General features: G+C 32.6%; 14 protein-coding genes across 18 annotated transcripts in view; 9 read left to right on the forward strand and 5 right to left on the reverse strand.

Annotated features, from left to right (window-relative positions):
- The window catches only part of LOC123195520, a 3,636-nt gene extending 611 nt beyond the window's left edge, over window positions 1-3,025 (forward strand). The window contains exons 1-4 of one of the 3 annotated variants that reach the window (XM_044609280.1): window positions 1-483; window positions 1,017-1,547; window positions 1,695-1,904; window positions 2,641-3,025. The exon at window positions 1-483 is cut by the window's left edge and continues 611 nt beyond it. In XM_044609280.1, the coding sequence (XP_044465215.1) occupies window positions 1-483; window positions 1,017-1,547; window positions 1,695-1,805 (1,125 nt within the window). In that variant the 3' untranslated portion in view covers window positions 1,806-1,904; window positions 2,641-3,025. The remainder of the gene's footprint in view (window positions 484-1,016; window positions 1,548-1,694; window positions 1,905-2,640) is intronic. The other 2 variants (XM_044609279.1, XM_044609281.1) reach the window with 2 other exon arrangements.
- Window positions 3,026-5,016: 1,991 nt separating this feature from the next.
- On the forward strand, window positions 5,017-7,157 carry LOC123195868. Its single transcript, XM_044609732.1, has 3 exons — window positions 5,017-5,950; window positions 6,024-6,551; window positions 6,652-7,157. Exons 1-3 carry the CDS (start codon window positions 5,171-5,173, stop codon window positions 6,760-6,762), a joined length of 1,419 nt encoding a protein of 472 aa, XP_044465667.1. The 5' UTR covers window positions 5,017-5,170; the 3' UTR covers window positions 6,763-7,157.
- A 12,257-nt stretch (window positions 7,158-19,414) lies between these two features.
- Window positions 19,415-20,271, forward strand: LOC123197009 (cysteine-rich repeat secretory protein 38-like). The gene has a single exon (XM_044611182.1). It carries the CDS (start codon window positions 19,454-19,456, stop codon window positions 20,186-20,188), a length of 735 nt encoding a protein of 244 aa, XP_044467117.1. The 5' UTR covers window positions 19,415-19,453; the 3' UTR covers window positions 20,189-20,271.
- Window positions 20,272-21,646: 1,375 nt separating this feature from the next.
- Window positions 21,647-22,569, forward strand: LOC123196928 (cysteine-rich repeat secretory protein 38-like). Its single transcript, XM_044611078.1, has one exon. It carries the CDS (start codon window positions 21,671-21,673, stop codon window positions 22,397-22,399), a length of 729 nt encoding a protein of 242 aa, XP_044467013.1. The 5' UTR covers window positions 21,647-21,670; the 3' UTR covers window positions 22,400-22,569.
- A 3,981-nt stretch (window positions 22,570-26,550) lies between these two features.
- On the forward strand, window positions 26,551-27,480 carry LOC123197006 (cysteine-rich repeat secretory protein 38-like). The gene has a single exon (XM_044611178.1). The coding sequence runs from the start codon at window positions 26,574-26,576 to the stop codon at window positions 27,300-27,302; it is 729 nt and encodes a 242-aa protein (XP_044467113.1). The 5' UTR covers window positions 26,551-26,573; the 3' UTR covers window positions 27,303-27,480.
- A 5,494-nt stretch (window positions 27,481-32,974) lies between these two features.
- On the forward strand, window positions 32,975-33,933 carry LOC123196884 (cysteine-rich repeat secretory protein 38-like). The gene has a single exon (XM_044611034.1). The coding sequence runs from the start codon at window positions 32,998-33,000 to the stop codon at window positions 33,724-33,726; it is 729 nt and encodes a 242-aa protein (XP_044466969.1). The 5' UTR covers window positions 32,975-32,997; the 3' UTR covers window positions 33,727-33,933.
- A 16,428-nt stretch (window positions 33,934-50,361) lies between these two features.
- On the reverse strand, window positions 50,362-50,769 carry LOC123196581 (protein TRACHEARY ELEMENT DIFFERENTIATION-RELATED 7A). The gene has a single exon (XM_044610635.1). The coding sequence runs from the start codon at window positions 50,767-50,769 to the stop codon at window positions 50,362-50,364; it is 408 nt and encodes a 135-aa protein (XP_044466570.1).
- Window positions 50,770-54,920: 4,151 nt separating this feature from the next.
- On the forward strand, window positions 54,921-57,967 carry LOC123195963 (beta-amylase). Its single transcript, XM_044609843.1, has 8 exons — window positions 54,921-55,117; window positions 55,593-55,667; window positions 55,774-56,172; window positions 56,256-56,420; window positions 56,511-56,774; window positions 56,868-57,077; window positions 57,330-57,569; window positions 57,666-57,967. The coding sequence occupies exons 1-8, from the start codon at window positions 54,989-54,991 to the stop codon at window positions 57,858-57,860; spliced, it is 1,677 nt and encodes a 558-aa protein (XP_044465778.1). The 5' UTR covers window positions 54,921-54,988; the 3' UTR covers window positions 57,861-57,967.
- Window positions 57,968-65,045: 7,078 nt separating this feature from the next.
- LOC123196582 (formin-like protein 3) lies at window positions 65,046-69,262 on the forward strand. The gene is made up of 6 exons (XM_044610636.1): window positions 65,046-65,204; window positions 65,787-66,630; window positions 66,717-67,182; window positions 67,292-67,488; window positions 68,016-68,251; window positions 68,409-69,262. Exons 1-6 carry the CDS (start codon window positions 65,046-65,048, stop codon window positions 69,255-69,257), a joined length of 2,751 nt encoding a protein of 916 aa, XP_044466571.1. The 3' UTR covers window positions 69,258-69,262.
- Window positions 69,263-77,649: 8,387 nt separating this feature from the next.
- On the reverse strand, window positions 77,650-78,746 carry LOC123196934. Its single transcript, XM_044611085.1, has 3 exons — window positions 78,447-78,746; window positions 78,163-78,368; window positions 77,650-78,083 (listed from the first exon to the last, which is right to left on the reverse strand). The coding sequence occupies exons 1-3, from the start codon at window positions 78,543-78,545 to the stop codon at window positions 77,882-77,884; spliced, it is 507 nt and encodes a 168-aa protein (XP_044467020.1). The 5' UTR covers window positions 78,546-78,746; the 3' UTR covers window positions 77,650-77,881.
- A 6,615-nt stretch (window positions 78,747-85,361) lies between these two features.
- Window positions 85,362-86,116, reverse strand: LOC123196935 (transcription factor bHLH117-like). The gene has a single exon (XM_044611086.1). The coding sequence runs from the start codon at window positions 86,111-86,113 to the stop codon at window positions 85,415-85,417; it is 699 nt and encodes a 232-aa protein (XP_044467021.1). The 5' UTR covers window positions 86,114-86,116; the 3' UTR covers window positions 85,362-85,414.
- A 477-nt stretch (window positions 86,117-86,593) lies between these two features.
- LOC123196936 (histone-lysine N-methyltransferase ATXR3-like) lies at window positions 86,594-99,596 on the reverse strand. 3 transcript variants are annotated; one of them, XM_044611089.1, is made up of 20 exons: window positions 99,315-99,596; window positions 96,601-99,141; window positions 96,401-96,448; window positions 94,292-95,491; window positions 93,654-94,021; window positions 93,014-93,571; window positions 92,800-92,900; window positions 91,316-92,372; window positions 91,098-91,169; window positions 90,710-90,820; window positions 90,499-90,599; window positions 89,394-89,493; window positions 89,211-89,306; window positions 88,807-88,974; window positions 88,525-88,650; window positions 88,322-88,375; window positions 87,644-87,891; window positions 87,441-87,549; window positions 87,051-87,353; window positions 86,594-86,965 (listed from the first exon to the last, which is right to left on the reverse strand). In XM_044611089.1, the coding sequence occupies exons 2-20, from the start codon at window positions 98,993-98,995 to the stop codon at window positions 86,789-86,791; spliced, it is 7,392 nt and encodes a 2,463-aa protein (XP_044467024.1). In that variant the 5' UTR covers window positions 98,996-99,141; window positions 99,315-99,596; the 3' UTR covers window positions 86,594-86,788. The 3 variants fall into 3 exon arrangements, with proteins under 3 accessions (XP_044467024.1, XP_044467022.1, XP_044467023.1); XM_044611087.1 differs by having other exon boundaries at window positions 93,645-94,021; XM_044611088.1 differs by having other exon boundaries at window positions 93,645-94,021; window positions 99,305-99,596.
- Window positions 99,597-103,766: 4,170 nt separating this feature from the next.
- On the forward strand, window positions 103,767-107,630 carry LOC123196851. The gene is made up of 6 exons (XM_044610993.1): window positions 103,767-104,077; window positions 104,393-105,323; window positions 105,406-105,593; window positions 106,185-106,221; window positions 106,451-106,524; window positions 106,886-107,630. The coding sequence occupies exons 1-6, from the start codon at window positions 103,983-103,985 to the stop codon at window positions 107,370-107,372; spliced, it is 1,812 nt and encodes a 603-aa protein (XP_044466928.1). The 5' UTR covers window positions 103,767-103,982; the 3' UTR covers window positions 107,373-107,630.
- A 558-nt stretch (window positions 107,631-108,188) lies between these two features.
- On the reverse strand, window positions 108,189-108,956 carry LOC123196813. The gene is made up of 2 exons (XM_044610943.1): window positions 108,476-108,956; window positions 108,189-108,389 (listed from the first exon to the last, which is right to left on the reverse strand). The coding sequence occupies exons 1-2, from the start codon at window positions 108,805-108,807 to the stop codon at window positions 108,332-108,334; spliced, it is 390 nt and encodes a 129-aa protein (XP_044466878.1). The 5' UTR covers window positions 108,808-108,956; the 3' UTR covers window positions 108,189-108,331.
- Between the last annotated feature and the right edge of the window lie 11,715 nt (window positions 108,957-120,671).

Below are 120,671 nucleotides of genomic sequence, written 5' to 3' on the forward strand. Positions count from 1 at the left end.
AACGTGCCCGATAATGACTCATCGGACCCCACCGTGCCCCGTGTTGTGATCTCTGCCGATACTTCAAAGTTCCCTTACACCGATCCAAGGGGTCTGCGGTCCGCCATCCGCGTGGCGCGTGTGGTGAAAGAGGCCGTTGATCTTACGGACGAGAGTGACGGGGTTCGGTGGTTTGTTTTCGGAGATGACGACACCGTTTTCTTCGTGGACAATTTGGTAAGAGCGCTGTCGAAATATGATGATAATAGATGGTTTTATGTGGGGAGTAACAGCGAGGATTATGAGCAGAATGTGAAGTACTCGTTCAATATGGCGTTTGGTGGAGCTGGGTTCGCCATTAGCCACTCACTTGCTAGGGTTTTAGCAAGGGTTTTGGACTCTTGCTTGATTAGATACCCGCATTTGTACGGAAGCGACGCCAGAATCTTTTCCTGCTTGGCTGAATTGGGTGTTGGCTTAACCCATGAACCCGGGTTTCATCAGGTAAAACTTTTTATATATATTGTAATTGATTAATTTGCTTCTATTTCTACATTGACAATGTTGATGTTTGTATAGGTCTAAACATAGATTGAGTGGTAGCATAAAATGTGCATATTGTAGCTTTCTCGAGTGACTTCTGCAACTATTATCCAAATACTAAACATATAAGTGATGGAAGCTTTAGTGCACTGCCTTACTAAATAATTACAATGACGAGATGAAACAGATTTGAGATGTTATCTCTTTCATATTTCGCTAGTGTTTTAAATTATTTCAATGTTCCATAGTTCTGGTCTTAATATGTGGACATGCATTTGAAATGGTGGAACACAATGCTGATGGGGCTACTTTACACATGGAAGACTTGACTTGTATAAGTTTTTTATTAATTTGCTTGATTGTAATCAAATGCTAATATCATGCTGTGGTAGTCATGCTTGTTCTTTTTTTATTTTCTTTTAATAGAGATTTGGCTGTCGCAAGTTCTGTGGTCAGTTAAGATGCAAATTTCTTATATTATTATTTTTTATCAGCTTGACATGCGGGGAGATTTGTTTGGTATGCTTTCTGCACATCCATTACCACCATTGTTGTCTCTTCATCATTTGGATGCTGTGGATCCAATCTTCCCTAATATGAACAGGATTCAAGCTCTGGGACACCTTTTCAAAGCAGTGAAAGTTGATCCTGCCAGAATTTTTCAGCAAACAGTTTGTTATGACCGTTCAAGGCAACTGACTGTTTCAATTGCATGGGGTTATGCCATTCAGGTGTATGAAGGCAATGAATTGCTTCCAGATCTCCTTTCGTTGCAGAGAACCTTTACACCCTGGAAGAGAGGTGCAAAAGTTGGCTCTCATTTTATGTTTAATATGAAAGACTATCCAAGAGATCCCTGTAAAAGACCAATTGTTTTCTTTCTCGAAAGTGTTATATCTGATCAAACCAGTGTGTGGAGCAACTATATCAAGCATGTTGTTGGAGATTGTGTTAGAGCCCATGTGTTGGAGAATCTTGAACAGATTAGAGTGTTGTCACAGAAGGTGGAACTTGATGTTGAAGAGGTAATAATGAGTTGGTTTGATGTTCTTGATTATGATGTGGAGGTCAACATCTTAAAAACTGTACTATAAACTGTTTTATCATGCTATTTTTGTTTTCTAATTGGTTTTGCTATTGTTGTTGTACAAATTTAATTATCAATATTTCAGATGGAATCTCCTCGCCGTCAGTGCTGTGACATTTCTCCTACTTTTAATGAATCGATGACCATACAAATTAGACAATGTGGGGTTCATGAGCTGATTTCCATGCATTCCTAGTATCTTGTAAATGGCTGCTGATAAGAGACACTGAAAAAAACCCTGAGGAGTTCAACTTAGTTTTGGTGTGAGCCTCATAATAGCCATGTAAATGGTAAGGTAACTTCTTTACTACATAAAGTTTCATTCACTATATTAGTTGCTTGATTTGTTTATCAAATTCAAAGGACTGTAGCAATTGGTAATTCATTGTTTCAGAAAAAATGCCAGATCATTGGTCGGCTAGAAGGAATATCATTTTCCCCCATAAATTCTTTAAGACTTCATATATATAGCTGTAGCATTTACTTGCCCACTGAATGACTCCAACATGTTACTGTTTGTTCATGTTAAGGAAAAATTTTGAGCAACTTAGGAAAAATATTTGTCACTATTTGTACCAGAAATGGTTTTCACTCAAGTTACTGTTCTTATTTCTCATTTCAGTTTTCCTCTTTGTTTTTTAATTTTATATAAATAAAATTTGGAGCTTCCACACTCATTATTATTGGAGTTTTGTTTGAATCTTTCAACATGCTGCTATTCTTGAATTCAACTCTTAGGCTGCTTGACTTTAAAATTTCACTGACTTCGCTGATATCATTTCTGTTTCTGCTACAACATAACTGCTGATATCATTAGTTTATTTTCTGTGGGAGTTTTGGCAAGTCTGTACTTGAATATAGATTTTTATTACTAATACGTCATTTCTTTTCCAACAAATATCTTTAGTTCCATTTATTTTATTAATTGACGTAATTCTATCTGAAGATTGATAAAGTAATAATGTGGAGAGGTGAAAATTGTCTAGAACTCCTCAAAATGGTTTCCAATTACTGTAATTCCTTCGTTTCAGGGGGAATGGTACGCTTGAAAATGTTTGAGGATCATCAAAATCATGGAACCAAGCTGATCTTTGAATCTCCAATGGATGCAGATATCTTTTCCTACAAAAATTTCTGACGGCAATACAATGGGAGAACTCCCCAACGAACTTCAGTTATTCAAGGGTTATTTATGTCCTAGAAGCAGGTCATGTTAGTGAAATTATGATTTGACTTATTTGCTAATTAAGCATGGAACTGATGGAATACAGGCAATGGATGATCATCACCTGTCAAACAGGGGCTGATAGAACTGAGCCATATGAAATGTGAGATTTGGTAGTGGTGAAAGTCTACTTGTGTTTATTTACTTTGTAGTTAAATTTTGGAAAGGCCAAAAGACTTATTCCCACCCAAGGCTTAGTGCATTCCAAAATTCTCACCCTCTCAGTTTCGAAATTTCATTATTATTAGCAGGAGTAAAAATGTCATTTGGAGATTTTATATAAATAAAAAATAATTTATCTCATTTTTCTCTTATTAGTTTTCAAAACTAATAATTTTCCTTTTAACTTAGTTTTAAAAAATTACATTTTAACTTTCATCATTTTAGGGTTCCATATTTTGAGGGTAACAATCGCTCTCTCAAAATTTAAAAAACATTATATTTATACTCTCTAAAAATTCATTTTTTTGGGGTGATCATTCTTTCCAACATGTCATCAACTCATAATCAACACCTTCTCTCCCTCCTAGGTGGTTTTTCGGTGTAGAAATCACTAAAAATCCTTAAAATAGTTGGATTTGTTTTACAGATTTGGACATTGTCAAGATCATCGCATATCTCTGTCACATGAATTTGTGCAATTTTGTCGCACAGATTCGTGCAATAAATTTGTTGAGGGAATAGATGTGTTGGTGATGGGGTTGATGAAACACTGGAGTGACTTGTCGAAAATAGTGGTCATCAAAAAAAGAGATTGCATTTTCGGGAGTGTAAATATAATATTTTTATACTTTGAGTTGGGTGGCTTTAACTTTAAAATATGAAAACTCTGAATGGTAGGGTTAAAAAAGTAATTTTTTAATACTAAGTTATGAGAAAAATTATTAATTTTTAAAATTAAAATGAAAAAAATGATAAATTATTATTTCTTTAAATAAAATCTCTAATTGATATTTTTATCCTTGATAGTAATAGTAAAATTTAATATATTAAATAGATAAGTGGATATTTGAATTTTCGAAAATTAGCATATAAGAGTTGGGGGTGCACCAAGCCTTGGGTGGGAACAAGTCTTGGCCTTTTGGAAATAATCTATTGAATTAGAAGATTCAGGAGGTTGATTAATTCATGAATAATATCATCTCCATTGAAAGCGGTTTAAGCGTGCTGAAGACAAATTGAGTTCGATCAAATTAAAAAAACAAAAAAAGGACTGTTCTTTGGACCAAACAACATTTTTGCTGAAAAATTATAAACTAACTTTTTGTTTGTTTTTGAAATTAACTAGCGGTTCTTAAATTCCTCCATGATTGAGGGAGATGCAGGAAATTTTCTCTGTCCCGGATAACTCGTTTAGAGTTTGAGTAATATTATATATATAAATAATAATATATTATTATATAATTAAATATTATTTTATTTTTATTTAATATTATCTTATTATATGATAATATATCATTATTTATGTATATTATTTATACATACAATTTTATTATTATAGTTAATATGTTTGTAGTTGTAGGGTTGGTTTTTATTAATAAATATGAATAATAATATTATTATATAATTAAATAATTTTAAATATCCTTATATACACTGCCTTTAAAAATTTTTGTATATAGGATATTGCTTTTCAAATACTACAATGCCTTTTCTTTATCCCACATTATTTTAGTTTTTTTTATTGTTACTTTCTTTTCAATCTTCTAATTGAAAAGCTTAATGACTAAATGCTAATGCGTCTTCTTTTGTCGAGGAAAGCAACAATGTGGAATCGTTGAAATTTGACTGGTATGTCTTTTCCAAATCCATCTGTGGCCTTTCACATGGTGCAGTTTTTGGGATTTGGAGACCAGTTACAGTGAAACTTCAACATTAATTGTTAAAAGTATCAAATGGCTCTGAACGCATCGACGACAGATTTCAAAAACTCTCTCTGTGCAGTCAAATGAGAATTGTCATCTCATCGACCTAACTTGAATCAAACAATCCATCACTTGGAGGATTCTGAATGGCCAAGATATCGTACAATGACCTGCTCCACGTTTTTTCTCAACAAATGGAAATATAACGTATAACGTGTTGAAGTGTCAAAATTTGCAGGTTTCTTCCGCCTTTGATTGCGTTGGTGAATGGTAGGTAGCTTGTAAAAAACAAAAAATATATATGTGTGTATGTATATATATATATATACACAAACACACAAAGACTAACTTCTCTTCTCTCTTTAGCTGAACAACTCACCTAAACTTCGTGAAAACTTAAAATGTGCCAAAACTGACAGGATTCTGTATGAACCCATTTCTTCTTTTTCTCCCTCTCCTATACCATTCAAAATGCAGTTTCTCCGCTCAACAATCAAAGCTCAATCTTCATCTTATTTGATTAACCTTCTTTTGATCTCATCTTCTCTATGTATCATATTTCTTTTTGTTTCATTATTCTTAGTAGGATCTTACAGGACTTCAGATTTGCTCTCCTCTTCTTCACATAATGTATATGCGCCAGTCAGTCTTGAGCAAATTGTATTTGGAATTGCTTCTAACGAGAACTCCTGGCCAAAGAAGAAAGAATATGTCAAACTTTGGTGGAGACCCGAGAAGATGCGAGGATGTGTATTCCTTGAAAGTATGCCACCTGATTCAGATTCACAGAGTAATGATAGCACTTTTCTTCCGCCAATTTGCATCTCTGAGGACACTTCACGATTTCGTTATACTTATAAAGGAGGTCTGCGATCAGCAATTCGAGTTGCGCGTGTTGTTCTAGAGACTGTTGCTCTTAATCACTCAGATGTGCGGTGGTATGTTTTTGGTGATGATGACACAGTTTTCCTCCCTGATAATCTGGTGAAGACTCTGTCCAAGTATGATCATGGACTCTGGTACTACATCGGGTCAAATTCAGAGATTCATGAACAGAACAGATACTTCAGCTTTGAAATGGCTTTTGGTGGAGCAGGTTTCGCCATAAGTGCTCCTCTGGCCAAAGTTCTGGCTAAGGTTTTTGATTCATGCATTGAGCGATATCCTCACCTTTATGGAAGTGACGCTAGGATATACTCTTGCTTGGCAGAGCTTGGCATAAGCCTCACCCGTGAGCCTGGCTTCCATCAGGTATAAATTTGTTAACTTCTTAGCTTATTGTTTATAACTGAAGTCTCAAATATTATATTTTGAATTCAACCAGTTTGATGTTCGAGGCAATCTCTTTGGCTTGTTGGCTTCACATCCCACCGCGCCTCTGGTATCAGTGCATCACTTAGACCATGTGGAATCTATCTTTCCTAACTTGACAAAAGTAAAGGCCCTGGAACATTTATTTGAAGCTGCAAATGTTGATCAGGGGAGAATTTTGCAAAAAACCGTTTGCTATGACCGATGGTTTTCATGGACTATATCTGTGTCCTGGGGTTATGCTGTTCAGGTGTTTGGCAGGCACATGAATTTACCAGATGTTCTTCCAGTGCAAGCGACATTCCAGCAATGGAAAAAGGGACATCCTAAACCAGCTTATACTTTTAATACCAGAGAACTTCACCCTGACCCCTGCCAGAGACCCACAATTTTCTTTTTGGAAAATGTAACTTCTGGAAGTGATGGAATTAGGACCAGTTACAGGAAATCATATGAGAATTGTTCGCTCGACATGGCTTCTCCAAGAAAACTTGATGAAATCAGAGTGCTTTCACACAAATTAGAGCTTGACATTGCTCAGGTATTCTTACAATCTTCTTTGAAACACTCTACATTTAATCTATTTATTAAATTCTCATTTTGTCTTAGGAACTTACTGTTAAATTTAATGTTGACTTTAGTTACGGGCTCCTAGAAGGCACTGCTGTGATGTTTTACCATCTTCCGCTGGCCAAGTAATGGATATTGCCATCAGAGAATGCAAAGAAGAAGAGTTAATTCACATGCATTGATAGCAACCGGAAATTAAACATATGGGCGATGCAAAATAATCTCTCTAGCTAGATTTAAGATTGTGGGAATATAATTATTTGCATGTCAACATACTCTTATACCAAATTAACAATGTCCACTCGGTATAGAATGGTAGGAAATGGGCATCACGAAGCTAGGCTCTTGTGAAGGAAACTTGAGATAATATATATTATTGAATCTGGCGAGAGATTTGATATCTTGGTTAGTAAGTTGAAGAAAGACTATTTCATATTAGTGTGAGTGTAATTTACTCGATTTGTAGCATGTGAAGAATATTGTGAACCACACTAAGGAAGAAGATGTAATTATTTTCTTGTGACATTTGCCTAACACCATAAATAAGAAACTAATAAAGCAATGATTTTACAATTTAAATAAGAAAATAATAAATTCTCATTTTGTCTTAGGAACTTACTGTTAAATTTAATGTTTCAATTAAATGGTAATGGGTATTTGTTTCAACCCTCAATAAATTTCATCTTTTCAAAACAGAGAATCATTTTGTAGTTTTAAATGTAATATATCTTTTCAATTAAGAATGTGCACATATATTCCTAGGCCTTGGCTGGACCAATGATAAGTTGGGTTCTGCTTCTGTTAATTTAAACCTATAAATATCAATCAGCATAACTTTGTGCTTAAAAAAATGCCAAGAACTAGTGAAATTTTGAAGACTTGTTAGATGTACACATGTAATGTCTCCTATAGGTGTTAGTCATATAAATGGCATGTCGGTAGCGCTAGCCGTGTAAATGGCATGTAAAGATGATGTAACCCATATAAATGTTAGGACGTTGGCCATATAAATGACATGTGATATGTTGGTGATACTAACCAACTTGATTTATATCATTATCAAATGGATGGCTTAAATCAAGGATTTTAATATTTTCTTTTTGGCCAAAGGACTTATTCCCACCTAAAGTATCATGTTTTTTCCAAATATCCACCTCTTAACTATGAAAATCCTAAATACCTACTTATGGATGATTAAGTCTGTTAGTTTTAAGGATAAAATTATGATTTTATCTATAATATTAAAAATAAATTAAAATTTAATCTCTTTTCCCCTTTTTAACTCTAAAAACTAAAAGTTTTTCCTTATGTCAAGTTTTAAAAAATGACATTCCCCCCCCCCCCCAGGGTTTAGTTTTCAATCTTCGGTGTCAAATTTAGTGTCATCGCGGCGATGAAGAGTCCTTGACGAATCACTATGCTCCAACAGTCTCTCTCTCTTCCTCTGGAACTCTGGGCGACGAAGATCTTGTCTTCTTCTTCATTTGGGCTGCGTCTTCTAGACGAAGTTCTTTGTCTTCCCAGACAAGATCTTCGTTGGTCAAAGTTCCGGAGAAGAGGAGGGAGATCGTTGGAGTATGGTGATGTGTTGAGAACTCTTCATTGCCGATGATGATGCTAGAGATTGAAAATTAAACGTTGGAAGGAATGCCATTTTTTAAAACTTAGTTTAGGGGAAAAACTTTTAGTTTTTAGGGTTTCGAGGAGGGAGGGAGAACGAGATTAAATTTTAAGGGGTTAGAGTTCCATTAACTTTAACTATCCATGAGTGGGTGAGATTTTCAAAGTTAAGAGGTGGAACTTAGGAAAATAGGATAATTTGGGTGGGAAGAAGTCCTTTGGCCTTTCTTTTTTGATAGCTTAGATACTATTAGCCATATTGGTTCGAAAACTCTATATTGTGGACAATGTGTTTCTAAATTATTTATGATATCGAGGCCTTTCCATTATTAATGTGTTTATACCTTTTGGAAGGTTTTATATGTTTAAGTGTTAATCATGCTTTTAATTTTCTTGCTTCTTGGGGGTAAGTTTAAGTTAACACGTTTTCTCGAATTCATATTCTAGGTAGAGTATATATCTAGAGAGGAGTGTTAAATTTTATTAATACAGTTGATAATGAGTTGTTTGAAAGGCTCTATATTTATTGAGAGTTGTATCAAACCATTGTCTAGAAGTTTGCTTCAGCACTTACAATGATTTAAGAAGTTTGCACTACTCGTCATTTCTTATGATCTCCCATTCCCTTGAGGAAGTTTCATGTATACTTATTCATGGAGGACTCTGTTAAGGAAGGTATTGCTGACATTGAGTTGATGGAGTTCCTATTTTTTGGTGGTCGCAACTGTTAGGATACATTTAACAGTGGAAAATTTTGCTAGTAGGGTAGAAGTCTCATTGTAATCAAGCCCTTAACTTGATTGTACCCATTTGCAATGAGTCAAGCTTTGTAACCGATCCATCATTGTTATATTTTATTTTGAAGACCCACTTGGACCCTATGTCTCTTTTTCCTTTTGGTAGTTGATGTAAACTACAAGTTGCATTATCTGTCAATGTTTTTAATTCTTTACATTGGCCTGAAATCTAAATGCACGGGCTACTTCTAAGAGATACTTTTGCTTTTGTTCCACCACACCATTTTGTTGTAGTGTGTGTGGACATAAGGTTTGGGGAATCGTCCCTTCCTTTAAAATGAACTCTTGGAAGCGTTTGGATAGGAACTCCACAACATTGGCTGACCATAATTTCTTTGCATGTTTGTTAATTGAGTTTTGATAATTTTGACAAAATGGTCAAACAAAATATGTGCTTCATTTTTGCTTTTCATTAGGTAAACCCATGTACTTTGAGAGCAATCATCCATTATTATGAGGAAGTAAGAGGCTCTCGTGTGTGCTAGTGTCGTAAGGTCCCCAAGTATCTAAATAAACATGATTAAAAATATTTTTGGATTTACGAGAAAAATACTTTTAAACTATTTAGCCCAATGACAAGCATCACTAGGCTCACAGGTTTTATTCAATACATCAAAACCAAAAATATTTTTGAGTTTCTGAAAGGAAATGTGCCCTAGCCTTCGGTGCAAAACCTGTGCTTTGTGCTTTTTTTAATTGAATTTATTTTAGCATTAAGTTTTGCATTGAAATAATGCAAACCATACTCCATCATACTAGCTCCATTCATATTTTTGGCGGTAAGGTCTTGTAAGAAACAACCAATGGGAGTGAAGACAACAAAACAACCTAAATCCCTTTGTACTTTGCTGATTGATATTAAATTGCAGCCAAAATTTGGTAAGCACAATGTATTATTTAAGAAAACTTTATGGTTTTACTTGAATTGGATTGATAAGTTTTCTGTTGCTTTTCATTAATGTTACATCAGATAGAACATGGTTTCATGTGAAATTATCCAAAATCTAACATAAATGTTTAATGATGGGTTGGAGACATTACCGATTACATTTACTGCAGGAGTGTTTTGTTTCTCTCGACCAAAGGTTTTATGGGTCCAACAACAGAGTTTTCTAATCAAGTAATTTCTAGTTGCTATCCATGACTTTCCTTTCTTTGTCTTACCTTGCCAATTAGGTGGGTAACCAACTATCTCAAAGCAACTATTTTATTAGTGGTCGAGCCTTCTACAAGGTTCGCATCTCAGTTTTCCATTGTGCTCCTTTCCTTTTGTACTTGTTTGAGTGTACATTGAAAGCTGTAATTTTAGTTGGTAGTCGACCTATCACTATTTCTTCAACGGCTAGAAAAAAAAAATGCGTTAGAGAAAGAAGGTAATAGATCTCTACACAATAAATTTGACCTAACAATGTGGTAAGCTTGATTCAATCACATGAAAAATTGGTGCAGCTTCTCGTCTTCATTTTCTTTTGCAGTCACCCCGCTAGTACATCCCATTCAATCATCTTTGTGTGTTTGTGCGACACCTGTAAGGTGCTCCCAAAGGTTTCACATTTTAGCATATCTCCTTGACGGCCATTGACAATCTCCTTCTTGATCTCGTGCACAAGGTTCACTTGTGAAAATCGTTCTTTTAAACTTTTTCCACATGCCAGCTGCCATGTCATGGTGGTAAATGACACCATCAATTTCTTCACGGAATGAATTCAAGATCCAAGACATCACCATTAAATTAAAAGTAATATAATCTTCTTCATTTGGATCTCAATTTGGTGGTCTTGGAAATTTTCGTTTACAAAACCATCTTTATGTTTGGATATCAAGGCATCGAAAATTGACCTTTGTTATTTCGAATAATATGTTCTTTTAGCTGAATAATTCGACACTCCTTTATGAGTTCTAGTTTCTATTGCCATTTGCACAACCAAGAAAAATCAACATAGTTTTAGTTGATCAAATCCCACCATGATACCATGTGAATATATAAGGAATGACACAAAATGTTTGCTACATTTATGCATATTGCATATTACAAACTTACACATATATACCATGTATAAAGCTATATTTTTGCCTACGATGATAGTTTGAATAACAAAAGAAGAAACTTTATATATATGAGAGCATAAGTTTAAGTCTCTTTTAATGATATTCAAGATCAAACTTTTGATTTACCTAATTCAGTAATTATAGGTCTGATCACTGGATTCGAAATTTGATCTATTTGGTGTAATTGGTTCAGTGTTGAAGAAATGTATTCGATCATTAGATCTGGGGTTTGATCTGCTTGATGTGATTAGTTCGGTGTTGAAGAAAAGATCTAGTTTGGATGGGGTTTTTCGTTAAAAACAAATAATACTATTGGAATTAAGGTGAGAATATTGGGGATTGCTTTCAAATTTGCTGACTAAATTGGTTGATGTGAGAGTCGAGAAATACTCCTATAATCCTGGTGGTCTTCAATTAAGCCTTGTCATTAACACAAACAATAATTTCTAACTTTTGGATGAGGTAGATGAAAGGAAACGGTTTAGCTTAGAACGGGAAATAAGGTACAAAATTATTGTTGGGATTAAACAAAGGGCTGTTGACATGAAGATTCACAACTCCAAAATTATTCATAGGGATTGATCTAAACAATAACAATATTCTGCTTGATGAACACATGAATCCCAAAATTTCACATTTTGGGTTAGAAAACTATTTAGTCAAGGAAACACAAATTGGGTTGTTGGGAGTTGGGAGTTGGGACATAGTAAGTCTACATTTTACTCACAATTCTCAAACAATAGTATAATTTGAAGCAATCAAATGGCAACTTATCACTAAATGCCGTTATTTACCTTTATAAAAGTCTCAAACTCCATTTTTTCTGTTTGTTTATGGCTTGAAGTGGGTACATGGCACCAGAGTATGCTATGCACATATAATTTTCAACAAAATCCAAAGTTCTAATTTTAGAAATTGTATCTGGTCAGCTAGTTTTTAGAATACAATAAATCTTCCTAGTTATGTAAGTATTTACACTGTCAGGTTTTTCTCTTGAAGGTAAATTATATGATTGGCTTAACCTCATTTTAAGTACTTGTTATAGGCATGGAAACAATGGACCAATGGAATTACTAGAGAGTGGTCAGATCCGACGTCGGGTGATCAATGGCCAAGCTATGGAATATTAAACCGCACCCTCATGGGGATATTACGTAGGGTTGTACAAATTAACCAGATCTAAGAACTAAACTAAATTTTTGGTTTGAAAAAAATTTCAAACCAAATCTAAACGATTTTACTAGATAACCAAGTCAAAATTTTGGTTACTCGGTTTCTAAATTCTATACAATAATCTTATTTTTTTTTAATTATTTAATAATATAAATTATTTTATGGTTGAAATTACAGTTTGAAGGTGATTGTCTGTTACCATTAGGTGTCAACTGAAGAATAGAAGAGGAAAATAATGGAATTGCATGAGCTGAAGCCTGATTCAACTGAAGAAGACAAGAACAGAAATACAGAAATCCAGGTCGCTGTCATCAGAGAAGCCAAGGGAGTATCATTGACATTGTCAGAAAAGGCAAAAGAATCATTGTCGGCTTCATCGGAAGCGGAGAGAGGGAACATATCTTAGTTTATGGGTTGGTCAATAGGGAATGAAAATCAATTAAGGCCAAGTGGGCAACTAGTCAAGAGTCGGGAAATAGAGAATAAAAAATGACATCACACCACACGCACTCACGCTGCCCTAGGAGAACATAGAAAGCCAAGAGGTTTTATTAATTGCCTTTTTAGTTTGACTTTTGCTTTGTGATATTCTTAATCTAACATAATTTTTTTTTTATTATTTATTAAATGTGAAAACTGGTTTGGTTTGGGTGATCAATTTTCAAATTTTAGTAACCCAAAAACCGAATTAAAATTCTTGTTTCTATAGTATTTTAACTCAATAATTGAATTAGTTTTATGAATACCCTATTTTTCATATCAATTCATAGTTCGAATACTGATTTGGTTTGGTTTTAAGATAATTTTGAATACCCCAAATATCATGTGTTTAAGAAGTTGTTGATCCACCTACTATAACAAAGAAAATAATGATGTTTAGTAGTTTTAACCTCTACAACGTATTTTATTTAAAAAAGAAGTTTGAATTGGATATGGGAATAGAAGATTACCAGCCATCTCTATCTGATAAATATAATTTAGACTCGTGTCAATAATTTATCAGTTGAGTTTGATATTTTGTAATCGGAGAGGAAGAAATAACCGACCTCACTGATAGTACTTATTGTATATAGTTTAGACTGCTTAGTTTATCTCTTGGTCCTAAACCCATCTTTACCTCTATGATCTAAATTTGATGTTTTGCCAAATTATGATTTTATATATATGTGTGTGTGTGTGTATTTTCTTGAGAACTCAGAGAATGGCTTTAGGTAAGCCTGAAAACACACAAAGAATAAGAACTCAGAAAAGGAGAGATGAAGAGAACACTTTCACATTATTAAGGGTCTCAAAATAATACAATATTTGGAATGAACATTGTGGAAGAGTTTACAAATAGATCTGACGGTTTAATTCTATACTGATCAAGTATATTGGATGAACATGATTATTATATTAAAAATAAGAGGAAATTATAATAAATGGCCAAATTACCCCTCCATTAAGCAAAAATACCCAATTGCACTATTTTTAAGCAAAAATGCCCAAGTTCCCTATTCCTAAGCAAAAACACTCTAATTTTTTTTAAAATATCAAAATTACCCTTCATCACATTTATATAAACTCTCTCACTCTCACTCTCATTATATACATTTCTTATATCACTTAAATACTCACTTTCACTCTCATTTTTACTTAATATCAATTACTATGGGTACGTTCGAAAAGAAAAAATCCGTATTTTTGAATTCGAATCGAAAAATATCAATTCGTGAAAACTACATTGAAAATAACATGTTATTAATAAATAGATATATTGAAATACCCTAAAATGTCAATAATAAAAAAATTATTGGAAAATCTAAAAAAACATATCTGAATTTCGAAAACTACACGTTCAAATAGCTTATGAACGAGAAAACTGAAAAATTGATCAAAAATTTCGTAATTACATCGTAAAACGTGTCTAAAAAAGCACATCGTAATTACAAATATCAAATTTGAAAATTAGATATCAAAAAAGTCTAGCCCGGTCACAAACAAACTCAAAATCATAAAAACCGAAAATCCTAAATTTGATAAAATAAAAAAACTGCATAATACACATTAAAACAGTTTTATTTTGGCCTCCAAATTTGGTATACCCAGCAAAGCTGGTTATTGTTATAGAGCTCGAAACGAGCTTCGCATTGATATATTACAGACCCCGTAACTCCTCCCGGATCAAAAGTTATGGTAGTTCAAAGTCTGTCTTATATATACCCTATAGTTTAAAAAAAGTTAATTTCCACCCAACCCACGATTTTCATAGACTGCCCCACGGTTTAGTGTAAAATTTTACACAGACCCCTGTGGATCTCCCCCTGTTCCCCCTCCCCCTAAAATTTTGAAACTATTAAATTCCCCCCCCCCCCCATCCCACGGGCGCCCGTGGGAGATTACGCAGCGTCGGCAGATCTAATCTATTTTTCGGCCAAAAATCGTCATTTCAACTTTTAATTTCAACACAAATCAAATCTACACATCCAATAACATAAAACCCCTCAAGAAATTCAAGCAAAACAACCAAAAATCAAAACATTTTATACATTGTTCAAAATCGGAACCCTAAACATTCAAACCTCAAAATCTCCCTCAAATCTCAATAATCCTAACAATAAATTGATTCAAACAAGACGTGGGATGATGTACTATCCTTATTTGTCATTTTCAATTATCGGAAAACATGAAAATCGATGAAAATCTCTTCCACTATGGGAAGGACATTTTTCTTTGAATTTGCACAATGAAACCGTGGAAAATTACTGTAGGAATTCCTTGTTTATATACTGGGGTAGTTTCGTCATTTCACAAACCTTGGGCATTTTTACTTAAACTTTATTGTTTTGGATAATTTTGCTTAAATCCCCTTAATCTTGGCCATTTATTATAATTTCCCTAAAATAAGAATCCAAATCATATTTTGTTGTTTATTTGTGAATGAGTCAAAATATAGACTAAAAAAGATAATAAAATTAGAAGAACAAAGCTAATGATTAGAAAAAACAAATTTAGAAAGTAAAACTTTTAATTTATAATTCATTACACATAATTATCACAAAACAATTATAAATAAAAAAATATTACTTAATTCTAATCACAAAGTTCACATAAAAAAGAAAGAAACCAACTACTCTAAAAAAAAAAAAAAATTGATAATAACCTCTGTAATATAAAACTAACTCAAGAGCTATAATTTTCTAGAAAACAGGTTTATAAAGACCGATTAAACAAATTAAAAAAAATGAGTTTAATTCTCATAATTTGGCTGAGAATATTGGACAACATTTTAAAAGCTTCCTCACATAATCTTCTCTAGGTAGCTTCAAATCTCCCACTAAAGATTAAGCCTAATGAACTTAGGTCTGTCCTATGAATGAATTGCACTAATTCAAATACTGGACTTAATTAATGAAATGATCAAGCTACCTTAGGCTTCATAGTTTTGTTAACCAGGATTAGACATATCAATTGTGTTGGGCTAAATAAAGGTCCAATCCGAAATACGAATTTAAAGTTCAATCTAGTAAGCCCGGTTCGACACTATAGTGTCGGACCTAACCCATGGGTAAAGTTAGATTCGAGCTGAGCCGAGCTCTAACTCACTTGAGCTCGAGCGCTAGGCTAAGGCCGGTTTAAATTCGATTCGAATTTGATTTGATTCATTTTTTGTTATCAAAACAATGTCGTTTTAATACACATTGATCAAAATGACGTCGTTTTGTATCAAAAATTTTTATTAGAAAATCTGACGAATAGCTCGAGCTCAAGCTCGACTAAGGCCGGCTCGTTTCAGGCTCGATCAAATCGAACTCGAGCTGGCTCGGTTCAAATCCAATCTTACCCGTGGGCTTTAATATTAAGCGTATGAGCCAACCCGACTCGACCTGTTACTATTTTAAAAAAATAAAAATCAGAGGGCAACGACTTCTACTTCTGTCTTTTTGTGTCAAATTTGGCTTCTGCCACAAAGGCAGAAGCCTTTTATTTTATTTATTTTTTAAATTTTTTTTATTTACTTATTTTTTCTTATATAAACTAATCTAACTCTTCTTCAATTTCAATTTCTCTCGATCGTAATTCTTTTATTAAATTTTTAATCTTATTTTCTCTCATTAACTCTTTTTTAAAAACTATCTGAATTCGTAAATAATAATTTTTTGTGTTTATAATTTCATTTTCATTTCAATTTTATCATTACAAAATATTATAAATGGATTTAATGTCAAAAGAATTCAAAGATTTGAATATTAAAAATGAGTAGATGAATAATATAGTATATATATTTTATTTATATTTGTAATTTATACAGTATATAAATTAATTTATTTACACTATATTATGAACTTATAATATTTTTCATCATGTAACAACAATATTTTTCTGTCGCAAATGAGAGATTATAAATAAAATGTTTGAGATATTGTCCTTGATTTTAATAATTGAAAAATAATTCTTATTTAAAAATTTTTATTAAATTTAAAAAAAAAATTGTTTAATTCGGTTGTGCTGCCCATTTAAGACCCAGCCCGGCTCTATATATAAGGCCGGGCCTTGGGCCGTTACATATTAATAGATCAATCTGACCCGAAAGCTCATTGTTGTATGGGTCTCAGGTTCAGCCCATTGACAACTCTAACCAGGTAACTGGATTTGACCCACTCCAAATATATTAATGTCTCTGAAGCATAGATCACTCTTCTAAACATCTGACCGCATATTTTTCTTCGAGCATCTTAATTAAAACCTTTAATTGTATTCCAGAAATAGGGTTTACGTCAACATAGCATATTTTTTAACACCAAAAATGTCTTTTGAATGCTTATTTATAATTATTCTATTACGTGTCAAAACCCTGATTTCTTTATTATTGCATCAAACAGGGAGAAAAAATTAAATATTTTTGAATAAATAAAAACAGGATTAATGCAATGCTGTAGTCTTGTTTCCAAGAAAGTGCCAGAAGAGGGGTCGGAGCTATAGTTTTTTAATCTTACGGGAGCAATTGCGATAGCTGAACCTGAGACTTTCAATCACACTCAGAATAAATATTTCATTAATTGGATTTTTTAATTGTGCTTCAATCTATGGTAAGGATGGATATGAATCGGATTGAGCCTAAACAACCTTTAATTCTAGTTTCGTTTGAATGAAAAATAATTTGATTTAAATTCGATTCAAGTTCGTTGAGCTAAAATTAAAGGTGATTTAAATTTAGCTCAAATAAAAAATGATTCGATTTGGTTTGACTCAAATTTATAGCTCTAATCAATGATTCGATTCATGGCTTAATTCAGCTCAAATTCATGATTCAAATTTATGATTTGAATTTATAGGTCATTGACAAAACAACGTTGTTTTATCCAAACAACATACAAAATCACTTATTCGAGTCTTGAATTCGAACTGAACTAAATTATAAATTCGAATTGATCTGAACCACAAATTTGAACCAAATCAAGTCACGAATTCAAATTGTCGATTCAAGTTATGAATTCAAATTTAACTTGAGAGGAACTAAGCTAAACACCTTCTAGTGTGAGTTTAATTCGGTTTAAAAATAAGCTAAATCTTTTAGTAAAAATTCAATTTGAATTCAAATCAAATAGATTCATATCAAACTCAATAGAATTGAGCCAGCTTTCGAGACCACCTTGACTCAGAGTATATCCAACCCTCACCTATGAGATTATTATCTAATCCTTGAATTCTGATAAGAGAGTGAAATTAAATAATTATTATATTTAATAAAAATGAAGTATTATCACAAAAATAGATTATGTAGAAGATTATTAAATATAAATAATTACTATATTTAATAAAAATAGATAAATATAAATAATTATTGTGTTTGATGAGATATAATAAAAAGCTATTAACATATTATTTTACTTAAATGTTTTTTGTTATAGTTCTTTTAAAATATTTTTCATGTTACTAATTATATTAATTAAAAATAAAGATATTTTTGTCTTGAAAATTAATAAAAATATATAGAATTGTAATAAAATTAATATTATTTGATGATCTTTTAATACATAATTATATTACCAATTATATTATCTTTCACATCACTATTAGAGGGCATTTGGTTTGGAGAGTATTTTATTATCAAAATAGGAAGATTATCTTGTAGATTATTAGGTATAAATCATTACTATATTTGATAAAATTGTTTAAAATTGAATATATATAAATAATTATTGTGTTTGGTTAGAGGTAATAAAAGAATTCTATTATATTGTATTACTTAAATATCCTTAGGTTTAATTATTCTAAAATATTTGTTTATGTTATTTGTTATATATATTGAAAATGAAATTATTTTTACTCAAAAAAATTAATAAATAAGGATATAGTTGTAATAAAATCAAGATTACTTTGGTAATCTTTTAATACCTAAGGTAGATTACTTCTTATATTACTTGTTATATTATCATTAATAATAGACAATAACCAAAGTATTTTATTATTTATAAATCGAATAAAGTAATGTAAGTAATAAAAAATAAATTATCAGAGTAATCTTTATAAGTTTTTAACCAAATGTTCTCTTAGTAGTAAAAGATTATTGAAATATTTTATTATTTGATAAAATAAATAAATTAATATTAATAATAAAAAATATATTATGAGATAACCTAAATATCAATAAATTCGTTACAAGTCATCCACGTTATTAAAACATCCATTTTGGATGATCCTCTTTAAGCTGCCAGGTATTTCATGAATGTTTGTTGAACGTTAGACCATAAAAACCTTCTAATTTGGAAGTCGCAGCTGTTGCATATTTTTTCATCCCACAAACAGTGCTATTTTGACGTGAACAAAGTTATCTAGGGTCATCCTAAATTGATTACGGTCTAGTTCTACCATAAGCAATATATTTTATAATCTCAGTGATTAATGAAAAGTCTTAACCTGTTTTGATAACATTTAATCTCGGCGAAGATTCACATTTCTTTTGACATTGTCTTCTTTGCGCTACCATATGCCATGTATTTTAATATATGTGTATTTAGGATATTAATGTTACACCTAACTGACTTTCTCAACAGCCCATCACATTTGAAAACTTCTGGTCAACTTGACCATCTCAGCCCCCATACAAAAAGAAGAGGTCAACCTCTTCAACTTTTCTACCTAGTGATGTTTAAAAATTCACTATAAATATAGCTGCTAATCTTAACTTAAACCCATCAATCGATCATCCTCGTTATACTATTCCGAATAATTAATAATAGTCCTTGTAGCAATGTCTTTCCTAAGAGTTACCTCTACTACTTGTTTGCTAAGCTTTGCTCTCCTCCTGCAAACTGCAATCGGAGTCACTGATCCCCTCTTCCATTCTTGTTCAAACGAAAATTTCACTGCCAATGGCCCCTATGCGACAAACCTCAACAAGCTCATGGGTTATATCTACCACCAAGCTCCTCCCACAGGTTTTGGTCTTGGTTCAATAGGGCAGGACCCCAACAAAGCACATGGACTTGCTCTTTGTAGAGGCGATGTTTCCTCTTCAGATTGTAAAAGCTGTATCACAGAAGCAAGCAGGCAGATTCACCAGAGCTGCCCATACAGCAAGGGTGCACAGATATGGTACGACGAATGTCTTTTGAAGTACTCAGATGAACAATTCTTTGGCCAAATTGACAATGGAAGCAAGTTGATTATGTGGAACGCCAAGAATGTGAGCAACCCGGTAACATTCAATCAGAAGTCTAAGGAGTTGTTGAGCCAACTTGCTAAGGAAGCTTCTGTAAAACCAAAAATGTACGCAGCCGGAGAATTGGAGCTGGGATATAACAATACTATGAAGCTTTACGGTTTAGCTCAATGCACCAGAGACCTTTCTCATAGTAATTGCAAGATATGTCTTGATGGTATTATTGCTGATCTTCCAAATTGTTGTGATGGAAAAGAAGGAGGGAGGGTCATTACTGGAAGCTGCATTATAAGATACGAGATTTACCCATTCCTTTCTGATTAAGTTCTAGAATTTTGGAGGGTTAGGGATCACCCGCCCTAATTATGGATAATACAGCCTTATAATTCTCGTTTGTTGCATCTGTTTATAGCATGCATCATATATATATATATATATATATATATATTATTCAATAAAATTCTTTATTTTTCATAATCAAAAGTGATCTTATATGTAGGATGTTTTACTGTTTTGCTTTCTCACTATTTCACTGTAATTTGTCCAGGAAATTATGCATTGATTACTTGGTTATATACAAACCTACTTTAAGACTTCTCTTTCTATGGCTTTATACATACAAATATGATTATAATGTATGAGTAAATGAAATCAACTCAGTTTGATGATTGTCACTAATAAAAGAAGATAACGACAATAGCATGACCAAATATATATATATATATATATGTATGTATGTATGTAAATATAATTTATCTATATTTTCATAACAAGTCTTTATTAATGTATTGGAAGTACATAATTAGAAGCCAGACGATTTTAATGTGTGAATTTAAGGAACCTCAAACAACCATAAGATGCCCTGAAAATCAGAATTATCATTATACAAGACTTCCACAGGATATTCTAATTGATTGGTAATTAATACGCCAGAAAACATTCACTCATGCCAGATTCTCATTAGGGACATAATTACTCTATCATTATTACGTAATACATGAATTAAGTTCCATGTATATCGAAGGGAAATTGCAGCATTGCAGAGACCCAACTTATAGTATATTCTGTTATCAATATATGGTTATTGTTCCCGAACTCTCCAACCTATATTGGTGGCAATATATCTCCAATCAAGATTAATTGCTCCCGCTTGCTTGGTTGAATCCAACTGTAACATTCACTATTATGTTCCCATTTGATATAAATCGGTTTGTATTATGATCAACTGAATTCATCAATAAGTATGTGTATAGCAAATTCATTGGAAATTCACTATTTTTATTAAATATCTTAATCACAGGAGTTTCCTAAAAGGACAATTTAATCTGGGTGCTTAATCACCAAAAACTTGTATTCAATTTATAATGATGTTGTTATCCTAATACTGAAGGTGGTAAGGCTGGCCAATATGCACATCTTCAGAAGATTTAACATTTTATTAGACTTCAATTCATTCACGTCTAATATTATTGGAAGAAGCATTCTCTGAAATCCACCTTCTGCTGATAAACCATTCAGCATAGCTTAATTTTTAAAAAACCCAATTTCATTTTAATAATATTATATTTTACCACTTCCATAATATGACACAGTAAATGGAGAGCGCAATAGCTTACCCATTATTGAATTTTCTAAGTACGGCATCCCACAATTGAAATTGTCTTATTGCCTTGACCATGGCATTCAAAACAAAATGTCAACTCTGTCCCCTCAAACTTTTCTCCTTCAAGCTATTTTTATTCACTATAAATAGATGCTACATAGCCTGTGCTTAAACGCGTCCACCTGCTTCATATATTTCCAACAATGTCTTCTTCAAACCTTGTCTCTTCACTCTATCTTGTAGCCTTTGCTTTCCTTCTCCATACAGCTTTTGGAGCTGGTCCTTTATTTCATTTTTGTTCAAACCCTGAGAATTTCACGGCCAATGGCCCCTATGAAGCAAACTTGAACAAACTCATAGGTTCCCTCAATGTTCAAACTCCTCCCACAGGATTCGGAATGAGCAACGTGGGTGACAAACCAGACCAGACATATGGGCTGGCTCTTTGTAGAGGTGATGTTGGAACTCCGGACTGCAAAACCTGCGTTGCTGATGCATGCAGTGAGATTCGCAAGCGTTGTCCATACAACAAAGCAGCAATCATTTGGTATGATTACTGTCTTTTCAAGTACTCGGACGAGGACTTCTTTGGCCAAATTGACAACAAAAACAAGTTCTATATGTGGAACGTGCAAAGTGTAAGCGATCCAGTGGCTTTCAACCAAAAGACGAGAGAATTGCTAAGCAAACTGGCTAACGATGCTTACGCAACTCCCAAATTGTATGCAGTGGGGGAAATGGACCTGAGTGAATCGGAGAAACTTTATGGGTTGACTCAATGCAGTAGGGATCTGTCTAGCACCGATTGTAAGAAGTGTCTTGACGGCATAATTGGTGAACTTCCAAGTTGTTGTGACGGGAAAGAAGGAGGAAGAGTTGTGGGTGGAAGTTGTAACTTCAGATATGAGATATACCCGTTTGTTAATGCTTAAAGTTTGACATCCGGGATTTATGGATCATCCATACTATTTTATATCAGATAAATAAATGGTTGCAAAAAGAAACATCATAGCCTTATACTTGGGTGAGATGAGATGGACTTGCACCCACTATTGTATCGTTTAAACATTCTAGTCATCAATACAGGTGTTGTTTCAATTATACATATTATATAGGTAATATTTCTTGTTGAATAAGTTGATAAGTTTCACCCAATTATAAAGAATCGATCAACCCTAGGCCAATGCATGTGTAATGTTTGTTCGGACGAGAAAATATACTTGCCGTGGAAGAAAATCATAGGATATCAATCTCATTTCACAATATATTATAATCAAATAAACTAGTTTATCGAAAAAAACCCATATAAACTGAGTTATGTGTGAAACGTTAACCAACTTTCAGCATAAGGTTTATGTCTAAATTATACCGAAAATGCATAAAACAATAAAAGTATGTGTATAAATAAAGTGTATAATTTTATATATAAACAATAGCATATCTTCATGTGATTGAGTATTATTTATTTTTAATTTAAAACTACATAATTATATAGTAATATGTTAATATTTGTGTATAAAGTTTATACATATTGTTTATACATATAAAACTATTAATATATAAAGGAGTTGTCATCTTTTTAGTTCTTACAAATATGAGATATCTTTCTTGCAAATTTTGTTTATTTCTTTTTAAGTAAATGATACTAACGAAATGAAGAATGATCGAAGAAAGTCATTTTCTTGTGTTTATAAAACATTAAACAATCTTTTACATACGTGAATTGAGTCGAGGTTCGTCACTGATAAAAAATAAAAAGGCAAAAGGAATTAATCATGGCATAGTCCTTATTAAGTGTTTTAATGTCTAATGTCACCTGCAATTTTTTTCTACGTACATTTTGATTATTGAGTGGTCAACCATTTAAAAAAGATAATGAACTTTAAGATCAAAATTTTGATACATTGATTCTTGTGCATATATGTGAATGCATTAACTACAGGACAAATTAAACTTAAAATTGAAGATAAAAGCTAGAAATCATCATTTGTCAACTTTAATCTAGAGGGAAGACTTATGTACTTGGTTCCTAGTCACTCTTGCGTCACCAACACCGTCGTGGATTCCACCCAACCTTTCAACTTCTTAGCTGAAAGTTGACTAAATTTTTTATGAATGTGCATGCTTTTTACCCTTTAATATTATCATCAACGAAGTGATGCATGAGAGATTTTTACAATGTTCATATGTTAAATACTGGAGTTTATTTGTTTATATATTAGTCATATCATATGTGCATTTGCCATAATGAATGAGAGATTATCATGTTATTAAAGATATTAAAGAGGTTAGATTATGTGTAACATATGAAGATGATAATAGACTATTATTATATAAGTATTGTATGTAAATTAATTTATATAAATATATATTTTATATATAAAGTAAATATAAAATATTGACCATCGTTATACAATTGTTAAACAAGATCACGTTGAGTAATAAGAAGATCAAAATAGAAATTTCATCTTATGCAAATTTCTATATCGACATAACATTTCTAATATTTCACACCACTATTAAATAATAAGCCTAACACTTTTAAAGTTTCAACTGACCTAATATTATATCACAAAAATCTTAGAGTTAAGCATGTTCAAAGTACAACTGTGAAGAAGGTAGCACGGTCAAACTTAAATTAATTGAACGATGATGAAGGAATGATTGGTAATACGTATATGTGCGTCAAACAAAATATCAAAACATTGAATAGAAGTAGCCAGCATGCCATTTGACCTTTTCATATATGGACAAATTATAAGATTAATTAGTAAACACTCAGAAACATGTACATATAAAACGTATAAGCTTCATTTGACTTTGAATTATTGGTTTTAAGAAGTTGATTCTTCTGGCCATTTTACTCTTATTATAACTTTATCACTTTAGTCAGACGCATAGATCGGTTGGATAGTATCGTATGGACGTCAGCAACGTCTGTGTGATGTCATTTAACCAATTTATGCATTTGCTAACACATTGATCATCATCATGTCAGAAAACCACTAGTTAGGGGGGAAGATAGCGTCAGAGAGAAACACTGAGAAAAACGATTACTATAAAGATAGAATGAAATTTTTGAGGCATAAGTGTAATATTTCAAAATTTGAGGGGGTGATTGTTAATTCTAAAATATAAATGGTGGGGGTGAAAGATTAATTTTTTAAAATTAAGATAAGGGGAAAATAGTTAGTTTTGAAAACTAAAGAAGAAAAAAGAAATAATTTTTTCTTTGTTTAAATAAAAATTCTGAATAACAATTTTATCCTTGATTGTAACATCTAAAACAAATAAATAAATGGGTATTTAAGTTTTCAAAAGTTAACGAATGTCACTTTAGGTTTTCACTAAACCTTTGACAGGAATAAGTCATTTGACCTTATAACGTTATCACTATAGTCTTCCATGCATCAACGAAGTGGGCAAGTAATTAAAAGCATTTGAATTTTTCCACTTCAAGCACCAAAAGAAAAGTTATATGTACCTATTTTTTATATACATTTCATATACACAAATAATATGTTATTGTGTGATTGAATATTGTTTTATTTTTAGTTTAAGATTAGCCAATCACATGATAGCACATAATTTATGTATATGAAATATGTATCAAAAGTGAATACACATAATTTTATTATTATCTATCTTGAACCAATTACATAGCAGAGCCCATCTTGCACATCATCAAATTTTGGGATTGATCTGCCATAAACATAACTTTTTATTTTTGAAAAATTGTTCATTAATTTGTGTTTTATAATTGAAACATACTTCTAAAATCATAAATGAAAAATAATGCCCATTGTTTGTGTTTTACGTACAATCTGTGCTTGGTATTATAGGTGCATACGCAAGTTAAGCTTGCAGACGACAGGATTATTTCGGGCATTGAATAATTTCTAATAGCCATTACAACTTTAGTTCGGTATTTTGTATGTTTCTAGAAATAACCAACTTCACAGTGGCCTAAGATTTCTGAGGAGCCCTGCAACCTTGTAATATATTGATGATGGCCTGCCATATGTACAATTCAAACCCCTTGTTTGACTGACCTGAAGACTTACATTGGATAATCCATAGATTATTCTGTTACAAGACAAGGAAAAGCATACAATGTCCATTTCCGATCGAGCTAATTGGATAACATTGTAATATATTGATGATGGACTGTAATATGTACAATTTAGTTGACATTAATTGGCGCATAAAACTGAATAAAGACCTGATAAAACTGTCTTTGAACTTTGGTAATGAAATGACACATTCTATCAGTAGGCCAACAATAGATAACTTCAATCTGATAACGCGAATGATAAATAATACTTGCTTAAGTAAAATCCAAGTATATATGGATACGTTGAGCAAACTTCATTAAAATACTCAATATTAGAGAAAGTTTATTCCGATGTAACTAAACATTTAAAAAATAACAAGTTTGTTGTCATTTTTAACCTTCTAACATTTATATAAACTCTAACAAAATTTATTATACTCTCATTTTTAAGAACTTTATTATCAAAATCTCACTTAAAAAACAAAAAAATCAAGTTAGAAACTTCATTGAGTTTAGGTATGAAGATGAACATTTGATTGTCTTTTTATCTGTCTGAACGATAGATATGAGTTTAAGTGATAAAAATAAAACCAAACAAAAACATGGGTACACATTATTGGCCAACCTAATGGACTAAAATAAAAGTAAGGACTAGCCAAAATGCACTTCTTCAGAAGATTTAACAATTTATTAGCCTTCAATTCATTCACATTTAATATTGTTGGAAGAAGCATCCTCTGAAATTCACCTTCTACTGCTCAACCATTTAGTCTAATTTTCAAAAAAATAATTTCATTTTAGTAATACTTTATTTTACCACTTCCATGATATGACACGGTAAATGGAGAGCGCATTAGCTTACTCATTATTGAATTTTCTTAGTACGGCATCCCACAATTGAAATTGTCTTATTACCTTGAACATGGTATTCAAAACAAAATGTCAACTCTATCCCCTTAAACTTTTCTCCTTCAAGCTATTTTTATTAACTATAAATAGATGCTACATAGCCAGAGCTCAAACGCATCCATCTGCTTCATATATTTCCAACAATGTCTTCTTCAAACCTTGTCTCTTCACTCTATCTTGTAGCCTTTGCTTTCCTTCTCCATACAGCTTTTGGAGCTGATCCTTTATTTCATTTTTGTTCAAACCCTGAGAATTTCACAGCCAATGGACCCTATGAAGCAAACCTGAACAAACTCATAAGCTCCCTCTATGTTCAAACTCCTCCCACAGGTTTCGGAATGAGCAACGTGGGTGACAAACCAGACCAGACATATGGGCTGGCTCTTTGTAGGGGTGATGTTGAAACTTCGGACTGCAAAACCTGCGTTGCTGATGCAAGCAGCGAGATTCGCAAGCGTTGTCCATACAACAAAGCAGCAATCGTTTGGTATGATTACTGTCTTTTCAAGTACTCGGACGAGGACTTCTTTGGTCAAATTGACAACAAAAACAAGTTCTATATGTTGAACGTGCGAAGTGTAAGCGATCCAGAGGCTTTCAACCAAAAGACAAAAGAACTGCTAAGCAAACTGGCTAAGGATGCTCACGCAACTCCCAAATTGTATGCAGTGGGGGAAATGGACCTGAGTGAATCGGAGAAACTTTATGGGTTGACTCAATGCACCAGAGATCTGTCTAGCACCGATTGTAAGAAGTGCCTTGACGGCATAATTGGTGAACTTCCAAGTTGTTGTGACGGGAAAGAAGGAGGAAGAGTTGTGGGTGGAAGTTGTAACTTCAGATATGAGATATACCCGTTTGTTAATGCTTAAAGTTTGACATCCGGGATTTATGGATCATCCATACTATTTTATATCAGATAAATAAATGGTTGCAAAAAGAAACATCATAGCCTTATACTGGGGTGAGATGAGATGGACTTGCACCCACCAATTGTGTCTTTTCTACGTTCTAGTCATCAATACAGATGTTGTTTTAAAATTTTATATATATTATATAGTTAATATTTCTTGTTGAGTATGTTGATAAGTTTCGCCCAATTATGAAGTACCGATCAACCCTAGGCCAATGCATGTGAATGTTTGTTAATACTCGCCATTGAAGAAAATTATAAGATATCGATCTAATTTCACAATATATAACAATCAAATAAATTAAATTTCTCAAAAAAAAAAAACGTACAAACTGAGTTATGTGCGGAACACTAATCAACTTCTGGCACAAGTTTTATGACTAAATTATACAAAAAAATGTATAAAATAATAAAACTATATTTATAAATAATAAAACTTTGTGTATAAATAATGATATGCCAACATATGATTAAACATTGTTGTATCTTTAATTTAAAACTATCAAATCTTATAGTGATATATTATTATTTATACATAAAATTTTATATATTATTTGTGCACATAACATTACTAATATATAAAGGAGTTGGCGTCATTCTAGTTCTTGGAAAAATGAGATATCTTTCTTGAAATGTTTTTTCATTTTTTTGAAAAGTAAAAAGTGCTAATGAAATAAAGAATGATAGAAGGATGCCCTCTTGTGTTTATAAAACATTGAACTACCTTTTACATATTTGAATTGGGTCGAGATTCTTTATTGATAAAAAATAAAAGGGCAAAAGAAAATAATTACAATATAATCATTATTAAGTGTTTTAATAAATATAATGTCACCCGTAATTTTTTTATATACATTTTGATTATTGAGTGGTCAACTATTTAAAACGGATAATGAACTTTAAGATTAAAATTTTGACTTATCAATTCATCTGCACTTCTATGAATGCATCAACCATAGGACAAGTTAAAACTAGAATTGGAAATGAAAGCTAGAAATAATTATTTATCAACTTTAATTTAAAAGGAAGATTTATCTACTTGGTTCTTAGTCACTCTTTGCGGCACCAGCACCGCTGTGGATTTCACCCAACCTTTCAACTTCTTAATTAAATGTTGACTCCATTTTCAATGAATATGCATATTGTTTACCCTTTAATATTATCATCGATGAAGTGATGAACAAAAGATTCTTACAATGTTGATATGTTAAATTCTTGAGTTTATTTGTTTGCAAATTAGTCATATCATTTGTGTATTTGCCGCAATGAAAGTGAGATTATCATGTTATTAGAGGTATCAAAGAGGTTAGATCATGTCTAATATATAAGGATGATAATGGACTAATATTACAGAAGTATCATACATAAATTAATTTATATAAATATATATTCTGTATATAAAGTAAATATAAAATATTGACCATCGTTATACAATAGTTAGACAAGATCATATTGAGCAGTAAGAAGATCAAAATAAAAATTTCCATCTTATGCAAATTTCTATATCACATAACCTTTCTAATATTTCACATCACCATTAAATAATGAGCCTAATACTTTTAAAGTTTCACTTAACCTAATATTATATCATAAAAATCTTATAGTTGACCATATCATGAGAAATAATGTTAAATCTCATAAGTATGTCCTTAGTCAAGAGTTTCTCCGTAATAGCTAACCATGTGATAAAGGAATGTCTTGGGACATGCTTCTTAAACGAAATCAAGTTATACCATTCTATCTTGTTCTTTTTAACTCTAATTTCATTCCACATGGATCTGATTGAGAAACCATTTTGGAGGGGCAGCCACATGATCATATCCTCCCCACCATGCGGGACAAAATCAATAGAATCTTTGATTTCAATTAGGTTCGAAGAGTTAGCGACGGGCCATTTCCATTTACATCCGCTGATCACATCCTTCACCTTAGCATTCTTTTCAGTGTCGGCATCATATATTACTCTTCTCCCCTATCTATCTAGCAGAAGACCATATGGATGCCAATTGTTCAGCCATAAAAATGTTTTCTCACCACCAATTATTATTTTGCATCTATGCTTGACTTCTTTCCGCAGATTCAACAACTTCCTCCATGACCAAGAACTATCCTTGGATGGCTTAGCTTCCCACAAGCTTTTGTGTTTCAACATATAGCTATAAATCCACTCCACCCATAAAGTCCGATTATAACTTTGAAGGAGATTCGAAAGATGTCTCATCATAACTGCCTTATTCCAATCCTTAGATTTGCACCCACTAAGTGTATCAGACGAGAAAATATACTTGCCATGGAAGAAAATTTTAGGACATCACTCTCATTTCATAATATACAATAATCAAATAAACAAGCTTACGAAAAAAACATATAAATTGAGTTATGTGTGGAACACTAAACAACTTCCAATAGAAGGTTTAAGACTAAATTCTATTGAAAATGCACAAAATAATAAAACTATTTGTGCAATAATAACATATCATCATATCATTGAGTGTTATTTTATCTCTAATTTAAAGTTACCCAATTATATAGTAATATATAATTATTTATATATAAAGTTATACACATTATTTATGTATATAACATTACTATGTGTTTCTAGGGCTTAGAAAAATGAGATATCTTTTTTAAAAATTTTGTTCATTTCTTTTTAAAAGTAAAAGGTACTAAGGAAATAAAAAATGATCGAGGGAAGTCTTTTTCTTGTGCTTATAAAACATTAAACAACCTTTTATATATGTGAATTGGGTCAAGGCTCTTCATTGATAAAAAATAACAGTGTAAAAGAAAATAATTACCGCATAATCTTTATTAAGTGTTTTAATATGTCTAATATCACCCGTAATTTTTTCTACATACATTTTGATTATTAAGTGGTCAACCTTTTAAAACAGATAATGAACTCAAGGCCAAAATTTTGTGCATTGATTCACGTGCACATATGTGAAAAGAAATCATTATTTGCTAGAAACTATTATTTTTCAATTTTAATCTAGAAGGAAGACTTATGTATTTGGTTCCTAGTCACTCTTTGCGGCATAGGCACCACCATGGGTTCCACCCAACCATTCAACTTCTTAGCTAGAAGTTGACTCCATTTTCAATGAATATGCATGTTTTTAACCCTTTGATATTATTATTGACGAATTTTTGAACAAGAGATTCTTACAGTGTTGATATGTTAAATACTTAAATTTATTTGTTTGCAAATTAGTCATATCATATGAATATTTGCGACAATGGAAGAGACATTAACATGTTCTTAGAGGTGTCACATAGTTAGATCATGTCTATGTGTAAATTAATTTATATATTTTGTATATATAGTGAATATGATATTGACCATCATTATATAATAGTTAGACAAGATCACTTTGAACAATAGGAAGATCAAAATAGAAATTTTCATCTTAGCAAATTTTTAAATCAACATAGCCTCTCGTACATTTCACACCACCATTAAATTATGAGCCAAATACTTTTGAAGTTTCAAACAGACCTAGTCATATATCATAAAAATCTCATAGTTGAGCATATCCAAAGGACAACTGTGAAGAAGGTGGCACAGTCAAACTTAAAATCGACTGAACTATGATATGATTAATAATACGTACATGTGTGTTTACTGCGGCTAATTCCCAATGTTTTTTAATAAGCAAAATTCAAAATATAAAAGTAGCCAGTAGGTCATTTGGCCTTTTAATATAGAGACAAATTATAAGATTTATTAGTAAACATTCAGAAGCATGTAGATATAAAACTTATATAAGCTTATTTTGACTTTGAATTATTGGTTGTAAGAGGTTGATTTTTGTGGCCATTTTACTCTTATTATTCCTTTATCACTTCAGTGCATGAACGAAGTGGGCATGAAACTTTAAAGCATTTGAATATTTTCATTACGAGCGCAGAAAAAGGTCAGCAACTTCAACTCCATCATCCACACTTAATTTGAGAAATCTTGCCTACATGCACATCATAAAATTTTGGGAATGATCCACACTTAATAGAGAATTATTTTTGCTTAACGGGCATATAGAACCCACTATTAATCATCATGCACATCATAAAATTTTGGGAATGATCTGCCATAAACATAACTTCTTATTTTTGAAAGATTGTTCATTAAAATAGTGTTTTACGATTGAAACCGACTTCTAAAATCATGAATGAATGGTAGTTCTTTCCAGTTTGTGTAGATCATAGTCAACTAATGTTTAAGATCAATCATTTTCCCGTTTAAATGTGTTTACTAGATCTGCTTTTAATGACTTGCTAATTTATAGAATTTTCAATATACTGATTGACTTCATCCAAAATGTTAATCCCTACCATTTCCTTAAGGGCTACTCAACTATTTCAATGGCTTTCTTATGATTATAGTCTAAATGTTACCACAGAACGTCTAGTATCAATGCATCATGCCGATTGTTTGTGTTTTACGCACAATCTGTGCCTGATATTATAAGAGCATATGCAAGTTAAGCTCGCAGACGACCGGATAATTCCGGGCATTGCTTAATTTATAATGGCCATTACGACTTCATCTGGGTATTTTCTATGTTTGTAGAATTAACCAACTTCACAGTTGGCTTAGATGTCTGAGGAGCTCAGTAACCTCATAACATAATAATGACGCTGTAATATGTACTATTCAACCCCCCTGTTTGGCTGACCAGTGCTAAAAAAATTTTTAACATGAATTAATATTAATTATGATTTTTATTTAACAAAATTGTGTAATTAAAATTTTTAATGATAATTTATAGATGAGTTTAAATAATTAATAAAGATAAGTTCAATATATTTAAAAGATAATAATTTAAATAGATAACATTAATATGAGTTTTAAGATTTATTAGACCTTTGATGAAAGGTTTAATAACTTATTATATATTGGTTGGATCTCTATTCTGAAACTGATATGGTATAGTTTTAATCATTAAAAATTATCATTCAAAAAAACTTTTAGGAATAGAAGATCAATCACTCAAATAAAGGTAATTTCAGAAACTTTATATCAAATACTAAATGCAAGACATTTCAAATTTTCCTATAATCCTAAAGTTTAATTAATTATTTTATCGCTTGTGTACAGATTTTAGATTGAATAATTTTATTTTTGTTTATGTAAGACATGATATAAATGAAATCGCACATGTGGTATCAGGTGGGATGTGATAGGTTATGAAATTTGAAAATTTTGAATTGAAATCACAATAGAATTTCTAAAACTAGGGTTTGAAATCAGACTAGCCAATGTGCACTTCTTCAGAAGATTTAACAATTTAATAGACTTCAATTCATTCACATCTAATATTGTTGGAAGAAGCATGCTCTGAAATCTACCTTCTATTGATCAACCATTTAGTCTAATTTTCAAAAAACTAATTTCATTTTATTAAAATTTTATTTTACCAATTCCATGACATGACACGGTAAGTGGAGTGCGCATTAACTTAATCATCATTGAATTTTCTAAGTACAGCATCCCACCGTTGAAATTGTCATATTACCTTTGACATGGTATTCAAAAGAAAAATGTCAACTCTGCCCCCTCAAACTTTTCTCCTTCAAGCTATTTTTATTCACTATAAATAGATGCTGCATAGCCTGAGCTTAAACGCATCCATCTGCTTCATTTCTTTTCAACAATGTCTTCTTCAAACCTTGTCTCTTCACTCTATATTGTAGCCATTGCTTTCCTTCTCCATACAGCTTTTGGAGCTGATCCTTTATTTCATTTTTGTTCAAACCCTGAGAATTTCACAGCCAATGGACCCTATGAAGCAAACTTGAACAAACTCATAAGCTCCCTCTATGTTCAAACTCCTCCCACAGGCTTCGGAATGAGCAAAGTGGGTGACAAACCAGACCAGACATATGGGCTGGCTCTTTGTAGAGGTGATGTTGAAACTTCGGACTGCAAAACCTGCGTTGCTGATGCAAGCAGTGAGATTCGCAAGCGTTGTCCATACAACAAAGCAGCAATCATTTGGTATGATAACTGTCTTTTCAAGTACTCAGATGATGACTTCTTTGGCCAAATTGACAACAAAAACAAGTTCTATATGTGGAACGTAAAAAGTGTAAGCGATCCAGAGGCTTTCAACCAAAAAACAAAAGAATTGCTAAGCAAACTGGCTAAAGATGCTTACGCAACTCCCAAATTGTATGCAGTGGGGGAAACGGACCTGAGTGAATCGGAGAAACTTTATGGGTTGACTCAATGCACCAGGGATCTGTCTAGCACCGATTGTAAGAAGTGTCTTGACGGCATAATTGGTGAACTTCCAAGTTGTTGTGACGGGAAAGAAGGAGGAAGAGTTGTGGGTGGAAGTTGTAACTTCAGATATGAGATATACCCGTTTGTTAATGCTTAAAGTTTGACATCCGGGATTTATGGATCATCCCTACTATTTTATATCAGATAAATAAATGGTTGCAAAAAGAAACATCATAGCCTTATACTGGGGTGAGATGAGATGGACTTGCACCCACTAATTGTGTCTTTTCTACGTTCCAGTCATCAATACAGATGTTGTTTTAAATTATATGTATATATTATATAGTTAATATTTCTTGTTGAATGTGTTGATAAGTTTCACCCAATTCTAAAGCACCGATCAACCCTAGGCCAATGCATGTGTAATGTTTGTTCGACTAGAAAGAATACTCGTCATGGAAGAAAATTATAGGACATCAATCTCATTTCACAATATACAATAATCAAATAAACTAACTTTTCTGAAAAAGAAACTGTATAAACTGAGTTATATGTGAAACACAAACCAATTTCTAGCACAAGGTTTACGACTAAATTATACCGAAAATGCGTAAAGCAATAAAACTATGTATAAACTTTATATTATTTTATCTTGTTATGATTAAATATTGTTTTATCTTAAATTTAAAATTACGCAATTACATAGTAATATATAATTTAAAACGGATTCCACCCAAACTATGTATAAACCCAATTACATTTTGATTATTAAGTGGTCAATAATTTAAAATGGATAACGGACTTTAAGGCCAAAATTTTGCTACATTGATTCAAGTGCACATCTATGAATGTATCAACCACAAGACAAATTAAAATTAGAATTAGAGATGAAAGTTAGAAATCAATATATGTCAATTTTAATCTAGAAGGAAGACTTATGTATTTGGTTTCTAGTTACTCTCTACTACACTAGCGCCGTCATGGATTCCACCCAACCTTTCAACTTCTTAGCTAAAAGTTGACTTCATTGCTAAAAGTTGACTTCATTTTCAATGAATATACATGTCTTTTTACCCTTTAATACTATCATTGACAAAGTGATGAACTAGATGTTCTTACAATGTTGATATTTTAAATATTTGAGATTATTTGTTTGCAAATTAGTCTCATCATATGTGTATCTGCCACAACGAATGAGAGATTATCACGTTATTAGAGAAATTAAAGAGATTAGATGATGTCAAAAATATGGGGATGATAATAGACTAATATTACAAAAGTATTATTTATATAAATTTATATTCTGTAAATTAAAATCGATTGAAAGATGATGAAAGAATGATTAATAATACGCACATGTGTGTTTACTACGGCTAAATTTCAAAACATTGAATGGAAGTAGCCAGTGGGCCATTTGACTTTTTAATATATAGACAATCATATGATTAATTAGTAAACACTCGGAAACATGTATAAATAGAACGTATATAAGCATAATTTGACTTTGAATTACTGATTCTAAGAGGTTGATTTTTCTGGCCAATTTACTCTTATTTTAACTTTATCCCTTTAGTCTTCAGTGGATTAACGAGGTGGGCATGCAACTTAAAAGCATTTGAATATTTTCAGTACGAGCAAAAAGAAAAAAAAAAAAAAGAAAAGAAAAAATGTCAGCAATTTAAACTCCATAATCCACACTTTTCTTGAGAAACCTTGCCTACAAGAAGAGAGAATTCTTTTTGCTTAACGAGCATATATAACCCACTACTAATTATGTTAGGTCAAATTTACGTGAGCTTTGCTTTTATCATATTAGCTTGAATCAATTCCTTTTGCTTAACGAGCATATATAACTCACAATTAATCATCATGCACATCATAAAGTTTCGGGAATGATCTGCCATAAACATAACTTTTTATTTTTGAAAAATTGTTCATTAAAATTGTGTTTTATAATTGAAACCGACTTCTAAAATCATAAATGAGAGGTAGTTCTTTCCAGTTTGTGTAGATCATATTTAACAAATGTTTGAGATCAACCATTTTCCGGTTTACACGTGTTTATTAGATCTGCTTTTAATGACTTGCTAATTTATAGAATTTTCAATATACTGATTGACTTCATCCAAAATGTTAATGCCTCCCATTTCCTTAAGGGCTACTCAACTATTTGAATGGCTTTCTTATAATTATAGTCCAAATGTTACCACAGAACGTCTAGTATCAATGCATCATGCCGATTGTTCGTGTTTTACGTATTATAGGGCGTACGCAAGTTGAGCTTACAGGTGACGGATAATTCCGGGCATTGCTTAATGTCTAAGGGCTATTACGACTTTGGATATTTTGTATGTTTGTAGAATTAACCAACAACACAGTAGGCTCAGATATCTAGGGAGCTCTGTAACCTTATAATACATTAATGTATAACTCAACCCCTGTTACGCTGGCCTGTGCTAAAAAATGTTCTGTCTTAGTTTAATATTAATTCAAATTATAATTTAATAAAATCATATAATTAAATATTTTAATAAAAGGTTATAGGTAAATTTAAATGATTAATTAAAAATTTTTAATAAACTTTAGTATTATAATTTGGTTAAATAATATTAGTTTGAGTTTTAAGATTTATTAGACTTTTGATAGGAGATTTAATAACCACTATATATCGATTAAATTTTCATTCCGAAACTAATACAGTAAAGTTTTATTTATTAAAAATTCTTATTCAAGAAAAGTTTTAGGAACAGAAGATCATTCACTCAAATGCAGGTAATTTTAGTAATTTTACGTCAAATAGTAAATACATGACATTTTAGATATTCTTATAATTTTAAAGTACAATTTAGTATTTTATCATTTGTGTGTAGATTTTGAATTGAATGATTTTATGTTTGTTCATGTAAATGAAATATTCAGTGTGGGATGTGATAGGTTGTGAAATTTGAAAATTTTGAATTGAAATCAGAATAAAAATTTTCAAACTAGGGTTTGATTGAAAATCCAATTAGGGTTTGAAATTTAATTTCCAATTTAGGTATTCAATTGAGACATCAAGCCTTAGAATCAAGAACCAATACTTTGAGATTATAGGAATTACAAATTGAAATCCATTCTCGGTGAATCGAATTTTTTAAATAGGAATAGATTTCCAGCTCGATTAAGACAATCTATCATCAGTAGTGACTTCCCTAACCTATCATGATTCGGTGGCAAATACAAGTGGCAAAATTGCCTAATTCATGGTTGTCGTGAGCCACAAGCTCAAGTCTAGTAAAGCCTCTAATACTAGTAAAAAAACAATGGTCACAGAAGGCGGTAGGAAGTCATCAGCATTAGGTTTGTGATTCAAACCTTTATCGCAATTTTGTGAAAAATCTCAACATTGGAATAGACCAAAATGCCATAAAATTGAACGAAAATTTACTTTTATGACATTTAGGATCAAATTCATGACCCACGATGATGAAATTAATAAGGCGTCAACATTGAGGAAACCAGTAGGCTAGGGTTCATCAAATTGTGAGTTTATATTAGGTTAGGAAAACTAGATACCCAACCAACTTAACCCAAAAGTCAAATCTATAGAAGTCAACCAAGTCAATGTTGGTCCAAGTTGACTAGCATAAGATAAGATTAAGTGCATGTAAGCATGTGAGATTGTTGAGTAACGTGTGGTAAGTGTGTGGATAGCTTGTGGAAGTGCGTAGACGTGCATAAACAACTAAGGCATGCGTGATGATGCATAGACATGTTATAGTGGCACGTGCAGTGCGTGAAATGCTTATTTTGGCATATGTTAGCATTTGAAAGGCTTATGATGACATGTAAGGAAGATCTAGACATGCATGAAGGTGCGTGACAGTTCTTCTTAAGGTATTTTAGGTCTTTGTCCTCATTTGAGGGAGATTTTTAGCATGTGAATGAAAGCACTAAAAGAACATATGATGGAGCTTAAGAGCACATGAAAGGTTTAGAGAGACATATTAAAGAACGTGATAAGGTTATTGTAACACCCTTTCCAAGAGCACTGCCTTTCAGAGGAAGATGTCACTCAATTGTCTATTTTGAGCATACATTCAATTCAAACCAGTAATAAATTTATTGAATAGTTGAATAAAATCTTATTTATTAAAACTGATAAAATTATTGAAATACATTTGTCAAAACTAAATTGAAAGTGGTTAAAAGAAGTCAAAACATGAAAACATAAACCAAAAACATAGTATGTGTAGTTTGATACATCTATAAAGATCTGGATAGAATATAAGCTAAAAAGACAACAATGCCCTTGCTATTATACATCTGCGGACCATCACTCATCCCACAGCTATTACGATCGTTTGTACCTACACACATAAAACTAGAAAAGTCAGTGATAAAACACTTAGTAAGTTAAGACACTATAGTGATAACTTTTACTGCAATCCCTAAAATACCCTTAAACTTAACCCATATTAATTTTGTCATTCGGAGTTAGCATCAAACTCTTCTATGGATGATGAAGAGTCCTATGCACTATCTTTGTGCTCATATTAAACTTTAGAGACTGTCTAAGCATCATAACTCTTAAGTCAAACTGTATCTATCTCGGCCACTAAGGAACCACTCTCCCAAATTTTTATTTAGTGTGACCTTATTAAACTTGGTGAAAGCATCTAAATCTGAAAGCTATGACTAAAGTTGTATACTAGGTCGATCAATCTAGATCGAATATGAGATTTGACACCTTGGTCATGTAAATTATCTCTTTATTTCATTACACTATTCAACATTTTAACTGGGCTTGACTGCAAGCATGTACCCTATTATGAACGGTGTAGTGACTGTATATCATGGTGCCCCCTCATAACGATCCTATAATATCTAGCATGCATAAATCTCAAGTTTTTGCTTAACTTGGCTCGCTCACACTTTCATCTAATAGTATATCTCATGCCCTACTCTGATTAAACTCTTAGGAACGCAAGGTACTACTGTATACCTAAAATTTTTGTACTATTATTTAAGATGACTTTTAAATTTATAGCCTAATTCCCTTACTTTTTCTTCCATCTGCCCTAAACACATGAGCATGTACATGTAGACACACGAGGATATGTCTTTTTGTTTTTCATACACACGACCACCTTTTTGTGGCTTCTCCTCATGTGCTATTATTGATAGATACATGAACATGTACCTTTCAGATATTTATGTACTTTCCTTTTCTGTTTTTTATCTTGATTGCTCTACTTCTTAAAGGAATTCTAGTCATTTCTTTGTGCACATGGTCGTGCTAATGCTATACACGAAAAGTCTACGTGTCATAGTTTAGAGACTATCTAAGCATCATAATCCTTAGGTCAAACTGTATCTATCTCAGCCACTAAGGAACCACTAAGGAGCCACTAAACATCATAATACACGAAAAGTTTAAGGTAATGCATGAAGCACGTTAAGGACATGTGATACTGTGTAATAGCATGTGGAAGGCAAGCAATAGCCCATGAAGTGCATGAAAGACTTATGATAGCAGATAAATGGCTTCTGGTAACATGTGAAGGCATATGAGACACTTGTGGCTCTCCATTTGAAGGAGAATTTAATTTTAGAATGAATATTGTGGCATAAAGTACCTCCTCATATTAAGATTGATAAATAGTACTAACGTTGTTGTGCACAGTTAAGTTACTATATTAGATTAAGATTATTGTTCATTGGACTAGATGCAACATTTTACTAATTAAAATTGTCAAAGATAAAAAAGGTGTTATATCTCATGAAATTTTGATTAAGACAATAGTGTATATAGTATCATTGAAATAATTTTGTTAGTTTTCATGATGTTAATGTTGGATTTTCATGATCCAAATTATAATCAATAAGGGCGGTAGAATAAGGTGAAAAATAAAATTTTTGGACCATTAAACTCTATTCTCAAAATCTAGGAGTTGTTATAAACATAAAAAAGAGTTTCAGATTGCAAACCTACATTTGAAAGCTCCTTCAAACCAAAATTTGTCTTGAATTTGTCCCAAACACTTCTATTACTCCCTATAATGTTGTAGGGTTTTTGCTCATCCATATGGCGGCAACCACGAATATACAACAATATGAAGGCTTGTTTAAGGTATAGATGATTGCTAAATCTCAAGGATTGATAAATGAGGAGTGAAAGTTTTGAGAGAACTCCCTCTCTCTTTAAGGTAGGCGGTTAGGGTTTTAGAAATAATATTTCTAATCCAATTTTTATATAGTTAAACTCATAGGCTAATCTAATTGTACTTTTGGCCTATCCCTTAATAAATATTATTTGGGCTAAAAGTTGACTTTATTTTCAATGAATTTTCATGCTTTTTAGTCTTTAATATATATAATCGACAAAGTGATGAGCCACAGATTTTTACCATGTTGATATGTTAAATATTAAAATTGTTTGTTTGCAAATTAGTCATATCATGTGTATTTGCCACAATGAAAGAGAGTATCATCTTATTAAAGGTCTCACATAGGCTAGATATTGGTTATTGATGGGATAATAATATCTTGATATTATCCTAATCCAAAAAGTATTACTATATATCTCTTAATTGCTTTATCCTTGACTTTTTTATCAAACTCAAAATTCTCTTTCGACGAGTGAATCATATCAATTTAATCATATAAAAGGAACGATACATCCGAATGTTATCAATTTTAACCTCTCTACATTGACTCTTAAAATAACTCTTAATATTGATGTCGGTTATATTCCATATTCAGGAACTTAAAGATTGAATTTTGGAGGGACACCACTGTTAAATAATGAGCCTAATACTTTTGAAGTTTCAACTGACCCAATTATATATCATAAAAATCTCATAGTTGAGAATATCCAAAGGATAACTGTGAAAAAGGTGGCACGGTCAAACTGAAAATCAATTGAACGATGATGAAGGCTTGATTAATGATACGTACATGTGCATTTACTGCGGCCAACGCCCGAGGTTTTCTGATAAGCAAAAATTCAAAACATGAGAAGTAGCCACTAGGCCATTTGACTTTTTAATACATAGACAAATCATTAGAGCAATTAGTAAACACACGGAAACATGTATAAAACATATATAGGCTTATTTTGACTATGACTTATTGGTTCTAAGAGGTTGATTTTTGTGGCCATTTTGCTCTTACTATAATAACTTCGTCACTTCAGTCTTCGGTGCATTAACGGTGTGGGCATGCAACTTAAAAGCGTTTGAATATTTTCATGACGAGCGCCGGAAAAAAGTCAAAAAAAGTCAGCAATTTAAACTCCATCATCCACACTCAACTGGAGAAACCTTGCCTACATGAACAGAGAATTCTTCACTGCTGTGCTTTGTTTTTATCACATTATCTTGAACCAATTACATAGCAGAGCCCATCATGCACATCATCAAATTTTGGGAACGATCTGCCATAAACATAACTTTTTATTTTTGAAAATTTGTTCATTAATTTGTGTTTTATAATTGAAACATACTTCTAAAATCATAAATGAAAAATAAAGCCCATTGTTTGTGTTTTACGTCCGATCTTTGCTTGGTATTATTGGTGCATATGCAAATTAAGCTTGCAGACGATATTCTATCAGTAAAACAAATAACTGTTCACCTTTATGAATGATCGTTTTAATCATTTTCTATTTAAATGCAAATCTTAAAATCATCACAAAATTAGTCCTTATCTAATATCAAATTCGGCAAACTGATAAATCAACGTACATCCTCCCATGAACACTCGTTTATCCTTCTATATTTAGCCATTTTCATGCAATCAAACCGAAAAGATGGATTTGCCCTTCTTAACACATAAACAAGCATCCAACCTTATTGCGATTGTTTTTCCAGCCCATAAACAATAAATATACAATTTAAACTCTCCCAAAGTCAAAAGCAAAAAGTAATATAAAAATACCTTTTAATATACTTGTAAGTGTTACATAACATATCATGTGAAAACTAAGAAAGACGTGAAAGCTTGTTTGGTGATCTGTACATCTATAATTACAATTACAGATTGTACGTAAAACAAAAACAATCAGCATTATTTTTCATTTATGATTTAACTATTTTTCAATTATAAAATACAAATTAATGAACAATCTTTCAACAAAAAATTTTTTTTTTGAAAAACTGAATAAAAAGGTGATAAAACTGTGGTTAAACTTTGGTAATAGAATGACGTATTCTATCAGTAAGTCAACAACAGATAACCTTCAATGTGATAACGTGAAGATAATTAACATTGCCGTACGAAATAGATAAAGTGCAATCCAAGCCCATTTATATAATTAGATATGGAAATGATTGAGCAAAATTAATTAAAATAGTCATATTAGATAGAGTGCATACGGATATAAACATCTTAAAATAATAACAATTAAAGCCCTAACCAAATTTTATCAAGCCCTCAAAAAATATGAAATTAAGTTAGAAACTTCATTGAATTTAAGGATGAAGATGAATATTTGCCTTTTTTTTTTTGGGGTCTGTTTGAATCATGGATAAGACTTAAAAGGACAAAAGTAAAACCAAGCGAAAAACATTGGTAGGCATGATTGGCAAGCCCAATGAACTAAAACATAATTTTACTTTTATTTTTTTATGAAATTAAGAGTGTTAATTATTATATATATGTTATAGGGGGTTATATAATATTTCATGTATAGAGGGGTTTTTTAATAATCTTCATAATAGAGGTAAATTGGTAGTTTTCATAATTAGTCAGTCAAATCATTTTACATTTGTTATTTGATTTTTCTTGCTTTATGGTGTTCTAGTCTTATTTTTCTTGTTATCCAAAACTAAAAAGAAATTTTGAAAATAAAATTAAAAATGAAATATTGTAACAATTTTGTCCTATGAAGTCAAAATGTTAGATCTAAACGAGAAAAATCAGATATGTTAAGTTGATTTTTGCCATTGGTAAAATTATGAATCTAAAATTAGAAAAATAAAATAATATTCCAAATTTAAGTAATTAAATTCAAAAAGATTTTATCAAAATATTGGCTAAAATGATTTTATAGTTTTATGGATCTAACAGCTAGATTATTTTTTTTCCTTTAAATGCCAAAAATTTACTTAAAGTATAAAAAATATTATATATACCCAGTTTGGATACACAAATAAATACCCAACATAGTAGCCAACATGGCATGTTTAAAGTATAAATTTTCGAACTTGAATGTTAACTTCCTTCTTTTTTTGCAACATGTTTAACTAAGTATTTTGTTTTTTTTTTCATTTATTTCATGATAAATAACAAATTATTTGTATTTCATTAATATTGCAGAAGAGTTTCTTGGAGTGTCATATACCAAGTGCATGTGTACTTTAGTGTTGAGTTTTTAGTTTTATATACACATGTAAATTGATGGAAGATAACTTTATAATAGGTGTTACATCTGCTGAGAAGCTTTTGCAGATTTAATGAGAGAAGCGAGGAAAGTCTGTGGATCATGTTGCAAAAAAAGAAATACAACATTTAGAGGCTTTTTGTATTTTGATTATTTTAACATTATCAATGTCCTAAATATATAAGTTTATTGATTTTCTAGTCGATGATGAGATAAATGTTAATATATGATTGATGTTTGGAGTCACATTATATGGATTTGATTTGCAATTTTATTTTTAGTATTTATGGGTCTTCAGTTTAGTTTTGTTAATCTAACAGTGATGTATTTTATATTTTGTTATTGCATTGTTTCATGAAAGATAACATAAAACTACAGATCTAATTGTATCTATTATTATGAAAAATTGTTAAATTTTAAAAGAATCGGATCATGTATTAAAGTTAAACACAGGAAAAAGAGAGGCTTTGAGTTCTCTAACTCATGGTAGCATTGACATCTACTGTGTTGATTCTTGTTATTATAAAATACTCTTCATAGTTGCCACATAGAACAAGTTTAAAAAAATTCAACTACACTAGTTATTATACAAGATAAAACAACAGTTTTAACATTTGAAGTTTAAATATTTGTATTTAGGTTGTATGCTTAAGTATAACAATATATATAACTGAACCCATTTATAAGTCTCCACATAGGCATTACCATTAAAACTCTTGTAGAGGACAAGATATTGACACAAAAAATTTGCTCATGTGCATATCTAAAATCCTCCATCTTCAGAGGACGAACATGCAAACTATTATACAATGCATGCAAAAGTCTATTCTCAGCCCATATTAAAGCTCTCTCCTGAAATTTGAGCAATGAATCAAGATAAGTTTCTAACCACAGGTCCATCCTCAAATGGTACAAACTGAATAACCATTTATACAATACTGATAAAAAAAGAATTTTGCAAGACACAACTTTTATGTTTAACTACAACTTGAAGCACACATATATCAATTTAAGCTAAATATACTGCATGGAGACAAGTTACAAATGGAGATTACATCAATATGATTTTAAACCGTTGAAAAACATAAAATAGAAGCCTTTATTTTTTATAAAAAGCATACCTATCATATATATCCTTAATTATAGTTTTTGCATACAACTTCTTGGCTAAGAGATGACTTTTAGAAAAAAAGAAGTCAAAATGCCCAACCAATGAAAGAAGGAGACAAGGGCAAAATTGCTTGCTTGCAATTGCATTAATTTTGTTCAAAGATCTTGTTATATAACTTGAACCAGATACAGTCAAGGCATTACAATATGACTAAGAACAAATATACATAAAATTCAATCGTTTTTTATAAACTAGACCAAAAGATTCCAATGTGATTAAAAGATACATATAATAACATTTCTAACAACTAAACCACATGGTCAAGTTGTAAAATTATTTTTCGGTCCTGAGATGGATCTGAATAGGGCAGGTCATGATGCACCACCATATATAGGAGTGAGGGAAGTAGCAGTTATCAAATTTCAAATGCCCTAGGTTGATTACCATTTTCTAGAAACTATTTCTCTAACTGTGTTGATATCCTATGCAATAGACATTAACAAAACTAATTTGACAGACCAATAGGTGTTTGTCATGCTTGTAGGAATCATGTAACATCACGAACTTTCAACCAACTAAAAATTTATTATGCAGTTAGTTTACCAGTAATATGTACTAAGTTTGGAAATAAAGCAATAATTAACACCAAATTTATTTTAATTTCATGAAATCACCTAACCAACCTTCTTTTCCTTCTCCAAAATTTCTCTTATGAAGTAATGAGTGGAAGACACACAAAGGTTACGTAAACAAAAAAACTGTACTTATTGATTAGGGGGACCAAAGCACAGGTAAAAAATTCCCTTTTTAGATAAAAAATATGCGCACAAAACTTAAAACAAAAGAGAGAGAGAGAGAGAAACACCATACATTTAGATTACTACCAGTGTGCCTATCTGTCGTATTTGCAACTGCTTTCAAATCAACATCTGGTGCCAATTCTTCGTTGGCTAAAATAACTTTTAGTGTTTTCAACCATTAATCTTTACAAAAAGATAGTATGATAACATCAATGATAGTCATTTTTCTTACAAGATAGGAAGAATCAATCAAAAAGTATGCGTAAGACATTTAACTCTAAGGTACAACCTCATCAAGATCAAAAGGCCTATTGATAGCAACAAGTACCAACACACGTTCTTTATCCTTCGTACGTAGACCATTCCAATTTACCATGAATTTAGTCTTCATTTTACGCATAGCCTCATGCTCTCATGGATTATCCTGTCTTCCTAACATGTTGTCAACTAAAACAACCATCCAAGTGGATAAAATATCATTTGCAGCTAAAGAATATGAAGAACAGCAAAACAGTATAATTTGACAAGAAGATAAAACAGGGAATTTATATACTCTAGCCCAAAGAGAAGCAGCAGAATATTATTCCCTCTAAGCATCTTTTAAATATCAATTTGTTAAAAAATATATTTCTCTGTATTAAGAGAAAGAAATCAAAGGTTTTGCATTTAAGTGTTACAATTCAAAAAAGAAAAAAACAATCTTAGTTACTCTAACGAAAACTCCAGTAAAGTTTGACTTTGTAATAAATTCAATTTTGAAGAAGTTAGGAAGTCTTGTGAATCTTCAACAAATGAAGTCCAATGGTGGTTTTGAAAAACGACAATTGATGATGGTTCTGACAAATAACAGTCGATGGTGGTTAAGGTAGAGGATGGGTTGATGGTGGTAGCCAAAAAGTTGTTGTTTTAGAAAGTTTAAGGTTGCTGCTTTAGAAAGTTTAGGTAAGTGATGATTAATTTTTTTAATGACCTTTGTCTGAAGTGGCAAAAACGCAATGCGGCAGATGATATGGCATCTGTCTTATTGGCTTTCATATTGGTGTGTACTTATTTATTTGTATTATCAGAGTAAGTATATATAACATTCATATCAAAGTTTATATTAAAAACTAAATTATAATAGGAGAGTCAATCTGCTTCTAAATATTCATTTGTTCCATATATCAAAAAAAATTGGGAATTTTCATTATTTAAAATTCCATATGCCCAAAAAACTAGAATTTTTCATTATATTTACTGGTTCCATATATTCACACTGCAGAGGAGGTTTTCCATCATTTTCTGTCCGAATGTTGATTTTTGCTAATAAATTAGAAATTTTTGTTATTTAAATTTTAAAACGAATTTTATCTCCGACTCAAATTATAAAAATAAAAAAATTATTAAAAATTGAAAGACCACAATTTCACCAGAGAACTGCAACCTAAATATATCTGGTGAAAAATATCAATTACCCGTCTAAACACCGGTGTCTAGTAAAATGTCATAAAACCCCCATTATACCTATCATAAAATATCATTTAACCCTAGTCATATAGCGCCTAGTAAAATAAAAAATCTCACCTCACCTAATATAAATATTAATTAGCCTCTCAGCGTTATTGACCAATAAAATATCATTTACTTTTTATATTTTACTTTATGAAAAAATATCATTTACTCCTTTGGCGCGAGTTCACCTAGTAAAATTACATGTTATCACCCCTATGATTCGTTTACTTTATGAAAATATCATTTACCCCTTTGACACGAGTTCCTAGTGAATTATTATTGTCTTTTTATTCTATTATTCTAGTGAAACAATGACGTTTGGTGCGTTCCACACCCAACCCTACCTTCTCACCTTGCACCAAGTTGTGCTTCATATGATTGTTAATGTGCGGCATTGTTTTGGAGGCAACGATTTGAATCTTAAATCATTTGAGAAGGTGAAAGTTTGGGAATGAGTTGGTGGGTTGTTTGTAATAGTTCTTCACTTATGGATAGCCTCCAAAGTAAGTCTAGATTCGAACTGAGTCAATTCGAGCTCGAGCTACTCGTTAGATTTTTTAATTAAAATTTTTGATACAAAACGACGTCGTTTTGACCGATATATATTAAAACGACATCGTTTTAATAACAAAAAATAAGTCAAACCGAACTCAAATCGCTTTTAAGCTTGACTATCACGAGCTCGATGAACTCGAGCTCAATTATATGTGAACTAAGCTGAGCTCGAGCTCAAGCGAGTTCGAGCTCAGCTCAGCTCGAATTCAGCCCTACTCCAAAGTGTGTGTGTTTGATTTGTGAAGTTATTTTTTATTAAAATTAATATACATTAAAAGTGAAAATATAATAAATAAAATTATAAAGACAAATTATTATCTAGTTTGAGAATTTTTTTAATAAATTTATAAAAACAGCTTAATAGTTTTTTAACAAATTTAACATTGGGTGAGAAAAATAACTTCTTTTAGAGTAGAATCATATCATTTCGTCATACCTTTGGTTGGGAAGTAGACTTTTGGCCCTAAAAATGTGCTCTCCCATCAACATTAGAGGCCAACAACCTTATTGGTTACCAATCATTTCCATTACAGTAACTAAAGGGCAGAATAATTTGTTATTAGCCCAAAAGAATTGTTCCCACACAAGGTGAAGTAAAATTTTAAAGTCTCACATTTTAATTTTAAAAAATTCAAACACTTATTTTTGAGCTAAAATTTGTTAAAATTTTTAGTTAAAGTTAAAAGTGAAATTATCATTTAATAATGATATTTTAAAAAATAAAAGTTTATATTATTTACCTCTTCAGTTTAGAAACTAACCATTTTCTCTCAAATTAAGTTTTGAAAAGTGTCATTTTCTCTTTACCTAAGGTTTCAAATTTCGTCAACAATTTTCTGCCAAATGACGACTGATCTCTCTTGTTCTTGACGATATCTCTCCCTCTAACATTTTTCCTTTGATCAACAACATTTGGATTCGATAGAATCTAGAAGAAGAGTTGAAACTCTTTGTCTAGACTTTCATCATCCAGACTAATCAGTTTTGTCTAGGCAATGACGACACATCCAGACGAGAACGACTCCTTGTTTGGACGTTTCATTGTCTTCCAAATGAAGTTGATTCATTTGGACAACGAAGATCCAGACGAAAAGTTTCAACTCTTTAACTGGATTTTTCAAATCTAGACGACTATCAAAGGGAGAGACATCGTCAGGAGGAGAGAGATCAATTGTCATTTGCTGAAAAATCACTAGAGAAATTTGAAAACTTAGATAGGGGGAAATGTCACTTTTTTAAACTTAATTTTAGGGGTAAATATTAGTTTTTCAAATTAAGAGGATAAAATTATAAAAACTTTTATTTTTTTAAATATTATTATTAAATAATAATTTTATCATTAATCTTAATTAAAAATTTTAATAAAAATTGTCTAATAAATGAATATTTTAGTTTTTGAAAATTAAAATATGAGATTTTGTCGTTTCACCATATACCTTGAGTGGTAATAAGTCTTTTGGCCTTGCTATTATTATTAAATTTCGGAATTCCCCTTACACTATTATAAACCGTCTTAGTGAAGAAATAAATACTGTATTAAAAAGAAGAGCTAACATGTAAATCATTCTTATAATAATAGAAACATCCAGAAATCAGCATATTTTTACATTTGTGGACAAGAGAACATGAACCAGTTGAACATGGTCATAAGAAATCACCAAGAGAACAATGTTTAGGGTGTAGGTCAAAGGACTATTTATTATCTAAGTTTTAGTTCAATCTTAAAAATATACCCACGATAGTTAAAAAAACTTAAAAACTTATCTATGGGTCAACTTCTGTTAGAATTTTCTATTAGAATTTAACGTAAAATTATTATTTTACCACTATAGCTTAAAAATTATATCATTTTCTCTCTTTAGTTTAGAAAACTAACAATTTTCTCTCATGATTAAACTTAAAAAACTGCATTTCTCCCCCTAGGGTTTCAATTTTTCAAGCAACCTCTCCCTCTCCTACAATTGGTAGCCTCTGGTCATCTCTCTCCCTTCTTGCAATCTCATCCTCACAGGAGAAGACAAAAGTTTGCTTGAACGAAGACGAGAAATCGTCTTCATCAAGCAAAGATACGATCGGATCTGTGAGTGACAATGACGCTAAAGTGACGATGACATCGAATCAATGACAAGACTAGATCTTTGAGCGACAAAGACGACAAGACCGGATCTTCGAGCAATGATGAAAAGTTCCTCTATATGAAGTTTCGTTTTCTCTAATGAGGATAAGATTGAAAGAAGGGAGAGAGACAGTTGGAAACTGTCGGTTGTTGGAGAGGGAAATGTTGCTAGAAAAATTGAAACCTTAGGGGGGAAATGTAGTTTTTTAAATCTTGGATAGAATTTTTGTTATTTTATTTTAACTGTATCTATTAAAAGATATTTTTGTCATTTTATTTTGTAAGAGTAAATCTATCATTTTAACCTTACCCTAATAGATATCATCCACATTAATGGTTTATAGGTGAGATTTTTGATTTTTGATTTTTGATTTAATATAAATGTAATTTTGAGATTGGACTAAAATTTAAGAGGGTCATAGTCATTTGGCCTTTTAGTTTTGCATAATTAATAGTAAATTAAATGGAACTGACAGAATTCCCTTCCGTGACACCGGGTAATTATGGTTTTCATATTCTTTATTTTTCAAACCTTACAGATTCAACGGATTCTTGATCTTGGATATTAACCAAAAAGTTACCCCACTCATTCGACAATTTGTTCGGTAGTAATTAAGTTATTATTCATAATCAATTAAGTACGAAGCTTTTGACACCAGTGAAATGGTGACAGCATCGACTGGGGCCTAGGTCACATGCCTATATTCAGCATTGTCTCCCCAAGTCTCCTGAGGAGCAAAGAGATTGCCAGTAAATTCACAATTTTGATGAGCGATTTCATGCATTTTAGGAAGTGCAATTGTGATCAGCAGCGGTTAGAATCAACTGAAGTCGCAGAGTTAACCACATCCGCATTCAAGATATAGTAAATTTTTTTATTTTTTTACAAAGAATTCATTTGAGTCCGATCATTTTTTTTTTTGAAAAAAACCAATTATATTGGACAAATTAAATCATCAATTTTTGGTTTCACAATCAATAAATAAAATCAAAATTTTAATTTTATATATCATTAAAAAAATTTAAACCTATACTTTTTTATATATAAAATTTTATTTTTTTAATATTTAAACTATTTTTTAAGGCTGATGTAATAAATTTCATTACCCTTCATGGTAACTCTGTAAAATCCGAAAATCTCCATAATGGTAAAATACTGATCTCCACGTCTATACAATCCCTTCTAAAAATTTATCCAAATCAAAAAAGGGAAATCGAAAGAAAACAATGCCATGAAAAAATAAATCAACAATATTGAACCTCAATCTCGATCAATATATTGATTAATTAACGAACTGTTTAGCATGCACAAGTCCAGCACTCACCACGACGACATTTGCCGAACTGCCCGGCGGCTAAGGACCCGTTGTAATATCCGAAGACTGTGGCGTTGGGGATAGTGTCGGAGGCGGAAGAATTGAGTTAGATGTAGGCGGAGTTGCCTGGAAAGGGGGAGTTAGTATAGGAGGGCTAGGTGGTGGAATTGAACCAGGGTCAGGAGGAGTACTATAATTTGGAGGGCTAGGTGGAGTTGAGCCGAGGTCAGGGGGAGCTGGGCTGGGCTGGGAGGAGCCTGCAGGAGTAGGAAGGTTGGAGCCAGGGTTTGGGAAGAGATTGGGTGGAGAATGGCAAGAATCACCGGAGCAATTATGAGATTTTCGGATGCCATGGCGTAAGAGTCCGAATCCGAAGACAAGACCCAGAACCACCAACACTGTAACAATGAAAATGAAGATCTTTGTTGCTTTTCCGACATAACACATATTTATCTTCCTGAGTTTTGTACAGAAAACTCTGAATCTGAAATGTGGGTTTCTGCTGTTTGTCTTGTTTGGTTAGTGTCGAACTTAACTGGTTTAGGAAGAAAGTGTGGTTCTTTTTCGTCTTCATTCATGTTGATTTTGATAGGAAGGACAACAGAGTGGTTGTGCATTTGAAGTGGGGTTACTTTTTGTTGGGCTATTCTGTTAATGTGAGAAGAGAAAAGTCTATAGTACCAAAATAGGTTTTTGTTTACCCTACTGACAATCATGCCCCTGAATTTTTGTAAAATTATGAGAAATTACGTCATAATTAGATGAATGAAACCCTTGAAGACTTCGGTAATCGAGCCCAGAAGACCTGTCTGCCAAGTCAACCTTTTCGATAAGAGTATTGTTACCTCTATTATTTAATAATCTATTATTTATGAAAAATTTTATATATAAATAATAATATATAAATATATAATTAAATATTTTTTAATTTTTAATTTTTAATTATATAATAATATATTATTATTTATGTAAAAAAATTATATATAAAATAAAATTTTTTAATAATTTTAATTAAAAATAAAATAATTTTAAATAATACAACAATATATTACTGTTTATATATAAATATATATATATATATATATATAAAATTAAAATTTAGGCACGTGATTTTGTTATTTTAGTCCAAGTTTTTACAAAAGTTGTATGTTATGATTCGTTAAACATTAACAAATGTGTCTTAAAAAGGGAAATGAGCATGCAGTGGTGATTGTGATTGCTTTTAAAATCGGATAGATGATCAAAATAATTATTTTACTAATTTATTATTCAACCGATTTAATTAAAGTTAATTTAATTTATTATCAAATTATAAAAAAAATTTTAAATAATATCAACTATTTAACACATTTTAAAACATAGACTATATTAATTTCATTAAAAGCAATTTTATACCATTATTAATAACAATCAAATATATTTGTTTCTTTCAAAAAAAATTCAATTTATTAAATTAAAAATAGCTCATTAAAAGTAAAAAAAAATTAAATATGTTAATTAAACAATTCACATTTTGTTCTGACTTATGCAGCTTTTTTTGCGATAGAACAAAGGAAATAAAGATAATTAGGGCATTAAGTTGTATATTTTAAATTGATATTTTAAGATTAAATTTTGACTTTTTAAACTGTTTATTCAAGAAAAAATAATGTTTTAATATATATTAGACAAAAGTTACAAAATGTTAAAATTGTGTAAAAAAAAATTAAAAAACAAAAGGATTAAGATTCAAGAGAGAGATGACATGTTAATCAAGTGATAGGTCAAATTTTTTATTATCTACTTTTGAAAAACAAAAACTAAAAAAATGGATAATAGTTCGGTTAAACCCAATTTTATTGATATTGACTAATTTATTGGATTTAACCGAATCTTTAAACAATATGTATATTTATGAGAATTAGAGCAGACAATGAAATAGTTCCTAGTTAAATCAAGTGAATCAATTAATTTGATCTAATTTAAAAAACATTGGTAGAAGCATCACAAATTGGGTGATGGGTGTAAACGGGTTTCTTGCCAACACCTCACACATTTGATTTTCTTGGTGAATTGCCTTCTATTCAAACATAATATTAATAAGTTTTTAATAGTTTTAGTTATTATATTTATATTCTTGAAGTCTTGTTTTATAACTAAAACACAAAGTGTGAGGTTGATTTAAGTAATTTTTTATTATAAAAAATGAATGATTATCGTAAATATAGATTAATTTGAAGATTGTCGAATATAAATTATTATTATATTTGATAAAAATAATTATTATATTTGGTTAAATATAATAAAATAATACTATAATATTATTTTTCTTAAATATCTTTAAGTATAATTATTCTAAAATATTTTTTATATTACTTATATTAATTAAAAATGTGAGTATTTTACTCCTAAAAACTTAATAAGGATAAAATTGTAACAAAATCGATATTATTTTGTTAATATTTTAATACATAAAATGTAGTTGACAATTAGATTACCTTTTATATTGCATGTTACATCATTATTGATAATAAAAGATTATCAAAATTATTTATTAGTGATTTACTAAACAAGATAATGCAAGTAATAAAATATAGATTAATAAAGTAATATTTAATTACTAGAAACCAAACGCCCTCAAAGGGTAGACTTAACGTTTAATCCATTACCAAAATGTATCCATTAACTTTTAAAAATCCAAATATTTGTCTATCATTCAACTTTTATTAAAATTTGTCTTTAGTACAAGGGTAAAAAAAGATCATTTAACCAGTAATGTTAAAAAAACTAAAATTTTATCTCATTTATCTAACTTAGTTTTAAAAACCAAGAATTTCACCCAACCTAAGTTTTGAAAATTTACCTTCCCCCCCACCCATCAACTAGGGTTTTATTATTTTACCAATAACAGTCACCCCCTCAAATTTTAGAATATTACAGTTACAACCCTAAAATATACATTCTCTCTTTTTGGTGACTATTTTTCTCAACGATTCACTTTGACACGTTATCAACTCCAGTGTCAACACCCTGTCCCTTCCTGATGGCATTTTCAACATGCAAACCCCTTTTTTTCAATCGAAATTGAGCAAGAGATATGGGCACATGACTTAGGGTTTCATCTTTGATTCAATTTTGATCACACTATACATTTTTTATTCTAAAAATCAATGCTCCCTCCTGCTTCGATTCAATGAATTAGTGCTCCCTCTGGCTTTGATTCGATGATTTGACACTCTTTCTTGTTCAAAGAATTGTTGCACCATTAGCTGATGATTTGTTAATCAAGAGAGAGCAAAGATGAATAGCTTGCTTTTGACAAAGAGAGTCGGAGAAAAAGATGGGTAGGAAGACGAAGTTACCCAAAGACAAAGAAGGTTGTCAATGATGGAAGGAATAAAAATTCTAGAGGGTAAAGTTAAATTTTCAAAATTTAAGCTAAGAAGAAATTATTAATTTTTAAACTAAGGTGGGAAATAAAATAAAATTTTAGATTTTTTAATATTACTGGTTAAATGACGCTTTTACTCTTATAACTAACAATAAATTTTAACAGAAATTTGATAATGGATAAGATTTTAGATTTTTGAAAGTTAACAAGTATCACTTTAAAAATAAGCTAAACCTTGGGTGGGAATAAACGTTTTAGCATATCAAGAATTCCAAACGGTAAAACTACTCCCAGAATAAACCCAAGAGGCAAACATAACAGGTCGACACAACAAACAACCCAGAAATACTTCTGAAATGGAGAAGATAGGAGCCATATAGATCCAAAGCTTAAAGGCAAAATTGGAAGTTAAAAAGAAAAAAGGCAAAATTAGGAGCGACAGAACCAAGTGCCTGAAATTGGAATCAGAATGGGAATCAAAATTTTAAAGATTGAGTAGGTTTTGGTAGGAACCTATCCTTACAGGTTTGATTTTGATTCTTAAAGCTTAGAAATTGACTGGTTTTGATTCTGATTTTTTTAGTAAGATATTTAGGTTTGCTCACCCCTAGTTGTAGCTTGTGGTTGGGCCTCATACCGTTTCACAGTGATTGAATGTGGGCTAATACTGGGCCTATTTTTAGAGTTTCATTTTCATAAGCCTTAAATTACATGGCCAGATAGAATCTTCAACTTGGTTTTACCGCTCCAATGGTGTACTACTTCAGTTTCTCGTTCAATTCTGGAAACAAGGAGAAAGCAATTGCTATAATGCTAGTTATTAACTGGCTCATAGAAAGTTACAAAAGAGAGAAAAGGACATCAGGAAAAAAAACCTGACCAGAGAAAATTGGTGATTATTATTTAATGTGGATCCGACGATGGGTATGTGAAGCAGCTCTGACCACACATCTTTGTTCATCTTTCAGGAATAAGCATCCAAGCTCTGATTTCTCTCCACTGACTGGAGGCCAGGACTCCATCGAAGCTCTATATAAAAGCTTACACCATTGTCACATACAAATGGAACCCACTAGATATATTGTAACCAATCCACAAAAGAAACAAGAAGCTAGATTTTTCCTGAGTGAGATTGTTCACAACTATAGTAAATTAAGCTTCTCATTACTTAAATATGCATTGGAACCGTAGGCAGCAGAAGCCATGGTCACGATGGCAACCAGTTTATGTTCAATTTCCATTCAAGGAGGTTGGGGAGCTGACTCTAGGCGTCATCAAAGTTTTGTTTTCTTTGAAATGCAGTACATAAGTAGAGTTGAGTGTGTAAAATCAGCAAAGCAAGTAAAAAGCACTTTCATTAATTCCTTCTACAACCTGAAAAAACCACAAGCTGTAGCTTCTGAGGTGTCCACTGCTGAAATGAAGGTAAGTGGGGTCATTTCACCATCTTTCTGATGCCATTTCTCTACCAGTAGCATGTCAGACAAATTTGATAGCTCTGCACATGCTAGAAAGTATTGCTACCAGCTAAAAGAATATTCTTGTTATTTAAGAAAATAATATGGCTAATAAGATCATTAAGCTCATGGATGAATCATCAAGATTATGCTTCTACCACTTCATTCCAATTTTTATGAAGGGCATATATGACATTTCAGTAGTAGGCAGAACAGACGTGTTACATAAGATAACTACTTAGTTTTTAGTCAATAAAGGTTAGTCATCCTAGAATTCGCATCAAATATGCACTCCTTTGAATGCAAAGATAAGACAATTGTCTGTAATGCTTTATTCATTTGAAAAAAAAAAATGAAGATAAAATGGTGTGCCACTGTCATCTCCTTTACCTCTCTCAGTTTCTCACAGAAATTCTGAAATCTTCTTTCTAGTTGAAATGCAGGCTTCATCAAGCTCTTCAATTAATTTTGATGAAAAGATGTTGGCTAATTATGTGCCGATTTATGTAATGCTTCCAGTAAGTCACAAACAAGTCTTCTATTTTTGCATTTCATTGTAATTTTTTTTAACTGACGACAATGACCACTTACCATCTGGTTTTTCTTTTCTATTCAAAATGTTAGTTGGGAGTTATTACAAATGATAATGTTTTAGAAGACAAAAATGGGCTTGAGAATCAGCTTAAGAAGCTAAAAGCTGCTGGTGTTGATGGGGTGATGTCAGATGTGTGGTGGGGGATAGTGGAATCCAAGGGCCCTAAGCAGTATGATTGGAGTGCTTACAGAAGCTTGTTTGAACTTGTACAACAATGTGAATTGAAGTTACAAGCTATAATGTCATTCCACCAATGCGGTGGAAATGTAGGAGATATTGTTAACATCCCACTTCCCCATTGGGTGCTTGAACTTGGGGAAACAAACCCTGATATCTTTTACACTAATCGAACAGGTAACAGGAACAAGGAATATCTAACAATTGGTGTGGATAACCAGCCTCTCTTTGATGGACGAACTGCCATTGAGGTAAAAATGTGTGTTAAAGTTGGGCATCATGGCGAGTTTATATTTCAATTCGCATATCTGAAGCTGATTATCGATTTATATAGATTTACAGTGACTACATGAAGAGCTTCAGGGAGAACATGTCTGATTTTCTTGAATCAGGGCTAATAATAGACATTGAAGTAGGACTTGGACCTGCAGGTGAGCTGAGATACCCCGCTTATCCACAAAATCAAGGATGGGTTTTTCCTGGGATAGGTGAATTTCAGGTAATCTCTTGGTTTTGCTATCATATGATGATGTGAATTGTAATATCACATTGAAAAGCTTAGGTTAATTTTGTTTTTCAACGGCTTTAGTGCTATGACAAATATCTGAAAGCAAATTTCCAAGAGGCGGCAACAAATGCAGGTCACCCAGAATGGGAATTACCGGATAATGCAGGACAATACAATAGTACACCAGAATCAACAGAGTTCTTTGGGTCAAATGGGACATACCAAACTGAAGAAGGGAAGTTCTTCCTGACTTGGTATTCCAACAATTTAGTCAGCCATGGTGATGACATCCTTGATGAAGCCAACAAAATTTTCTTAGGCTGTAAAGTCAAGCTAGCAGCTAAAGTATATATGACAATCTCATAGCTATGAAATAAACATTTCTGCATTAGTTTAATTATATAAAAAAGTTGACATTTCGCTGACAAATTAAAACAGTTATCTGGAATTCATTGGTGGTATAAAGCGGATAGCCATGCAGCAGAGCTTACTTCAGGATATTACAACTTGAAAGATGGAGATGGGTACCGACCAATTGCAAGGATGCTCTCAAGGCATTATGCCATTTTGAATTTCACTTGTCTTGAAATGAGAGACTCTGAACAACCAGCTTCTGCCAAGAGTGGACCTCAGCAACTTGTTCAGCAGGTGAAAACTTTACATAGTTTTCCCACAAAACCCGGTATCTGTCATGAATACATACTGATGTTCAATAATTTTTATTTCCTAATTTGTTGTAAGGAAGAAGAGAATTCTCCCCTGAAAATACAGGACTAACGATGAATTCCCACCTATATGTATAACACAAACTAATTATATATCATGCCAATAGACATTTTTACAGTGACATGCCAAAAATTAAATTGGTGATTTTTTGATGCATTGCGAATCAATCTGCAGGTTTTAAGTGGAGAGTGGAGGGAGAATATTGAAGTTGCAGGTGAGAATGCACTATCTAGATTTGATCGTGCAGGTTATAATCAAATCCTTTTGAATGCTAGGCCTAATGGTGTCAACCGAGAGGGCTTGCCAAAACTTAGGATGTTTGGTGTGACTTACCTTCGATTATCGGATGAACTATTAGAAAAAAAAAATTTCAATATATTTAAGACATTTGTGAAGAAAATGCATGCGGATCAAGTAAGCAACCAGTCTTTATACATATATATATATGTTTAGTTACTGAGTAATTTTAAGTCTTTCAGTTTTACCTGAAAGTTTGTTTCTCTTTTTCAGAATTACTGTCCAGACCCACTAAAATACAATCACGAAATAGTTCCACTTGAACGGTCGAAGCCAAAGTTTACTGTTGAACAACTTCTGGAAGCAACCAAGAAAATGGAGCCATTCCCATGGGATAAAGAAACAGACATGAGTGTTGGAGGAATACTTGCTTGTTTGATAGATAAGATTACCTCTGTTTTCAGATAATTTCTCATGAATTTCTTGGTTCTTTCCGTTTGCATGACTGTAGAATAATTGGACTGAATATTTCATTTTCTTTCTGTTTATTATCAGACTTTATTATATTTCCTAAATTAACTGGGTGTAAGCAGTGTATGGATAGTTAAAAAAATCACACAAAAATCTTCATGGCATAGAGCGACTCTCTTCATTTAGAACTGGACAAAATTAAATTAACGAAGAAATAGAAGCATTAAAAAAGATTCATATACAATGAGTGAGGAGAAAATCAAACAAAACAAGCGGAGTTGAATATTCGCCACAACAATTTCCGAATGATTATGGCCCTGGGTGAGACCTACCAATGCAAGAGCACTGGTTTGGAATCTATTATTGTGATTGGCTCCATCGCACAAATAGGTGACTTTATTAATGTTATATCTATTTAAAAAGATGAGACCTCAAATCATATGACTGGAAACTGCCAGCCTTCTTTAAATTTTTACCCATGTTCCCAAAATCTTTGTTGAGCAAAAGCGGTAGGTAATTATAAAACAACAATTTTATTAATTATCAACAATTATAAAACCACACTCGCACACTTTACAATACCTTTCTATATTCACTAACAAGAAAACACTCACTTACTAAATACTAACTCACAACTCAAAACTTTAGCACTCACTAACACTAACATCGCTAACTCACGCTTACTATTATTTTGCGCACACAACATTCATTAAAACTGGCACTCTTCATTTTTGCACACACTCATAATAAGACTGTATTCCTATTTATACTAGCTTTATGTCAGTTTACTTAACCAAATTTAATTATCTTCAATGTTCTAGTGATGGCTTGTATGTTTGTAGAAATGGTGAATTCTAGAGTGATGGTTTACATGCTTTTTGATGTTGGAGGCGGTTAAAATGGTTGGATTGTCGCAACATTTTTTTTTTTTTTTGGAATCTTGTGGAGAGAAATCTTTAGAGAGAGGCGGTGCAATTGGTTAACCCTCCCTCTCATTGACTAATTTAATGTATTGTTGATTTTGCGATTATGCCAAATTGTCGCTTTCAACTCTAAGCATTGTGAGGCTTCCTTGTATGTTGTTAGTTCTACTATTTTGATATATTTTGTTAGCATTGCATTAGCATATTTTGGATTTGGTTTTCTTAGCCTCACAGACTTCTTAAGTTGAGGTACTTGCTCTTTTTGTTCTTCTAGTTGACTTAGTTAAATTTCTCTTATCACTCTTAGAGGAATTCCACTCTGCCATAGACTTTTTTATTTAGAAGACTTAGCTCTAGGTGTTCAACTATTTGTTGCTTTTAAACAATTATTTCTTCACTTAGTTGCCCTTTATCGAGCTTATAATTTTCTTTTACTTTTTTTTTGGATTTTTTCTTCAATCTCTTTGGAGTCTGGTTGTAAATCTACTTGTAGTGACCACTGTGAGAATATCTCGTCAAATACCACATTCCTAGAGATGTAACATTGTCTTATCGTTGGATCACAGCATTTCCAACCTTTTCTCTAATCATCATAGCCCACAAATAGGCAATGAATTGTCTTTTATCAAATTTGCTTCATTGATGATTAGACACGAACACATAACAAACACATCTAAATATTCTAAAGTGGTTCACTGTAGGCTTGAGATTCCATAACTTTTCAAAGGGTGGCATGAAGCCAAGTCTTGTTTGGGGTAAACCATTAACCACAAGTGTTGTTATCTTCATACATTCAACCCAAAAACAAGATGGGACAATCTTTGCATTCAACATGCTTTCACAAGTCTTTGCCAAGTGATGATTCTTTCTTTCAACAACTTCATTTTGTTGTGGCTGCTTAGACAAGAAAATTGTCTATGTATCCTACACTCATGTAAGTATTTTGTAAACTCTTATGATGTATTCCCCCCCCCCCCCCCCCCCCCCCCCGCCCAACCCCTTAGTTATTTGTATGTAGACAATGTATCTTTTTCTGTACTTCTTTTTCAACTTTTTCGTTGAGTTCTTTGAACTTGGAAATGACTTTTACTTTTTCTTTCATAAAGTAAACCCATACATACCTAGAGAAGTCATTGATAAAGGTTATCATATACCTAAATCCACTTACTATTGTTTGTTTTACTAGTCCAAATACATCTGAGTGTGTCTTACTCCTGAATGTCAACTCCTTATATGGGAACTGATGAGCCTTCCTAAATTGACACCCAACATATACTGTGTCTTCTTTCATGTCTTATTGTTGGAGACCCTTGAGCATAACCTTCTTCATCATCACTTTTAACTTATGGTAATTCATATGCCCTAGCCTTGCATGCCACAAATTTGGTGTCTCACTTTTCCTTGTTTTGTCTACATATGATGTTTGTGTCAACATTACATAAATAGACTTTAGTTAACATCCCTCCATGATCAATGTACCTATGAGCTTCAAACTATGGTACACCTTGACATCACTTGGATAGAACATGACATAATTGCCTAAAGTTGTGAGTTATGACACTAACCAAAAGTTCTTCATCCCTTACACATGAAATACATTTTGTAGATCGTGTTGTGAGCCAAACTGAGGCATTATCACCGTTTGGCCCACATAGGAAATAAGCAACCTTGAGTTGTTCACAGTGACAACCATTTGTCTTCCTTCATGTTCAAACATGTTTGATAGTTTGTCTTTAACCCTAGTCATGTGATTAGAATAGCTTGAGTCTACTATCCAGTTGCCATTATAATTGATTTTATCATTCACTAGGATAAGGGTTGTTGCATCATCATTTGACTCAGTGACATAAGAGGCTATAAGCTTTATAAAATCTTCAGTTGCATAGGACATTTGCAAATCTCATTCTTCTTCATTATCGTTCTCCTTCATGGTCAAAGTTGCAGCATTTCTAACTATTCATCTATATGAACAATCTTTGGCAAAATGGCTTTTCTTCCTATAATTGTAGCATAAACCATTGCACCTTTGACTACTCATCTCTTAATTGGGATTTCTACCATAATCCAGACAAGCATCCCTATTTGAGAGCTCCTTCTATCAAACTGATTTTTTCAATCTACTTGGCTTTTTCTCAGTCTACTATCTTCAAATTTTCCTTTGTTTCTTCTTTTATCTTTATAGTCTCTTTTATTACTGAAAAGAAAACTCTCATTATCTTTCACTAAGACCTTAGACATTTTTTTATTTAATATTTCTTGATTGAACAATATATTCTCCAAATCTATCAATGTTGGCTTTTTTGCCCATCCATGGGTGGTTATAACTATCCCTTAATACTTTGACCTCAAACTGTGAACGATAATTCTCCTCCTCATTATCTCAGTTATCACATTCTGAGGATCTAATTTATAAATTTTATCACAAATAGATTCAACTTTAGGGACGTATTAGCTTATTGTCATGTCTTGTTGTTAGATTGAAAAGAGCTCGTTTTTTAAAAATCGCAACTTAGCATCATTCATCCTTATGAATACTACTATCAGCTCATCTCAAGCCTTCTTTGGTGTTTTTGCATTCATAATATGTTGCAACCAGTTATCTTCCATAGTCATAACAAAAACATACAAAGTCTTACCATTTTTAATCTTTCACTCTCTTAATTCTTTAATATCAGTGGGTATTGTAGCGTTTCCATCACTAATTATATCTCATAAATTTTAACTCAACAAATAAAACTGAATGTGAGTGCTGTAATTATTATAATTGGAGTTATTGAGCTCTCAATTCCACTGACTAAACTTGAAAAATTTTTCATAGTGACTTTGTATTAATGTCTAGCAATATGATCATCAAGTAAGCTTGGTCCCCAACAAATCAATTTCACAATCCTAGACTGTATATTGGTAGAGTGTTGATCTGACTAACCTTTTAATCATTGATTTATATACTACGGTTCTTGACCACCTTTAAAGCCTCCGCATCACGATCTTGACTACCTTCAAAACCTCTACAATCACAGTCCCTAACCATGTACTCTGATACCACTGGTTGACCAAAAGTGATAATTATAATTAACAATTTTATTAATTATCAACAATTACAAAACCACACCCACACACTTTACAATACCTTTCTACACTCACTAAACGCTAACTCACAACTCAATACTTTAGCACTCACTAACACTCACATCACGAACTCACGCTCACTATTATTTTGCACACGTAACACATACTTTTAATTTTTGCACACACAACGCTCATTAACACTTGCACTCTTTATTTTTGCACACATTCAGGATAGGATCTTATTCCTATTTATACTAGCTTCATTTCGGTTTATATAACTGACTTTAATTCTCTTCAATGTTCTAATGGTGGCTTATATGTTTGTAGAAATGGAGGATTCTAGAGTGGCGGTTTACATGCAACCTGATGTTGGAGAGGCAATTGCAATGGCGGGATTGTTGCAATACATTTTCGGGAATCTTGTGTAAAGAAATCTTTAGAGAGGCGGTGCAATTGTTTAACAATCTTTTAGTCCAAAAAGTTGATGGTACTCTCTCAAAGATGATTGGATTTTGGCTTCATGTTACTTAGCCAGAGTATCACTCTTGATAGAGTGCTTTTAGTTCCAGAACTCAACTATAACCCATTGTCTATTATCAAAATTACAAAATAATGATTGTATTACTGAAATATCCTCTCATTCTTATAGTTTTTAGGACTTGGATTTGAGGAAGAAAATCAATAAAGCTACCGTCTATACAAGGCTTTACTTTCTAAAAGGTAAAGGATGCTAAAAAAATATACATCTCCTTGACAAGATACACCGCAAAGTCTTATGTCTTCTTCATCCATTCCTTGTTTATATAATAATTGTGGAATTAAGTTATGACACTAAGACTAGGACAACTCAACTTTATTTTAATATCCCTCATCTTGTGTCTTCTTCATCCACTCCTTGTTTAAATAAAAATAGTGGAATTATGAAATGACACTAAGATTAGAACACATTAACTTTATTTTAACATTTATTTTCAAACGATTACCAGAGAATGTACATCTAAACAAAAATGCACCTACTTACACTTATTAATAAACATGCATACAAAACTTAACCAAACGGAATAAAACAAAACATCTTCATACTTCTTATTGAGATTAAACACATAAACAACTACAACTCATTGCTATTATGGGCAAAGGATGTTTATAAGAAAAACAAACATATAACATAAACCAATGTGTAATGTGTGGTAATAACATAATAGTAAACTTATAAAATAAACAACATCTAGACTAAATCCCCTTATAATCATCTTTAGTTGACTTATGCTTTTGCAGCTACCAGCATTCTGTTACCTGCAAATATAAAGGAAAGGAATGTGTTCTAAATACTCCAGTAAGTAGGAGACTGCTAAACACCTACACTACTCTTTTCTTTCTTTACTTTTCTTAAAATAATTGTCTTACATCTTTTATTTCATAAACAATTTATCTAGGGTATAACTATTATCCCAAACTACAATAACATGAGATGTAATGCATCTTGCAAAACATTTTTAAAGGTTGTGAAAGCATTTATAAAACATTTTTTAAAATGATGTGACTATTTATGTCGATCGAACTATATTAAAGTAGAGATTTAATAGATTAATCACGTGAGTGACATAAGCTCTCGTAATCCCCATTTCCATACACACAAATAATGTATAGATTGTCATAACATAATACTATAAATGTTTTCATAGGTGTTAGTAAAATTGTAAATATCATAAAATCGAGTCCCACATACATGACTATAGGAATCAGTTTCTCATAAAACTCAAATACCCTAAATGTTTTGGAAAATATGTTAAATGCACCTATTTAACTAATTTCACACACAATAACTAGACATTTTGGCATGTATCATGAACTCATGCTCAAGCCTTTATTAATCATCTCATGTAGCTTGTTTAAGCTTCCACCTCATGCATCTAATTAACATATATCACACAATGTATCTCATGTTTATATCTCATGCCTTTTATTTCCTATACTAATTACACATACATCATACTTTCACATAATCATATTATTCCCCTAAACTCTGGAATAACTTAGTGGAACGAATGGTAATGAACTTGGAATGATTGTTCGACTTTTTAATGAACTTGTTCATAACTCTTGAAGGACCTCTCACTCCTTTTTACTAGAACAAGTGTACCATTCACGGATTATCTTACTAGAATGAGTATTCATTAACTTAAAATGATCATTCTTATATTTTGACTCTTTAATTTTCTATAATATAGAATGACCATTTTGATCTTGGAAACGACCGTTTCATTATGATCTAGTCTTAGTAAGAAATTATTATCTCTATGTTTTAAATAGCTGTTCTAGCATGTCGTTCCCTACAAATCTATAGTTTTCTAATTTTTATTTTTAAGTTCCGTCCATCGATCAATAACTCCTATGACCTAGGTGATCTAGCACGTCTGTTCCTACAAAGCCATGTTATAGACTGTCATCCATGAAGCGGGGAGCAGTGCTTAAAATATCATCTTCTTGTAAGGTAAATGGCCGATATTCATGGCTGCTTGTACATGAGCCCTGGCCCTATACAATTATATTCTCTTAAATTTAACCATATATTCTCTCCACAAAGTTAATGGCTCTTTTATGTATTTTAATCCAATAATATTTTTAAAATAAGCAATATCTACCATAGTAAAATAGCTATTATATATATAAGAAGTCAGGTAATTAAGAATAATCTTATTATGAAACTATATATAGTTTTTTTTTTTTTTAAATATGCAGATATTTATTTTTTATTAATTGACTTGTAAATTAGATGGATACATAAAATTAGTCATATATAAATAAACTTAAAAGGGAAAGGAAGCTGGGCTACCGTTAGTGTCCCCCATTGTTCTCCTCAAGTTGACGTACGTAATTTCTCTCTTATGTCTTCTCCCGAAAAACAAGAAACACTTAAACGATCACGAATCTTTTCAACATTGTAACAAGTTTCATGTTTTGATTCTTGTTGCCTTCTAGATTTCATTTCCAGCTTTGCTTCTGTTGATAATCTCGTAATTGTCCAGCTTTGTTTTTGCGTTATTTTTGTGGTTTTTTTTTTTTTTTTTTTTTTTGTGGCATTGTGTTGGAGGCTAAGAGCGGGCGGGCAATCGCGTTGTGTTTTGTTTGAATAAATGTATTCGTGAAGTTTTTGTGGTATCCAATTTAATGAGAAAAAATGTAAGTAATGGCAATGGAAATTAGGATAACTGGTTATGCCGTAGTTCTTTTGGTTCTCATTTGCGCATTGGCCATAGAGTATATCGAATGTAGGAAGAGGGTACCACAAACTTCAAATTTTAACAGCGAAGGTGGATGGAAATCTTCTCAGATGGATGAACAAACGGTACGCCGAATTTGCCTCTCTTGCCTAATCGATTTCTCTTTTATGGTTATAATTTGTATTTATTATCGCATTATGGTTGGATTGATATTGACATTGTATTGCAACTCCTTTTTTTTTTTTTTTGGGAATACGTACAGCACTATTGAGAGGAAATTAAAGAAAAGAAATACTAGGATGAACGAAATTCCTTTTTAAGACCAATCAATTGAACCTATCAAGCATTTGTGAACACTTGGTGCAGATTGCAGAAGTTTTGGGATTGTTCCTTTGGTATTAATGTGAAATTTGTTGAACTGTTCTTTCACAGCTTAGACATGAATCAACCTAGCTTAACAAGATTCGATAATCTAGTAGAATAATAAATTGTTCATTTTGTATATTGAAAAGATCAAATTGCCTTTTTTTCCTGCACTGCTTGAGTAGCTGTGAATATTTAAGTTCTGCGAGAGACTTTGCTCTTGTAAAACTATAGTTATACGTGGTTTTAATCTGGGTAACTTTTTCTTCAATTTAAAACTCTTTCACATCTCTTATGATAAATGACATTATATTACCGAATTTTGATAATCATTTTAATTACAGGCTGAGCGGATAAGGAATCATTGCAGGAAAGAATTAATAAAAATCAATGCTTTGGAGGATTTTGGAGTAAATATGCCACCGGAAGGAACCATAGACTTGACATCAACAGTGTTGACAGAAGGAGATACTCGTAAAGACATAAATCTTCTGCCTCAACAAATGAAGCAAACACTATCAGATTGCATAAGGAGGGAAAGTCTTCTCTACGATGTTTCTGTTAAGAGGCGTCGCTCTGGGCATTGGTACCTCAAGCATATTGAGTTGCTATCCGGTTTGATGAGTGCTCCTAGGAGAAACATGATTAGTGAGCAACCTCGGCAGAGAGCCAAAAAACGAGCGCTGGGTACCGAAACTGAATCCGAAACAGCAAGTCCAGGTCCAGCGCCTGGAGCAAGTGAAGGTCCTTCACATAGTCCTCAACCAGCACCTGCTCCTCAACCTGCAGCAGGAAAAAATTCTCCTCCTGCTCCCCAACCTGCAGCCGGAAAACATTCTCCTCCTGCTCCCCAACCTGCAGCCAGAAAACATTCTCCTTCTCCCGAACCTGCAGCCGGAAAACATCCTCCTGCTACTCCCCAACCTGCAGCCGGAAAACATTCTCCTCATGCTCCCCAACATTCAGCCAGAAAACATTCTCCTCCAGATACAAATCTACTCGAAGAGGACAATGAGGCTGGCAGCACACAAATGAAAGTCATTATCGCTATTGCTACAACTGCAGTGACAACATTTGCTCTTGTTTCTCTGTTATACTTATTTTGTTTGAGAGATCCCCAAAACCAAATTGGTCCTGGAGATAGACGGAAAGATGATAGGCCTATTCCCATCTTAAGCTCATCTGCTGGTATGCATTTACCAGTTTTGTTTTCGTTAACACTTTGTTATTATTATTTCCCAAGTCTGACAATCTTTTTCAACTTTAAATTTTAGCTTCCTTACAAAATTCTATGAATTTGGGAGGTCCGGGTGACAAAGGGCCTACTGATAACGGGGAAAATAATTCTTCCATTGCAAGAACTTCGGCCATGAATGCTGATATTAACACGTCATCACATTCCGAAGCTCTATCATCAGAAGCTGCTGCAGGACTTGATCAAAAGCCACCTCCTGAAATACCAGCTCCTCCACCTCCTCTACCACCTCCCCCTCCTCCTGCTCGTCCTAACGCTCCACCACCACCTACTCCAAAAGTACCTCTTCCACCACGAAACCCAATCCCTGGTAAAATGCAACCTCCACCTCCTGGACCTCATCGCCAAGAACGATCTGAGCGGGGTGAGCTTGACAGCCAATATGGAGCACCAAAAACAAAGTTAAAACCGTTTTTCTGGGATAAGGTTCTTGCCAGCCCCGATCAAGCAATGGTCTGGCATGAGATCCATGATGGTTCATTCCAGTAAGGCTATTAGACTACCTTGAAGCTTTATTTCTTTTTTCATTTTTCTCAGGAAAAAATATACCAAATCTTTCCCTTAAATGCCAAATTATGTGATGTTCTATCATAGGTTCAACGAGGCAATGATGGAGTCTTTATTTGGTTATACCGGGGATAAAAAGAAAGCTGAAGGCAGAAAGAGTTCCTCTGCTGAATCTACAGGCCAGGGCATTCAGATTATTGACAGAAGAAAAGCACAAAATTTATCCATCATACTGCGAGCACTGAATTTGACAACAGAAGAAGTTGTTGATGCTCTAGAAGAAGGTCTTTCTATCTCCTTGAAGAATTTTCAAAATGATAGGGCATATCATATAATTTGAGTTACTAAGACACATTGCTTTAGATGTTCATAAAAGGAAGAGCTCTAATTTTATGACATGCTCTACTGAAAATCTCTATATTTTGCATCTAGACATTCTGAATTGCCATTCTTTCATGCGCAACAGGGGCAGTTGCCCACAAGAATTCTGAATACTAACTCATTGGTCAGCTGCCCGACAAACTAAAAATTTTCTGCTAGGCACAGACCTATTAAACCTTGGAAAGAGTAAATACTTTTATTTTGTTAATTGATTAGAAACTCTAAGGTTTCTTGTTTTCGTCCATAACTGTTTGAAATTAGTTATATGTTAGTTTCGGACTTGAAATTTAAAAAAGACATCTAAAGTTCACTCATGGATGAATTCAAGTTATTCTGTTGACTTGTATCTGCATGATTACAATTGTTGCAGATTATACTAAATTGCTAGCGTCAAAGTTGTCAATAGCTGATGTTTTAAAATTTGAATCAGGTACTGAGCTTCCGGTGGAATTTCTCGAATCCTGTTTGAAGATGGCACCAACGGCAGATGAGGAACTAAAGCTTAGATTATTCTCAGGTGATGTCTCACAACTTGGGGTTGCAGAGAGGTTCCTCAAAGTCATGATCGAAATCCCATTTGCCTATAAGCGAGTAGAGTCGTTGATATACATGAGTTATTACCAGGAAGAAGTCACTGGGATTAAAGAATCCTTTAAAACTCTTGAGGTAAGATACAGAAATTCAGAAGTGATGGAGGCTTCATCAAATCTGATTTAAGAGAGTAAAATGCAAAAATAGTATCCTTAATTTTTTATTTTCATTTGAAAAATAACTAGTAACAAGAAACACTGACCATCTAACAAATACCCATCTAAAATGGCAGGTAGCTTGCGACAAACTGAAGAGTAGTAGGCAATTCCTGAAACTCTTAGAAGCAGTTCTGAAAACTGGTAATCGGATGAATGTTGGTACCTACCGTGGCGGCGCACAGGCAATTAAGCTTGACACGCTATTGAAACTGTCGGATGTAAAGGGAACTGACGGCAAAACCACATTGCTACATTTTGTAGTTCAGGAGATTATTCGTTCTGAAGGCATAAGAGCTGTGCGTACAAAGAAAGAAAGCCAAAGCATGCCCAGTGTGAAGTCAGTTGTTTTTAATGAGGATCCTAACCTTGACTCAGGAGAAAATTATCGCAGCCTTGGTCTTCAGGTGGTTTCAAGTTTAAGCACTGAACTTGTAGAAGTCAAAAAAGCAGCATTGATAGATGGTGATTGCCTAACAGCTTCAGTTGCAAAACTAAGCAATTCAATGTCGAAAGTTAAAGGACTCCTTGACAGTGAGATGAAAGATATAGAAGAAGGGAGTGAGTTCCGTCAAAAACTGACTAAATTTGTAGAAAGTGCAGAAGCTGATATTCCATGGATACTTGCAGAAGAAAAAAGGATAATGTCTCTTGTCAAGAGCACAGTAGATTATTTTCACGGCAATTCAGGAAAGGATGAAGGTTTACGTGTGTTTACAATTGTACGTGATTTCTTGATAATGTTAGATAAGGCATGTAAAGAGGTTAAAGACACAACCGAGCCCTTGAAGACATCCAAGAAAGAGACTTCAACATCATCACCTAGCTCAGAAAATCGGCAGCCGTTTGCAGATAAGCACCGGAAACTATTTCCAGCAATTGAAGATCGACGGATGGATTTTTCTAGTTCAGATGATGAAAGCTAGTCCATCTCTTTGCTGACATTCAGTAATGATAGGCAAATCTTTTGCCCTCTTCTGTTATTTTGTTTCTGTAGAAAAAGGAAGATATTCTCTTATAAACATATGGAAAGCACTTTTCACTAGCAACTTCAAGGGAAAGTGGCTTCCAGTCAAACTGAGTAATGCAGTTCACATGGACATTAACTTTTTAGATAGAAATCATTATCTCCCTTTATAATGTCGGGCCATATGAGTGGCAAGCAAAAGCATCAGAAATATAAAAGAGTCCCAATTTTGAGCTCTTCCCTGACACCTCTGTACCTCCACGCTCTTCCATAAAACATTGAATAACACTTTTTTAAGCTTGATTTTATTGGGAATGGTACTCTGGGAATTTATTTTTGTGAAGCTCAGGGCTCTAGTGCTCTTAACAGGTCTGAAGCTTACAAGTTCATGCGATTATGTGAAACTTGAACTTGGGTTGAGCAACTGAAGATCATATCGGCCAAGAGATCTGATACATTGTTGAAGAAGATCTAAGTCAGCCATTGTTTTGTAGCTCACTAAAACTCTAGGCTCTCTTCTCTGGTTGACAAATTCTATGTCTGATATACTTGTGATGACTGTATGATCACATGCTTGCACTTAGGGTTGGATTCAAACCGAGCAGAGCTCGGCTCAGTTCATATATAGGCGCCTCGAGTTCAGTTCGACTCGTTTTTCATTATCAAAACGATATCGTTTTTAATATATATTGATCAAAACGACGTCGTTTTGTATAAAAAATTTTAATAAAAAATCTGTCGAGTCAGCTCGAGCTCGATCAAGCCCGACTCGTTTTGGGCTCGATCGAGCCAAGCTCGAACTGGCTTAGTTCGAGTCCAACCCTACTTGTACTATATGTAGATGATTGGAGGCTCTACAATTTTTTATTTTATTGAGAGAGTTTTCCTTTCTACACGTTAGCAAATGAAGCACTAACTATAAATGTACAGAAATATTTTATTAGAGTAACTTCTTTTTCTCACTACTATCATTTTAACTTCTTTTTCTCAAAGTATCATTTTTAATTTTCCGCTTGGAGAGAGAGAGACAGATGAGATTGGCTTTTGAAGCTTGCAGTTAAGACAAATTGTCTTGCTATTGGCACTTACATAGCATCGAGGAAAAAACACAAAAACGTGAAAATGAAAATATGAAAACGTATTTTTTAAAAGATATAAAATACGAAAACATAATAAAATATGTAAAGGGTTGCAAAAAAAATGACAAAATTTTATACTTCTAAGACCTATCCCAAGATATACTAACTTTGCTTCTTTATAAGGTTCATTACACTGTACCACTACATCCAATTTAAATAGGTATATATTATCTTATTTATATTTTATGCAAGACGTAAAAATAATGATTTGTTCATTTCTTCCAATAATTTTTTGCTTATTGAAATTGAGTACAGTATTTAAAACTTGTCACAAGTCAACAACTCAAGAAGGGAAGAAGCGGCCACCTAGTGTTTAAAACTTTACAAGTCAGCAACTTTATAGAAGTTTTTTGGGATATTAATTAAAACCGTCAAAAAATTTTCTACGTCAACTTTTTTTAGTAAACGTACAACAGTTTTATTTTATAGACAAATTAACTTTTAATTCTAAAAATACCCTCTCTCAGTTTATTGCGTCACTCTCAATAATTTACATCACACTCGATCACCTAAAATTTTCTTAACATATTTAATAATTTTTTATTCGAACTATCACTAATTCACGTTGTAAAGATTAAAAACATATTTAAAAATTGATAAATTTTTGTTTAGATTTCAAATACAGATAGTAACAAAAAAATAGTATAGATGAGGAGAATGATAAGTACTAACTGATGTTGTAAGCGTAGGGTGCGTACAAGGTGCAGGGTGCATACAGGGCGCGTGGATGCGTGCAGGGTGCATACAGGGCGCGTGGGTGCATACAGGATGTGTGGATGCATATAAGGTGCATACAGGGTGCGTGGGTACGTATAGGGTACGTGTAGGGTGCGAAGTACAGGGTGCATAAAAAATATAAATATATAAATATATTTATATTTATATTTATATAGAATAATATAATATATATTTAAAAATTATTATTATTATTTTTATATATTATATTAAATATTATAATATTTAATATAATATATATAAATAATAATAATAATAATTTTTAAATATATATTATATTATTATATATATTTTTTATATTTTTTAAATATTATATATATATATATAGATATATATATATATATATATATATATAAAACCGTGCGTGGGTGTGTGCTTCGCACCCTATTTTATATATGTATATATATATGCATGCAAGATACGTATAGGATGCATGGGTGCATACAGAGTATATGAGTACGTACAAAATACGTAAAAATATAAATATTTATATTTATATTTTTACATATTTTATACGTACTCATATACTTTGTACGCATTCATGCATCCTATACGTATCTTGCATACACCCATGACCCTTTACATCCTGTACACGAAAGTTGTTGAAAGTGACGTAATAAGTTAGAGAAGATATTTTTGGAATTAAAAATAAATTTGTTTATAAAGATAAAATCGTTATACGTTTGCCTAATAAGGTTTAAGCGAAAAAAATTTTATCGATTTTAATTAATATCCCAAGTTTTTATTTCTTCTCTCCTCATAGACGCGACAACCATAGAGAAGGAACAGAGGATAGGCAATGAAGCTGATAAGCAGTGATTTTATAACAATGACTCTACGTACCAGTAACTACATTTGTCGAGATTTGAAATGCTAAAAGAGAAGGTGGGGAGTTGAGACGCCAGAGACGGTAAGGAGTTGAGACAGAGGAACAAAGTTATGTTACTGTGGAAATTAGAAATACAAACAACCTATTTTCTTATGATATGAAACGCGTTTCTAAAAAAGAAATGCATTTCATATTTGCTGAAACCATCTTATTATTGTGATTTTGTTAACAAAGTCAGAAAAGAATGAAACCCTAAGCTATGTTGTTGAGACGAAGGTGAGAGAGAAAATGACAGAGAGAAAGAAAAATGAGAACTATACAAACCTAAAGAATACGTAATTTTTATTAAAATGAGTAACTAGCAGTTACAGACATTTTGCAAGTATCCATGTGGCCCTTTGGCAATTTACACTGTGCCCTTTGGCAATTTACAAGTTCTAGCAAAGCACAGGTGTAATACAGAAACACGTTAAGGCACAGGCATATTCAAAAATATCACTTCCACCCTTAAACACTAACATTCTCCGTAAACTTAATTTTCTCCACTTCTCAACAGTATTCTAACATTCCTCTGTAAACTTAAGTTCCTCCAAACTTCAATAGTTCTTTCGTGGTAGGTAGCAAAATAAATGACATTCGTGGCAGGCAACAAGACAGATGATTTTCATGACAGCTTGAGCAGCGATGGTTCTTTTCCCCTTTCTCTCGCTCTTTTTCATTTCTCTCTTTTTTTTTATTTTTTAATATCTTTTTTTTTCCTTTTGGTTTTAAGAATTAGAAGAATTATACCTAAATAATGGCGTAGGTTGGCACTTCTTATAGTCAAGTGTACCTTAAGACCGTATGAGCAAACACAACATTAAAACAATGTGACATATTAAGAATATAAACTTCATTAGCTCTGAATGGCAACATTATCATTGCAAAGAATCACCTGAAATTGGGAACTAGCATTAGTAAAGAAGGGGATATTAATTAAAATACACAAAAAAATTTACGCCTAAACTTTTTTAGGAAAACTTTTAATACATTTTCTTTCGTAAGCAAACTCATTATTTATTCCAATAATACACTTTCTCTCGTAGTCTACCTTCCTTCAGTTGTGTTCTTTCTCTGACAGCATACTCCAACAATACATTATTATATTGAAAGTAAGTTTAATAACTTATATTTATATAAATCAAAATATGCATCCCAAACTTGTTGTGGAAACTTGTGTTGATAAACGTTAACAATTTTGAATGCTGATTTCCAAAACAGGTTGATATTTTTGTTTTTTTGTTGATAGCTACCAACTACATTACATAGAAATCAGATTGATCTTTTTATTTGTTTGTTGATAGTTACCAACTACATTACTTGTAGACAATCAATCTGTTATTTTCATCAAAGTTAAACAAGTTCTGATGTCCAAATCAGAATAAAAAAGAGAAACACAATTTCCTAGAAAATGAAATACAAAGGCAAATGCAAATGTGTATGCTTCGCTTTATAAATTTTTTCCTAAACTCTAAATCAATGCACTTGTTGTTTGTTTCAAAAAGTTGGGTTAATTGATTTTGTTTTCGATCAGGAAAATGGTAGAGTTGTATACATGCTTGGATTTGGTGGGCAATAAGTTGACGAAAGCAATAATACTTCAAAATACATTGGTGGGGTTCAAACATTGGTTTCAATTGACAAGAAAATAAATTATGATGGATTTGTAGAAGTGGTATGTTCTTGTTTAGGCATCGATCGAAGTTGTAATGATATAAAAATATATATGTCAAACCCAACAAAATCCATTGATTTGTCATATCTGTTAAAGGATGACTATGATGTTTGGGGCATGATGAAATGTGTGCATCAACAATGCAAATGAAAACCAGGAAGGGTAAAGTTAAGTAATAATAACATTTTCGTGTTGTGGAGGTTGGTAATGCACATTTGTCCCCGAGATAGTATAGGACCTCAACATAGACAAGCTGTCAAAATGCACTTGGAAAAATATTACAGATTATGTTTACCATAGCTGACTAGATGTATAGGTCAAAAAACATCATAACGGATATGGTTGACAGGTATAGAATTGATATCTTTTATGCTCAAGTTTAGCGTGTCAAGAATTGAACTTTAAATGAGATAAGAGGTTCACCGAAAAAGTCATTCAAACTATTACTAGCATATTGTTACAACCTTGAACAACAGAACCCCCCTGACATTGTTACACACATAGACACTGACATGAATAATCGGTGTTATTTTGTCTTTATAATTTTAGGATGTTCCATTAAAGTATTTCATGATTATTGTTGTCTCGTCATTTGTATTGGTGGGGCATTCTTAAAATGTCAATATTATGGTACACTTTTAATTGTTATGGGCAAGACAACCAGATTTATCTATCAGCATTTGGTGTTAGGGAAAAGGAAGAAACGATAATTTAGATCTCGTTCTTTTAAGCATTACATATGTGCATTAGCGACCTCCCAGATTTAGCATTTTCTTACTTGTATCAAACAAATAACAAATAAAAATACACTCCAATATATGCATTCACTCTAGCAGACTTCATTCAAAACACCATCCAATTCATTCAAAACATCATCCAACTAAAAATGTATAACATAAATCAAGCAATCAACTAGAAGTAATATAATATAAATAACATAAAAAATATTAATGCAACTCTAAATACAAATATCAATCATCCATTGCCACTATACTTCCAAATCTTGGATGTTACTATTTTTACGCATTTTGGCTACATTTTTGGCAACAAAGTCAAATTGATGTCTTATCGCAAGGTACTCTAAAATCTAAAGTATGAATATCCACAATCCCCAAATGTTAGGCCCTGTTGAGGTATATAAATACATCGTCTAAGTTTCAAAAGCTCCAGCTTTCGCCTCACACCCCTAATTATCTTGTAACTAGTCACACTAATAATAGATTAGAGATTATGATATTGTGTCATTGTTTTGGTCAACCTCTTTGTAGACTAAAAGAAACTCGCTAATGAGTAAAAAACAGTCAAAGTTCATGCATTGAGGTCTAGTTCATTGTATACCTAGTGTTGAGAATCATAGTTGATTAAAATGTATACATGTAACAACAGCAATCACTTCATTATCAATGTGACTAATATGTGTAAAGTTAAGAATTTAATATATAATCACATTGAACATGTGTCAAACCTTGTGCACATGAGCCCATAAAATGTAGCCCTGATCTAAGGTTTGATCATTTATTCCGTCGATCGGGTCTAGTAGTAATCAGAGCCATTGATGATTATCCGATCTAGTCTCTTCTCGATCTTTTATTGCTCACAGCAACCACTCATCGAAGGATGTCTTAACATATATCCACTTAGTCGATAGGAGTGAATGTCATAACATGACCAGGTAATTATCAACGTGTTGAAACAATAATATTATAGATATAATCACGTAATTAATAAGATAATAATATATTGAAGACAATACCCTATGTGGGTTAAAAATCATATACATGGTTTATTAGCCAATTGTTATCTTCACATAGTGTGTTTCACCATTCTTTCTCTTTTTTTTATAGTCTCTATTCAAAAAAGTTGTTGTTGTGGTGTTTTCATTTGTTACCTCATACTACTGTAAAAATTCAATCATATTATCAGCTTCTATTCCCTATTGTGATGGTCAGATAACTTCTCGCACTCATCGTTGTCTCAGCACAATGAGCCTTCTTTACAATCCTTTTCCATAATATCCTTTTAATACTAGATCAAGGTTGTATCAGAGTTTTGCAAACAGGGGTAACCTCCTTAGGGCTTGCATCCTCATGACTAAACAACTCAACTATGACCTCGGATGACTTCCCCTATATCATAGAAAAAAATTTAACCACTTAATTATATGGTTAACCCATAATCTTACGAATTGTAAATAATAAATAATCATCGGGAAAAACTTACCTTGTTTGTAGGGTTAGCATAGTACATACATTAAACTTTGCCAATTTAGCTTCAAGCAATGCTTGATGCTCGTCTAAGTTTCCAAGACGTTCATCAACTTTATCTATGAACCCTTAACGAAACTCATGAAGTCAATCAACTTTGTCTTCAAGCATCGATGTGGATGTAGTGGGAGTAATGTGGGGGGGGGTGTTGTTTTGGTCAATCGAGGAGATTGGACATGACAGAACTCTGTACAGGTGTACCCCTTTAATGTCTACGTATAGGTGTACTGCAATGTTGTAAATAAAGAGATTAAATTTCCACAAAAGATGTTATTGGGTAACGATCATTATTAGGTTCTTCTCCATCACACACTAATCTACAACATCTTTGTACTATAATGATTCCCTTTCAACCATCAGTGAAATCAAAATAGGAGTCACAATATCCTATCAAATGTGACAATTTTTAAACTATAAAAAATAATAGTTGTTTTCACATATAATATTATGAATCATCATATCATACTTGAAAAACCCCGAAGAAGCTTTCAACATCCTCCTACCTTAGGCACTCAAAAGTTCTCCATCTCAACATCTAGAGGTCAATGTCTTTGGACTTGCAAACTACAAAACTCCCCATATTGCTCAAAGTTTCACATATCCACAACTATAACATTGAAAATACATTATTAGTTGTACATAATCATTCATAAAATGTAAAGAGTAAAATAACTATTATTTTATATTTAGGTAACCTGAAATGTCACTATATATCTCATCATCTCATAAGATAGCACTAGGATATTCTTTTTATACTATAGATATTCATTCGAAACTATAGAATACTATATGATTGAAAAAGGAAAGAGATGTATTGATGGGCTGAGATCAAGAGAAGAGATGTGGCGTAATCTATAGAATACTATATGATTGAAAAAGAAGAGGAAGCAAGAGAGAGCACAAAAGATTTAGAGTACGACTACTGATAAATGAATATTAATTTGTGTACTAACAATAATATTTCATGATATTATTATATGTTATTTTATTTTTAATTTAAATTTTTTTAATAATTAAATAATATGTTATTGTTTGTACCCAAATTAGTTCACAAAATTTTATTGAAAGGTTTAAGAGGTTGTTGTTGAACGAGAAAAGAAATGCTAAAAGTAACATCCCAAATTCTATGGCTGAAAGGTGCTTAAACATGGCAAGAACCTCCCAATGCATCTTCCAACATGGAGATGGGATAGGAACATCAATTACGGTGATTAAAGATCTTTTGATCTAATTGATATTCAAACCTGTTCCCATTTCACAACAACTAATGCCTTGTAGCCATGTAGTGAAAAGTTAACTGAAGGAATCCATTAAACTTAATTCATTATGCAGTCCAAACGAAATTGCAAGTGAAAACCAGAGGGATTAGCTTCAAAATATATTGTTTTGCAACGGGTCCTAAAATAAATTGGCCTTGTATGCTTGTTCTACTCTCAGATTATTTAAAAAAAAAAAAAACCTGAGTCAAATGATTATGACTTGAATGCATAATCCACCGATTCATGATTTCGACATCCACCACTAAATCTAATCTAAGTTATATTGCAAATATAAATTAATTCATTTGTGGAATCCTTGACTCAATCTCTAATCATAGTTGACTAATAGTCATTGCTTTAAATGAAGTCAATATTACCGGGCCACTATGAAAGAATAAAGGACCCATGAAATGCTCAAAAAATTAAATTTATAAAGCATTGGTTAAAATAATTTAATAATTCCGCCGAATAAAGGGAACATATTAACAATAATACAATATCATCAGTTTGTCCCACATGCCATCGATCATGGTAGACGCCACGAAAATATACATTACATATTTTGTGGAAGTGTGATGAGGTAACAAGAAAACGATTGATTAGTAAAGTTGAAAACAGCAAACTCTAGATTTAGGCAATAAGGTTAAGCATGGCCTCCATACTTTTCATCTTGAGTAGCAGCAGTAGAAGAAACATAATATGCAACACAGAATAACCCATGAACAAAACACAGAATCCCTCCAATTGATAGAAAATGATGATGTGTGAACCCACAGGAAGCTCTTGATCTGTTGTTTGACATTGTTCCGATTACCAGCACTGACAATCCAACGGCTAATATGATCCTGATGAATTGCACTACATAATTAAACACATGTTCATAGTAATCGTATAAAATAAAGTAGTCCATGTTCAAAGACATACCAAGAGAAGAGGAGGCACACCAAGGAGAGTTGCCTGTTAGGGGAAGCTTTTGCAAACTCATCTTGAGAACAAATGCACAAGCACCCACCAAGTAAAGTAGAAATTACATGAGCTAAAACCAGAAGTACTCCTGCAATTAACCCTAGCATGAAAGCATCGTGGCTTGGGTCTCTACACTCGAATATCCACAGTCGCATATGGTTAACCTGAATAAAAGAAATGCATACTTATAAACATTTAACCTTTTTCTGTAACGAACGTTAACTGAATACTTTATAATGTACCTTGTTTTGTGCAACTTCAGCTTGGATGGCCAGAATCCCTGCAGCCACATCCATGGCAACGATTAACAGACAAACGAAGACCCCTCCTGCTTTAATCATTTTCGAGGAAATAGGAAATGAAAAGGAAGAAGAAGAAAGTAAGGAAATGGCGGTATGTTGGAATGAGAATAAAAAGGAAATTAGGAAAGGGTATGAAGAATTAAGAGAAAGAAAGGATGTTTAAGTAGTAGGTAAAAGTTTCTTTTGTTTAACACAGTGGCAACTTTAATTTGCTTTAGATAGTCTACTTTTTCTCCTATTTATCTTCTATCATGGCCTTGGATTCCTTTGATGGAATAGCAAGGAAAGTAGGGTATAAACCAGCTCATGGAGAAGCGTGCACAGGCATCTAGCATGAGCCTCAAAGATAAATCGGTGGATAATGTTTTCTTTTTGGTAAGTTTTTTTTATTCAATGTTTATGTACGTACAAAGATGCCGATCTAATAATCCGATCGATGTACATGGGAAGAATGCCAAACGACACTTTGGCTTCCTCTGTTGGGTCTTTATATGATTTTAGGGAAATTATTATGTAACCAAAAATAATGATTTTAAATTGGTATTCAAGAATTAAAAGTAATTATATTACCCAAAAAATTTAATTAAATTGAATCAAATTTTACTTTTTAATGAAATTTTGAGTGAATTTATGTAACTCAAAATGAAAAGAGTAACATCAACTGACATGCATAGAAAGAAACAAAGACTTTTGATGAAAATGGAGTACACTGAGGCCAGTCTACATAGACTGGGAAACAAGTGGACTCATAAATCAAAAGACAAATCTATCGAGGTCAGATTCGGTGGATCAAATTATCCCATGCATATTTTCAAACATTCTCCGATTTAGTTCACACCGACCTCAGCCTGAGCCTGAGTATATACTAGTGGATAAAATATTCGATAATATTGTTGTAGAAGGACAGAATTAGTATGGTAAGAAAAAAAATTTAAAAAAAAAGATAATTATTAAAAGAAATAAACGTAAAATCGTTATTTTATTAATAATATTAAAAATATAAAATAATTTTTTTCTCTCACAGTTTTAAAAACTAACAACTTCACCTTTATTTAAAGTTTTCTAACTTTCAAAAGTAATATTTTTTTCTTAAAACTTAGAGATTATTTTTCAGACGTTCTCTAGCAACTAACGACAACGCTTCAACCCACTATCTCGTCAATCACCAAATCTTTACTCTCTGACACAAGAAGAAGCAACGAAGACACATTGATTTGTTTAAATCAATGAAATCTTCGTCGATTCTTCTAGAATCAACGAAGACCCTTGTCTTCATCGATTCGTCTAAAATCAACGAAAACTTTATCAATTTTAGAAGAATCGACAGAGTCACAAAGATGGTTCTTCGTTAATTTTAGAAGAATCGACGAGGATGAGTCTTTGGTGCATCATCTAGAAGTTTTAGAGGTAGTTGGTGAGATGGTGGGTTGAAGCACTTTCTCCGATGGCTGGAAATGATGGTCGAAGAGCCTTTGAAAAATAAGCCGTAGGTTTTGGGCGGAATATTACTTTTGAAAGTTAAAAAACTTTAGACAGAGATGAATTTATTAATTTTTAAAATTATAAGGGGAAAACATAATAAATTTTATATTCTTTTAATATTATTAATGAGGTAACAATTTTACTCTTACCTCTTTTAACAAAAGTTAGCCCATAGGTGAAACTTTTGACTTTGCAAACCCTAAAAATGTGACTTTAAGAACGTACTAAAACTTTGAAAGGGGGGGAAGGGGAGGGGGGAATAGTCCTTTGGCCAAAAAAAAAAAGGATTTGCCAAAAATTCCCTTAAGTATATAAAGGAGTTTTGAATAGTATTAACTCATTCAAATATGGTTTATCTTACTAACCAAAATCTTTAGCTGCAATTCTTTGATTTTTTTTATTCATTTTTAAGTCAAAATCATCTCCAAAATGAGTTATACATACACTTAGTATCAACTAATTTTACCTTTTTTTAATATTTATTGTATTGTTTTTCCTTTTCATTAGAAATTTGAATTTTCATAGTAAATATCACTTTTTTTTAGTTTGAAATTGGTTATTAATTGATGAAAATTAGTTATTTGTTAGACTAAGGTATGATTTGTGTAATAAAAATGTGAATTTTGCTATAAAATGGTAGATTTTCTATACATAGAAAGTTTATGGTCTAGGATTAAATTTTTAAATTTTGGTTAAGAATGTAAATTTTGTTTTTAGTAGATGAAAAATGTTTGTGGTCAATTTATAGCTTGATTTGTGAAATGAAATAATGAATTCAGTGAAAATATTGATGATTTACCTGTTAGTAAGTGTGAAAAACCCAACAAGTGCAATCACATCTACTGGATAGATCACGATTACTCCTATTGGATAGATCACACTTACGTATTATTCATCACACACAAAGACTAAGTTGATAGGCATTGTGCCTAGTACAAGGCAAGTAAAAATTTTCCGCCAAACCTACTAGGAACTAAAATGTATTTTTCACAAAGGGGTAAAATGATATTTTACATTTTAATTTTGTATAATTTGTTGTAATTTTTTTATAAAAATATGGTTATTAAATTTTCTAACAGTTTATTTGTTTTAATATTTAATTAAATTATAAATTAACTATTTTTCTTTTTATTTTAGATGTTAGCATCAAGAGAAGTTAAGTTGAAAGGGTCTACATATCTCGTAAATTTTAAAAAAGTGGCATATTGATTGATTCTTAAACGAAAGCTTAGAGTCTCAATCAACCTTTCATATGCAAATCTTGTTTAATTATCAACATTCATTGATTCTTACCAATGTATCTTGTTATGTTATCATTTGTGGATATCCACTACCTTTTTGTACCTAACCATAAATACTTCTTTCGATATTTCAGAAAAGGAAAATTTATGCAATGAACAAGACAAAATTATTTATAAAAACATTTATTAGAATGCATGAATATATAGTGATATTGCACAAATTATAATGTAATATATCCTCTGAACTCTACATATTAGAATATATATTTAAACCCTTATATTTTCATTAACTTACAACCCAAAGGTTTTAAAACTTGTAGGTTAGCATACTAGGCATGATCACGCCTATTTTGCCTACTATGCCTACTCTACCCAAATTACTCCTACCAATGATTAAGATAGCTCCCTATGAGACATTTTATGGTAAGAAGTGTAAATCACTATTACATTGAGATAAGGTAGGCGAGAGAGATTCTCTAACACAGTATTAGGGTCAGAGATAATCCAAAAGATGATTGATGATGTGAAACTAATTCATGAGAGAATGAGACAAGCCCAAAACCGATGAAAGGTTTATGCTAACCAAAGGATATGGGACTTTGAGTTTAGTATAGGTGATAATGTTTTATTAAGGTAGCTCCTTATAGACATTATATAAGATTTAGTATAAATGGAAAGCTAGCTCAGAGGTATATTAAATCTTTTAAGGTATTGTAGAGGATAGGTAAGGTGTCTTATTGGCTTTTATTGTCAACAAGTATGGATCACATTCATAACGTGTTTTATGTGTCGTTGCTATATAAACATTTCTATTGTTTCTCTCATATTATGAGGATCAAAGATTTGTTATTATAGAACAACTTGATTTATGAGGAGTGCTAATACACATATATATTGGACAGGAAGGTGAAGGAGTTTTGGAACAAATAGATTCCACTGGTCTAAGTGTTTTGGAGGAATCACAAAATCAAAGAAACTACTTGGAGAGTGAAGTAGGACACAAAACAAAGATTTTTTGAGTTATTCAAGTAAATTTTGAGGACAAAATTCAAATAAGGGAGAAATTGTAAAGGCCAATATACATCTGAAAGGCATTCTGGTCCTTTTTATTATTAAAAGTTATTTAAAATTTCATTAAGTGTGGTTAAATGATCATTCACAATGAATAAATGTTCATTCTATATCAAAAAGTTGTTCATTGAAGATGAATGGTAGCTTAAGGGCAAGAAAGTATTGTTGATGTTATGAATGTCCATTCTAATAAGAGGACTTGTCATTCATGAGTGAGTTATCAAAATGTCATTGTTTCATAAGAGAAGGAAACATGATTTAAGTAGATAATATAAGGAAGGCGATGCGTAAAAGTTGAACATCCGATCTAATGGCTAAAAATGAAAATCTATATAAAAGAGCTCGATATTCATAAGTCAAGTTTGATGTTTTTAATAATTTCACTTACAGTTAACATTTTAGTGAATATTCAGGGTTGAAATTACACAGATTAAAGGATCAAACACCAGAAAACAATATTGTAAGGTTTGCTTTTTTCAAAGGAAAGATAAGTAGGAGAATCATTCCAATTTTTATTGATGTTTATAGACCATCTTCGAGTGATTTTAACAATTCATGTATATTTTTTGTATGAAATAGGAGATTGCAAGAGTTTATTTACTCATATGGTCAGAATGTCTCCACATTTTTCAACCTAGTTTGGGCGATAAAGTTAAGTAGGTTAAGTAAAGTGCTTGAAATAGTAAATTAATGGTCATACTTTCATGAGGATTAAGTGATAAGTGGAAGCGTATTAGTCGTCATGAGAAACCATGAGAGAGGAGTCTTGATAACTTTAGTTGTATATAAGAATACGCTAAAAAGTCAATTTGTCATTGAGTAAATTAAGGGATAAAATAGCAGCCTTAATGACTTTAATTGTGTGTAAGTATATGTTAGATCTTGTAAAAAGGAATGAGAAGATAATTTATGTTAACTCAAATTAGCCAACATTCAGTGCTTCAAATCATTATATTCCCTAAATATTATAATACATGTAGCAACAAACATATAAAGACATGAACAGAATCATACACAACATAATGAATTAAGATACTAAATTAAAATTTTGGAAAAACAAACACCATATAAAGTTTACAATAAAACTATTTTCATTCATTTTGAGTACACAAATGAGTATATATTTGATATGTGTTATCATATGATTAGATAATTTTGATTTAATAATAAAGTAATACATAAATATTTATTCATTTATATTCTCAAAATAGATACGTATATTATTGTTCTAAAATTTAATACATGAGTTTGGAGAAAAACAACATTAAATACAATTACAAAACTAGTATACTCTAGTTATGCACCAATTATTGGTCATTATTGTTTCTTATAATGAGAAACCAAATTTAGTCCCATTGCAAATGTAACATCTTTGGAGACAAATTCTACACCAACATGTGCAATTCAAGTCAACATCTCCCTATTACACATTTTACACAATAATTGATATAAGATATTTGCAAGAACCAAAAACAACACCCACCAAGAGAAGCAAGTGTTTGTCTTTATTTGATATAGTTGTGTGGTTTCTAGTTCATATAGATTTTGTGTATCAATTATTGTACAAAATATCAAACCAGGAGATGTTAACTTGAATCACACATGTTGATATAAGACTTCACTCCAAAGTTTTTTCAAATTTGCAATGGAACTAAATTTGGTGTCCCATTATTGGAAACAATAGTGACTAATTACTGGTGCATATATAACTAGAGTAACACTTTGTCAAATGAGACTTTCATACTAAAGTCTCCCAACAATTTCACCAACCTGATTTCACATTCAATGTATTTTCATACAGTTTCACGTTCATTATATTATCATTGTGTTATCTTCCATTAAGGTCTACTATCCTTCATACCCAACTAATACAAAAACATTTGACATTTTGTTTGTTTAAGAAAACACACTGGAAATACGCAAAACCCTAAGTTGATAATGTCATTTTATCTCTCTCTCTCTCTCTCTCTCTCTCTCTCTCTCTCTCTCTCTCTCTCTCTATATATATATATATATATATAAAATATGCTTGTATCCATCATTCAAAAAAAGAAAAAAAAAGCATATGTTCATTTTCATGCCTAGATTGAATGAAGTTTCTTGCTCAATTTCGTGTTTCTATTAAGGTTTTGATAATAAGATTATTTAAAGTGACAGTTAGATAAAAGATATTAAAGTTTTCTTTAAATGTAGGGAGGTTAGAAAAAGAGAGAAACTATATCCAAGTAACTCTTATAATATTGATTAAAATCTATACATTCCCTCAAATATGACTATTTTAATTAATTTTTTTTCCCAAGAGAAATGAGGATTTAAGCCCCACTCTTAGATATTGATTAATTTGAAAGAATCTGCTCCAAAATTGCATTTAAAAATCTCTATTTTGTATAATAGATTTGGAGCTAAGTTGAGAACATAATTGGACCAAAATAGGCCTTTCGGCATTGAACTGATGCGTCTATATTTCCTTTTGGCCTGTTAACTATTTTCACCTAAAATTTAATGAAACAATAATTTTTTATCCTTTAAATTCCAAATATTCAGTTTTTGGTTCAGCCATTGAAATTGAAACTTGAACACTAATTTTAATAGTTAAAGAGCATTTTTTTATTTTATAAAAAAATAAAATTATTTATAAAATATTAACCAGTGAATGAGAGACACATGGCCTCATCTATTCCTCCATTTTTAAGTTAAATCACATCCAAGTTGGTGTAATTGGACTAAAATCTCACATTTTGGTGTCATTCCAATCAATCGCACCACTCTGACCATAGTGTGTCATCTCATCTCCTTACTCAACCTAAATGTCGTCTTACACCTTCACCATCTCCTATTTTTCACAACATACTCAATAGCATTGCTGACCACTGTGTTGTAAAGATTGGATTGTGAAAATGAGAAGAAGGGAAGAAGAAATTTAAAAAAATGATAATTTTAAAAATTATATATACTTATAATTAAATATGTTAGAGGACAAACTGGTCAGTTAAATGGTAAGCTACCAATATTAGAAATTCCTCCATAATGTTTCATCTTCATTGTTCATTTGATAGGAGTTTCATTTTCATGTCCGTACGTACCTTAATAAGCCCAAAAAAAAGAAATACTATACTACTGGTGGTGCTGCTGCTGCTGCATAAAAAGTTTTGCCTGGCCAAGTTTGTTCATCAAAATCAACTGTTCCAAAGAAAAAACACAAAACCCTTTAGAATAAAGCATGGTTTGTGCCACAGAAGAGTTAACCAAAACCTGCAAAAGTTGCTGCCTGTTCAACATCTCCAACCCACTGGGACCTCCAAAATGGTACACATCCAAGTAGTTTTGAAGAGAAAAGCTAGACTCAATTGGTGGCATTGTTTGGACAGCTTTGACTTGAGCTTGCAAGAATCGGACATATTTATAGGCCTCTTCCAGCGTGGTAGCAGTATCCATTTTCTTCTCACAGGGCATCAGCTTTTGCAAGCACCGAACCTTGTCGCTGATATTTTGTCGGCGCTGACGAGCCAACTCATTTTGCGGTTGAACGGGAGGCAAGAACTCGTGGTTGGGACAAACGGAGGAGTCGAAACGAGGACGTTTTCGAGAGGAAGAAGAAGTAGAAGAAAGGTTGTTGAAGGGTGGAAGATGATGAGAAGGCTTGGAAAAGAAATGGAAGAGGTGGTGAGTGGAGTCTGGAACGGGAAGGAATGAAGGTTGGAGTTGGTTGTAATTCAGTGGAATAAAACTATGAGTTGGTAATGGGATCATGGAATCAGCGAGTGTGAAGAAAGTATTTTCTAAGTTAATATTTGGATCCATATCCATTTTCATCAATCTAGGTAAATGAAAACAAATGCACACAGTAATGTTTAGAGAGAAGAAAAGAGAGGGGGCACGTGCAGGTTGTTAAGGCGGCCAAAAGGACGCCTAATTATCAGGACTATGCAGGCGTACGGCGCCCACTGCAACATGCGCCGTTCGTCTGTTTGGCGGTTGGGTAGGACTGTATAGTATTGCAAAGCTTAGCCAGGCGAGATTTTTACAACATCACCTGCAATTCCCGACTCGGTACATTCCTAAATGGCAATTTGCAAATATTATTTAAAATTAATCAAGACTTAATCAACCATCCACTTTTCTAAACTATGCCGTTTCATATTTGGGAGGAAAATATATTTAGATACATTAAACGAAATATGGAAAGATCAGAAGAACGAACAAACGTAAATGCCTTGGAACATTTTTGCTTTTCCATTCCTTTGATTTTTTTTCTTTAAATAAAAAGGATAGAGAGGAGAAGTGAAAAAAAGATGAAAAAGAAATGCTCTACCACTACCAGAATGAATTACAAAATACAAAGACGAAAGAACTGTACAGAAGAATAAGATAACAGCGAGAGCGCAAGCAACCGCATGCGCTGATTAGCCAACTCCCGCGTCAAATAGTGGCAGCTGCCAACAAATATTGAAAAAATAATTCCAAAACATTAATATCCCAACAAAACTTTCATCGATCCCACATGGCCTGATAAACGGCAGGTCTGTGCTTCAGCCAATGAACCATCTCCCTGTCCAACGGACAACCCTTCAAAATCGCATCTAGCATTGGGCTCCCATATACTTGCGGAGATCTCTTGAATGACCATATGCGGTCCTTGGGCCACGGTCTTTGAGGGTGCTTCTCCTGTCCACCGTTGCATTGCAACTCATATAAATACCAAATCTAATAAATTATAATAACAATTTCTAAAATAATGTACAATACTCACCATCCATGACAGCATAAACCTTACGGTCCTTGGGCCATAAACACGTTGCCGTGATGGCTTCTGAACCTTGGCATAAAAAGAACCAATCTCAGGTAGAGACAAACAGCCCCGACTCCCTCTAGCAAGGCTACAATCTGGGTCAGTATTTGACTGGATGTGCCAAAATATCAGTTGCCCCAAACAATAATTTTCTCCATATGTCTTCCGATACTCTTGCAAACCTGTACCCAACTTATCTGTGTACTTGGGGCCCAAGTCCAGAGGGCTAATATAAACTGGTGGCGACGTAAAAGCTTTGTATTCCTGTAGATGAAAGTGAAAGTGGACTTCAAGAGCAACATAAAACCATATTGATAAAAGTTCTCAGGGATTTTATAAAAGAAGACTCACCCGAACTCTAAAGAAGCACTTTGTGTAAGCATAAATATGGATCAAATCAGCTGCAGCATCATGCCGACACTTGTATGTGCACGGAAGATTTCGGACCTCATCCCTCAACCTTTAAAGGCAAAAAACATATGAGCAAAAACTGCATTCTTTACCTGATTGAAGCATGGCATGTGATAAATTTTAGAGCCATGCCCTCTGCTTACCATAATAAAGATTTCTGAAGTTCTTTCTGAATATCATCAGAATCTGAGGGATCATGTGCGTGAATCTTGGACTTGAGATCATTTAGTATCTCTACTTCCACATGAGGAGCCATGCACTCAAGAAGTTCCTCAACGAGTGAACCCTCTCCCTTCCAGAGAAAAGATACGGTCTCTTCAGGACTAAGCTTCTCCAGTGGTGGTGGGGCCTTCTTTGGGTCACCAAACACACATCTCATAACATACCTCACCTGCAAATAGCAATCAATAATAAAGATTATATTAATATATGAAGTTAAAATACCATTGTATTCCATACAGTAACTAGATAGACTCCAAACACTTTAGGCTTGGTATCATTTAAGACACTTTGATTTAGACTCTATAGAATGAGATCAATAAGAAAACAGCGAGATCAACATCAAAAGACAGAATAATCCAGTGATTCCCAAAGGTTAACTTTTAAAACCAGGATTCAACAATTTGTGATGATTGTTTCTAAAACCAGATTTATATACAGCTTAATCTCATTGTTCCACTTTGGAGGATTAGCAAAACAAGATTCATTAGGATGGGTCTAAACCATGATACATATGTTGTGTCCTGATTGCACTCAAGCAACGCCAATAAAGATAAAAATGAAAACAACCCTTCGTTCACATAATAAGAGAGGCAAGTCACCTTGTCAAGGGTAACAGCCAAATTCTGAAGTCTCTGGTTGTAGACACCTTCAGCCTGTATGAACAAAAAGATATAAAATAAGAATCCAACATGGCAACTGCAAGCATATCCTTAGAAATACAGAACTCCCAAATGCATCCCTAGACAAATGCAGACAGAAGCATAGACACAGGTACAGATAAAGAGAGACAGTTAACATATACCTGAACCTCCGCATCACTCTTTTCAACCTCAAGACATATTTCTGAAAAATATTTCCTTTTCTCTTCCAAATTATGCTTTAAGATTTCCTCTGGAAGCTTTGTTCTTTCAAGATTTATGAATCTCACCTTCATCCAAAATAATGGTAAAAAAATAAAAGATCAATTAAGATATAAACCCCCTCCCCTTACCCCCAAAAAGGGTGCTAAAAAATTCTTTTAAAAAAAAGGGGGGAAAAGGAAAAATTAATCCCAAAACTGAAACTAGGAGCAGCATGGACATACCAGGCGAGCCGAATAGGCAACAACCCAACTTGGCAATCCGCCAAGCAAACAATTGCCTAAACCTGCCCTCCCCAAATCAAGGTAGTCCTCTTCAGTTACTGAATTCAATTCACAAGCTTCAAGCATAAGTTGATGGCGATCCAGCAATCCATGCAACTCCTCAAGTACCTGAAATGACATTTACCTTGTTTATGAGAAAATGAAATAAGTTTTAGACTGATTGCAGAAAAGAATCAGCAGTTTTCGACATGCTGCAGAATAGAGCCAGGGTATGTAAACACCCCTCTCCAAGCCAACAAGACAGATAAGGCTGTTTGGAAGCGACAACTATCAGTAGTCAGACTAACATCATAGATGAACATAAAAAAAATGCTTAACCAAAATAACTGTCTTGCAGTTGGTACCTTCTCAAAAGCCCCTTCACCTGTCAGATTCAAGTAGCTGCCCCGACAAACCTGACTTCCACATAAACAGACAGAGGCTTCATATTCCTCCTTACTCTGCAGCATCAAGAGCCATCAGTAAGATGAGAACAATGAAAATTTGCTCTATATTGTAAACAAGACTGACATGAAGAAGACACAAACCTCTGTAACAGAATTATAATCGAATGTGATCTCTTCACCATACTGAATTTCACGTACTGTATATATTCCAATCTGGTACTGACCATCTACAGCAGTAACTCTGCATTCAAGCAACAACAACAACAAAATCAGTATGGCTGGATATTGAAGTGAAAATCATTCATTAAATTTCACTGAATGATCAAGGACAAACTAGTGCAATTGCTTAGTATCTCATTCAATCAGTCAAAAATATGCAAATGAACAGGGGCAGAGATTACAATAATTCCATGAAGAATGCTTAGATGGGACTATCTCACCACCTCAATTCACAATGCAGTGAGACCATCCAACTAAATGATGTCACATCATGTGTTTGCACATAGGTATGAGCTTTATCAAACAACTAGATAAAAACCACCATCATTATAATTGGTGGTCTTAGAAAATTCAACACCTATGTGCAATATGTGGCACAATTTAATTGGATGGTCTCACCACATTAGCAAGTAGAGGTGGTGTGACTGTCCCACATACATTTTGCTCACATCCTAGACTTATTTTTTACCCAATTAAAGAATTAAATTTTTATATAAAAATTAAAGTAAAATTTTAGTGCACATTCATGTTCATATTCAAAGTTAAAATAAAGTAAAAAAAGTACGAATTTACAATTCATTACTCCATTTATCCTGTAAGACAAACAATCAAATAATAAATATTCACGATAAGAGTCCAGCTGTGAATACCAAAGCAAATAATTGGAGGATCCTGGGATCTCACAAAAAATGACGAGATATAAGACTTCAGCAGACATTTGCATAAATTTTCTCCTTGCAAAATACAGTTTTGATATAAGACTTGCAGTGCACACTTTATTGAGCAATATTTCCAACTGTGTTATAAGTCCTTAACACCAATACTTATAACATTAGACAAATACATCCACATCAAAGATAACTAGTGTGCTTAAGAATGATAATAAATCTATATTATAATTTACATATATATTTCCAGATGTAAGAGAACTGCTAAAAACAGAGTCTTTCATCATGTAAGAACATTTCGGCTATGGCCTCTCAAGATAAATGTTGAGAAAATAACAGCATTTATCAACAGGACTTACTTCGCTTCACAATTAGGTCGGCATGAGTGACATATACGGCTTGCATAGTTTGCCTTATGCATGGCATCAACAACAACTAAATCATATCCATCACCATCACCCTGGCAAATATGCAAAGATGATCAGGTAAATTTTTCAAAGAAAGGAAGTTGAAAAGAATTATAACAAGCCCATATTACGTAGCACAAAATTTTTCCAAAGCAAAATTCACCTTTGGCCTCTCAAGATAAATGTTATAAAATTCTGGGGCTGGATCAGTCTTGTTTTTCTGCAAAGATCGTATCCCATCTTGCTTCTCAAACCATTTCCATACAGGGTAGACCTATTAAAATTTTAAAAAGTTTTGGCATCATTCATCCAAGGAAGTTTATTCTCATGTTAGGAGTTTAGTGAATATCATGAATAAGCAAAGCATACTTTTCAACCTCTCATAAATAAATACAAGTAATTATAAAATTTATGAACCTAAGAGAAAGTGTTGAAAGAAATAATCTTGACATTTCATGTTAAAATATAACAAAGCACGCTCTATTTCCGTTTGATAATTGAAGATTAAGGCAATGCCAACTATAATTTCCATGAAAATACTGAATCCTTACCTCTCCAAGAAACTCCACAACAAAATCATCTTCTCCAAACCCGCCATCTTTGTTGCAAACAACACCAAGACCCTGTTGTCCAAATTCAAGTAGAAAATAAAAAAAGGAAAGGATCAGGATTTGAGAAGTAGAGACCATATGATCATACGAACCAGAGGTCTAAAGGCAACAGCTTAGAATAATATAAAGCTAACTAATAAATGGATATTATAATATACCTTTCGATAAGCAACATATTTGTCATCAAGACGACTATCAATGGCCTTCAGGATACCTTGACAGATTTTCATTGTTCGCACATCACAGTCCTCCTCAGCAACTTTTTCAATTTCTTCAACAACAGGCAGCAGATGATACATCATTGGAGTGTTCCCAGAGCCTGTATAATGCCTAACTTGCTTATTCAAGGTTCGAAGGAGCACATCTTCTATAAACATGTGCTTATCATTGAGAGACCAATCCAATTCCTCAGGCATAGAATCAAGTAAAAGATTATGAGTATATGGATCAATTCCATACACTTCTTGTTCTAAAACCTGATCTCCAAGCTGTTTTCTCGGTTTGTAATCCTTGACTTCAGGAAGTTCCATATCCAACTCCTCGCTGCCATTTTTCTGTGCATTAAGCTTCTCAACATAGTCCTCTGGCAAAGAAACCCTCATCTTCCGTTTCACATCTTCCTCATCTGCCACAATAACATACTGATCAATGACCTCATATTTCCTAGTAACAGGAGGAACCAGGCTAGCTTTTGTCATGCGAGCACCCCATTCACGATCATCAGTAATGGAAGATAAACCCTCATCAGCTGTAAAATATCCATCTCCTCTAGACTCCCCAGCTCGACCTTCTGACCTGAAATCAGAATCACTATCTGTATCTGACACTGTACTCTCACTGTCACCCTTGCCATCTTCAGAAGATCTATCAATGTCATCAGAAGTTTCACTGCCTGAGTCCATTGATTTTCGGTTCAACTTGGACAAACGTTTTCTGATTTCTCGATCAGATGCATATTCTCCATAATCAAAATCACCATTCGCAAAGTAAGAACCATTGCTCCTATTCATGTACTTCCTTTCAGATTTACTGAGCTTTCTTTTATACTTTGATGAAGCAGAAGAAAACCCAGAGTGTGACTCATCTTTCCAGAACTTCATCATCTCCTCCCTTTCATAGTAAGAAGACCTAGCACCCTGTTCCAAATGTGTAGCAAGCTGGATGAATAATGTGATAATATGATTCATATCCCTGGCACCACCACGATTCTTTGCTCTGCACCCATAGAGATTTATATGAATAAAAAAAGGAAACATACAGTTACAGTGCTTATAACCAGTATAGAAAACTAATGGCCAGGCATACACAGCAGAAGAAGAAACATATTCTCAACTGTAACACAGAGAATGAATATAATTAAAAGAACCAGTTTAAATCTATGAAACCTGAAAGGTGTCCAGCCTAAATTATCAAAAATTTCATTAAAACAAAAAAACTCATCCACCTGACGACTTAACCCCATCCAACTTTAATAAAATTAATGTAACATCTGCAATGCATGAAAAAGTTGCAGCAGATCCTCGAGAACATTTGTGCCATCACCACAAAGCCATACATGGTTTTGATTGATATAAAGTTTTGGAAGTTTAATAATTTTGGTCAAAAAGCAAATGCAAGAAAAAAAAAGACTGATGAAAATTACTTTATTGCATCCCTGCACATTCGACTGATATCATCCTTGACAGAGCTCAAACCGTGGCCGCTATAATATCCGTTTTTCATTTTTTCCTCAATTTCTGCAACCTGGTGAACAAATTTAGAATAAGAAAGGTGAGTTTGAACATATGCAGCCACCAGCAGGAAAAATTACAAAAAAAAGAGAATAAAATTTTGAAGTTACAAAAATAAACAACTACCTTGGGCACAAAGAAATCAAAGGTATTCTCCTTCATTATGTCCTTCAAACTCAAAGCAAGGAATTCCTCCATCCTCTTATATCCATTTTCAGATTTCTTGATGGCCCACCTCCTCATCCTAGCATCCCTAGATACAATGGACGATGACTTCCTAGCATCAAACACTTTTGACCTTTGGTACAAACTTCGACGGAACAATTGATTGGCTGAGTCTCTCTTATCCACACTCTCAAAATAATCTTTAAGTTCACTAAAATCATCCATATCACCACCCAGACCCTTAGTTTTGGAAACTGATGAGTTCTTCTCGGTAATCTGTTTGAGACTCCTTATTTTGGAATGCGACTCGTTGGATATCTTGGTACCATGTGAATTTTGACTCTTAAGCCAATTCATATTTGGAAATTTGTGGGCCAAATCACCAAACTGACTACAGCCTCTAATATCTATATAAGATAAACAAGGAAATGAGCGAAGAACCTCTTCAAGCATGCCAGAAGTAACATTTGTGCAACCAACTAGAACCATAGAATTTAACTTTTCTTTGTTATAACCATTCTGCAAGCAAACAATCAAATTAAACTTCAGATTAAGTAAAAAACTCTACATTCCCTTCTTGCCAAATACATACCACACTTACCAAGATGATCCCAATAGCTGAGTCAGTGCAGTTAGGACCTACAGATGATAAGTCAACTTGTCTAGAAATATCCTTATAAAATCTGGCAGCAGCTCTCCACTGTTTACAAGTTAAAGAAGCTATAGTAAGAGACTTAATGTCAGATCTCAAAAAGTGAAAAATGCGTGCCAGCATATGACCATCCAATAAGCCCCAGCTCCCTGACTCAGTTTCAGAACCTGCACTCTCTTCCCTAGGGAATGAAGCATCACCACATAAGTCCTCAAAGGTGGACTCATCTTGAATTGTCAGCACATCTTCCATTTCATCATCTTCTTCACTTTCATCAACCAACAGGCGAGCTCTTTTTCCAGCACGTGCATCACCCTCTGTAATTAATATCAACCCAACCCAAAAGAAGGCCTCAGAATTTCTACCGAGTTGTTGAGAATAAAAAAAACACAGATGCATAAAAGTACTATGGAAAACCAAAAAAATGGATCAAGACAGCAAAAATATACATGATTTATTTCAAGAGTGGACACCAACTTCAAATATTGAAATGACAGAAAATTCTGCCATCCTCACCATGAAACTGTCAACTGCCACTATAAGTATACCACAACACCTACAAGAAACTATAATTGACTTATTTATACCTGATATCCGATATAGGTGCTTCTCTGTCTCCTTCTTTGGTTGCTTTGCATTGATCCAAGGATCTAAAACTTCATTTATGGCTGCTGCAAACTCACGGCTCCGGTAGGACTTCATCACCAATTCATGTAGTTTCCCACAGGTATAACCAATGTACTGTGGATGCATGCCGTGGAAGGAACTGGAATTCACAGAACTTTCACTTTCATGAAGGGATACACCCTGAGACTGTGTAATAGAATGCCCTGAAGAATGACTTGATGGAGTTACATGCTCCTGCTGAATCCCACTTGCAGATTCAGACGTCTCGACAGCAGAGGTAATTGGAACCCAAACTTTATCAAATTTCCTGAAAACACTGATATGTTTTTGAATGACACCTTGATCAACCAAAACCTGTAGCTCTGAAAATGAGCTTGGCCCTCGTTCATGCCCTGTACCATCAAGGTAGTACCACTCACCCAAATGCAGCTGCAAGTCTTCAACAGTGCAAACTCGGTCTTTTGGGGTATTTATAGATGCAACACTCTTCCAAGAGCACTGTAAATCTGAATCATTAACAGTTTTTGATTGAAAAACACTTTCTACCGATGATCTCCTAGCATCACTAGCTGAGGAGTATGGCCGAGCAGACTTTGATGAGCACCTCTCTTTCCCTCGAACTTTTAAGCGAGGCTCAGAGACAAATGAACCATGGTCATTGACCACACAAGCATTTATCCTGACAACTGGAAGCATGGTTCCCTTCACTCCCCTTACTACAGCAGGTTTTGTCTGAGTTGCTCTGTTTACACTACTACCATCATTCCTTTCATCTAAGCAGGAAAATGCCCAAAGAGGAAGGTCAAGCCTTCTGCTGTGCGAAGGATAATACAAATCATCCTTATGAGGCCATCGAGGATCCTCAAACCCAGACTTCGGCATATGGCACAGTGAGAAACCATCATTTAGAACAAGCTTCTTTCTGGAAATTTTATCTTGGCCAGCATCATCATTCCTCTTCCAGTCCCCACCTTTGCATGACCATCGACCAGAAAACCAGTCATCAATGTCAAAACAGGCAAGCCCAGTATCTTTGTCAATAACACCTAACCTGAATTCTGCAGCTTCTTTCAACTTGCTGTCAGAAAATTTAGATAACTCCTCTGTTTTTTGATCATTTTGTTCTTGATCCCCTATACAAGCTCCGTGCAAAGTGAATCCTATAGATGTGCAAAATAAACTTTTGTTATGAGGCTCATGCCTTAATGTAATAACAGAAATTCGTTTTAGTGTTCAGAACTTATACACTAAGAAATTCAAAACAAATAATCCAATATAATATACAATTCTACTTAAGGTACTATACAGCCTCATGTAAGGGTACAATTGGACTATATAATGATTTTTGCAAATTTCATACTACATTAACAGCTAAATAAGGTCTTGGCCTAAAAACCTTCAAGCAAAACCAGATTGCCAAGAGATTAAAGCTAAAAGATTAATTAACTTCAAAGATATGGCCATGGAAGCCACCCAAGCTCCAAGAAACTACTGTTGTACAAATATTAGACCAATTGAACAGTACAAGGGAAAAAAATCAAACATCATAGCATATTGATTGGCACTCATGAAGCAAAATTAATACTGTACACTAAACTTGCAATGTGAAGGATTAACAGCAATCCTACATCAAAATAACAAAGAACAACACATTTGGGATTTTACAAAATACAAGTTACATCACAAAGTTATCAAAAAAAAGGTCAATTTTCGCCACTGAAATCTTGATGACGGCCCCAAAGCCACATATATCAAACCCATAATGCAAAGATGTACCTAAGAGAACTTGAAAACCCAAATTCATTTGAGAAGAAGCTCGTAATAGCATTTTTATTTTTTTAATACCAGATTTTCATAAAATATCCACAAATAATTAAATTATAACATCCATACCATATTGTCTACATTAAAAAAGAATTTACAAATTCCCCAGCAAAGAATGCCAAATTTTCTAAACATGTTACTCCTAATAAAAACCACTACAAGAATTATAAATTTTCAAAGCTCTTCCAAGAATTGAAGAGCAATTAAACATGAATATAACAATAGAAATACTGGCAAATATGTACCTCCACAGTTTTGCCATTCCACTGGTTCAAACACCGTTTGCAAGATTTCTGCAAGATAATGGAACTACGGTAACGAGGCATAGAGAAGAAACATTGAATCCAAAATTAAATAAACTATTAAGCTATAAAACCAATTCCCAAGGACAAAGTTAAGATCACTAAAAATGAATGGTGAAGAAAAATGACAAATAATGGAATACCTCCGAGTGTCTCAATTTCCTTGCCAGGAATGAGAGTAAATCCCTCTAAGAGAGCTCCAATTCTCACATCAATGTTTAGATCTTTGATAGATTCAGGCACAGATGCGCTGTCATCTGGGGCACAAACAGAGAGCTGGAATTCCTCACCTCTTGGTTGCATGATATCTCCTGTATCTGCCAATAGATTACCAGGAGCTTCTGGAGGGCTGACTAGTTGAGTTACAGCATCTGATACAACAGATGAGAAATTGACAGTGACCAAAGGCGAAACTGCATTTTCCACAGTTACCCACCGATCACTATCCAAATGTTTGACAAAGTGATCTGATGCAAGAACTCCTTCCTCCACAAGTTCCTTAAGATCACATAACTTTGAAGGTCCACATTCAAAGCCATAATGATCAAGGTAAAACCATTTCCCAGCGGATGAATCAACCACAGTAGGGACATGGGGTGGTGTGTCACTTATATCCATGTCTTCCTCCATAGAAAGCAGCTCTTCAGGCGGAAGTCCATCAACATGTGGAGATTCTCTGCAATTTCCATTAGAACTCAGGGATGGCTCTTCTTTGTGAGACTCACATTTGGCATTTTTCTCATCAGGAACTTTAAGATCTTCCACATTGATGTTATCTTGGGATTCTTTTGCAGATGAATGAGAGGACAGTACAGTACTATCCTTTTGGCCCAGCTTATCCTCCGGCCCTTTATTATCAAACTGAGAGTTGCGTTTCTCACTAGCTCCACTTTTGCGATTTGCTTCTCGGTGATTATTGGGCCTATTCCGATCAAGTGGGGACCGCTCCAAATAGTTTGGTGTCCGATCCCTGCGATCATGGAGCCGAGCTCGATCCTGTGGGGACCGATCTGCATTAATAGGACTTCGGGTTCTATGATCATAGTGGCGGTTTCGATCATATGGGGATTTCTCACGAACATATGGTGACTTCTCATGAGCATATGGAGATTTCTCTCTGGCATAAGGAGATCTATCTCGGGCATAAGGGGATTTATCCCTAGTATATGGGGACCTATCCCGAGTATGAGGAGATCTATCACGACGACCAGGGCTTCTATCCCGGTAATCATAATACCTACCCCTTTCACGAGGTGACCGCTCAGAATGACATGGGCTTCGTCCATGCCTATCATAAACCACTCTGGAAGATGAAGAAGATTCGTGATACCTGGATGAATACTTGTCCGATGAAGACACCCTTGATGATGAAGAATTCTTATAAAACCTCTCCACGGAATGGCGTGAATAGTGCTCTGAGTGAATGGCACGAGTGTTATAATCATCTGAAAGCCTTCTACTTTTCGAAGATGCAAAATCTCCATAATCCACATAATACTTCCGCTCACAACTATCAGAATCAGCACCATGCCGTTTCAACCTATTTCCAGAAGAGTACTCTCTTCCATGATTTTTTCCATTGCTGTACTCACCCTTAAAAAAAACTTCATCATCCACAATCTTGGAACTGATCCTTATGTTCCTATCTTGACCAGTCTCCCACCTGGTAGAATTCTTGCTATGCTGATTACCGCTTCTTTCGAACTCTTTCCTTCTATAAGCATCTTCACTTGAGTACTTCCCATATGGTGGTGTACGCTCCAACTTCGAATCATATCTCCGAGACTTGCTGTAACCATAGTCATCTTTAACCACTTCTCCTTTATGCCATCTATCAGGAATGAATTCACATTTCTCAACATCATCTTTGTTGCCTTTCCACAAGCCAAATTCTCCCTTTTCAGTCTCTCCTCTCCGGCATTTTGAAGTGGAAACAATAATTTCTCCCTTCTCAGTTTCACCTCTCTTCGATTGTGATTGCAACTGCGACTGGAACTGTGCCTGCACCTGTGCCTGCACCTGTGACTGCACCTGTGACTGCGACTGTGATTGTGACTGTGATTTCTCTGGTTGCACAAACTCACCATTTTCCCACTTCAACGTACCCAACTCACCCTCTTCAACTTCCTCACCTTTCACCTTATCTTTATCAACACTAACACTATCCCCTCCACCGGCACCACCACTACCACCCCCATTTCCAACCGCCTTATTATTATTGCTACCACTATTCTTCTGCACCTCTTTTTTCTTCACAGAAACAATCTTTTTTATCTTCACTATCTTCTTTTTAACTATCTTGGAGGTGACCCCATTTTTTTTGTTACTGCTGTTGTTGGTATCCTTGTTATTGTTGTTGCCATTGTTGGTATCATTATTGTTGCTGCTGCTGTTGTTATTTGTAGCATTGTTATTATTAGTCTTGTTGTTGCTATTGCTTACGCAAATGGCTTTATCTGACATTGGGAACCTCTCCATGATGCTATTATGTTGCTGCTGTTGCTGCAAAGACATGCATGCCACACCTCCATCGCCCATGGAAATCCTCCACTTTTGCTGTTTTGAGAAAAAGCGAAAAACACCCTCAAACCCTAGCTTTTCCCTCTGCCGGGCCTGTTGATGCTCATCACTGCGAAACCGATTCAATTCTCTTTGCCTCCAATTCCAATGTCCAGAAAAGAACCCTAATTGCAAAAAGAAACAAAGAAATGTAGGGTCTCATTAATAATAATCAGTAAAATAGCGCAAAATTAAATGTGCTGCGAACTGGAAATCCTAGGGTTTAGATTTAAAACAAATGCCAAAAAAAAATTGAATTCAGATAGATAGAGAAAGAGATGAGCATACAGAAAATCACCAGGAAAATTGATGAGCGTAGTCAGCAGATCGGCGACGATATCTTCTCTGCGAAAGCTGCGAATTGTTTCAGAAGATAAACTTTCTACTAAAGACTGATCGCGAGAAAATAAGAGCTAAAGAAAATGAAAGTATTTTCTCTATATGCCTCTTTCCGTTGCTATTTCTATCTCTTCTGCGCTATATTTCTTTCGTCTGCTTTCTTTCTCCCTCTCTCGCTCGCGCTTCTTCTTGGTCTGAAAGACGAAAACCTCGTGTGATTTTCTTGTTTTTTTTAATCATTTATTTTTTTACGATCTTCGCCCTTTATGTTTTTTTCGTGTGTTTCATTGTGGGAGTAATAAAACACGTGGAAATACTAAAATGCCCTTGGACGTATGGGACCGTATGAGGAATCGAGACATACGATTTGGGCAGCGGGCAGATCCTAGCCTTTACTTCCAAGACTTCTTTATTTATTGTCGGCCCCACAGAGAAAAATAATATTTATTTCATTCAATTTTATTATTTTTTAACCACCAAAGGAAGGTTAAAAGGCTACATTCCAGGCAATGTTTGTTGAATTTACAAATTCTCTTTTATTTTTTATTTTAAAAAATAATATTTTTAGAATAAAAATATTATTTATATAGATTTTTTATTATATTTTCTTTTTCAAAATGATATATATTTAAATATAAATTATAATTATTGTAAATATTCATGAAATTTGAAAGGGGGTTTTTAAATATTTTAAAAAGTTTATGGTATTTTTTAATGTTTTAATATATACCTCAATAATTTTAAAAATAATAATTATATTTTCAATATTTAAAGTTTGGTTATAATTTTGATATTTTTAAATATATAAGTGATAAAATTTTTAACTAATAAAAATATTAATAACTTACTATTTTTATTAAGTGTTAATTATAATTTCGTAATTTAAAAATTAAATAGAATTCACTAAATGGTAGTAGAATTTTTGATTTTTTTTAAAATTAAAGAACAAAAATTTGTCTTTTAATCAAAATCTTGGGTGAAAAATAGTCAATTGATATTAAATAAAAGTGACTTATTCCTACCCAAAAATTACTCTTTTCCTAATTTTTATTCATTAATTTTAAAAAATTCAAATATCTACTTATCTATTAATTTTTAAGGTTATTGTCAAGGGTAAAATTATTATTTAACAAAAATAATTTTAAAAACTAAAAATTTATCACATTTTCTTTCTCAATTTAAAAATCTAACAATTTCCTATCACCCCCTAAGATTTGAAAAATGACAAATTTCTCCTTAAGATTTTGATCTCCTTATCTCTAACGAACACCTCTTTCTCGGTTGTCGATGTTCTCTCTCAATTAGCTTCTCTCTCCCTCTCGATCTCTCTATCAACTTTCTTTAGTTGTCTAAGACGAAAACGATTTCATCATAAAGACGACTAAAAGAGGGTGACAGAGAAACCAAAAGGGAGAACACCGATGATTGAGAAGGAGATATTCACAATAAAGGAAGAGATTGGAACTATTGAGAAAATTTGTCACTTTTCAAACTTTAGTTAGAGATAGAGGAAAAATATTAGATTTTTAAATTAAAGAAAAAATATGATAATTTTTTAATTTTTTTAAATATTTTTGTTAAATAATAATTTTAATTGTAAAAATTAACAGATGAATGAGTATATTAGTTTTTTAAAATTAATTAGTGAAAAATTGAAAAAAAAATTTGGATGGAAAGAAATCCTTGGGCTGTAAATAAATTTCAAATTCAATTATTATCTTTTAAAATAACAATATAAATTTACAATGAATAGAAAGGTATTTAGTGCACCTACGCCACGTGTCATAGGCTGTTAAGTAGGCTGCTTATTTGGAGGAGAGCGAAAATACGAGTACAAATTTAAACATAATAAAGCGGGAGGGTGTTTTGGTCAATTGAAAGGGCGTGTGGCGTATTGTGGGCATATAAAATAGAGTATTGGGATGACAGTAAAATGAAAAAAGTTTTGGCGCTCCCTCAAGTTGAGCGAAATATTTAAGGAGGATCAGGGATCGATAGGGGCGCCCAAATCCCAAGGTGATTCTGAGTTTTGATTGGATTAAACTTAATTGGAATCAAAGTGTTGACAATTAAGGCCCAGGATCTTGGGATAAAATCTACAAGAACTTACACGTCATGGATATTTTGATAGTTGGGCCTCAAGTTCAAAGCCCAACCTATTTTTTTATTTCTAATATTATTTTATTTCTATTATAAATATTTTATTTACAATAATAATGTTATATATATAATTTAAGTATATAAATAATATATTATTATATAATTTAATATTATTTTATCTTTAATTTAAAATCATCTAATAATATACAGACACATTATATGTGTATATAAATTATATACTAAAAATATGTACATATAGTTTTATTATATAAAACTTATCTTCACTTTAAATATTAAAATATTACTAAGGTAATTTTGATTTTATTATAATTATATTATTATTTATTAATTTTTTAAAATAAAAATAATTTTATTTTCTATTAATATGACAAGAACATTTTAAAATAATTATACCTAAATATATTTAAATAAAATATTATTTTATTATTTTATTATTACCTTCAATCAAATATAATAATTATTTATATTTATCAATTTTCATTAAATTTTATCTAATATGATGATATTTTTTATCCAATAATTTTTTAGATAATCTATCTTTATAACAATATTTCAATGTTTGTATTAAATGATTATCCAAACTAAACGCACCTTTAGTATTCTTTTATAGCATCAAATCAAAGAAAATAATTATTTATTTCTACCAATAATTTATATCTACTAATTTTTTAAGTAATATATTTTTGCGATAATGTTTCATTTTTTTACTAAAACATTACTCAAACCAAATACACTCTAAGTATATTTTCGCCAATTTGATTTAAAAAAAAAAAGCTATCCACATTGGGAATAAGAAATTCATCAGGAAAATCAAGCATGCCCATCTGGGTGGTTAAGTAGGTTGTTTATTTGGGAGACAAATACATTATAACTATAAAGTAATGTTATATGCATAATTTTATGCATAAATAATAATGTATTATTATGTGATTGAATAGTTTAAAATTAAAAATAAAATAATATTCAATTATATAGTGATTTGTTGTTGTTTATTTATAATGTTATACAAATAGTTTTATTGATAAAAAAAATATGTGTTTTAGAAAATTTTGTAAAATATTTAGTTTATTTTTACTATGACATATCTACAAGGTAGTTTGACTATATATTTGCTCCCAAACATACCTAAAACACAAATACTACAAAAGCATCAAATTTTACCTTATCGACATGTGCAACAGAAAGTGTGACAAAAGTCAAGTCCACCCAACAAGATCCGGAGAAAGGAATTCTCATCGCTCAAACAAGTGTTATATAAACTAAGGATGAATACGAATTGAGCGAGTCCGAACACTTCTTAACTCAAGTTTGGCTAAAATAAAAAATAATTGAACTCACTTTTAGTTCGAATTCATGACTCAAATCTGTTACACACTTATGAATATACATGCATACTCCATGCATAGCCATTCATCAAGCAAAAATCATATCTACTCTAAACACTTAGTCATTTTTCTCAATTCAAATGTATAAACTAATGCAAGATGGCTAAATTGAGCTTTTGACGTATTTGTAAGTGTTACTGTACTTATATTTTACTTAAACTGAGTCATAAACTCATTAAACTAACCAACATCAAGCCAAGTTTGACTTGAGAAGAGCAGAATTGTGAGCAACTCAATTAGTTTGTAACCTTGAATATATGAAAATTTTTAACGTGATTCAATCTACTGCTTGAGAGTCTACGTTTACGATTATGTTATTGATAATTTTGAAAAAAAGTGTTCTAATAGAGCATGAATGATGTTCATAGAAAATATTGTCTTGATAAGACATTGATTTTGGAGAGATGTCTAAGATACATAGTTAAATCTTTTTAAAAATCTTCTTGTCTATCTTTTTTTATTCTAGTAGATTTGATCATATTATTTTGTCTTTTTTCTCATTATCTTTTTTTCATGTTTTTGAGTGATTATCTATATTTTATAAGATAAAAAAAAATGTTCAAGTATTATTTATTATAATTCAAATTTAAATTTAAAAGAAATAATATTTTGTTCAATTACAAGAGATTAACATATTTAATTTGGTTAAAAAGAAGTTTTTTCTTATAATACTTACCATTTATTTAGTTTTTATAAATTAATATTATTACTAAATTTGTCTACTTATTTCATTAATATGTTACCAAAAAAGGGGAAATGTCGTTTTAATTAAAAAAAAGGGTGTACATTGTTATTTAGATTGCCTGGATGAAACGGATTTAGGCAAACTTTGAATGAAAAGGATAGCATTTTACATACGACGGGGCCGTGAACACTCGCTTTAGCCGCGCGTGGAAACAAGTACACAGTACCATAGCCTCCGACGACCAGAGTGAAAAAGCCACAGGGGCAAGAAGGGAAAATGAAACGAAATCTGACTCGAGTACAAGTTCATCGGTGTGGAGGTTCTGTCTGAGAGCCTTGTGCGATTCTCTGTCTTATTTACGGCGTCGTTTCTCCTCTTCTTAGAGTCTGATCTCTCCTTCGGTTGAGCCAGCAAAGCTTGAGAGAAAAGAGAAAGAATGTCGAAGAAGAAAACTTTATCAACTATGTCCTTGAAGGACTTTCACGGCGGCTCCATTCCGTCTGATCTTCCTTTGCCATCTGCACCTGGACTGTATGTTCACGCTTATACGATTAACTAGCTGTATATATTTTTTTCCCTTACTGTTGATCATGGATTTGAAGACAATAGTGATTTCACTATTATTATTATCATTTTATGATTTAGATAATTAAGTCAGTTGCATTTTAGTTCATATGTTTTGTGTGCGATTGCTGTTCTATGTCATTCATCGAATTACAAACAATATTTCAATCTTATAATATTTCTGATTCAAATGCACAGATTATTTGACCTTGATTTTGTTCTTTAGAAGAAAACTTAAAATTGTTCTATATAACGGTTTATTTGCTTGGTTGGTTGATTCAGTGTGGTGAGCTCTGGTTCTGAGCGTAACATGTCAACAAATTGGGGAAACAATCTGGTGAAGTCTGATCTTCGTCCGAAACCCAAATCGTTAGGTGCAGCCCGTAGTTTTGGTGAGAAAGCATCATTTCTCTCTCACCCTGCACCCATCGGACAAAACTTCGATGAGGATGAACGTAAGCCAATGAGTAGTGCATTGGCTCCAAATCGGACAATTAGAGATGATAATGTTTGCAATATGCACTCTTTTCAACCTGAAATGAAGCTGGACTATGTGTCTTCTGTGAGGATAGCTGATAGATCTGTCTCATCTCCGAGTTCAGTTGCTAGTTCATCTCCACTGAGAGTGGGTGGAGGGAGTCATCTCACAGTAAATCTACCGACTCCAATTAGTAATGGTGGTCAGGGAATTAATAATTTTAACATACCGAGTACTAATACTGGTCTGGGAGTTAGTAATTCTCAACCAAATGCTTGGGGTGTAAGAAAGGAGCCCATGGCTGTTGAAGAAACAGTGAAGGCATCTGTGCTGAATGGACCAGATGCTTTATCAAAAATTGCTCAAGCCAGTGCACTTGAGAAAGTTTCTTCTGGAATGTGGCAGTCTAAGAAACCTAGCCAGCTTCTGCCACGTTTACTTAATTCAAGTGACAATAACAATAATGTGTCTGGTGTTGTGGATGTGATTACTGAGAGGCCTAATTATGATACTTCACTGGGAAGTCAAGTTGTGACAGGTCAGATAGTTGAAGATGGAGCTAAGGTTGGGTTAAGGGAATTGCCCAAAACTTATATAGAAGAGGTCAGGACTGGAGCTAATAGTGTGGGGTCTTTGATGTCAGCAGCTCCAACTCCAGAAAAATCAGAAGGGCCTAAGTTAAAGCTACTTCCAAGATCTGGCCCGCTGGATAAATCAGCATACAAAAATAGGCAGGTAGGATACTGTTCATTGGTGAGATTGGGACTCTGTTTTGAAATTATAATGCAGTGAGTGATATTCATTTATTATATTTCAGGGATATCAGCAGCCAGCACACACTAGCATGGTTGAATCTTTCAAAGAATCTTACAGAAATGCAGATTCTTCAAAACCCAGTTTGACTGTTGCTGATGGGGGAAGTCAAATGATTGAGAGGCCCAAATTGAATTTGAAACCACGTTCACTGCATCTTGACCAATTAGACAAAAGATTTGAAAAAGAAAGGTTAGTGAAGTGTGCCAATTGGTCAGCATTTTCTTACTTATTATTTGTGATTCTGGAAACAATTAGCAACAAGGAGTCGATGCTTAGATTTGAAAATAAAAGCTCTGTTCAAATAATTAGTGCTTCAATTAGCTGTTGAACTTCCTATGAATGCAAGAGTAATGAAGGAAGCAGGATTTTAGTAGCTGGACTATGTTGGAGATTGAAAATACTATGTTCTTTGAATATACAGAACTTGTCATACTACTGGATAACATTGCTTGATTAAGGACAGCTTACTTCCATCCATACTATTTGGATAATAGTGATGGGATATTGTGTATATTTCTAGGAAATTTAATGCCAATAAATGTGCCTTGTAGAGTTCTCAAAGATTTCAAACTATAATAGTGCATTAATATTTTTATTTAAATTGTGAGAGTGGATCGACTTTTTTATTTAAAAATTTTTGTTGGAGATTTCATTTAGACTTTGCTCAAGTGAAATAGGAAGGATTTGTATTTTGCTTGAATGGCATATATTGGATGTCACTGTTTTTAAGCTCTTAGCTGAGAAAAATGCTAATGCTAATGCCATCTGCTACCATTGCAGGCAAACATTATTTGGTGGTGCTCGTCCTCGGGAATTGGTATGTTTGTATAATGATTACTTTGTTGGTCTTGTTGTGGTATACTGTGTTATTCTCTTCCCGCCAATTTGGCCATAATGCGCTAACTGATCTTGTTATTGATTATCTGTCAAATCTATATTGTGTGTTTTGGATCAGACCTGGTTTAGAAAGTGACTGGTTTATTTTATGTTCTACAAAGGCACTTCTATTGTGTTTTAGATTGATGATATTGAATGGCCTTCATCAGGTTCTCAAGGAGCGAGGCATAGATGAGACTGCTATTGGTAACCTTGCCCTGGGTCCTGCTCCTGCTCTTAACAGGTATATTCTCTATTTAGTTTGCATTACACCTTATTACCTTATGTTCTTCATGTTGCATTTGACATTATTTAATTTTCCGTGGGTACCATTCCCAATGTTCAATGGTCTGGGTTCAGTTCTATAATTTCAGTATGCTTTAGATGAGTTTCACCGTCAACATAATGGTGCTTGCCAGTCCATATTGTGCCTTTATTTATTATTATAATTTGAAAGTCAAACTCAAAGATCATGTATGCACGTTATTTGAGAAACCCTTTGGCTTTCATTTGTACCATTCATGTCTGCAGATGTTATGTTGTATGAGAACAATAGTTCTAATGTGTTGGCTGCTAAATTTGATGTTCAATTTTTGTACATAAAGAGTTGACTCTCCGAGGAATGAAGTGACATCAGAGAGACTGATTTCCTCCTCTGGTCACAATTCAAATACTGGGAATCATGTTCATGGAAAGAGGACAGGACGCAATTTGGATAGGAAAGAGCAGCAAACAGGACCAGATAAAATTGATAATCAAGGAAGGAACTATAGAATTAATAGCAGATGGGGCAGTGGAGATAGTGATCAGCAGCAAGAAGATTGGAAACCTGAACCTGATACTTGGAGAAAGACTGATAAAGATTCGAAATGGGCTTCTGATGATGCTTCAGGAATCAACCATGGGAAATTAGTTTCTGCATTGGATCTTGCCCAAGCATTTTCAAAGTCGGTCTCTGATCCAAAGACACAAGAAGAACATTCTACTCAAAGAGGGCTACCTGGGCATAATAAACAGATGCCCTTTTCACGCCTGACAGATGCCCCAGAACGTAAGTCGGCTCTGACAACGCATCACATAAGTGGTTATTGATTTACTGGAGAAGAGTTGGGATTACTAGCTTGAAAATGTGGTCATGGGTGATAGTATGTTTCGATTTATGTTTGTCATTGGGGCTCATAAATAAAAGCATCCTTTAGCAGGAGCGGCAAAGTCTTCCCAGCAGTGCTTCTGAATTGTACAATAGTAAATTCATTAATTTTAAAGAGAAGTACTATGACTCGAATGAAATGTAAGAAATCGCTTCATACAAGTTCAAATTTTTATACGTCTGAAATTTTATGTTCTTTACTCTTCTGCCTCCACTACTCTGGCATATCCTCTCTGAAAATTCTGATAAACATAATGCAATTTGAATCTTTCGGTAGAAATTGGATTATCAATTTCAAAATTTTATTCTGCTTTGTAAGTATTAAGAGATAGTAATTTAAATATTGATTTCCTCCCTGACTTTATATTATTGAAAGTACAGAAACGAATTAAAATAGATTATTAAAAATTTAATTTTTTATTTTATATTATATTATAAAAATATAAAATAATATAAATTTTTTAATTGATGGATCCAAATATCATAACTATTTTTAAAAATTTAAAATATCTCAAAAATACTTTTATTATATTATTTTAAAAAAATATATACGGATTTATTTTTGTAATATGTATATTATAAAATGGGTATCATATTATATGATATATTGATTGTATCATATTAATTCAATATATTTTAGTATTTATATTATTTTTTACTTACATTATATAATATCATATGATATGTATCATGTATCGTAGAATAAGATAAATATATAAATAATAAAATTATATTATTATTTTATCTCAAATTTGAAATCGTCCAAAACATTTGAATAAAAATTATTATTAGCCAGAGGGATATGGATCATTATCAAGTGCAGATGAAAAGCACAAGTGACATAAAGATACAAAATTCTACATAATATATGCAAAATTTGGATCATGTACAATCACAAGATTCAGAACATAAACGGCGTCGGAGAGAACCCTGGTACCATAATCGACGGACAGCTTTTCCTGGAAACAACCAGATATCAGTAAATTATAATAAACAACATCACAGTCAGATTCTAACATAGCAATCCTGAACACTAAAGAAATACCTGGAGTCATACTCATACTCATCGTTTCTACGGAAACGGCGAGTCATAGCAGCTGATCTACTTTTACTTGACAATTTCTTTTCAGACTGAGCCTTTCTCTCATCACTCTTAAACACGGCATCTTCTGATATAACCAAGAGCCTCGGTCTCCAATGAGCCGCAGAAGACTTGGATGTCGGTTTCTTATTTGCCTTTGGATTATATGGCCCATGAACTCCAGCATCATCAGCCCCTCCTAACGTCATCTGCGTGGTGGAGGTGTTTGATTCGGCTGCTTGACGTAGCACCGTCGGACGACAACACGAACCCAAATTAGAGAAGAAGAAGGTCATTGCAATTAGTCAAAAGATGGAAAAGCTTTTGTGTGAATGATTGGCAGTTGAAGGGCGTATTTTTGAACAAGTATGTCTGAGGTTTGCGTAGTCCTGAATTTATACAGTGGGGGTGAAGCTTCTGGCTTGGCCTTATCTGATCTTTGTCGCCTACATTTAACCGAGACATCTTGACAAAGCAGCATTACATGGTTTTTGCATCATGAGACGAGTAAATCACATGTACCCACCTAAGGTTTTTCGAGTAACCTATTATACCCTTTGATAGCAAAATTACATTTTTTACCCAATTTTAAACTATGATTATTAAAAAAAAAATCCTTGAACAATATTATGAAGTGAAATTAAGATATTATCTTTAACTATTTTATTCTTCAAAATTACCATATAACTCTAAATCAATAAAAATTAAAAAAAGCCCTTGAACTATTAAATTAATATTAAAAACCCTCTTCTTATTGTTCTTTTACATTCACTCTCTTCTTCCTTATAATACATCCAACTTTTTGACTTTTAATGACTCCTTTCTGACTGACTGATCTTTTTATCTTCAGTTCATTCTCTTATTGATATCATTGTTTTTTATTTATTTTGTGTCGATGAAACTCCTACTACACATCTCAAGTGTCGATCTCCTCCTTTAAAACTTCATTTGATGTTGATCTAACTTCATAGACACTTTTGGTGTTAATCTTTCTATCTCTAGCTCATTATCCTGTTGATATCATTGTTTTCTCAACAAATTTTTGAAAACATATTCACACACCAATCTCCTTTTTTCTAGTTTCATCTGGTGTCAACTATAACTTTTGATATTTTATCCCACTAATGCCAACTTTTATCATTATATGCAACGTTGACTTCACCACTAGTGATGGTGAGATTATAATAGAATGATGTTTAAGGTTTTGTGGATAAAATTACAAGTTTTCAAGTCTATAAAGAGTTTAAATGTTGTAGATAAAACATCAATGTTATATTTGTAAAAATGTTATTTTTATTTTTTAATAAAACTATATGTACAAACAATGAATACAAATTTAAGTAAAAATAGTAACATATCACCATATAATTAGGTAATTTTAAATTAAAGATAAAAATAACATTCAATCATATAGTGACATATCGGTTTATGAAGTTAATATTTTTCCCCTCAAAACATGTTTAATTTTGGGTGAAAAAATATTGTTTATGTTATCAAGGGGGGGAACATGCTTTTAGGCTAAACCTTAGCTGGTAAAGGCATATGGTTTTCATGGTTTATGGTACATGGTTCCCCCTATTTATTTACTTTCCTTTCATATTCTACAGCAAATAATTCTTCTTAGTAGATATGATCCAGTGTCATATATTTACCTGAAAATTAAGGCTAAAACAGTATTTCCACCCAACGGTTAGTGAAAAGACAAATTCCCATTATAGCTTTAAAAATCCTAAATATGCACCTGTATGATAAAATTCATTATTAGAGTTAAAAGCAAAAATGTCATTTAGTAAAAAAAATTAAAAAAACTAAATCTTTATCATATTTCTCCATTAAGTTTAAAAATCTAACAATCGCTTTCACACTTAAAATTTGAAAAATGACTATTTCCCCCCAAGATATGCATTTTTCCCCTTGCTAGTTTAAAAATCTAATAATCGCTCTCACACTCAAAATTTGAAAAATGACTATTTCCCCCCAAGTTATGCATTTTTTCCCTTGCTAGTTTTCCGGTGATTGGAGCTAACCAATCTTCATATCAATGCTTTTCTCAACTCTTGGAGGACGATGAATTGTCAACCAATTGATGATTGGTCAACATAGCTTTGTGTGTCACATGGATCGCATCGATTGATCTATGCATTGGTCGATGCATAGATTAATTAAATAAATAATATCCAATCGATCTATGTGTTGATCGATGTACATATCGACCAACATTATCTGTTCGTTATATAGAGTTGTGTTGATAAATCATCGACCGATCTCGATTGATCGGAGATTTATTATCCTTCAGAAGTTGAGAAGAACACCGATATGAAGGTTGACTGTGATACCCTTAGGCGAATCTCATATCGACAAAGCACGGAAGAGATGTTGGGTCTGTCTATGTATCCCACATTGGTTAGTGGTGGGAGAATTTGGTTGGTTAAATAGCTTGTGAGCTCCTTAACTGTTAAGACGCGTTTTGAGTTGCAAAACCCAGAAGCAAACCTATGATAGACTGTGTGTCCAAAGTGGACAATATCTTAACAGTGGGCCGAGTTATTGGACCAAGGTTATTACAAATGATATCAGAGCAACTCCGCGTGTCCTCTTGAACGATGGTGGGGCAAACCTCAACGAGGACGTTGAGTCCTGTAAAGGGGGGTGTATGTGATACCCTTAGGCGAATCCCATATCGACAAAGCACGGGAGAGATGTTGGGTCTGTCTATGTATCCCACATTAGTTAGTGGTGGGAGAATTTGGTTGGTTAAATAGCCTGTGAGCTCCTTAACTGTTAAGATGCGTTTTGGGTTGCAAAGCCCAGAAGCAAACCCATGATGGACTATGTGTCCAAAGTGGACAATATCTTAACAGCGGACCGGGTTATTGGACCAAAGTTGTTACATTGACTAGCTCTGACCACTAGAGAAATAGCAACGAAAAAAATATAAATCCTAAGGGGAAAATAGTTATTTTTAGATATAAAGAAAATTATTAGATTTTTTAATTTATGAGAAGAAATGTGATGAATTTTTAGTTTTTTAATATTTTTTTATTAAATAACATTTTAACATTTAATCTTATAAATGAATTTTAATTAAAAAAACAGATATTTGAGTTTTTTTAAATTAATAGATAAAAATTAAGGTTTTTAACAAACCTTGGGTGGGAATAAGTCTTTTGACCAAACATTAATGATATGCTCATTAACCAAACGCGTAGGCAGTGCGAGTGCCCGTAGATTTTGTATCAACCAAACTTAATCCGCGGATAATTGCAGTCAATGTTAGGTCGCCGTCGTTCGCATCAATTAGCCTTCATCTCACTTCACTTAACATACAATGCATAATTATGAGACCAGTAACTGTCAACGATAAGGCATGAAACAATTTGATCAAGTCAATGGTTGTGAAGTGGACTCAAGGTATCCCAGCAATAAAATGACAGTTGAGTGGATACATAAAAAAAAAATAATAATAATAATAATAATAATTAGACTTCATATGTACATATAAATAGTTAAATACAATATGAGATAAAGGTAGATTCGAATCGAATTAAATTCAAATTTAACTCGATTTAAGTAGAATCAAGTTTGAGCTCATCAAACTTGTTTAAAAAATGTTTCAATTTGACTTGTTTAAGAGGAGTTGAATTCAAATTTTAAGTTTAGTTTGTATTAAAGTAATAGTATTTTGATTCATATTTAATCAAAACGATATTGTTTTTATAAATAAAATACTCTTAAAGTTTAAATTCTAACTAAAAAATATTTAAATTTTATATTCAAATTTAAACTTAAACTCGTTTGAGCCTAACTTGATTCAAAATTTGAGTTTTTTTTTAGAGCAATACTACATGTACCCACTTCAAATACACAAATATATACACACTCATATGTGTCATCATATGATTGATTATTATTTTACTCTTAATTCAAAATCATCCAATCATATGATGATATATATAAATGTGTATATATTTATGTACCTAAAATAGATACACATAATTTTATTGTTTTTTTTAATAGGGCTAGACAGATAGTTGACAGTATCATGTACATAACAAGATGAAGATACATTAGAAACACTACGTATGTACAATGAACGCATACATTGTGCAGTACAGAGGGAAATACTGATGCATTTCCACCACATAAGGTTTCTGACTACCGACACACTAATTTGTTTATCTATTTCCTTCACCACACGGTATATAAAGTCAGCGAACTTGTGCTCCAGAAATATCTTCCCAGTCGTTAAATCTCAGAGAAAATCTGATTACTGACAAAGCAGATTACACAACTACACATTCCAGTACTGGTTCGATCTCCACCACATCTTTCTAACAAGCCGGTGGATGGCGGTGACCTTTCTGACCAGTTGTATGTTTATGGTCGATATTGGTTGCACGAATTTGGAGATGGGAATTAGTTAACTCAGACAATCCCACTTTCGAATGGTCTCAGACTACCAACTATTTTCTAATTACTAACTCTAGTTGCCATCCTTTTGTTTGGGGAATGTGATTTACATGAACTTCATGTAAATTTGATTTGATGAGGTAGAAATGTTTATTTTTTGGATGAACACGACCATCTTAATTATTTCATGGGAAAAAAATCCTGATTAGTTCCACTTCAAAAAGCAAAGCTGCCAACATTTCATGGTAAATTCCAAATTTTCTTATAGTGGGAAGCCTTTATTTCTTGATTTGGTGTATTTCTTGTTGATACAAATTTAGAAACTAACAATTTGGAACTAGAACGAGGTTCTCCAACATAAGCTCTCATGTTTTCCAACATAATTTCTCTTATTTGTCACTCATATCATCTTCATTTTAATAACATCTTAAAGAAAAAAAATTAACTGATCTATGACTATAGTTAGTCATGTCAATAAATGAAGTTTTTAATCAAACCTCATTACCTTTAGGGGGTGTTTGGTTTGAGTAATGTTTCATTACCAGAATAAAAAAATTACCTTAAAGATAGATTACTTAAAAGATTATTGGGTATAAATGATTATTATATTTGATAAAATTTGGTAGGTATAAATAATTATTGTGTTTGGTTAAAGGTAATAAAAGATTACTAGTAAATTATTTTACTTAAATACCTTTGAATATAATTATTTTTAAATATTTTTTATATTATTTATCATATTAATTAAAAATAAATTTATTTTATCTCAAAAAATTAATAAATAATAATATAATTATAATAAACTCAAGATTACCTCAGCAATCTTTAAATACCTAAAGTGAAGGTAGTAATCAGATTACCACTTATATCACCTGCCACGTCAGTATTGGTAATAGAAAATTACTGTAATATTTTATTACTGACAAACCAAACAAAGGAATAAAAAATAGATTACTAAGGTAATATTAAAAACCCCCAACCAAACGCCCCCTTACTTCTATTTTTATGGCTAAGAGGCAAACCTTACACTCCTAAAAGTAGTAGCACAAATACTTGGTTTAACCTTTTATATAACATATTGACAATGCCCTTTGTAGCACCTATAATGCACTAGTCCCCCCTTAAGCAACTAATGAGAGATCTCACACCTCCTGAACAAACTTTTCGTCCCCCTATGGAAAACAATAGGCAACCTTCGAGGTGAGGAGTTTGTCTCCTATCTAGTGTGTAAAACATAACTCATGCGACGGGCTTGTCAAACCTCAACATGGTATCGACACCCAAGGTGTTGACTTGAACTCACCAAGCAACTATATTAACCCATGATGCGTAGCTTATAATTTGCGCCAAGACAAGATTTATTTTTGGCAAGGTGACATCAATGAGAGAGGCAGAAAATTACACCATAATAGAGCCACTCAACATTACGTGGACCCCAATCCATAATATAAAGATATTTCTCAGACTTAAGACAATCGTAAGTCTTAAAATGGCAATTTCAACCCTCGACATAGAGAAGGGAACTCACTCCTTGAGGGGTTTTCTCATTTGCCACCATCTCAAAATGAGTCAAACTCTGCCTTTGACAAGTTAACTCACCCTAACAAACAAGGACATAACATACAAGACCACTTAAATAACTATCATGCTTGTCATGAACATCTAATAGACATCCCATTATCCTGTATTAAACGAGCTATGAAACACCTAGCCATTAAGAAGATGAACCATAAATCATACTAGAAGAATCATCATTTTCTCTGCAAATGTGCTACACACCTTTAGCTAATGGATTCAAGGCATTATCCAATAATCCTTGTGATGGAATTAAAGATATTTTAAATCATATGGATGTTTTCAATGACCTAATGAAACTTTATCAAGTCTCTAAGCTTATTAAGTGTAGTTGCCTAGCAGTTACACTCATATAAGGAGTGAAAAGGTGGTTCAAGAAACTACCATTTGTCTCAATCACCTTATGAAAGTAGTTGATTGCCTTATTATTCCTATGTTAGTTCCACACGACTAGACACTTTATTGTTCCCATAAGCCACCTTGGGAACATATGACAAGAAAAGGATGAAACTTTGACAGCGTATCTAGAGCACTTCAATGCAGAGCTCTCTAAAGTAGGGAACACCAAAAAGCAAAATTGTCCTTGCATTAGTCTTGGAAGGTGTTTGCCTTTACACTAGATTTTGAAAAGAACTTCAACCTAAAAAATGCACATCTCTTGACAAGTTCTAAAAAATGTTTGAAAGACACATTCAGATAGAGAGTTTGATAGTTTCCTTGAAGCTCTCGGGATCAAAATCTTTTACCAACAATTCCCCCAAGACTTAAAAAATCAAAGAGAAAAAGAAAAGATCATGAAGGTAATCATCATACCTTCACAAAGCAAGAAAGAGACAATCTTAGGAGAAATCCTACTACACTTGCCCACTTCAAGGAATACACTTCTATAGTTACCTAAATTGACCGCATTTATATTGTGCCTAGGGTACATGTAAGTTCTCATAAATTACCCCATAAAGAGAGATAACACTAAACGAGATCTCAAAAGAAATACTGTTATCATAACAATATAGAGCATAATATCAATGAGTGTTATGCCCTAAACGATGGCATAAAAGACATCGTTATACAAAGATATTTGAAAGAATTCTTAAATCAACCAAGACTTATTAAACACTAGGCCCTAAAGAAGAGTGTACATTCTTTATCTCTGATAAGAGGTTGTCTTGCTACAAAGTCATGCCTTCCAACCTTAAGAATGTTGGATGCATTTATCAATGACTAGTCAATATGATGTTTAGCCAAACATATGGGAAAAATGATGGAAGAGTATGCTGACGACACACTCGTCAAATCAAAATTTGTTGAAGATCAAACACCTTATCTAAAAGAGATGTTTGTTTTCCTCCAAAAGTATTAAAATGAAGCCTAATACCCTCAAATGTGCTTTCAAAGTAAGTTCGAGAAAGTTTATGGGTTTCATAGTTAACCAACAAGGTACTGAAACAAACCCAAAAAAGATAAAGGTGTTTTTGGATATGCATAGTCCATCAAATCTGAAACATTTCCAAAGTTTGATAAGAAGAATAAGAACCCTTAACCACTTTGTATTAAGAGCTACCATAAAAGGTCTTCCCTTCTTTGATACTCTCCACAAGAATAATAAGTTCAAATAGATGAAAAAGTGCAAGCAAGCCTTCCAAAAACTAATTAAAGGTATTTAAGATAATTGTCATTGTTATTAGATCTGATAAAATGTGAGACTTTTCTCTTATACTTATTCATGCCACAACATGTCATTAGTGTAGCCTTAGTTCGATAAGAAAACAAAGTATAATGACATATTTATTACACTAGTAGAAACCTACTTAATGCAAAAACTCGATATTCGAAAATTGAGCAACTAGCTCTGATACTAGTCATCACCTCTAGGAAGTTGCATCCTTACTTCTAAGCCCACTCAATTGATGTATTAGCTAATTACCTACTACAACAAGTGTTATAAAAGCTAGAAGCTTTAGAAAGACTACTTAAATGAGTTATTGAGCTAAATTAATTTGAGATTAATTATAAATCTCAAACAATGATAAAATGACAACCACTCATAGACTTCATATATAAATTATCCTATTAACCAGAAGTTGAGTTTGTTCAACAAAATTCCACATAACAATGCCTAAACAAGTTAGACACATTAGCTTTGTGGCAATTGCATGTAGATGGATTATTTAATAAAAGAGGAATTGGAGCAAGCCTACTATTCATTAATCCTAAAGGACAACAGTTCCGTAATGTACTAAGGTTTGGTTTCAAGGCTTCTAACAATAAGGCATAATATTAAACACTCCTTAGTAGATGACTTGCAGAAGAGTAGGAGTCTGGTCAATGAATATCTTTAGCAACTCAATCACAATTGGTTGTGTTCCAAATAACAAGTTATCTCCAAGCATTGGGACAAAGAATGGTTTCCTATTTGAAAAAAAAAAAAAAACAAGGGCTACTTTCCCTTGGAGAAATGCTAAATGTATCCATTTAGGCACATGAACGTGTATCCACATACACAACAACCAACGTGGCATGTATCACCTTATAAGCCACGCTAGGAAAAAATCACTAATTTTTTTTCAATAAAAACCTCCTTTCAATATGCATAAACTTAGGTTTAGACAATGTAAAATTCTAAGGCTTTCTTAAAACAAAAAAAAAAACATAGTGTTTACCTCCACCACCATAAACTTATCTTCTACCTCTACCACCATTGACGATCATTTGTTAGAACTATTGTCGGCTATCATTTTTTGAAACCTCTATCAAACTTCATTTGCCAAAGATGTCACATGACTTTTTAACTTCTTCTCCAAAGTTGGATTTATTATAAAGTCAAACTTCACTAGAGCTTTTATCAGAGAAGTTAAGGTTGGTTTTCTTTAAACCATTGTTAGTGGATATTTCAATTAGTATATATGAGATATAATCTCCCTTGCAGTTGCACTAGTAATAAATTTTTTCGATAGTATGAACTTCCTTGAACCCAAAACCAAACCTTAGATTTCTTCTCTTGTTACTAAGAAAAATATTTTTTGTTTTGATTTTTGATCCAATCTTGTACAAGATAAAGATTTAATTTTGTTCTTCAAAGTTGTCAAGGTTAGTTTTTTGTTTCTTTTTTTTTTTTAAAGCTTTTGTAAGGTTTTGCTAATTGTATATTCATTAGTGTTTTTGTTAAAGACTATGTATTCTATTGTAATCATAATTTTTTTAGCGAAATATGTGATTGTTAATATTTCAATTTTGTTGTAAAATAGTATTTATGTGTGATTGGTGAGTATTTAATGAAGTGATTTTTATTTTCTAAGTGTTTTGCCAATCTCATGAAATTATAGCCATGTTACGAAGAAAACAATCTTAGGTTTGGTTTAGAATTCGAAGATCCTATGGTGTGTTATTGATGCTGAGATTAATAACAAAAAGGGGTTAAAATAATGTCAAAATTGTAAAACAATCTTTTAGATCTAGCTTTTAGTATTTTTCTTGTTATAAGCCAAATTTGTGAAAAGAAAAAACTGCCAAGAGTAATGACAGTTCTTGGTACCTTTAAGATTGTATATTCTGTCTTTAAATTTTGTTTACTTCTTCATACAATAATTTACATAATATCCAATTAAAAAAAATAAGTATTTAGCATTAATACAAGTTTGTATATTTGTTTGCATTAGTTTTAAAATAACAAAAGTTTTGATTTCTTTATCATGAATATATATATATAAATTGTGTTGATTGAAGAATTATGTGGTATAATACACAATTGTTAGGATAAAAATAAAATAACTACTAGAATTAGTTACTTATCATTACTAACTCTGTACTTGGTGTTGGTATTGCATCATAGTTTCAAAGATGAAACAATGCAATCAAACACATTCTAAGAATGTTTCTTCTCATTTCGATGTTGTAGGAGTACTTTTATTTCTTTGTAATCATCTTTTTATTTATCAAAATGATTTTAATTATTTTTAGGGTTTGTTTCAACCCTTTTCATAGTTTTATTTTATTCAAATTCTAGTTATTTTAATATCAATAACTTAGGTTAATCATTTTAAAAAAATAAACAATACAAGAAGTTTAGAGGAGAAATAAGAGCCTCAGCTCATAATGATTTTTGATTCATTAGATAATCTTGTCCAAGATTACAAAAGCTATATGAATAAGAAGGGTTTTGAAGCTATCATACAATCTATAATAAAAAAAGATGATGGAGATGTGAAATACATGACATTGACTTGTTCTTGTCATGACAAACCTTGAAGTAACTACAAGAATTCTTTTAAAATGCACATATATGGTAACAAAAATTGATTGTAAGACTCAAATTTATGCAAGTATACATTTTGACAGTAAATGGACAATATGACCTATTGTATTGGATTATAACCATGAACTTAATAATCTTACCAAGAATAGATCATACTTTAAGAGCAATCGAATAATACATCTGTTGGTGAAAAGAAAGCTTGAAGTGAATAAGAGGGCTAAGATTAGACTAAATAAAAATTTCATTACATTCATAGTTCAAGTAGGTGGTGCTAAGAATTTGTTGTTCCTATAGAAAGACTATAGGAACTACATTGAAAAAGTGAGTAGACTATGACTTGGTGTTGAAGATACTTCGATGATTCAAAAAAAATTTTCCAAACATGTAAAATGAGGATTCAAATTTCTTCAACATAATGGATTTAGATTAAAAATGTCATCTTAAAAATGTTTTATAGGTTGATGTGAGAAGTAGAGATGCATTTAAAGAATTCAGTAATGTTACGACATTTGACTCTACATATTTGACCAACAAATATAATATGTTGTTTGGTATTTTTATTGGTGTTAATCATCATGATCATTAAACATTGTTAGGTTGTAGGTTAATCTCTAATGAGGACACATTTGTATGATTTTTTCAATTTTGGCTTGCATGTATGTTGAACTATGCTCCTAAGACAATAATTACTAATTAAGACAAAGTAATGCAAAATGCAATTGACATTCTTTTTTCCAATACATCACATAGATGGTGTTTTTGACATATAAAAAAGAAATAACCTGAAAAATTGAGAGATTGTTCTAAATATGAATATATTAATTTTTTTTTTTTGTAAAATATTGTGTACGATTCTTGAACAAGTGATTAGTTTGAATAACGTTGGAAAATGTTCATTGATAAATATAACCTTTATAATAATATATGGCTACTTGGATTATATAATAAAATATAATGTTGGGTGTTGACTTTTGTAAATGATACTTTCTAGGTAAGTATGTCTACTACACAACACAATGAATGTGTGCATTCATTTTTTGATGGTCATGTCAATTCAAAAATCACTTTAAAACAGTTTGATAAACAATATGAAAATGCATTACGTGATAAAATGGAAAAAGAATTGGAGGATAATTTTAGATCTTTCAAATCATCCCTTGCATAAGTATTTATCCAATTGAGAAACAATTTCAAGATGTATATATCATTGTGAAATTCAAAGAATTTCAACAATATCTACCATGTGTGTGCATCTCACATCGCTTAGGGATAAGATGATGAAATTGATTAAATAACCTGTGAGCTATTTAAACTATTAAAATGCGTTTTGAGTTACAAAACTCAAAAGCAAAATGATGATGGATTGTGTACTCAAAGTGTGCAATATCTTGACAGTGGGTCGACTATTAAACCCAAGATATTAAAATATTTTTCTCCTATATCTAAGAGTGATGAATTCTTTGTTAATTCAGTATAGTCTTGCTACACTTATCAATATAGCCAACCACTTCCATATTGAAAACCCTTCCAACTTTTCAACATAGTCAACCATTACAATATTGAAAACCCTTCCATAATCTATCATTACCTTTCCATAAGGTCGTTGAATGTTATAATAGTTTTATTGTATTATCTGTGCCATTGGTCAAAATGATATTGAGACTATGAGTATTTTTAGATTGATCATCATATGTGCTTATAGGGTTTTACAATCAAGTTACATCTCGTTCCCCCTTGTCATGTATCTACTATTCTAAGGGTATTCATCAAACATACACAAACATAAATATGACCAACGAATGAATAGTTTCATTTTATTAATGATAAAATAAGTACATTTTAAGATGATTAAATAATTGTGATGGATTGGCTTTAGAGCATTTACTTTAAAAAATAATACAACTGGATATAAAAAATAATGCA

This window comes from Mangifera indica, chromosome 14 (assembly GCF_011075055.1).
Source record: "Mangifera indica cultivar Alphonso chromosome 14, CATAS_Mindica_2.1, whole genome shotgun sequence".
In the NCBI taxonomy this organism is placed as follows: Eukaryota; Viridiplantae; Streptophyta; class Magnoliopsida; order Sapindales; family Anacardiaceae; genus Mangifera; species Mangifera indica.

Coding starts and splice junctions, on each gene's coding strand:
- LOC123196884 (XM_044611034.1), top strand. CDS start 32,998: ATGTCTTCTTCAAACCTTGTCTCTTCACTCTATATTGTAGCCATTGCT.
- LOC123196582 (XM_044610636.1), top strand. CDS start 65,046: ATGGCAATGGAAATTAGGATAACTGGTTATGCCGTAGTTCTTTTGGTT. Junction 65,205..65,786: donor CTCAGATGGATGAACAAACG/GTACGCCGAATT, acceptor TTTTAATTACAG/GCTGAGCGGATAAGGAATCA. Junction 67,489..68,015: donor TGTTGATGCTCTAGAAGAAG/GTCTTTCTATCT, acceptor AATTTGAATCAG/GTACTGAGCTTCCGGTGGAA.
- LOC123196581 (XM_044610635.1), bottom strand. CDS start 50,769: ATGTGTTATGTCGGAAAAGCAACAAAGATCTTCATTTTCATTGTTACA.
- LOC123196935 (XM_044611086.1), bottom strand. CDS start 86,113: ATGAAAATGGATATGGATCCAAATATTAACTTAGAAAATACTTTCTTC.
- LOC123196851 (XM_044610993.1), top strand. CDS start 103,983: ATGTCGAAGAAGAAAACTTTATCAACTATGTCCTTGAAGGACTTTCAC. Junction 105,324..105,405: donor CAGCATACAAAAATAGGCAG/GTAGGATACTGT, acceptor ATTATATTTCAG/GGATATCAGCAGCCAGCACA. Junction 105,594..106,184: donor AAAAGATTTGAAAAAGAAAG/GTTAGTGAAGTG, acceptor CTACCATTGCAG/GCAAACATTATTTGGTGGTG.
- LOC123196813 (XM_044610943.1), bottom strand. CDS start 108,807: ATGACCTTCTTCTTCTCTAATTTGGGTTCGTGTTGTCGTCCGACGGTG. Junction 108,390..108,475: donor GAGTATGAGTATGACTCCAG/GTATTTCTTTAG, acceptor GGTTGTTTCCAG/GAAAAGCTGTCCGTCGATTA.
- LOC123196934 (XM_044611085.1), bottom strand. CDS start 78,545: ATGATTAAAGCAGGAGGGGTCTTCGTTTGTCTGTTAATCGTTGCCATG. Junction 78,369..78,446: donor CTGAAGTTGCACAAAACAAG/GTACATTATAAA, acceptor TCTTTTATTCAG/GTTAACCATATGCGACTGTG. Junction 78,084..78,162: donor GTGTGCCTCCTCTTCTCTTG/GTATGTCTTTGA, acceptor GCAATTCATCAG/GATCATATTAGCCGTTGGAT.
- LOC123196936 (XM_044611087.1), bottom strand. CDS start 98,995: ATGGGCGATGGAGGTGTGGCATGCATGTCTTTGCAGCAACAGCAGCAA. Junction 92,373..92,799: donor ATGTGCAGGGATGCAATAAA/GTAATTTTCATC, acceptor CTATGGGTGCAG/AGCAAAGAATCGTGGTGGTG. Junction 89,307..89,393: donor ATTATAATTCTGTTACAGAG/GTTTGTGTCTTC, acceptor TTGATGCTGCAG/AGTAAGGAGGAATATGAAGC.
- LOC123195868 (XM_044609732.1), top strand. CDS start 5,171: ATGCAGTTTCTCCGCTCAACAATCAAAGCTCAATCTTCATCTTATTTG. Junction 5,951..6,023: donor GTGAGCCTGGCTTCCATCAG/GTATAAATTTGT, acceptor GAATTCAACCAG/TTTGATGTTCGAGGCAATCT. Junction 6,552..6,651: donor TAGAGCTTGACATTGCTCAG/GTATTCTTACAA, acceptor TGTTGACTTTAG/TTACGGGCTCCTAGAAGGCA.
- LOC123196928 (XM_044611078.1), top strand. CDS start 21,671: ATGTCTTCTTCAAACCTTGTCTCTTCACTCTATCTTGTAGCCTTTGCT.
- LOC123197009 (XM_044611182.1), top strand. CDS start 19,454: ATGTCTTTCCTAAGAGTTACCTCTACTACTTGTTTGCTAAGCTTTGCT.
- LOC123197006 (XM_044611178.1), top strand. CDS start 26,574: ATGTCTTCTTCAAACCTTGTCTCTTCACTCTATCTTGTAGCCTTTGCT.
- LOC123195963 (XM_044609843.1), top strand. CDS start 54,989: ATGCAGTACATAAGTAGAGTTGAGTGTGTAAAATCAGCAAAGCAAGTA. Junction 56,421..56,510: donor CTGGGATAGGTGAATTTCAG/GTAATCTCTTGG, acceptor CAACGGCTTTAG/TGCTATGACAAATATCTGAA. Junction 57,570..57,665: donor AGAAAATGCATGCGGATCAA/GTAAGCAACCAG, acceptor TCTCTTTTTCAG/AATTACTGTCCAGACCCACT.